Genomic DNA, 121,768 nt, shown 5'->3' with positions numbered 1-121,768 from the left:
ATTGAAAAATAGGTTTTTATACTTCAACTGCCTTCATTATACGGTAATACGGTAAATAACAACCAGACTCTATATTGAGTATACAGTATGCTATACAAACTGCTGTAATATCTTACTCTGCAAATAGTCATCATTGCTGCTTTAAGGGAAGTAGGAAGAGAGCCATTCACTCTCTTTTCTATCTTTTATCGGATCTCATAACTGCATGAGTTTCATCATTTCATGAAATTTGCCCAACATGTGGTGGACAACCTTTTCAGTATGATTATGTGTAACCTTGCCTTGAAAGGTTGATTTGTGACTCGTGACATTTGGCTAATTGCAACATTCAAATGGTCTGGTGGTTTACATGTAGCCCACCCGAGGCCGTAGGTCCTGCTCTGTGGCTCGGCTACCCTGAGGGTAAGCTGAAGGCCAGTGGTCTCCTGGCCTTCAGCTCCCTGAGTGACCAATTTATTTTCATCTTTTTCACCCTAATTGTTCATCCATTTCTTTTATGTCGCCACTTGATATTGTGCCACTGACATGAAGCCTCTCCTGTAGGTCTCTTATAGAGGGCCTTTAGGTGAATACAAAGAGGACATTCACATGCTGATATTAATGTATACCTTTGTCTATACTTGCTGTAGCTGACTCCTAGATCCAGACATAGTTTCCAGGCTTCAGCTATGACAAGCACTACTGTTTAATCTTGGAACCAAAACCAGCTGTAGTTTCTGGAAACTCCCCTAGAGGGTATGTTTGTAGTGTGGCCTTTCTGGTTATAACAGCCTATATCTGCTCTATTGCCCAAATAGTTTACAACAGGATGGACTTTGTCTGCTGACATTATCATAGGAATCTCACTGAGCCGATACAAGATCCTTCAAGCCAATCAGAGAACAAGCCCAAGTCAAACGACAGCCACTGCATGTACTTTCCAGTTGTTAGGTAACAAACGTCTGAAATAAAATCAAATTAATCTGAGACAACAAAAGCATCCAGCCAGCCACATTTACTCCTTCACTTAAGGTTGTGTTTTGTTTATTGTTAAGAAGGGGTAAAGTTTCTCTGTGCTCACCTTAAATCTGAGTTTAAGATGTGTATGTACGAGCAGGATTCACAACTAATGGGGATGCCAATCATAGTCCAAAATATGCCACTTACACAAGTGTGATGTGAAAACCTGAGACCTCCAGTGCACAAAGGAGTAGGAGGCATTTGTATATATATATATATATATATATATATATATATATATATATATTCTGGATTTTTGTAAAAAAAAATCAGAAAAAAATCATTTAAGTCAAATTATTATTCAACGCAGATTCTTTTTATGAGTCTTAAAATATGGATGGTATCTTTAGAGGTGGTGAAAAGTCCTTGTACTTATGAAAAAGACAAACCGCTCACTGAAGATGATGGTGGTGGATTTTACTGGCTGTATTTAATTGACACAGTATCACAACAAGTACATTAGATTCATTCTTTAACCTCAAAATGCACGTTTATATTTTTGGTCAGCCTTGTTCCTTTGCTTCTCTCCTTGTGTTTGAAAATTTCACTTGATAATCCGAATAACTCACTGTCAGCATATGTGTGCTGCGAAAGTTGCCCCCTCTCCTGATGCCAAGAAAAGCCATGCCAGCATCCCCTTTGCCTTGAGTGCACCTTCTGACATCTTCGCATTCCCTTCTCATCTGCCACAGTAAGTCCTCTCTTGGCATCATAAGACACATTCTCCCCTGGTTCACAGTTAACTTTTATAGTGACAGACAGTGATATATCTCCACAAACAAATTTGAATTTACCATTGCTGCAACGAGCTCCACCTAGGCACCAGATTCATTATCTCTGACACATCCTAATTCCTCACCAACTGCCTGCTTTAAGAGAAAGTAATCTTCCTCAAACACAACTGCAATAAATTTGAATTAATATATTTGCACCCCACCTACTTGCCCCCCTCTCCATTCATAACTTCTCACTCAACACTAGTAACACCTCTTCTCCTAGTCCTCAATCTTGGTGCCCTTCTTGCCTTCAAGGATGTCAATGACAGAGGAAAACATTGCCTCTCAGAGCTGAGAATCGCTGCCTATCTCTGACACCACCTGTTTAATTCTATGCGAAGCTAATCAATGTATTCATCACCTCCAGACTTCTTTCCTGCAACACTGCCTTCTGCACATCCTCAATAAACCTCATTATGTTGAAAATCTGGTTGCCTGAATGACTGCATGTACGTGTTCAAAAGGCCCAAGCGTGCCAGTTCTTCTTCCACAGCAAATCTAGAATAATAATAAATGTTAAGATTCAACACTTGGTGTGTTATAAAGGTAGAAAATTGAACACCTGGATTGCATATGCTGCAGCCCAGCTAGTAGGTCGGAGGAGACATTTTCATTCGCAGCCATACTGTCTCTATAGATCTGTCCCCTTATAAAGAGTTATTCAGGGTTGACAGCCATCAGTTTCGCCTTTTATGTCAGCCTCTCTGCAATTCTGCCACATTTGCCCTAGCTGTCATGGCCAGCTCTTTGTCAACAGATTGCGGGGAATCTGCCGGATAAACACAGCAAAATGTAAAATGAAACTTGGCAGATCACACACATGCATGCATAAGCACACACACATGCAATGTCAGTATCTTAGAAACCAAGGCAAACACTTGTGAATAACCTACTGCGGACAGTTGTCCTTGAAAAAGGGAAAAAAAAACATATGGATGGGGATGAAGGCAGCCATTCATGATGTTGAGAAGTGGTTTTCCGGAGAAGAAAATAACACATAACATAATCTTATTCAGAATTCTAATTTGTTGCAATCAAGTTGTTGGAATAATTCATGAGGAGGCTGATTGCATGAATGATCTGTAAACATGGTGTAAAAGTCATTAAATATAGCATATTCTAGTTTTGCAGGCAATAATGAAGAGGTTGGTATTTTTTGTTAAAAATACACTATTCATTTTTTTTTTGTAATTCAGCAATCACGGGTCAGTGATGTTGATTGGAGTGGACATCACCTTCCACAGCTTCAGTTAAAATTATTTACCTACGTTTTAGTAGTACCAGTCACATCAGTCAAGCTTTAAGTGATAACTGGACAAAAAAGGTAGATCACAGTGCCGTAGCTGTTGACAGCTGTGTAACTGTAAAGGAGGTCAGCCTTTTTGCACAAGTTGGACACACACAAGATAGTCTCACAGGATTTATTGAGAGTAGCTTGTGTGCCTCTTACCTACTGTACTGTAAATCGGTAAACATCATAAATGCATCAGTTATGTACGAAAGGTAACAAGATACCAGCAATCACACGTGAGAATTACATTTTTTTCTCCTCACAGATAATATCATACATGTTGTAAAATATTATGTTGCTTGTCCGAGTGTTAATGACTTCCTTTGCCTATCATGTGTTGTGTGTAATCAATGTCAAAACATCCTGATACATTTTCTTTTTGCTACTTATACTGTAAAGATCTTCATGACTGCAATGCTCAGGACAATGTCTTGTAGAGTTTTGTTTTAGTTATACAGCAGCTTTCTGCATTTGTTCTGAAATCACCTGAATAACTAAAGTATGTCTTGGACAAGCACAACTGGAGTCACGATTAATCACTTCACCTGGTGTCCCAAAGCATGTTAGTCAGTACTGTTGAGTAACTGAAGAAAAACAAACTGTTGCTGCAAGTTACATACTGTCCTGACAGAGCAGAACTGTTGTCATGTGGGGCGTTGTGGATCAGTGAGTCTACAGAAAGGCTCTGATGTTGTTGGTGATTCCTGGTTGGAAAGTGCTGAGAGGCCCTCGTCAAAGTTTTTCATAACATTCTTTCCATGTTTTGTTCATTCGGTTCATGTAAAAGAACTGTAAGCATAAGGACAAAACTGGCACTTCACTGAGAAGTACTATCCGCCTTGCAAAGTGAAGAGGCCATCCTTCTACGTTTGTTCGTCTTACTCTTGGCAGTATGTGTTCTGAAAGCCAAATGTAATAGAGTTGGAAAACAGCCAAGCAGGGAGTTTATTGTTTTCTAGGTTGAGTGGAGCTTTAAGAGACTTTAATTATTATAATAATATCCATGGATCCTGGTCCTTTGCTGGTCAGTAGACCTTCAGAAATGGGCCATAAATCTTGATATTTTGTATAACAGGATCAATTTTGATACATTGATAGATTTAGAATGTAAACCTGCAATAAATGATTTTTTTAACCACTTAGAGGCAGAAATGAGCTGCAAACGCAACATTTGTTGATGTGACAGACTTGTAGTTACATAAACAGCAGATATGAAGCAAAATTAACATTCATTTGCAGTTATGTTTTTTGGGGTTGTTTCTGGCCACTTGGTGATTGGAAGTACAATAGTCACTCTCCTTTTAGCTGTGTTTTTAGTCTTCACCAACTTCTGGGGGAAATATCTGGCTCTCAAGCTCCTAAATGCTCCACTGTGTTCACCAGCCGATTGTTTAGAGCTCTCTGTCGCATGGTGCAAAGAACGGACCATAAGCAGGAAGGGTTTTTGGAGCTTTTTGCGCTGGAAAAAAACTGCCTGTTATGGCGAACAACAACGATGATGAGAGAGGTGAAAGTGAAACCATAACAGTAAAGTTGCAGGCCCAACAACCAAAACATTGAGCTGACAGATGCTAAAAGGCTTCGTAGAGCTGTGGGGAACTGCAGAATCACGTGATGATTCTGTGGATTTCTTTGACACAAGCAACCCTTTCACATACAAGTAGTCATATGACCCACTGTTTAATCAAAATATTAATTATAGCTGCTTTAAGTGTTTGGATAATTTTTTACAAGCATTCAGATCAAACACCAAATAAGTAAATATCAATACTTACTTTAAGATGCATTCAAGTATGTACCTGTACAAAAGGGCCCATCTCAATTCTGATCATTTATAATTCAAATCTGAAAGCAATATGACAAGAAAGAATTTTCAATTGACTAATGCCCATAGACTAATTTAACAGTCTCAGACAAAGTAAACATTCTCCATACCAGTTTATCAGGGAAACTGAGCCATTCCTGCAACCTGAATGAGACCTCCATCTTGCAGAGGTGCAATTATCGAGCCTGTCACAGTCACATTTGGTTAACGCCAGAGGGAACCACACTAAGGTGAAGCAATCTGAAATGAAGGACCACAAAGGTCACAGGAACCACTCACCTCACTTATCACTGCTGACTCAGGGTCTACTTTGTTAATAACAGCACAATGAGTTATAATATATATTTATATAGTCGTTTGTGGATGACGCACCACTTTATTTGTGAGTCTTGGGATATTCACTTTTGCACTCACACACATACACACGCATTGAAAGACGTCTGTGAAAGGCTTCCTTCCTTTCAACAGCACACAGGTGCTCGGTTGATGAAGGCTCATAAGTCAGGTTAATTAAACAGCATGTCTCATCACACCCTCGCAGCTTCTCTGTCTCCAGTCTTCCTCATTCACCTCACCTCACAGTCACAGAATTGGATGGATTTACCTATGGGACAATATGAAAAACATTCAGCACAAGCTTGGTGACAGTTGGAAATCAGGAACTGGCCTAAAACACATGATTGAACAAATATCTTTGTAGATGATTTAATTATAAATAAGAGCAAAAATTACAACTTAAAGTTACTACTTTTTCCAATTAAATCTGTACGATTCTCAAGAATAGCTTCCATTTTGAAATACTGCAATTTGAATTTTATTTACCATTAAATATAACAACTTTCACGGTCTAAACCACTGTAGGTCGTTTAAAAGAATCCTCTTGATGTCACTACACAAAGAAGTTTCACATTTCTTCATTGAACAGGATACTTTTCACAATTTATAAACCAAATCCATTCCATTAAGTTTCCTGTAGCATAAACTTAGTAAACTGAAAGTGTTTAAGAAAGACAGTTTGTGAAATTATTTCCGTACTGTACGTGCATCAATTGCTTTAGAGTTTTCAAGGTCTCAAACTTAAAAAGGGGTTTCTATGACTATCAGAGTTTTATGTCTCATGACATGACCAAAAAAACATCATACTCATCATGCTCTCCCTTTGTTTTCCCTTTCGAGGCTCCAATTTCGAAAGTTCAAACTCTGTAGGCATGATTGAACTGAGGGAAAGGCTCAAGAGTCGTTTGCAGTTTCCATGGTAAGTAGTGGCTGGTAGTGACTTTCGCTTTGTCGGATTCTTCGTGCTGCAAAACCAATGTTTTATTTGAAACTGGAAAGAGGATAGGTTATATAGCTTGGGTTACAGAAGTCAGATAAAAGATTATTTGTTGTTGTTGTTAAGGAACAGCAATATTTATTCAAACAGAGAAGTTAAAGTGACATATTTGTTCCATATATAACTTACAGAATAGGGCTGGACAATATGACCAAAATCTATATCACAATGTTCATTTAACTTTCCAAAGATAAATACACAATAATAATTTTCTTAATACATTAGTGCCTGATAATATTCACTTGCTTGTACTGGCTTATGTGTGATATGTGTCCAGTTTAAGGCTTTAGACCTCTGGACTGGACTGTAGGCAGACTGGCTGCCTGAACCTCTGGTTAGATTGTTGTTGTATTTGTTCTCAGTTTAATTACATGGGATCCAGTAGATTTTATTTATTGAAAATTGTTATATGAGCGAATTTAGGCTGGTAACTAATTCATACTGAGTAATTCAATAAATACAGTGTATTGTCCAGCCCTACTACAGAAGTTATGGCCAGAGTCAGGGGAACACAGGTTTAGACGAAATGGAATCAGTGGAGAGAAACAATTAATGGAACCAGTCCATGACCAGAATTTTCATCATCCCAGAAGGTGAACAAAGCAGTCAAGGTGTTAAGTAAAATCTCCTACAGGTGAATCTGCATGCAATTCTCTCAGTACGTACAACAGATAGTTCAAATCTGAATGAAAGCAGCTCAAATGAACACAACTGAATGCACAACCATAATCAACAATTCATTTTCTCAGCCCCAACTGAACTGATGAAATGACTAACAAGACTCCAAAGACTGATTTCCTTCAGACTGAAATTCAGATAATAATGACTTACAATAAAATTAAGTGATTGTGCTTTTATAACCAAAGTAGAATACAAAGACAAGATGTACATCACTTATAAAACATTAACACTGTTCTATAAAATTTGAATTTGAAGCACTTCTGTGGCAGTAAACAATTTCAAGAGTTTACAAGATGGCTGGTAATGATGGAATATCAATTACAGTAAAATAACAAGACAACTGACAAGCAAAGATCATACGGACCACATCAAGCAGTCATCATGAACAATATTTTTGTAGACACTCACAACCGCCATCAAATGTGCATTCATCTTACTTTCTGAGCAACCAGTGGAACAGGCTCCTGGAAGCTGGTCGCCCAAAAAGCAAACAATAAACAGTGCATCAAATTGAAGTCCACAGACTTAAACATGAGAGCACTTTTTTCTTTTTTCCAACACCTAATGAGAAATTTGAAGTAGAAAACGATAGCATGTATTGTGCAGTATTTTTTAGTCTTTTTCCATATAGTATAGGCCAGAGTCCTTCGTCTGAAGCAACTGTGGGATATTCCGTTTGCGCTCGCATTGCTTCTTAGCTTTTCAGGAACTGTGAAAACAGAACAGTGTCATGATTCTCTCCTGGCACTTAATATTACTTATTGTAAGTTAACATGGGTCCTAGATAATAATAGACACACGTATTAAGGGAAGATACATTTAAACTAGAGAAAACATATAGACACAATAACAAATATCTTTGTTCATTTACCTCTTCCACCTGTCCCGTAGATGCCACCTGTCCTCCCTGTTTGGTCCTTGAGTCTCCACATGACATAAAGCTGGATGAATTGGGATCATCAGGCTCCCTCTGAGCTTGACCTGATGGGAAAGAGGGACGACTATACAGAAGGATGTCCCCAAATTCTGAAGGAGAGACAAGAGAGAAAACATTTTAATTGGCTAGACACTTCATTACTTATTCAAAATGTCCATAGTTTGCATAAAGGGCATTACAACCCACCCAGTACCTGAGTGCTGTCGGCTTTTGCTACTTCCTTTTCCTCCTAGTGGAGTCTTGTGCTTGTCCTGGCTCTCTCTCTGCTCAACTGTACCCTCCCTCACCCTGTGAGTCCCAGTGCTGCCTCGTCGACCCCGGCCCTCCCCAGAGCCCATCCGAGGCAGCGTGGCCCCCCTCACTTTATAGTCACCATGGGACATCTGGCTTGGGAAACTCAGAGGCGTGCAAGAGTCTGGGAACACAGTAGAGCACAGAGATCCAAATGTAAGTGTTATTAAAAGAAACAGAGCAATAAATCTCTAATCTCATTTTTGGTTTAGTCTTTACCATCGTTGAAGACATCTTTGGGCTGGTAGTCCTGTTGACCAGACTGGTTCTGTTTATGCCTCCTGGGCCTTTTATGTGTTATTGCAGGGCTCATGTTGCTGTCTGTGGACATGGGGCTGCTGGGACGCTGGTGCCGCCGGCCTAAAATCGTCACACAGATTCAGCACAAATATTACATGTTTAGATTGCATAAATGTTATAACAGTGACTTTACAGTGGATATGCTGTAAAAGACGTCTACAATCATTTCAAGTGTCCAGAGTCATTTCTCATACAGAAAATCAATAATTACTTTGGTCAAATATTCACTTGGTAAATTTAAAGGCCCTGAAAACCTATTTTCTCCATCATCTCCTTTCTTGAGAGATTTCTTTCTATCGTTGTATCTGAGCTTTTCTCACTGGTTCGTTCACTGGGCTCAGGTAAGGGATGGTGAGAAAGGTGATGGCAACACCAGACAGGATTTGGCAACATTTGAATCAAAATGTGATGACAGAATCCAGGTTGTTTGCTTTTGTTGCCAGGCCACTGTCAATCAAATCTGATCAAACCACACCCACACAGTCATGATGAAGCGACTTATACCTTATTCGTTTTTTTTCCCCAGACTAACTAACTAAACTACCCTGATCTGATTGTTGCTTATTTTGTCATGAATATTTTTAAGTTGTCAAGGGCTTTAATTTAGTGTCTGATTGGAAAAAAAAACAAACGAAAAAACAAACAAACACTGTAACTGATTGAAAACCCTCGATATTCAAACCTGTGGTTGACAGTAAATAGAAATTCTTTCAAGTCATTAAATAAAGTTTTTATACTGAACCGTAGATGTGTATTTGCATTTTTTTAAATATTATTTGTACTGGATCACGTTTTTCCTTTTTTCTAAATAGAACGGTGGTGAGCTACAGGAAATATGAGCTGCGATAGAGGGAAAGGCATGTAGTATGAAAAAAGTTCATGGCCAGAATGACATGAATGAAAAACATGTACTGAAGAAGAACCTTGAAACACAACACAGACAGTATTCATAGCGAAAAGGGAATTCTTCCAACCAGTAAAATCTGTGCATGAACAAATGAGCAGCATATGCATAAAGAAATCAAACACAATAGACAAATATGACTAAATAAGTTTCTCACTTGACTCCTCTGGGTATCTGCACATACGCAGGCCTACAATATCCCGTGAGGAGGCTACTGCCTGGTTGAAGTCGCCATCTGTAAAAAAGGATCCCTCTGAGGTGCTGACAACACTAGATCTGCCTGATGAGATGTTGTCCTCAGATGCTGAGCCCCAGCTGTTAACCATGGACCCTGTGACTGATCTGTCTAGATCCCCGGTGCTGGAGGCTGGGGTCTGGTCCAGCCCATGGAAGAGCAGCTTGTTTGGAGAGGGGTGGTGCAGATGGTGTTTGTGCTTCTGCTGGTTGTGGTGTTGGCTGTACTGACTGTCAGCGAGCTCTGCATCTGTCTCCTCCTCTGCCTCCTCCTCATCCTCTTCCTGTTCATCAGTGTCCAGGCAGAGGGGTATGGAGCTGTAGGTGTGTGTTGGGGAGAGAGGACGAGGGTGGCTGGTGATGTGTTGGATGAAAAGTGAATTAAAAAATCTGTGCAGTCTTGTCACAAAAAATGTTATTTGTAGCAACAGTTAAAAACGTTTGAATGCAGCATTAGGAATGTTGAAACTAATTACCTCAGATGTTCGGCTCCATTGTGCAGGCCACTACTAAGGTCTCCCTGTGGTGATGTAGTAGGTGGGTGACTATAGGACACTTCAGCGGGGGATGAGGCTGCCCCTCTAACTGGTGGAGTAGGACAGCTTTCTATTCTCTTCTCTGGGTCAAAACTTATAAGAAAAGGGCAACTGACATGAGGTAATGGCTACAGGAATGAGGGGTTCTAGCAGTCCTGACACATTAGTCACAGCCCATTAGACATCAAGGCAAATGTCTTGGTCTGCCATCAAACACAAACTTTCATTATCGAAAAATACACAAAGGTGAACAATAGGTTTTCGGCACCATCTGCTTTTTATTGCTGAAAAGCTGAATGCATGTTTCTGTTCTGTTCCCTGTACATTTCATTATGTACTTTCAGTTATTTAAAACTGCTGTCATTGTAAATTGACTGTCTGACAATTACATACATCTAAATTGTATAATTAGTTTGGTTAAAAGTGTTGGCTGTGACAATAAGGCCATGTTTTTGACAGAACGTTTTGCACGAGCTCACAGCATACCTCCATTTAAACATGTGTGAGTCTAATAACTTTACCACATTAATGTTTTTTTTCCAGTCATTTAAAAGCATTGTTGGTTACAGCCTGCTAATGAGCAACATAATGTGCAGTGTCTGTAGTTGAACATGACACATTCAGCAACATTTCTAATTTTATCTTATGGACTGGTTTGTCAATCAAGAAAAAAATACACTAATACATTTGGAACAGACTGGTGCATATTTTAGGGCATTTTGAAGCATGCTACTGTATGTATTTTCTTAGATTTGGAGACCCCACCTTAGCACTAACGGCTGCAGGAGCTATAAGTGTCTGTGTGTATTTGTGTGTGCTGTAAGCAGGAATCTATGTGCGTCTTTTTTGCCCATACCTCCTTTCCATGGGCAGGCTATACTCATCACAGTCCCAGGCATTAGCATGAGGAGGAGACAGGGCTTCTCCCCAGCTTACTGCATTATGTTTTGGCATCTTTGGGGCCCGCATTCCTTTCTTTTGATTTTGACTCCCTGTGATTTGAGAAAAAAACACCAAGGTAAACACAGGCTTTATGGCTTGCCTCATCAAAATTCACAGAGTAGATGCTGGCCTTACCTGAGGTGCTGTTGCTGCCTCTGTCTGAGCTGTGGTGTGAGCCTCCTGTGCTGTGATCACGGGTCTGGTTGTAGGCGATGGTTTTTGGATGGATCATTCCTTCATTTCCTTGCAGATGATCTGAAGTCAGAGTACAGAACAAATTTGCAACATCTTTCTTTTTCTCATAAAAATGGTATAAAGCAAATCAAATGTAACCCTACTTTACCTTTATTTAACATGTTTTTCTCAATTATGTTGTACTGCATCTGTGCTGCCATCTCCTTTGGTATTGGAGGAGGGTTGGGGGGCTGTTTCCAGCAGGGCATTTCCAGAGGCTCTGCTATAGCGCCACCAGAGGTTGCCTTATTCTTGATGCTGACCTGAATGAGCTGTGTGGTGGCATATGGGATGGGCTCATATGTGGCTGCTGAATCTCCTCCCGGACTTGCGTAGCACAAGTTGGAGTTGTTGAATGTTTTAATCTCGTTGAGCTTGTTGGAGAGGTTCACATCACTGTAAATGGCCGTCTCAGAAGCAAGCTGTCCCCCCTGCTTGTTTTCTGGATGGTTTCCATAGTTGGCTATGCAGTCAGCTGAGGAAGACGTGAAACAAAGCAGCACTTGGACACATGAAGTCACAGACCTTTGGCATTGCTGGAAGCTGTTTGATTTTTATCAAACACACTTACAATATGTGTGTCAGATAAAACTATGACCTAAGACATGAACTCAGTCTTGCACTAACCTGGTCGGCTGTATGTTGTCATGTTACTGTCACTGGTGCCATTGCCATTATTGCAGCAGTTGATGCTACAGTCCTTGTGACTGGCACATGCATTTGGCCAATTGTCTGGCAGCCAGAGCTGGTTTAGAGGTTCACCCATGCTGAGGAGGCCAGGTCTGCAACAAGGAGGACCACAGTGCTTGTAATCAAAACCTGCTGTCTTCATAAATCACGGGGTAGATGCATACAGTTCATCATTTAGAGCAGGAAGACACCTCCCCCTAGTGCTCCCACAATGTCATTGCATTTCTTCTGTTTGTCTTTATATAATTCAGAGGGACAAAAATACCACTCACCTGCCAGCACTGCACACAGATTCTCCTCTTTGATATGCAACTGCAAAGAGAAAGAGAAAAACATTAAACCATGATGAGCTGTCAAAAATAGGAAGTGCTGAAGGTAGAGAAAACCATGAAAGGCAAGTGGAGAGTCTATGCAAAAATATAAAGTCAACTTACTTCAACACATACTTCTAGCCATGGGACACAAAGTCTGACTGTCTGGTTTAATTTATATGAAGACAACACAAATAAGTGCCTGTACCTTTACCCATCTCAGCATGACTCCACCCCTGATTTAGGTTTGAGACAGGTTCTCATCTACCACCAGTGAAAGAAATAAAAGTTCTCCCGTAGATTGGATTCCACATTTTCCTTATTTAATCAAATAAACCTAGCCTAGTGAGAAGGTGGGCTTGGCAGACTATCATCATGTAGATGCTTATGCAAAAGCACATCGTTGCTTAATCAAATTCCAGAATTCGATTGAACAAATATATATTTATCACATGTACTGTATAGGTAAAGTCGCAAGAAGAAGTAAGTGAACCCTTTTAAATGACCTGCATTTATGTGTAAAATTGTCTTAAAATATGGTCAGATCTTCACCTAAGTTACAATTATGAAAAAATAATCTATTTTAACCAAACAAATCACTGTATCGTTTTTGTCCATACTGAATACATCATTCAAACATTCACAGTGTAAGTGGGAGAAGCTATTTGAACTCCTCGGCTAATGACATCTAAAAGCTAAATGGAGTCAGGGGCTAGTGGGCACCAAGGTAAGATGACTCCAAAAGAACAATAAAAAATGATCAATGAGTTAAAAATGAAGCCCAGAGCAACCGCTACAAGCTTGAAGGAATCATTAGAGCTGGTTAACATCTCTGTTCATGAGTCTACCATACACAAATCTCGGTGCATGGTTGCATGACGGATGGTGTCCATGGCAGGACATCACGGAGCAAGGCGCTGCTCTCTAAGAAAAACATGACAGCGTGCCTGAAGTTTGCCAAAGAGCACCTTGGCACTTCACATCTCTATTGGAAAAATGTTGCGTGGACTGTTGAACCTAATGTTGAATTGTTTGGGTAGAACACGCAGCACTACAAATGGCATAAAAAGGGCACTGCATACCAACATGAAAACATCATCCCAACAGTTAAGTATGGTGGAGGGAGCGTCATGATGTGAGGCTCCTTTGCTGCTTCTGGGTCTGGACATCATCAATCGGAAAGTGAATTCCCAGCTTTATCCATGTATCTTCCAGGATAATGTCAGGCTTGCTGTCTGCCAGCTGAAGCTCAGTAGAAGCTGAGTGACACAGCATGACAATGACGCTAAACATGGAAGTAAATCTACGACAGAATGACTTCAAATTTAAGAAAATCCAACCATTGGAATGGCCCAGACAGAGCCCAGACCTTAACCCACTAGAGATGCTGTGGAATGAGCTCAGAGAGCCATTGACACCAGACGTCCTAAGAATATGGCTGAACTGAAGCATTTCTGTAGGAGGAATGGTCTGAAGTTCCTCCTGAACGTCGTGCAGGTCTGATCCACAGCTACCTGGAGCGCTTGTTTGAGGTTATTGCTGCCAAAGGAGGTTTGACCAGTTTTCAAATCAAAGGTCTTAAGTGCTTTTTCCACCAGCACTGTGAATGTTTAAAGTGTGTGTTCAATAAAGAAAAATTATAATTCTTTGTGTGAAATTAGCTTAAGAACAGTGTTTTCTGAATGTGTGACTTAGATGAGGATCAGATTACATTTCATGAACAATTAACACAGGAACTAGGTAATTTGAAACGGTTCACATACTTTTTCTTCCCACTGTAGGGTAGCAACATTTGCTACTTTAGTTTTTACTTTAGAGAAAGAACTATTTAATCATTCTCTGTTGTAGGTCATATTCTTGAAGATGTTTTACTTCATTTAATCTCATTTTATTTTTGTTTTTGTTGGCTGTATTCTATGTTGAGATGTTTGTAAAAACCCATCTATATGTTCTTTTAGAATTGTACAGTCCTGGTATGCCCAATCGGTTGTACTTCAATACCTTCCCATTTTCATATATGAAAATGACTAAGAAAAACTGAATTCTACAAATCAACTCTTAACAATCCCTTAAAGAAAGGATATATAAAAATAAAAATATAGTAACTAAAAATGGAAATGAGAATATATAAAATATCACAAACAGTAGCAGATCAACCATATTGTACATACCTGTAGGTGTAAATGTGAATGACGGGACTGTAGAGACAGATAAAGGCGAGGAAAAAGGGTGGAATTAGTTCAATATACTTTAGTATTAATGTAGCTATGTGGTTCAGACGATGAGGTTTTTCGCATCTATGCATGTAACCTCTGCTGTGTGATGGACATCTCTTCATATAAAAATCTGATGTGTGCAAGCATTTAAATAACCACATTTAAATAACCGCCAACATTAAGGCCATCTGCCTTAATATTGCCTCAGTCGTTGACATGTGTGTCCAGGTGAAGGTTAGTGGGGGTGACAGGCAACCAGAGGAAAAGGAGAAAAAAAACAACGATATTGTAGCAGACATGGTAATGGCAAGTTGACAGGCCTGTGCCTTCAAGAGCTGTGCCGTTTTGAGGAAATGACACTGTACAAATGAGCGACTAAAGGTTAGCCTTTGAATGTCTGCATAATTGCAAATGCAAATTTGTGTCTGAAGTCTTTGTGTCAAAGGAAGATTAGACCAGGGTATTTTTCAAAATTGTATGTGATATGCTTATCAGCCTCTGAAAATATGCCTTCATATCACTGAGATGATGACTGCTGTTTCGTGTGATGGCAACATGTCATGGCTTGATCCCTTCAACAAACACATTCAAACACACTTACAAAAGTAACATGATAACCTGTTTCGCAGTTGCACACTTGGCCTGCAGCATAGGTTGTAAAGTAGCATTTTGAACATACATACAGTACATTTATCCAGCAACCACACATCTATCCATCCACTTTTCTAATGCATAAACATAACGGAGAAACACACACCCTTACGGATGCCAGTGTATGTGCTGCTGAGGCCACTTCTCTTCTTGCGGTGACGGTAAAGCCACACACTGAAAATCATGAGGACCAACCAGCAGGTGGCGCCAATGCCGGCAATAAATGCTGGTTGTCTCACCACATCTGAGATCTGAGACAGTGTGTCTCTTTCATTGCGGATATCCGTCATCTGGCCCGCAGAGTCTGATCAGTAAAAGAGAAAAGAGATAAATCTGATATCATATGTTCATTTAAACAACAGCAGTGGAGAAGAAACATAACTGAAGATTTCAGTGAGCTCAAAAATGTTGATGGGGCAACAAAGATACAAGTTACAACGGGTAAGCACAACATGGTGCTTTAATCAAATTTTACTTACTAACTGAACGATCCTTTTTGGGAGAACTCTTACCTAACTGAAAGAAAGTGACACCGCTCTTGACCCCAGGTCCAGCACCATTGCTAGCCGCAACCTCTACACTGTAGCGAATTCCTGGTGCCAGACTCGAAATAAGCACAGAGAAGGTGGAGCCGTCGACTGACTGGTTTACATGATAGCGACTCTCATTACCCAGGCACCAGATCTGTCAAGAGAAGGTGAGAAGGAGACAGGATGACAGTCATTGCCTGAGGGACACATCCGACAACGCAAGAGGCATTAACTGTCTCAGAAGATTTGCTTTTTAACTGGAGTACACATGATTCAGAACATTAGTACAGGACAGGGCGGGAGCCATCTTTTCTTACCTTGTACTCCTGAATGACTTCAGCCTTTTCAAGATCTGGCGGTTTCCAAGCAATGAGGATGGCAGTTCCATTGGCATCACTCTTTGTCACTGTAACACCCTGGGGTGCTCTACTAGGGGCTGAGAGAATGAAACATATAGTTCACCATACAGTCATAAACACAATCTAATCTGATGCTGTATGCATCCCAGATATTGTCAGCAGCTCTGACAGCTTTGCACAAAACCAAACAAACCAAAATAAAACAATACCTGGCTGTATTGTTATCCAGATATACATTTACAGATATTAAAGAATTGCACCAATTCATTCGTGCTCACTCACCTTCTTCCAATGTCCTAACCACCTTCACCTCACTGTCAGCTCCCTGGAACTCATCAAAGAAGGGGCGCACTTTGAACTCGTAGATGGATCCTCTCTTCAGCTGACCGATCACCACCCCGTCCTCCCGTGAAGTGCGTACCTCCAGGATGCTCCACTGCTCCTCAGGCTGGCCATGCTCAGCGGATGCCCTGTAGAGCACCTTGTAACCCTGGACGTATGGGGACTGATGCTCGACCTAATGGAGATACAGAGATAAAACCTGCTGCATAAATGTCGTAACATGTGACAGAGAGACCCCTTTTTATCATGACCAACTCAATATCCGGGTCTGAATCAAACATATGTGTGGATGCACTGTAGCTTTTATTGCTGTAATGCAAGTAAAGTCTGAGGGTCACAATAATATCTGCAAGTCGGTTAAAATAATATACATCTAGGAGGTAAGAGCCTCACCTTGTGATCATTCTGGAGGAAGGATCTGTTTAAATTCAATTCAATTAACATTTCCCCATATCTGTGAATTCTCACTGTAAACCGCAATATGAGGTCATTATTAGTTTCCTCTCAGGAAACTCTGGTTCAAGTCAAGCCAGGAGAGGACTAAGCACTTTCCATTTAAACCACACAATTATGACAAAGGATGCCTTAAAAGGTTTCTGCGAAGACATCCACACATACACACACACACAAATTCACATGCTGCAAATACATTTTTATGCATTTGGAACTAAGTGTCACATTAAAGATAAAATCACCTCTTCATGTTGCTTGGGAGACTAAATGAAAACATGTCAGAGAGTATAAGTCTTCTTTAAAATAATAATAATAATCTGAGAAAAACTCTTTCAGCCTAGACAGAGACAGTGTTGATTTTTTAAGGCCTGATCTCTTGACTTTTAAATAATTTATTAATGTACAGTATGTGTTTACATTTACTGGTAAAATTGCACATTTGACCTTTTCCCATATTTACCTTTACCCTGCCAACTTTGAGTATATGTAGCACAGAAATGGTTACTATGTGCAGGACAGTCCACATGGTATGGTGCCCTTACCATCCACTGCAGCCTGACAGCAGAAGATGACAGGACAGTTGGTGTGTGCAGGTGGATCATTACATCTCCCAGCTCCCTCTGGATGTGACGGTGATCCACTCCCTGCATGGTGGAAGTGCTTTCTATTGGTACCAGAGGAAGCAAAGAAGTTAAATAGAAACAATGGACTGAGATGAACTAATAAAGTAATTTGAACCAAAAATAAACATGAAGGTTCTCTGCAGTTTAACTGGCATCTGTTCAAGTAAATTTAAAAAAAAAAAAAAAAAAAGGAATGAAAAGCCCACACTGACCCTGTGTTCTGACAGAGTCAGAGATTGGACTGGGGTCACTGAGGCCATAAGCATTCACTGCTCTGACCATAAAAAGGTAGACAGCTCCAGGCTTCAGGTTCCTCAGGACAAAGCTCTGTGTCTTCACATGCTCAGCTAGGGTCACCCATCTGCTGCCTAATGTATAACTGCCGGGAGAGGTGAGGGCATGAAACCACAGTGAAAAAAATGTTTCATTAAGCTTGCTAGATAAATAGTATTATATGCAGTGAAAACATGCTGGATATTTCATAAGTCTAACCTGAATGCCTCGATTAGGTAAGATGTAGCTGTTGCACCGGCACTGGGGTTGTTTTTCCACGACAGAGTGAGAGAGGTGCGGCTGATGTCAGTCACTTCAGGTTTAAATGGAGCACTGGGAATCAGATTAGGGTCTGTGGGATGACTGGACTGGACAACAACTCCAAACTCTGCCACAGAGATACAAACAAATCCATTAAAAAGTTAACTACGACTCTTCGGCAAGTTCTGTATTAGCAACTTTTCTGACTATGTCTCAGTATGAACAACCTACCTTCCACTTGCAAGTATGCGGTCCAGGAAGCCTCTCCGTTTGGATTAGAAGCTACACAAGTGTAGAAGCCTGTATCTCCCAGCTGAGGAGAGAAGGTACAGGAGCAGAAATTTGTGGGTTGACTTAGCTCAGCGCAGTCGCTGTAACTGCTAACCACTAACTGCTGTATAATTCATGCCCTACCTTAGCATAGCGAATCTCCAGTGATCCTATGTCTGTTAAGGACATGCGGGAGTCCACTGGAGACACCAAAACACCATCCTTCTTCCAGTGGACTGTAGGAGGTGTAGGGCCAGCAGTTTTGCAGCCCAGGACTACTGTGCTGTCCACAGGAACAGTCTGGTTGATTGGGCCCTGCTTAATCACAGGAGGAGGGTGATCTGACCCAGCTGTTAAAAAACAAAAGCAGGAAAGTTTAAGACTTAATAATGTTTACACTTGCCCTGCATATAATACTTAAAACACTGAAATATTTTGAGCAGACTATGTAGTGTATGCGCACTGGAAACATTACAAACTAAGAACATCTTAAAATGCCAGCATGCATTCAAAAATGGCTAACTTCTTCAGTCAGGTGATGGACACTTTTTGGGAATTTTCCTTCAGTTTAAACAGATCAAGCATGGGCCTTGAGGTCTCAGGCGAAACAGCAGCAAATCTTTCTGAAAGGCACACTGTCTTCTCTCCTTGAGATGTTGGGCAGCTGCCTGAGGTTATTTGGGGAAAACAGAGCCATTCTGATAAAAGTGAAGCAGAACTGCTGTAGTAGCCAAGGTCAAAGGAGATGGCTGTTTTTGCCTGCCTAGATGCCATAGATTGGGGTCTGCTAGAATCCATGGGCATAGCCAGATGACAGTGGCTCCAGACCAGGATGCGCTGATGTTATACTGAAGGCTACATGCAACGTGATCTGAACTAACTAAGGCAAAAACATTTCCCTGTTTACAGAATAGGGAACCCACGGACTAACTCCAGATACTGTGGAGGGATTGAGCTTGACCATTTCTGGGTGTAAAGTTTTTGCTGCATAAACTGTAAAGGTTAAAAGACTGAGCACGGGGGACTGAGCTTCAGAATGGAGATGGCATCATGCACATAAACTTGTATTGATAATTTCTCCAATCTCCTTGACCAAGCTTCAATAAATGTTTCCAGCATAAGACATCTTGGGCTCCTGAACACTTTCTTCGCTGATGAGTTGACCGATAATCAGCAAAATCTCCACAACAGACACCATTGTCCCACACATTCACTCAGTTTCTAATGCAATTTGAACAATGGTGGTGACATCCTATAGTCCATTGCTGTCTGCTACAAACTGTGCTCATATAAAACTACTCTTGGCAAACTTATATTGCATTGGAAAATACATTTGAGAGGAAACTCCAAAGCCATATTTGGTCTTTTTTTTAATCAACTGTCAAAATGTCTTCCAGGCAACACAAATTATGCATATTGAACATAAGATTTTAATTTCTCTCCCTACATGATAGTCAAAGAGGGAAACATTGTGGTCATTGTAAGTATAGTATGGGTAAAGTAAGGCTAAGCCTATTCAACAAAAACACTTGATTCAGGATGCAAAAAGATCTCAGTCTTCAGTATTGTGCCCATGTGCCTTGCATGCCTAATATATAGGAAACAGGGTTTCTTGATTTATGTCCGTCATGCATCCCATGACAGACACAAATCACAAAACCCTGTTGGTACAAAAGGTATGTTACTTTCTTGTACTGGGGTTACTACTGTATTAATGGTCAAAACAACAGCAGCGTTTGGTAGCCGAGTGATTAAGACACATACCATCTAACCATAACGTCCCTACTTTGGTTCTGGTCAGAGACTTTTGTTGCATGCCATCCCATTCTCTCTCTCTGCATTGTCCTGTCTGTATCTGTACTAATCTCACTAATGAATAAAGGCAAGTTCCAAAAAGCAGTAAGCATACTGTCAACAGTACATTGTAGAACTGGAAGTTGGGAATTGATGTTCACAAAAGATCAAAGCTGAAGAGAGAGACAGAAATAAGAGTAAAAAAGATGAAAGTAGAGAAAATGAAAATGAAAATGAAATGCTGCCAAAAAATGAAAGACAGATAAGATGTGAAAGATATTGAGAGGAAAATTGGTGAAGAGAGAGAGAACAATAGGTCTAGTTGGCTGTGCAGGCAGTGAAGGAAAAAGAAATCAACTTTTCCCCTCCAGCGGAGAGCAACTAATCGTTCATTCGGCAGTAGGTGCCTCTGGAGCCAACTCCAATCACAACGGCAAAGCCCAACTAATAACAATCCCACCTAGATAACAGAACTCTCTATCTCTCTCTCTCTCTCTCCCTCTTAAAAACAACCCTTTGGATGGGGAAAGGGGTTCTACGTAAATAAATAAATAAAAAAATACCCAAAAAAAGGTGATGGAAACACACCTTGAAATCTGCCAGCAGTAATGTGGACCAGTTATTTCCATACAAATGCACCACTCCAAATGAGGATGAGAGGAGTGCGGTGCGATGGAGAGAATTTGGGGGAGGGTAGAGTAGAGAGAAACAGGTACAGACGAGAGTGCAGTGCTATAGACCAATGAAAAAATTACATAAAACACAACCCCATCTTTTTCTACTTCCATTACCTGTAACAAATTTTTCACTGAGTGGATGCCTCTCTTTTCCCTACTGGGTGGCTACATAGCGCATTGCCAATAAAAGCAGCAGCTTATCCATTATAACTAAAAGGGCTGCACTGAACAACTCAATGTGTAGATGTAGTAAATGTCTGTTAAACCCTGAAGCAATTATCTTCATTAATTTAATATATGTACATAGTACAAAGTTACCAAGACAAATGTATTCATGATCACACAAGTCATTTAATTGGAAGCCTGTAGATGTTCCTAGTGGTTTGTAATTACTGGCTTGGGCCTCCAAGCACATTTAAATTGCTTTTTTCAAACAATTAACACAGTTATTCCTTCACCTAGGATTTGGATGACAGTCCCTCAGACCACTTTCCATGTAAAAGCACCTAGAAACAATATCATATGTCAATCCACAGTAGAATAGAACACAGACTGTGTTGTATCAATGGACACTAGAGTTACGATGGATAAATATTATTCTATTTCCCCCAGTCCCCTTTATTCAGATTATATATTCTACATGTTAAGAAATTATATCTTTAGAGGTAAGAGAGATATGGCTAGACACTCTCTACACACAGTCACCATGGGAACAGGGTTTTGAGCCCAACAGTTGAACAACATCCTCTGAAATCCCTCTCCTGACAGTCAGTAACCAGGGCTAACAACCACACCCAAGTGAGGTAGCTCTCACCACTTGGCAACCTGGGCTAATTTGTAACCCAATACACCTGCTCATCAAAGGAAAAGTGCAGCAGAAAAGTAATCTGTTTAGTCAAAAGACAAAACAATGGAGCTAGAAACCTGCTGACTAATAGTCCCCCTATTTGCCCTCCATCACTCATTCCCTTTACTCACAGTCTGTGACTTCCAGCAGTGCTTTGGTAATAACACTGCCAGCGATGTTGAGAGCCTGGCAACTATAGAAACCGCCATCAGAGTGCTGAACATCAGTAATGGTCAAACTGCCCATCTGGGAGACAGACAGACGGCTATAGGGCTGTGGTGGCTGGTAAGAGAACAGGAGACTCTGGAGGGGAGACAGAGATCACAGAGTCAGAAACCTGGTCATAAGTAGTGATTTAGTGTGATGACAGACTCAGGCTCAGTCTCACCTCACTGCCCTCCCTCTGCCAGAAGATAGCAGGCTGTGGGTTGCCGGTGGCCTCACACTGGAAGGTGACCGTCCTGCCCACTGTCACTACCTGGTTCCTGGGACGTATGGCAAATGCTGGGGGCACTGCAGAGGAAAAGAGGACCTAATTACCTGGAAGCCTGATACATTTCCATCATTCTCAGTTTTAGAACACATCTGTATGAATAGAAGGTTCAAGGAATAAAGCAGTCTAAATGTGCATGTAGCAAAAGCAGTCACTATTTACCTTTTTAAATGAAAAAATAGCACATTTTTATTCATTTACCCATACAAAACATGAGTTACATACTGTATTGGGGGATGGAATTACAGTGAAGATAGGACAATGACAGGGGCTCATGATTTCCTGTTGCTGTCTGTTGATGGATGAGGTATGGATGACAACTTACCAGTATTGACTACAGGGGAAAAACACAAAAAAGAGCAGTTCAATGAGTAATCAGAGTGTATACAGAGACATGCAACTGCATTGCCGTCAAAAGTATTGGCACATGCTTGAATGAGTGAGCACAATGGAAAAGGTACGTAAGAACAGTAAACAGTCAGTAATAATAAGGTGCAAGCAAAATATATCAATGATAGTGTTTTTTTTTCAGTTTTGGTTAATGATATTTGATTTGATTTGATTTGATTTGATTTATAATCCCTATATTTGTGTAATATTTTCCCTAACATGGTGTTTATGAGAATATTCATTTATCTCACTATTCTTCTTCTACACACAAATATGGAAAGGCAGAGGGGAAAAAAGGAGAGGAGAGAAAATGATAATTTCACACTGAGATAACACACATTTGTGTATCTTATACATAAATGTATTTCAAAGACGTCAAAAGACAAAGCACACTGTTTAACCCCAGTTAGACCCAGCAGATTTGCTGATTGTGAACTGTGAAAAGAATATGTAATTGCTGGTTTGAGTTACATAGCCAGCTAGCCTTGAGGCATATTTAGACTAAGATACAATCCCCTATACATAAACCCGTGAGGGTTGAGGAAGGGGTATTGTGTCTGGATAGATGGGAGAAGGGGAAGGTTGCTGGTACGATGTAGGGTTCTGCTCTCCTAAATGTGCTACACAAAAGCATATTTTTAAATGGGAACGACTGTACATCTTGACATCTGTAAACTAGATTTATAGTGAAAAGAATGACTAGCTAACCAGCTGGTTTTGGAACTACTGTGAGAAAAAGACTGCGGTTATTGCTCAACATTTTTGTGTTCAAAGAATGTTTTTAGGAAAGTACAGCACTTGATTTTGCATAGCGCCGAAAAGCTGGGTTTAAGGACCCCGTCTGTAAAGACATACGTCATGTTTAGGCAATTTTATCTAATTTATCTAAAAGTTTCTCCCAAGTTAATATCTGAAAGAGTACAGATCATTTTAATTAGTGCAACACTGAAGAGTCACTTCATTTCACACTTGGAACCTATGCAAAACCTAAAATGAGTAAGCTCCTTGGCCTGCTATGTGTTTCAAATGGCAACTGTTTAATATCAACCAAATGTTTAAGTCAGTAAAAATGATTTTGTGGTTAAGACTAAAGCTATGAATAAGCTAGCCAAAGGTTAAGAAAGAGATTTTTTTTTTAAATGTAATAATAAAACACAAATTCACTTACATAGTTCTCAGTTTCTTCCTGTAATACAACTTCTACTCATCTGCCAGTTATTCCTGCCCTTCTCCATTCACTGCCCAAATTAGCTTTGGTCCCCCATGACACTTGTTTTCTCAGGTTTTTTGAGGGAGAGGAAGACGATGTAATTGGAACCATGCCATTTCCCAGCATGTAACCAGCCCTACCTTATCTTTAATTAAGTCCTACTGTCGTAACAGTCTGTATCACCCACTGTGTCACTGCCGTGTGTGTGTGTGTGTGTGTGTGTGTGTGTGTGTGTGTGTGTGTGTGTGTGTGTGTGTGTGTTCATACGTATAGATATGGGTCTGTGTGTAAAACTATGAAAGGTGTCTTACTGCTCATTTCCACTGACTGATTTAAAAACAATGGGTGTGATTGTGGCAGGACAACTTAGACCAAATGAATCCAGTTTGTGTGGTCATGTAAACATTTTCTTTGTATAGTCTATACAGGACATTACTATGAAACATACTGTAAACAAACTGCTACAATATCCTATACTACTTATTTTTAAGAACTGGTCACTGCTGCAGATAGTATATGACCTCCAGCCAGGAAGTAAAAAGAAAAAAAAATACACAAATACACAAGAGATAATTCTGTCTGCCAGTACTGTCTTGAGAGAAATGGCAGCCTATGGCACAATAATGAAAACTAGGCCTGGATAAACGGCATGTTAAAAGTCACTGCCCGCTAATTTGTGACACTACAAGACAGGATTAGTTAGCGTGTTAGACTAAAAGTGGGTGTTTTTCAACTACTTCATCCATGAAAAGAAAATCCGAGGTCCTGAAAAAAGTGTGTGAACTGTATACTGTACAGAAAAGAGGGTGGTACTAGGGTTGGAGGGCATTACATGTGAGGATCAGGTCTTACTGACCGTGTACAGTGAGCGTGGCAGATGCTTCAGACTTCCCAACCATGTTCTCCACCACACACGTATAGGAGCCCTCATCTGAGGAGGTCACTTGGCGAACGATCAAGGTATGGTCCTCTAGGATTTCAAATCTGTAGGCAGGACGGACACACACAATCAAGAGATGAAAGAAAAAGTTGAAACACCGTGTTGGTGTGGTAAATGACTGTATGTAGAGGCCCTTTGTGCATTACCTTCCCTTAGGCAGGTCAGAATCGTCTTTCCTCCAGCGGATAGTGGGAACAGGGTCTCCTTGAACCACACAGTGGAACTCCACGCTCTCGTCTGCCAACACCACCACACTGCTGGGCCGCTTTACAAAGGTCGGGCGCTCTGGAAGGCAGCACAATAGCAAACAGTATAAATATCAGTATAATCACCTGGTGAGTGCCATCTATGCCCCTACACTTTTTTATTTTGTCCTTGTATAGCTTACATCATTTATTTTTCTATTCTTAAGAAGCAAATATTAAAATTGTTTTAAATTTTCATTTCATTTGTATAGTATTACAATAACATGCTCTTGAAGCAGGGAACTTGCTTGTATAGAGTTTTTTAGCTCTTACGTAATATTTCACCTTGACAGAAATCACTTTTTACTTTAACATTTGATCAGCAAAAACTACCAATACTGTCTGCTCCAATGATTTCAACCACACTTGAAGAATGTTTTCTACAAAAAAAGAAAAAAATCACCGCTAATAAATACAGAAAACCTGGCAATATATGAAAAGTCAACTACATATTGCAATCATCATAGTGTCTGGGAAAATGTATTACTCTAGTGATAATCCTCTGTCAGTCTCCAAAGTCATTTATTAAGCAAAACCTGCAGAACAACAGATCTTGACCTATTTCTGCATTCAGCAGGATTATTCTCATAGCCTTGAACGGCTCTATGAGGCACTATACTGTATACTCTCAACCTTAAGCAAGGTCATCGAACTGTGTGATACTGATAAGAGCTCTATTCGGATGGGAAATGCTAGGAGCATGAAAGGGGGATGGAGACTAGAGGGTGGAAGCAGGCATTTGGGGTGGGAGGTGTCGAGGATAGCATTGGGAGCTCTTGTACTGAAAGGTTTGAGAGGCTGTACCAGCGGACGCATCGGCAGTAGATGTTCAGCACATGTTTGGGTGGAAATCTCTTCGCAGCTGGCAGATTGGATGGTAGTCCTGCATAATCAATGTAATTAATGGGTTATTATACCCCAGTGACAAAGACCTCACACAGTGGACTGGCAAACTATACCACTGAGAAGTGAGGGGGTACTTAGACTAACTGAAGCACTGGAGCATTGTACAATGTAATCACAAAGCTGCAAAATTTACCCAGCACAGTGAGTTCAGCAATCTCGCTCTCCCTCTCGCCCACCATGTTAGTTCCTACGCAGATATATTTCCCTGCATCACTCTTCCTGGTGTTGGTGATCATCAGCTTGCCACTGCGGATCTGAAAGGAAGCACAAAACATGTTTGCACAGCTGTATTTGCATAAGACCCTTCCACCCTTTTGTGTGCTGCATGTGTTTGCGAGTTACCGAGTGAGTTTGGCACATTCATAATGACTGTAAATAATCCGCCCAAAATTTGTAAATTTTGTGATAAGATGTGCCACAGCTAAAGTTTCCTCTGTGGCCTTTAATGCATGATGCCACCCACATATAATCACATCGACCACTTGAAAATATACAGTACATTCTTATACACTTGATGGCGTAACGGCAAGAATAGTAGTGTATGTCTGTGTGCATCTGTATCCATCTCTTTATCTAAGGAATAGAATTTGCTCTGCCTTTCAGGCTGCACAAAAGGTCACCCATTATAGAATTACATAATTCATATCTAGTGCTACATTAGCACAGAGCATCTTTGTAGAAGACATTCCTCAGATGTTCACTCAGCGCACCTTGCCTTTCCCAAACTTTTTATCTTCTGCTGACATTTGCACACACACACAGGCAAACTCAAACACAAAGAGGTGGGAGATATATGCTCTCCATGCTGTTTCCACTCTTTTCATATCCTATCCACTATACGCCCCCACAGACCATGGTAGCTGTCTTTATGGTGTTTTGAATGTGAGCTACTGTATTGATAGTCTGCAGACACCCAATGTTAGAGATAATACCACGGCAGCAGTGAGCAGATGTGAAACTATAGTGGGGAAACATACCGATCTGAACCGATCTTCAAAACAAACACAAGGCCATTGCCTGCTCTCAAACATCTAAAGCCTTCGCCCAGGCATCAACTTCAATTAAACTTTCAGCCTCCTTATTGTGATTTAAGTTAGCTGCCAGAGACACACGCACCCTGTAATCGCACAGCTCTATTATTTCTTAAAAGAGGTCAGAGGTCAAGGCCGCCTACAGTGCTGTATCCATAAAGCAGGCAGGGGATTCAGCGTCATGCTAGAGAGCACCTTGCTTGGTGGACGATCTGCACTCGCTGGCTCACAGATGGAATACATCGTTAAATTGCTGCTGCAAGGATGAAACCGACAGCCTTTCATTTATTAGTCATCCTCCTCCAGGCTAACCTTCCACCACAAGCAGCTCACACTGTCCACCAGATAAATAACAACTAAGAGTGGCCTGACTATGGCTGACATTCCAGATCTGTTGAAAATGATGTGGTTTTAAGAGGAAGATTTTAAAAAAAACTCTGATGTGACTTGTGGTTGTATGTACTTTTCATACACAATGCCAACCCCTAGTAGTCACAAGGAGAAAGTGGGGGAATTCGGGAACTGGTATTGCAGATTCAGCCATTCTTGTCAGTATTCATTGGATAAGGTCCGGATGTTAATACTCACATTATAGCCAATGCAAAATGTTTTATACATGACTAAAACATAACTGCACGTTTGCATACAGTAACAAGGGTGTTTATACTGTCATGAATGAGCCATGAATTGCATTAGTGTGGGAATCCCAGCACATAAGACCGCATGTTTTGGTAGATAGTATTTTACAGTATTTTGTTGGATGGAAACAAATATATATTAAAATATAATATAAGAATTTAGCTTTTTTTTTAAAGAAAGTTTATAGTTTTTGTGTGGCTTATTTGCACATGAAGATAAGGGAACTGCATTATATTAATACAGTTACATGATATAGCAGCAGATATGAAGTAGGGGAACCTATGACATGTAGACATACAATAAAATAATTTTTTTATTTAATAATTACTTGAATGTCAATGGATAGATCTATTATTGGCTCATAATCTTTGCCAATCTGTAGTTTTTCATTTCATAGAGTAAGCACTAATATATTCATAAAATAAATATTAATCCAGGTGAATGAGGTTGAGGTAACAGGCTAATTGTCTCTTGATGAACCGATATCAAATTTGATTGCAGTGCAATGAGTAAAGTATGCCAGTAAAGCATTCGTCAAGAACTGTAATGATGAAATTGCTCTAACCAGTGCCTTTGACTAATGCTATACTCCTGTTCTGCAACTTTTTTTTTCTGTTTACTGCAAATACTGCTGCAGTAGTAACTTTAGCAGCTGATTAAAGAGCAGACCGAGAGCTTCTTTATTTCCTTCACGGACCTCGTTTTTAGCGGCAATTCCATTGCTAGGAAATCCAAATGTGGTTTATCCTCCATCTCTACTGAAACCTCAGCTTTCATCTCTGCTCTTTTTCAGTATATTCTTTTTCTTCTTCACATAGCCTTAGATGCCCTAAAGGCACACACAGTCTCAAGCTGCTTACAGTGTGATTTACATGAATTTTGCTGTGTAAAGGCACTGAACTTTTTAATTAAAATCTGTAAATCACACTTATCCATATGAGAACCGTCTAAAAGTGTCCTTAAGAATTAAGTCATAACTTTATCTACATATCAGTATCAATACATTATGGTCCAGACCACAAGGGAATCACTCAGAAGGATTGAAAGTAGCCATTAATCACTTGTTGTGGACTCCTTTGGTCTTTGTACGGAAATTGATGTCTTTGAGTGAACTCTCATGGCAAAGACATATTTCCATATAGGAAAGATGATTAGGGAGGACAAAGACAGGCACGCAGAAAGTACAAAGCAAAAAGGAGCCTTTGTATTTCCCTCAGAGGAGGCTCCCCCCGCTCTGATCCATACCTCTCCTTGAATCAGAGATAGCTGCTCTGTCCATCATAGCCCCCCAGAGAGACTCTACCTGTCATTCCACACTAACATGAGCTTTGAATCTTCTCCAGTGTGTCCCCACGAGCAAGCACAGACATTCTAATAAACAAATTGGCACACATATATTGTACACACACGTACAAAATCATGTGAGTCGCTCAAACCTGGTTATATGCTTGAGTTAAAGGAATGAGACGCCTGTTGTGCTTCTCTAACAGACACAACATTATATGTACCATTCCCCATTTTTTTCCTGATCTTATGTTCAGCATTTTCAGTTCTGTTAGGCCACGGATAAAGATGATGTTATTATTTAGTGTTCTTGTGACCACAAATCGATCTTAACTTAACACGCTTGCCCTCCCACACTTCAAAATGACTGAGGTGAGAGGTAATTGGTTCTTTACAGTTACAAAAAGGGCAACTAAATACCAAAGATATAAACCAAACAACTTCTATTAATGTGAGTTCCTTGCATGTTTTGTATGTGTATGTATCAACTGGTAGTCAGTATTTTGTCTTACATGAGGGTAAGGAATGAAAAAAATGTGGGTGAATTAGTCATTAAAGGTCAGAATTAGAGCTGAAACATTTAACTGATTAATCAGTTAGTCAACTGACAGACAATTAATCACCAAAAATTTTGATAATCTATTTATAGTTTAAGTCATGTATCAAGCAAAAATGAATTAAAATCACTGGTTCCAGTTTCTCAAATTTGAGGACTTGCTGCTTTCCTCCTTCTTATATCATTTTAATCTGAATACCTTTCAGTTTTAGCCCATTGGTTGGACATGAAAAGCATTTAGAACATGTCATTTTGAGCTCTGGGAACCTGAGATGTGACCTGACATTTGTCTCTATGTTCTGACGTTTTATTAACTATACAGTTAACTGAAAAAATCATTCAAATAGATGAACCAATAATGAAACTAAAATTAATAATTAGTTTTAGCCCTAGTCAGAATAATGTGTAATGTTTACACTCAAAATGGCATCTCTTACTGTGATGCGTTCTTCTCTGTCGTCTAAATTGGCTCCATCTTTCCTCCAGGAGATTGTGGGTTCAGGATGCCCACGGGGTGGTTGGCACTCCAGCACTGCGGGCTCACCCACCGCAACCATAACGTCTACGGGGTTCTGTCTGAAGTCATCACGTAAAACTGGAAAACACATAGGGAAGCAGAGCAGAGTGGAATTTAATGATGTTCGACCATGATTTGACAATGGCAAAGCATAATATTTGCTCATATCGGTGCCTTCAAGTGGAGTTGTACTTGACTCGAGAAGAGTCCATTTCCATGGCTGACTGATACTCGCAGCTTTAGCAAGTGGGAATATATAGTTGTGAGTTCAGAAGTTGTGACTTACTTTATGTTGGTTATTTTTGTTTATTTTTCCAGAGTCTAGGGAAACTGTTTTTCATTCATTATTTTATTATTTTTTTAATAGTCTATCATTTTCTTGTTCCTAGCATGGCAATGGAATGCACAACAATTCTCACCACGTTTGAGTGGGGAACAGGGCCACAATCCGTTTTATTGTAAGTCACCTAGCAACAATGTTCTCAAGATTTAAACCACTTGAACAGCAGCACACTGTGTACTTGATATGGAACATATGATGTGAAGGTAGCATAATAATGTTTTTTTCTAGTTCTGTCAATTACACTTGCACACAAACACTTTCATTCATATGCTTTCATTGTGATATTGTGATGAGTTGTCAATATATCATCTATTTACACATCTATCCGTCAGTCCATCTAACATTAATTTATTCATACAGCACTTTAATATTACTGCCAAAATCCCCAGGATCTCTCCCTCACTCCCTTACTCAAACACAACTATTGAGACTAGCTGCTGAGAAGGCTGGTTGGCCTAATGGCTGACAGTAAGGTAAGAAGATACGCTGCTACAGAGCACTTCAGAGAGGGGAGATCCTGACGGCTGCCCTAGCAGGCAGCTGAAAGCCACCACAGCAATTTATCAGCTTTCCACACAGGTAGCCTGCGCACAGAAAAAGAGCTTGCAGCCAGAGGCTCGCATACACGCCATGAAGCACAACAGAAGAATGCGATTTCTAGTGGTTCCTGTCTCCACCATAGACTGTATACAGTATAAAGGTCTTCACTGTACAGGCTCAAGTTCCAAAGGGCATGGGGAGGAGCATATTAAGAATGACAAGGGATTCTAAAACATTAACCGTGTCAGAAAGATAAATTTAAAGAAAAATAATTTGCAAGATTACACCAGAGGATGGACATGAATAACAAGGAATTGGGACATGTGAAGGGAAAGGCATACATACATCATGAATGAAAAATACCTTTTGTTACATATAAATGAGCAGATTCCTGCTCCTGATGAGGTGACCAACATGTGCTAATGTAGATGCCTCTGCATCAGTGACTGCTGTTAAGTATTCCCAGTCTTAAATTACAGGGGGGGGGGGCTAGAACCTCAACAAGCCAAGGGAGCTGAGCCAACACGGAGCTAGCAGAATAGTAGAACTCAATAGAGCTGGGTTGGGGTGAAAAGACAGGAAACAATGAGGAAAAGGCATAATCACTGCCAGATGGCAGCAACCCGCTGACCTCTGACTATGAATTTGTACACAACACTGGGCAAGCAGGCCTGAGATGCCTGATGAGCACCGTGGATATGGGGGAACAAATTGGGATGACCTTCTAATTGGAGGTATTTTGGCCCCCGCATCTCTTTGAGCTCCACTCCACTGCCCTGCTCCTCTGATCCTCTGAGTAGGGTTGCGACTGGCTGACTGCAGTTGACTGAGTGCTGATGGGAAACAGCTGTCTGACGCCCCCCCTCCCTGCCGCCGCCAACTCCACCATGTCACATGATAAAAGGCATTCCTCATGGGACACAAAAACATGGTTGAGGTTACTTCAGACAGGAAGAAAGGGAGACCATCACAATTGCCTGTACAGTGTGTGTGTGTGTGTGTGTGTGTGTGTGTGTGTGTGTGTGTGTGTGTGTGTGTGTGTGTGTGTGTGTGTGTGTGTGTGTGTGTGTGTGGGTGTGTGTGTGCATGTTGATTGATTGACTGATACTATCTTATAATTCCAATAGCAATCAGATTACACATCTGTTTTTACTATCTTGAGAGATCCAAATGTCTCCATAGGATTTGAAAGCCTGGACTATTTCCTCAAGCCCCTTTGTTAAAGATTTATTTTTTGTGATTGCCTTAGTTAATTGTAAGAAATAATGCAAGAGACATAAGGGTTAAAAGCAGAGGAAGCTTATGAAGGTTAGTGAAGAATTTCCTCAAGTATGCATGTTTATGTATTTGAACAAGGCAAAGTTGACTGGTTTTTGCATGTTATACTATTGTGCTGGGTAAGCACACAAATAATCCACAACATGTGTTTGTAAAACTGACTGTTTATATTCTCAGAAGGGAAAATTTATCTGCTTATTACGTTATAATAGGAAATTATGCATGCCCAAGTAAAAACCATACAAGCAAACACAAACGTAAGTACTCTTTTTTTCAAAACCTAAACTATGCTAAAATTGTTTTCTTCTTTCCAGTTTCTCAACAGTCTTCAGTTCCTCCTGCTTTCTTGCATTAGTGTCTTTTCTTGTCATTTACATAATTCATATAATTTCGGCCTATCTGAAATCATATCCTGGCAATCTACTCCCTAGAAGTGATGTTGCTGACATCGGTGTCTAGCCTTAAATCCCTTAAGTAAGTGTCGTTTGCAAGACCAGGCTCAATAGACAGGGAGAGCCAGGAAAAAAAGTTGCTGGATACATACATTTTTAAACATTTCAGGCTGATTAATAAAATGTGGACATCCTGAAATGACTGCCCTGATTTTAAGGACGTTAGAAGAATTATGCAGAGGACAATCGACGAAAATTAAAGTCACTTTCTTACCTGTGTCTCAGCATGCTTTGATTGCAGGATCATTAATATTTTTCCTGTATCTCCTTTTCGACTTCAAAAACTTCAGCTAAATCTTTTACTTTATTTTAATCTTGTTTTCGCCTCTTTTCTTTCACCCTCGCACTTGTATTTTAAGGTGTTGGGACACTATCATGTCTCCCTTGTTATTCACAAGTCATACTTGTTTATTTCACAAGTTGTACACATGTGAATTTCACAGGATTTCATTGAATCAAAGCCATTGATAGCATGTCCTATAGGCTCTGGCTTCTAACAGTGAAACCCACCACCACAGCTACTAAAGCCAACCCATCTTGCCTGTTTAGCTGGAGCTTTGCACCTCACGCTGTCTTCTTTTCTCCCTCCATCTGATCCCTCCAGATGAGAATCTCATAGCCCACTTCAAAGCGTCAGCCCTTGGCCTCCCTACCCTGGATCTGACAGTGTCTGACTTGTTGTTAGTCCTCTGGAGCCAGCTTGAAAGGCCTACTGCAGCCGAGCTCCAATAATCCTCTCTGCAGAGTCCAACTGGACCAAAAAGGAAGACAATCTAACCCCACAGATAGGGGTGGAACGGGGCACACGGCACAGCCAGAGGCATCTTTTGTCACCACAGTCAAAAGTAACCCTCCCTTATTACTCCATTTTGTATCCAAAGTGCTTTACATACTGCAGACCCAGCTGTGCAGTTATTATGGTACAGCAATCATTTGTATGTCCCAAAGTCAAGCTTGACACTACTGTAAGTCACTGATGGTTTCAATATCAGTTATGGCTAAGATTTGCCAGAAGCAGACAACAGCTGTGCATGCTTCCGCTTCCAACTCACATTATAATGGAGGAATCCAATTAGCAATCAGCTTATCCCAATGACAGATTTTAGGTTTTTAGGAAGAATCAAGCAGAACACCATGGAATTTCCACATCATTACCTTGATGTGTTTTATATTTTTTAAATATATTTTATAATTGATCAGAAAATTCATATGATATAAAATTACAACACAAATGAAAGCAAGGAAACATGCCATGACATGTAAGTCACTGTTGGCTCTAGGCATTAAATATTAAGAATGGGATCATTTTTTTATTTCAGCAGGGTCTGAGCTTGACGAGAACAATTAGCTGCTGACTGTATAATAAATACCGTTTTCTTTGTGAGAATATTAAATGGAGGGATACTTCACCCTTTCTTATCAATAGTAGATGCAAATTTGGTAGAACAGTCCTCAATTGCCAAAATGTATTCTCTTTTGTTAGAAAAGGTTTTATATGGGTTTATCTTTGATATTGGGTGCAACGGAATAGATTGGCATTTTGGGAAATAAGCCAGTTTGCTTTCTTGCCGAGAGTTAGATGAGAAAATCGATACCATTCTCTGTGTCTCTGTGTCATGTCTGCATGAAACATGTGAGGCTACAGCCAGCAGCCACTTAGCTGAGCTTGCATTAGTATGAAGACTGGTAGCAGGAGGAAACAGCTAAACTGTCTCTGTCCAAAGGGAAAGAAAATCCACCTACTAGCACGATTCACTTGGAAGTTCACTTAGTAACACATTCAATTTTGTTTGTTTCATCTGTACAAAAACCAAAGTGTAAAAATGACAAGTTGTGGGGTTTTAAGGACGGTTTTGTGCTGCACTATTTCTTGCAATAAGCAACTGTTCAGTATTCGCTTTACATTTAAACAGTAAAAAGGAAATGTCACTGACTGAATGTTATTTAACACTCTATTTGAGCATTATTCCAAAGTATTCTCTGAACACCATAATAGTCTTAATACAGTATATTGGATTCCCATACATTATAAATAATATATGCATGATTTAATCAGTTACTTATTCAAGAATCTCATACACACTGACCTCCTCTAGATGGTTCAATAGTGAGTGAAGAAAAAGGAAAAGTTCACTGAAATGCTCTCTAGAAACTCAAGTTACATTTTAAAAAAGAGAAAGAGGCGGAGCATCAACTGCCCAGAGTCTTATTCCTAACATATTGTAGATATTTCATCAGACTGTGTCAGTAATATGTAAATACTAAAAAAAGAAAAAGAGAAGCAGAAGTTGAAATTATAGTTCTTTCTCTGTTCCATGGCACTTTGGACTGAAACCACACTAAAACAAATTATTCCAAGAGTAAGTAGTAAAAATAAGTACTGGCATCTATTACACTATCCAGAAGTCTTAATGTTTTCCAGTGCTTAAAAACATTCATTTCAACTCAAATACAAACCAGCCTCTTTGACTAAAATATCCCAGAGAACTAACTTGGAAATATATAAATGTAATAAATACCCAACGCTAACCTTTAAAATACAGTTATCATCCAACCCCAGCAGATATGAAATCCTTGACTTTTCTCACAATCTCTTTCCTGACCTCTCCTTACCCCCTAGCTCTCTGCTTCTACCCATCTCCCCCTTATTCTCCTCCACCTCCTCCTTGCGCTTACCGAGTCATTGTCTGGAGAGACAGAAAGCTGCAGGAGAAACAGCTGCTCCACAGAAAAAACCAATATACGCAGCACACGTATAGTAGTTGGTCAGATAGATCGAAAAAAAGAGACACACACGCAAACATACACTTACACAGAAGGTCCAGTGGGCCCTGTGCCTCTTTGCAAACACATACAAAAACCAATACCATGATATGAACTGCAACCAAGCAAATCCAATAAAAAATGAGGTTCGCAAATGCAAATTAGGATACATGCATTAGCTCAGTATCATAACTATGCCACGCGAGATTCGCAGAATACACTAGCATTCACAAGATACCACACAGTGTTTATAAAGGAATCAAAAATTCCTTGTGTGCCCTCCCCAAGCTCCCCTATTTGAATTCCATTTTCTGTAAAGAAATCATTACTCAAAAACGTCCCAGGTCGGACAGATTTTTTCCATAACCCCATCTTGTGTTTTGTGAGCCAATTAACCCAACATAGGGGCTCACTTACCAGAATAAAGCTTCTGGTTATGTGTAGGGCCAGATTTTACTCTTAAACTTGTTCCTCTCTCTTGCTCTCTTTCTCTCTCAGACTCAACCGACCTTCCCCTGTTTATATCTCTGCCAGGCCATGGCTACGACTTCATACACATCTGTAAGACATTTTAGGAATGTTAGCCCCATGTTGACCTGTGCTATCTGGATTCGTATCAGACATTTATTTACTTTCATTTTGTAAATATCATCATTTTTTCTCAGCTTATCTTGTGACATTTAACATTTTGTCACTACCCTGTAGGGCACATAGACAGAAATAACCCCACTACACATGTTCACAGTAGAAACAGAACATATCAATTTACAGCTGTCACTATTGTTACTATACTCATATTGCAGTATAAGGTCGGTGTCTTATATTTTGGCTTTTAATAGTTTTGTTTTGTGCCTTATCTTGTTTTCCTGTTTTAATTCCAACCAACAGTCATGTTTCCATGTTACTATTTTGGCCTCTTTACTAAGTCTGTTATAAGTTTTGCTGTTTTGTCCTATTTAAAATATACAAGGACATCAGAAATTATGGTGCATGTGTACTAAAAATGCATACACCCTGTTAAGAGGTACTGCATTCTGACAGGGGCTTTATGTGTAGCATGATTGTGTGTGAGTGTGTGTAAGGATGGATGCACTGGTTCATCAGTTCTTGGATGTCCTGACACTCTAATCCTGTTGATGTACGTGCAGAAGATATCACCTTTGAGGGGCAGACATTAAAACCAGCTGAAAGGATTGTGTAACCTCCATTTTAATCTCCTCCACTCATCTTATCCCTCTGTAAGAAGGAAGACAGGAGAGCGAGAAAATGGAAAAGCATTGCTGAGAATAAGGAGAGGGCAGATACGAAAAGACAGAAAGACATGAAGCAGATTAGGAGAATTAGTGAAGTGGCAGAAGAGCTGGGTGAAACAGAGGCTGAGCAGCTCTGATAGGGTTAGAAAAATTGTCAGTCACACAAAAGTGCAAAAGGTTGACTCTTAGTTCCTGTTGTTGCCTCAAATGTGTTGATTTCTCTCGATTTCCCTAATGACAATAAATCAAAACAAACCATAAAAAAAAATTTAGAATAATATTTTAAGGGCCACTTTTGTTTGGTCCGCAGTCTGAGCAGCAACAAAATGTAGTAAAAAAAGAGAAAGAAAGATCAAAGAGCGATCAAAAAGGAGAGAACCCTACATTTTCATCTTAAGATAACTTATCTGTGATTCCTTACTATCTATGATTTCATCCCGCCAATAGAATGCACTGGAGCACATGCGAGTTTAAACAAAACCACCGTCAAATATTGAATCATTTGAGAATCAAATGAGAAACACTATACAGGCATTGCATTGTGTTCTGTTTCAAGATTTAAAAACTAGTGCTGTAGATATTTTTAAGAGCAGCAGAGAATTTTATCAACTTACGACTTTGTCTTTGAGGAAATACAGGCTATAAGAGTTGGTAACTCATGCTCATTTACTCTGGAGCAGGCAGCATAAGGCAGGACCGCTCTGCCCTTTAAAGCTCTGTCATTCAGACCAAATAATGCATTACCCTGGACACACCTGCTGTATATCAAATTGTCATTTTTTTAAGGTAGAAAAACAGCAAAGTCTATTCTGGTACAAAAGTGTAACGCTATAGTGAAGGTGTGGTATATAATGTTGAAGTAAGTGTTGTTGCCTGGCAGCTTCCGTGCAGCAGCCCAGTGTCACACCAGTGTGAATGATGATTAGCTTATCTATGGAGGTCTGAGCAGATTGCGCTTAGAGTTGAAAAGACTTGTCCATAGCTTAACGTTACTGTATTTGTATAACCCAGTTGTTGCTACACTTATTTTATAACTGGGTAATAAATTGGATTACAGTATCTCAACTTGATCTGTTACTTCACATTTATGTAGCAATGACAGGCTATGCGGGTAATCACCATCTTTACTTTTAACCAACTTGTATGTCATTGGTGTGCGGGAATAAATACACAGAGGTCCTACTTGTTAAATTTGGTCCCTTTTAAATGGGAGTACTATGAAAAAACAGAAATAAAAATCAATTAAATTATAGCTGCTTTAAATATTATTTGTGTTATATTATTTCTTCTAGCATCAACTGAGTACACAGAATTATTAAAATCACCCAACATGCTAATCACTTTTGCAGTACATTCTCTAATACGTTTTACTAATGCTTCACCATTTCATTAAATCAAGCTTCTATTAAGCAAACTAAATAAATAGCAAATAAATCAGACTCGGGATGGAAGCTTGGTCCATGTAATAATTGCAAATGTATTCAAGTGTCTCCTTCCTTGGGGCATAAAATTTATGTGGAAAGACCCAGTTCTCTGAAACGTGTTAGCAAAAGAGTTTACCGAAGGTATCAAGTTGCCATTCTTTGAGTTTTCTACAGTCTTATATTTGCAAGGAATGGGCACTCTTTCAGTGTTATGATGATACAAGCCTTGTATAACTGAATCTTTTGGAAGTCTAAATAAAATGTTTAAATGTGTGGGTGATGTCTGCTCTTGCCACCAGTTATTTTGTAAGTAGCTTACACTTTGTATAACATCTACTCTTTGACCCATTGCCATAAATTCATGTAACCCCTTCAGGTAAACAATGTTAACGGTGCTGTATGTTGTAACTCATTAGGCCCTCAACTGAGGATGCTGGGTGGATGACACTAGCAAACAACTGAGGATGCTGGGGGGATGACACTAATGAGCGACAGGCAGGGGCACGCAGAGAGGTGTATGACAGGGTGTTGACAGTAGCAGGTTGAAATAGTGGTAGAGCACAGGGTATACTTGGGGATTGTTGAACTCAAAGCACAATGACCTACATACTGAGATCTGTACTAACAACACCTCCCCATTGGGACATGACCTCCTGCAAGGAGATGGCTTACAATCTGGTCCCGTGGCACACAAGCCCTGCTTTATTACATTTAAGGCCTGTTCCAGATGTGAAGCAATTCACTGACTAAGTTGAGACAATGATGATATAAACTGGTTTGTGATTCAAATCAAATAAAACCTCACAAAAAAAAAAAACACACCAAAAAACAAGCTTTATCCATTGTTAAATGTGAGAGCTATAGCTGACACCTGAATCCTTTAGATAGCGGGAAGCGTACGCCGGCGAGATTGAGAAATGGTACAAAACCAAAGCAAGCCCTCTCCGTCTGAATAATGGAGAGAGCTGGAGGCAGTAGAAATGTGGCTCTTTCTCTCCAGGGCAAGAGTCCCTTGCATGAAAGCAGAGAAAAGCCACACACACACACACACACACACACACACCACCCTTTAACCCTCTCATTAGTGTAATCCTGCACGAGAAGAGTAAATTGTCATGAATAAATCCACTTATAAGCCAGTGAATGAAAGAGTTTCACTTTATGATGGTTGCATTACCATTTCAATAAGCGTGCCACGCTGCAAAACGTTGGCAGTGTTTGACAGAGTAATTGGGAACATTAACGAGTAGATAAAATATGGTTAGCGGAGGGAAGCCTGTATGTAAGTGCATGTGTGTGAGAGTGTCAATTAATTTTTTCACACTGACAAAAAACATGTCTAGATTTTTCCACTAATAAGGCCAATGAATCCTGCTGAAGGAGAGAGATTGGTGAGAAAGATTTGCTGGCTTTGTTTGACAAAACAAAAGAACTGGAAAGCAGGCAGCAGTCAGACCTTGAGACAAATTTATTCCAGTATTCTAGCCCATAGAAACCTTTGTTTGAGCAGTATGACCATAGCGCTGGTTTTCGTAGAAATCTCCCGGGGGTTAGGCTGAGTTCTAAATAAGCACCTTCTGTAAACAGGTCACAAAAAGCAAAGAGGGTCAAACTTCAGGGTATGTGTGATTACACATTACATACAGGGCATAAATGCGATGCTTAGTGTGCTACTCTTTGTTTAAATGTGTATCTACCTTAATTCATACCTGGCCTTCGTTTGAGTAAGAACACAAACTTGGTAGAGAGAGAAATAATAAAGAGTAAAACCCATGAAAAGATGCTCCATGGGAGGAGTGCACCCAGGTCACAAAGAGAGGCGATGGAGTGGAGGAGGAGGATGAAGAAGAGCTGGTGGTGGGGAGGGCGATGCATTGTAACAAAGAGAAAAGTGAGCAAGACAAAGAAATACAAGCAAGGGTAGGAGTAGAGATACAGACACAAAGAAACAAAGAGTCACAGTGAATGCAACAATGAACGAAACGACTCAACAGTCACTGCAATGTAGTGTTTTTGCTTTATTGCGTGGCGGGTGCCGAAATAAGCAAAGTTACATTTGAACAAACACACACATATGCACGGAAATCACACTTAGTACTCACACTAACACTTACAGCTATGTTGCGCATCCTAATGTATCCTGAGGTGCCCTAGTCCTTCCCAAGTCATCAATCTGAGAGACAACTCAGGGCCCAGGAGAGAAAAAGGCAATGGGTAGGTATGTTAACACTCTGCAGTATGGCAGACAAAAAAAATATATATATATAGAGACAATATAAATCAGACAAAGATACCAGACAGAATCATGGTCTGTTTTCACACAAATATTTGAGAGAATGGCATCATCGTTGACAGCCACACACTCTGCAGTGAGATACATAGCATAACACAACAACGCTTTTATTCAACCGGGCAAAATTGCATTATCGTGATGGGGAAAGATGCTGACAGTGCAGGTACAGATGGCAGAATCATATGACTCCAAGGCATGTGTAGAGGCTGTATTTGACACAATACTATACATTAGTTCCTCACAAATGATGGGTAGGCGAAGAGATGCAGCATAAAGCTAAAAAATATTGAATTACCGGCTGATTTTGAGCCATTTAGTGAATCATGTCAGGTGTTTGATACTGATAATATTTTGTACAGGCCGGCACAGCACCACAATATGGTCCAGTGCAGATAGTATGAAACAGCCACGTTTCATTCTGCTGTATTTCTCTTTTATAATTCTCATTTATGTAATATTCTGCGAGAGGGCCTCTAGAAAAAAAAATTCATAGCTTTGTGCAAGTATTCAGTGTTTACACACCTTATCTCCATTAACTTCAGAGGGGTTTCAAACAAAACAAATCCACAAATGCAACAAATGCACTGTTTTTTGCTACAAAACAGCCTAAAAACAGTATGCTTTGGCACTTACAAGTCGTGGAGAGGATAAAGACTTGTGATTCCGAGTAGGAATGGGAAGAGAAATCGAGTATAGCGACAAGCTTGTTTGGTTTGGACTGAGTTGCACCAGGGAGGAATGAATGGGGAGAGAAATGAATGAGGGGTGAAAGATGAAACTTTAATGATCCCTCTTGGGAAATTGGGTCATTGCAGCAGCAGAGGGAAGGGTATAGATAAGAACAGAACAAATGCAGGCTGTTGTATATAATACGATTAATTAACACAAGATAAACATATCAAGGACAAGTAAATGCAGTGAAAGTGTCCTTTAACAAATGTATATGTCAAAATGTCAAATGAATGAAGATGTCAGATGGAAGAACTTAGAAGGAAAAAAAAACATTTTCAAATATCTTTTTTGAGATGTTTAAATGATCAAAAATTGAACATGAAGTAAACATTGTAGAAGAGGGGAAGAAAATTGAGCAGAGGAGGGAGGGAGACCAGGAGGATTGTGCTGAAGTAGTCCCCCAGCCCCTTTAATTGGTAGGAAACAAGAGGTCTCTGAATAAACACCCGCCACAAGAGAGGGCCTGGCTCATTTTTCCTCTAGTTGCACTATTCTTCTTTTCTCCTGAGTAGTTTAACTATAGCTAACTTCGAGTCATACTCCCCTCAAAGCTTGTCCTCCTCCTCCTCCTCCTCCTCCTCGCTGCACTTCTCCTTCACTCGTCACCAGCCCCAGCTGTCTATCCTCCATCCTCTCCTGTGTATCTGTCTGTTGCTGGGACGACAAACTAAACACCATCTCAAGATTTCCAAATATAACAACAAACTGCTCTCAGAGTAGCTACGATCCCCTGACTCTGCACCTACCGCTCACTCTCCATTTCTGTCTCTTTTTTTTCCTCTCACTGCTGCCCCCCAGTCTTCCCCTGAAGTCTGCTTTTTGGTCTTCTACCTAATTATCTCAAAGAGGACGAGGTAGCCCCAACCATCCCCCACACCTCTACAGCCCCGCTACCGAGAGACCCTGATGAATAATTTCACGTTTCTCTAGCCTTCTCTTTCTCTCGTCCTCAAATTGATTACTGTACAGAAAGCACAGCTAAAAGAGCAGCCCAGTGGGTAATTTGTCTTTCTGACGAGGAGAGTCCATGGATAGGTATGGGGGAGGGACAGCATAAGGATAAAAATGATATGCAAAGGAAGAGAGAAAAATGTGATTACACACAAAAATTGATATTGGATGCTTCGCCTGTCTTGTCTCTGATACCTCATTCCGTTTGATGTTGTGGTCAGGGGCACAATTGGGCAGAGTGGGCATTCGCATGTGAAAATATTCCAAGAAAAGTGAGCACAGTGAGAGAAGCACATCCCTGAGATGCATCTGTAATTACACGAAGCCCTGTCATCCTCTTTCTCTATCCCCTCTATGTTATTCTGTAAATCCCTACAACAAACACTGCTGCAGCCCTTTGGCTACAAACATTCATCCGTCAATGTTTGATTCCACGCAAACACGACTGACTGATGTGTCGTTGGATGTTGCCGGCCTCCAGGTGTTTTCAATCTCCTTAACAATAACACTCCCATTGGTTGGCGTGCAAGACTCGAGTGATGACAGGGACGGAGGGTATCATTTGGGCACCCCAGGAAAGATCACTAAGTGTGTGTACAGACACCCTGCCTTATCATTTTATATGAGGTATTCTATGAATAAGCTCTGGTAAAATGAATACACCTATCCTGACTCAGTCCTCTGCAACATTAGGTGACTCACCTAACTGGATGGGAGCAAATTAGCAGACCAAGATGAGGTCATTACTGTGCGTCACTGACAATTTTGGTTAAAGCAAGTGCACACCAGAATCAGTTCTAGTGACACTAAACACACAGCTCTACATTTGCCATTCTCACATAGGTTCCACCATGCAGCTTTGATTCTCCACCAGCACAAAGTAAGCTGAATCAGCCCTCCACCAACTCTCTTCTCTTCTCTCTGTCTTTTCCTGCATGTACAGTACTGTACACCCTCATCACTTTTCATTCTCCCTTGTGTTTTCCTGTCTTCTAACTTCAGTCTCTGCTTACTCTTATGTCCTTTGTTTCCTCCAAGCTATCGCACCATCTCTCAAGGCTTTGCTCCTCCCCATCTTCTTTTCTTTTCGCCTGCCTCAAACCTGCTGTAAAATCTTTCAGCCATGCTAGGTTTGCCTCACTTATTTTTAGGCCCACGCTTCCCTCTTTTTCTCCCAGTCCTGTTGTGCATTCTCCACCTCCACCCCCACCCCAGCCCCTCAAACTCTGCTAATGGATCCCATGTCAGCAGAATACCAGAGTAAACCACACAACTGCACTGTGGTTTCATGTCTGTCTCAGCCTCAATGTCTCTCTCTTCTATTTATGAAAAAAAATGAGAGAAAAAAATGAATAGAAAAACTGCTGGCTGAGCATTACGGTAAAATGACTCAAATGAGATTCTACTTACTTTGTACCTAACATTGAAAAATCCATGCGACTACAGGTGCACATTCTGTCAAATGATGAAGGGGTCATTGCAGTGTTTTAAAATGTATTGGGTTTTACGTTGCTGAAGTTTGAGTTTCCTTTGTACTTGTAACCATGGAAGCTATCACTAAACTGATAATTATCCACTTCTTCTATGTTCCAAAGAAACTGCTGTTCCTTCTGGTAAACTCAGCACTCCCTATGCATGAGAAGATTTTTCCCTATTTTGTGCCACAACTTGTATCCCTGAGCAAATTACAGGGTGAATGTGCGTAATAAACAACCCTGTCTCCTAGAAATGACATTTATATTCTACTAATTTGCAACGACAAATATGTTTTGTCAGAAATGTAATGCTGCCTGGAATACATATGTCATGAACATAACATGATTAAACGCTGTTGATCGACATCACTTGGCAACTCGTGAAGTGTTGTTACTGAGTGTATCTTCAGAATGTTCACTGATATCCTCAAATCATTTATCTCCCAACAATATTTGCTCTTGTAATACAAAATCTGCTTGTGCCAACTAAAGCATGATTGAACTTTATGGTTATGTTTATTCAACTCAAAGCACTTGGTTAATGTTAGGAAGAAAGATTGTGGTCTGAGTTAAATACTGAAAAAAATATTTAAAACAATGACTTGAAGCACAGAACATGTTTATTAACATTAAATAATACATGTATGATTGAATTGAACAAAAACCATTACACTAAATTTTTATTTCATCAACAACGTGCTGCAATCTAAATTAACAGATTATTAAAAAGAAAAAAAAACATACTGCTTAGTTGTGTGCACTGACAAAAGACTGCAAATTAGAATTGCGAAATCAATGCAAAATATGGGCCATGATTCTCTATTTAAAACAGGAATGCGATTCCACTGTCTGATTTCTCTCTGTCAAGATGCAGTTTCCATCACAAGTTGCATGTAGCTCATTACAGCAACACTCTCAACCAGTGATAAGTTTTTTTCAAAAGGTGTGAGCAAAAACAGCAGGAAACCAGACAGGGGTACAGCTCGTCGCCTTGTTCGCCTCCTTTGGTGGCGGATTGAGGCAGTAGGAGTGTGTGCAGGCGGCTGGAACAGGCTCACATGGGCAAGTGTGACAGAAGACACGATAAGGGACTGACAGGGACCAACTGTGACATCTCTGCTGGGCTTGGCACTCCAGAGGTACGCAGCATCCCAGGCAAGCCTGGGCAGTGACAAATGGACCCAATTTCCATTTATTTATCTATCTGTTGTGCGGACCACAGAACACATGCTGGTCTGACACCTATAAATCTTTATCCTGTTAACACAACACCAATAAACCAACACATTAGCCCTCCCAAGCAGCACAGACTAATCAAGCATACTGTCACACAATGCGTAAAGAACCTCAACACATTTGCTGTGAAATTACGGGAAACACACATCAAGGGGACAATTAGAAAACCACTGCAGACAAGTGATCTCAGTCATGCTCACACGAATAATGAAAAACAACATTTCCTACTAAACAATTGTGGAAAGCAGAATGGAAACGTTCCACTCAGGGAATAAATATGGGGATAAAGCCACCTTATTTAAAACACAATAACACAGTTTCTACTGTGGCGATGGAAGGGGCTGGAAGAAAGCAATGGGGAGTGATGGGGTTAGGAGCGAAGTTAGGCACACATTTAAATCCTTTAGATTTGCTAAGGCCTGGAAATTACTGAGAGAGGCACTCACTTCCGGAGAGACAAACAGCCTGTCAGTATGTCTAAGGGACTCCAGCATTGTTGGCTCAGTGAGGAGGCCTCCAATGACATGTTCTGGCTGTCCCTTATACTAATACTAGACTAGAATTAATATTTTGCTGTCTGCAGGACATCTCCCTCCCTCTCACTCCTGCACTCAAACAAACTCACTTTACAGCCTTAATCACACCCCTTATCTCTCACTGACATTAACACACACTCACATAAACCCTCCCTGCTGGTTTTGTCATATTACCTGACAGAACACCAACAGATTTTTTGCTAAGTGCCAAGCAGGCAGTGGTGTGAATGGTTGAGCCGCTGGATTTAATTAGTGCTGCGCCCATATGGATTCACAAAAAGACAGGCACACACACAAGCCGAAAGTATGTCACATTCCCACCTGATCAGCTCTAAACATTGCCCTTGGTGGCATGCATACACAGATGTACACACAAATATACACGCCAGGGGGAAAGGAGTGGTTGGGGGGTGTTGAGCAGCTTTGTAATCAGGTGATTTCTTTGCTGTAAATTTAATTGGATTTAGCAGCAGTGCAAAGAAAACGTTAAGGTTGGCTTGCTGCACCATGTGCACAGAGACAGCTGCTCTGATGGGCAGGAGGCAGGAGGGAGCAAAGTGAACATATTGTTAAATAGATTATTTTAAAAACCAGCGGGGCAGATAAACAACATTCTGTCAACCTGACAACAGAGAGATGTAGATGAATTGAAGGACATGCAAACACTTGCACCATGCTTTAAGAATAATCACTTTGCCTCTCGTTCGCTTCTACAGAATATAATGTGAGTAAACGCATTTCATTTTTACAAAAATGTGGCCCACAAATGTAGAAGCTTTTTGGTGTGACACCAAATGTCATTCTGTCCACCAATGCATGGGACAAATACAGTGCAAGATAAATGGCAATAGACTAGACTAGAACTGACTAGACAGTAAAAGAGTTGTCACATGGCAGATATTTTTATCTTGTTTGTTCAACTATGATTACCTCACAGCCATACCAGGACTAGAGATAGGATAGTAAGATAATTCCTTTATATACATCTAGTATAACTCACTGACCAGCATGCTGTTAGCTTACATGCTCTCATGTGGCAGCTACAGTACAGTACAGGGCTTATGGGTTCAAGGGATCAAGAGCGTAAGATCACATCTGGTTTCGGAGCGAAGTCGAAATAAAATCAGTTGGATCCGTTGGTCTACTGAAACAGACGCTTTTTCAGTGCCTGACTAGTGCAAATGATGAAGAGGAGAAAGCAGGTTTCCATGGTGACATATCGCAATAATTTCCTTATTGTCATATATTCACTTCTTATTAATACATATATAAGGAGAGTGAGCAGAGGGAGGAGAAGCTCAGAGGTATTTGCTCAAATGATTTCCCCCACTAAGGTGTCCGTCTGTCCTTAGGCCAGCCCAGAAGTCAAATCATGCACTCCTCTTGGAATTAGTTTCACTAGTTGATCTAATACCTGAATGGACCATGCCATTTCCTCATTTATGTCCAACAATACTTTTATTGCACAAACCTAATGGAGTCATCAATGATGCATTACAGACTGAAAAAGGAGCTGTAATAGTGTAATAGGGTTTGGTTATTCTTTACCCTTAGCAAGACTACTTAAACGGAACTGTGGTATTTAGTTTCAGCTGTATAAATACTGAATAATACGTAGCGATATATGCTATGTAATGTGATGGTTAAAGCATTTTGTCCAGCTAAACTCTGTATGATTAATAGTGTAATCCGCTGCAATTATGGACAGATATATTATAATTAGCTCACTGTAATCCCTCCAGCTGTCTCCCTCTTAGTAGAGTCAGCACTGTCTGGATCCAAATAGGAAGAAATGAGAAAGAGGGCAATTAGGGATAGGGATAACTTTTTCTGGGAAGACACTTCTGGTATTGTGGACTAAAATGAAAAGTTGTTCTTCACAGTCTGTGGAGAAAGAGCGTCTTTCATGTCCCTACAGGCTCCTTAGGAAAGAATTACATTTAGAGGATGGAATCGGGGTCAAGTCGAGGTCAATGTTAACAATCATTTCCGCTTCTGTCTGTGGTGTTACCATCTCCACATTCCACACATCAAACTGCTGAGTTCTTCTTATCTAAGCTTTCTGTCTAGCCATGGTTAACTTCCATTTTCTTAATTTCAGTTCACTGTTTGATATGGCTAAATGTGTCCTAATAAACTGGTTTGTTGTTGTATGCACCGTTTTTTTTTTTTTTTTTTGCTCTGCTTGATATAAATATGCAGCTGCTTCGGGGTTTGAATGAAAAGCAGGAGGACAACATACCTTTGCAGTAGTAGTCTTACGGTAATTTACAAGGCAAGGAACCGCAAGATTTACTGGGACTGAAACCCTTGATTAGACCCAGTGGGTGTCCCTGCTGAAGGTAGCCCATGTTTAATAGCATCCATTGAAGCATACAGACTAACATGGGCTGCTGAAGTCCTAGTGTTTGTGAGCTTGTCGTTCTGTTCAGAAACCAAATGGGAGTGAGAGGGTGGGCTATTAAACATGGCAGACTGTGTACAGTGTAAACAATGTACAGCACATTCCCTGCTGTGTGTTCATGGTAGTGTGAAGCTTCCTGCACTTCTCCCTCCCAGAAGCAATTTGGTACCAGAGTCATCTCGCTGTGCTGTTCCTCCACACTACACACACATACTACACAACTGTAAACAAAGTGCCCTGAGATAACTTCTGTCATGATTTGGTGCTGTATAAATAAAACTGGCTTGACTTGACTTGAAAGTAGGGCAACAAGAAAATTTCTCTGACTTCAGTGACCATCCTCGCGATATTAGTGCTTTGGGTTTTGTTATTAAAGGGCAATTTCACTGAAATTACAAAAAAATGTTCTCACTTAATTGTAGTGTTATTTAGTCTTCTGACATATTCGACTCTAAGATTTTTTTTTCTGCTACCCCAAAACAAAAAACGTGATTGATTTTTTTTTTTTGGTGCACACCAACATCACATCACCTTTTTTTCACTAAAATAATAGTCCCTATATGGGAAACATTTAAAACATGTGGATTATCCAGAGTAAGAGAACACAGACTCTGTAAATAGATATTGCAATTGAACCTGGGTTTGTGCTGTTACCTACTAAAACTGTGTTGTTAAATGGTCGGTTCACCAAAATTACAAAATATTTTTCAGTGCTGGCACCCCAAAAACAGAATTCTATTGTCCTCCATTGTAATGGGGCAGAGGCAGACATTTCAGAGACAGATATCTCAAAACATGAGCATATAAAACCAAAACTGTCTGCATGGCTACATACCACAGCAAGTGAGGAAATATCTATTTCAATAAGTCAAGTGACTCTATGGTAAAAATGAATGAACTAATACCATGGACATGGTCCAACACAAGTACAGTACACTCTGCATGTTATCACCTGAAGAAACACAATTCAATTTGCTCAAACTAGAAGTGTTTGTGACCAGTGAAGTCAAAGGGCTAATCAAACAGATAGGATTTCATTCATATCTGCAAGTAAGCAGTGGATACCGTCATCCTTTGCCCTCTCCCCTATTTCTTCCTCTCTATCCCTTCCCACTACCGAACACTCCCTCCACCCCCCATGGCAATGTGAGGCAGGCAACAGTATCTGCTCTATTAGGGAACCTCTAGAGATATAGGCCTTCTCAGTATGCAGCAGAGCTAGAGACGGTAAAACACATACACACGCATGCATGCACACACCTCAGGTCTGAGATAATCAATGCCAACAGAGGAGCAGCAGATAGAGAGGTTGGAAAGAGGCACACCCAGGGCCAAGGTCTACTCAAACACACAAAACCCAGAGAGAAAATATACTTAGACGAGAAAAGGCAATATGACTGCCTTGACCCAAAATATTTACAATTCTTTTGTCTGTCTACAGTATATTTCATATCAATCCTTCAGACTTTATAGTTTATGTATTGTAGATCAGCTTATTAAAATGTTAACACATGCAGGAAAAGGGACACTGTGCATTTGAGATAAAAAAAAAGACCAAAGAGCAAAGAAAGAACTAGAAAGGTGCTCAGAGAGCACAGACCTCAGCCAAGGCCACTGTCAAACGACAAAAATGAGATGGGTTCCTCCCTGGCCGACGTCTCATCTCTCCACCAAATTTGGTGCAAATCGGTTCAGTTCTTTTTCCATAAATCTGCTAACAAACAAACCATAAAAAAGACACGGGTGAAAACATAACCTCCTTGGTGAAAAAAATAAAAATGACAAAGCTACAGGTGAATAAATGCATGAAAACAATGCATGAAAACTTCTAATTAAATTGGATACAGTATAATGTCTCAGTCTGTCCTTGATATGCTTTTTGGCTTATTTTTTTGCAGTAAACATGCTGAAAGAAATGCATGCCAACAAAAACACCACATGGTTTTGGCATAGTCTATTTATAAATGGCACTTTGCATGAGACAGAGAGAATAGGTGACAGCGAGAAAGACATCAGACTGACAATGCTCCTACATCACACTCACTGTCTCTACACATGCTGTCAATAAACCTCAAGGAAAAACCGACAGGATGTGCAGGTGAACGATGGCTATTTGAGTAAAAACGTCCTCGTCTGTCAGTGAGGACAACCCGTTACTGAGCCAACTTGTCAATTAAACAACTATTCCTTGTGAGAAGCATTTCACACTCGAAGTAGAGAGTGGACTGTTTGTGGTGGATGGGTATGTATGTTTTATTGCCTGTCAACATTTTGGTGCAAGACCTTCAGCAAGACATTTCTCATGGGAGATATGACATGCACATATTTGATAGCAGGCCATGGGAAAGGGCTTGTACCAGAACTTTAGCTAGCAGTAAAATAGACAGCAAGTGAATGTTGGCTGCAAGAACTTTCACTTGTTTTTCACGAGTGTCTCAGTGGTGATTTGGAGTGCTCTATGCAACATGATTTAGCCAGTGAGAACAATTTATTTAATGCTTAGAAAAAATGGACACAAACACATACAGCACACTGAAAATCATTCAGATTTTAAATTCGTTGAGGCCATTGCACAACTTTAAATGCCCACAGTACCAAATTAGATGAGGGAGATTTGTAGCAATCAAAGTACCTGATCAGTCCAATTATTAGTCCAGCTATGAAACCTGGCTCACTTCCCTCACTCCAAATGAATTCAGTGAGCCTATAATTAGGCAGCTCTGCTTGGATACCACTGGGATAATGTTTAGGAACGGCGCCTGGAATCTCCTCATTATCAGTCTTAATCTTTCATGAGAAGATGCAGTATCACGCCCGTATCACATTCCGAGAAACTCAAGACCCAAAAGCGCAACAAAGTCAGTGATGAAGGTAAAGATTCTTTACTACAATGTTCAAAACAAGGCAAACAGTCAGGAACAGGAATCATGCAGGTATAGAAACTAAGGTCTGGAGAACTTGGCAACGATTATGGAGACAATCCGACAACTGGTGAGTGGAAACAGGGAGGCATATATACACAGTGGATGATTAGGTAAATGGGAACAGATGTGTGCAGGAACAGAACAGCCAGCAGGTGGGAAACCAGGCAGAGGGGAGTGACTGGGTCCGAAATGACATGAGAGTTAGCGCTCTCTCCTGGAGGGGCTTGATCCAAGAAACATGGAAGGTGTTCTGGATCCTCATAGAAGGTGGTAGGTGGAGACGGACAGCCACTGGGTTGGTGACCTTGGAGAAGGGGAACGGACCCACAAAATGAGGAGCCAGCTTATGGGACTCCACCCTCAACGGCAAATCCCTTGTAGTCGGCCACACCTTTTGCCCCGGAAGGTAGGATAGTGTTCGAACGTTCTGGTTGCCCACCAGAAATTGTGCCTCAGCAACCCCAATAAGTGGGGTAAGCCTGGATGACAAGGCAACAGGAGTGCCCACGCTGCAGAACCTGGGAGCAAAGAGAGACTGGGACATACAGGCAGTAATCCGGACATTCACTTGGACCAGGGTTGTTAATTAGAGCCTGCCTCGCCTTGCTCTCAATCTCCCAGGCGATGGCTCCAATGATACAGGTGGGATTTAAGGTAGGATCCCCCCTGGTTCTGTGGTATTCTCCCCTCTTTGGAACTGCCGGGAGAGGGCAGCAGGTTTTACTTTGTTCAAAACTGAGGAATAGGACAGAGTTAAGATAAAGTGGTTAAAGAACAACGCCCAGCGAGCCTGATGACAGTTCAGCCGTTCGGCCATGGAGACGAACTCAAGGTTCTTATGTTCTGTCCAGACCACAAATGGTTGCTCTGCCCCCTCCATCCAGTGTCTTAACTCTTCCAATGCCAGATTGAATGCCAGCTACTCCCAGTTCCCAATGGCGAAGTTGTGTTCCACTGGGGTAAGCCTGGGGGAGAAAAGGGCACAATGATGCACCTTATGATTGGACCCATGTCTGATGTGTCAACCTCCAAAAGGAACTGCTTAAATGGAGCCTGAAGAGAGAGAATAGGAGCAGAAGAGAAAAGACACTCGAGCCAGTCGAAGATCGTATGAGAAGACGGGGACAAGAAGAATGTCATGTGAACTGAGGTGTGGGCAGTGAGTGGGGTGGCCAGGGTTCTGGAGTTCCTGATGAAATGCCTGTAGAAGCTGGCGAACCCCAGGAACAGTTGGTGATGTTTGCAAGGGCTTGGTACCAGACAATCAGAGAAAGCCCCATCTGGATCCATCTGGTTGTGACCTGCCTTTAGAACAAACCCGAGAAAAGACACTTGGGAGACATGGAACTCACATTTGTCAGTTTTGACAAAGAGCCAATTCTCCAACAGCCTCAGCAAAACCTGCCAGACATGTTCAACATATTCCTGGAGGATTTGTAGAAGATTGGGATATTATCTAGATACAAGAAATTTGACTTATTCCACATGTCACGTAACACATCATACACCAGGGCCTGAAACACAACAGGAGCGTTAGTCAGTCCAAATTGCATCACTAAATACTCATAATGTCCACTGGGGGTGTTTAAGGTAGTCTTCCACTCATCCCCCTCCCTTATATGCATCAAATGGTAAGCGTTTCTGAGGTCCAGCCTGGTGAACACATTTGCCCCTTGTAAGAGTTCAAAAGCAGAAGAGATGAATGGGCTGGGGTACCTGCTTTTGATGGTGATGTTGTTGAGGCCCAATTAATCACTACATGGCCGGAGTGATTTGTCCTTCTTGTCGGCAAAAACAAAAACAAAAACAAAACAAAAAAAACATGCCAAGGCAGGGGAAAGGGATGGTTGACTGATGCCCACCGCCAGGGACTCACTGATGTATTTTTCCATGGCCTGGGTCTCAGGAACCAAGAGAGAGTAAAGGCGCCTTTTGGGAGGTTATATCCCTGGCAGTAAGTCAATGGCACAGTCATAAGGCTGGTGCAATGGTAGAGAAGTGGCTCATGCCTGGTTTAATACCTCCCTCAGATCCAAGTACTCCGAGGGGACTTTGGATATGTCTGGGAAGTTGAAAGTACCACTGGAGACAGGGGACATACAAGACTTAAGGCAAATAGCTTGACAGTAATCACTCCAATCAGATATAACCCCATTAGTCCAGTCTCTGTGTGGTTTATGGCGGACCAGCCATGAATATCACAGAATTTTGGGATAGAGTTGGGGAGAGTTAATGATATGAAACAAGACTGTCTCAGGATGATTACCTAACATGCCTAGATGGAATTGAGCTGAGTGGTGAGTGACTGAAGCCAGCAGGTGCCCATCCAAAATGCTGGCCCACACAGGAGCATTCAGGGCAACTGTCGGAATGTTCAACTGCATGGCAAGAAGGGCATCCAAAAAGTTCTCATCGGTCCCATAGTTAATGAAAACTGCCAAAGAGTGAACCTGATTTGCTAGGTAAAACTGAGTACACAGCAGGAGTCTGGAGGGCTGTCCAGGGGAAGCACCTCAACCCAACAGTGCCCTCTGAATTACTGGCAGGTCTGCCCTTTAATCAGACAGGAAGAGACGAATTGTCCAGTCTGTTGACAATACATACATGTGTTCTCCCTGCAGCGGCACTGTCTCTCCTCCACAGATAGTCACATCAATCCCAACTGCATTGGCTCCTCCATGTCGCTAGGGGGGCTCGATGCACTTGACAGGGCTAGGGATGCAGCTACTGGGACCATGGATGCCGGAGGAGAATTAGCAGGGGTATAGTTTTTCCAGGTCTATGTTCTTATCTCCTTTTTCTTAACCGTATATCAATGCAGCAAAGAGATCCGCCAATGTACAGATGGGTTATTTTTGCTTCTACTCCGCTGTTCCCCATAACTTGGTTCACCAAGACAGCAGGGGAATGATGAACAGCACCTTGGCACATTTGGTGGAGACGGATGATGGCTGGAGCTCGAACACCAGGGAGCAGTGGATCAGGAGTGGGAGACACCCCCCCCAATTCCGCAGAATACCACTCAGGTGTTGCCTTACGAGGCTCGCTGGTTGGCGCCGTCTGAAGTGAGGCCAGAGGTGCTGTAGTAGATGTGAGGAAGCGACACTGGACCCACTCATTCATCCAGTCATGTTGACACAAGATGTCCTGGATTTGGCTCGCCATGAAATTGAGTTGAAGCTCATGGTGGTGCAGGGCATCCGCTTGAGCCCACAAGTCTCTGGTCGTCAGTGACCATACTGTTCAGATTGTACTATCAATGAGACTCAAGACCCAAAAGCATAATGGAGTCAATGATGGCAGGTTAAGATTCTTTACTGGAATTTACAAAACAAGGCAAACAGTCAGGAACAGGAATCAGGCAGGTATGCAAACTAAGGTCTGGAGAGCTTGGCAATGAGAACGAAGACAATCTGACAACTAGTGAATGGAAAGAGGGAGGTATATATAAGGAGGGTATAATTAGGTAAATGTGAACAGGTGTGTGCAAGGAGTAGGGTCCAGATTGCTTACAGTCAATAAAAAAAGTCAGATGAAAATCAGACCCAGTTGCATCATGAGACACACTCAGACCCGAAATGTGAGATCTGACACAATATTCATATTCATATTCATATATGTATGTCAACAAAATACTAAAAATATCATATATATCCAACACCAGCTAACCATTTCTCCATCAACACTCAAAGATAATGAAATCACTTGATCTACATGGTTCTATCCCTCTTCCCTCACATCTGCAACTGGATATTTATAATAATAATAATAATAATAATAATAATAATAGGAGTTGATTAATAATAATTTATCTATCAACAATAAGGCTAGAACGACCAGCTGCAATTACTTCTACTAAAATTGATTAATAAAATAAAAAGGCATTGTTAAAAAGTGCTGTTTTCTCTCTTTTTCCGGGTATGAATTGTCTTACTGGATTTTTTAAAAATACCTGTGTGGTTATGCTTAAAAGGAAACCATATGAGCACTCTGCAACCGAGGCAATTTTTACACTTTGGTAGGAGAGCACACCTGTCATTTATCTGCTGCTATACATAATGTGGCTCTAGAAAATGGAGCTTCCATCAAACATAGCACTTATAACACTGCCTTTACACATGTAAGTTAGCATAGATACTGATGTTTTATGTCGTTATTTAATTTTATTACAAAATCATGACTTGTATAGCAGTCTGGATTAATTTCCTTTCAGTCTCGTTGTGCATTTATCAATACTAATGACATATTATCATGGATGTAATTGCTACTCTTCAATTACTGGCAATATTACACAAGTTTATTTTAAATGGATAACATGTTAGATTACAATAGAAATCGATAGGGGACACGCTGTAACATATGTTTTTATTGTGTGTGTATATAGTGTCAATGATAGGGAAGCAATTATTGGTTATATGAGCAATTTGATTCCCTATTTCCACAGACTGTAATGGTATGATTACAACAATCTTAAAATACTATTTTGATTCAGAGAAATTATGATTCTGTCTATTTGGAAATAGCAAACAAAAATCAGATTAAAAAAAAAAATCCCATTTATTTTACATTCAAGCAAGCAGTAGAATATCAGTGGCCAACAAGAAATTTCCATTCTCATTGTAACAGGTGGGATTTGTCTCATCTTCCACACACGCACACACGTATTCTGGTGGTAGCCCAGTTGCTGACAGGTTGTCAAACAGTCAAATCAGCTGTTCATCCCTTTGACCTCAGAGACCTGTTACAGAACTGCTATGATCCCAAGCCGCAGAAACAAGTGGAATGCCATTAGTACCATTTCATCATTGCAGGGTGGCAGTGCCAAAAGTCATGCATGACATTCATTGTTCTAGCAGAAATAAATTAGGTCACTAGAAAGAAGCTGATCAATTACTATGCACAGTATAGAAAACATTAGCTAAGCCCCCTGCCATTCTTACCTATAAATAAAAATTACGATGACATTAGTCTAACAGATGAGCTGTAAAGTTTCATTGGTTGTGTGTTTGTGTGTGTGTGTGTGTGTGTGTGTGTGTGTGTGTGTGTGTGTGTGTGTGTGTGTGTGTGTGTGTGTGTGTGTGTGTGTGTGTGTGTGTGTGTGCACGCATGCAAGGGGGACCCCACAGATACAGATAGTGAAAGTGAAACAGGGCAAACCCACTAAATTCCAAGAGTAATCTGTTTCCTTATGCACATAAGTCAATGTGACATTAAAACATAAAAATGCGCTATTGAATTATTCTCCTAGAAACACAGGATATTATGTTAAACAAAAAAAAAATTCAGCTGAATAATAGCGTATTTTTCATGCTTGATTGTGATAAATTGCCAGTAGATTGCTGTTCTGAAAATGAGTGGAATCCTGATGTGCTTTGCATAACTCACATTAAAGATATGGGCGGGGCAGAGACACGGATTTATTTCCTGAAAACGTCTTTGGTATAGGTTGGTTAGAGGGACATTTACATGTGTTTAAGTAAATATGAAGTCCAAGTGCTAAGGGTAGACCATCTCTGAAGATCCTTTTAATAATCTCCAGTCCCTCTTTAGTGTCTCTTCATTTGCCTTTAACTCTCAGCTTTATCTTCTCCGTCGGCTCCCAGTGCGTCATTTTATGCTGTCTGTATTTTTATGCTCCTTTGTTATACCTCTGCAATAGACTTGGGAAGTCTGGGAGAAACAGTAAAAGGAGTTTTCCACAGAGAAAAACACAAGTTGAGAGAGGTTAGGCAAATATAGAGGGGGGTTTTATTGGCAGAGGGAAAGTTTTGCATAATTAAATATTCCATCTTTTTATATGTAGAATTTGAGGATAATACTGTATACTTCAGTATATTTGAGAGAATGAATGGAATGGAAAGTCTACTTGTAAACATCTACAGTAATGGAGCTTGTACATACTTGTACTAGAATGTTAGGCAGTAGTAGACTGAAGAAGGCTCTCATTCATTTTACTTTCTCTGTCTCTCATAATAAAACTGAGACCTTGATAAATTGGCCTTGATGACAGAGAAAAAAGGAATTTAGTTTATGGGTGTGGAAGGAAGCTGCCAGCTAAGCAAACAAAGAGATTGTGAATATGAATTTTTACTACATCCACACATCGCAACACAGGTAATTGGAAAAATATTGAAATTGCCTGTTTGAATTCTGCAATGTCAACATCACAAAAGCCTGTTGATGTTCAAAAGATAAAAGGTAGGAGAAGCACAGACCCTAACCCTAAAGTGGCAGTGTGGTGCTACCTGTCAAGTTCAGACACAATGTTTGGCACCATTCAATTATTTTTCAGGTACTGAAAAAAATAATCTAACTTAAATCATTTCAGCTTTTTCGACATGTGTTGCAATATTAAAATTATATTAAAAAATTTTAAGGATAGGGCAGTATCAACATGAAAACACACAGACACACCCTGGATTTACTGTCTGGCTCTGCACATTATGCTCCTTACACAGACACACAGACACATACATACATACACTTTGTATATAGTGTGCATGACAGTGTTATAATGGGGAACACATCACTGGTCACCAAAGCTTTCAGTAAGCAGCTCCATCACAAACCTGTCTGCTCATTCCAAGGTATTCCCATAGGAGAGAGATGAAGTGATGCTCCAGGAGGAGGAGGAAAATGGCAGAAAATAGGGGATGCAGAACTGACAGGCAGCCACAGGAATGGTAGCAGTGCCTTGGAACTGTTCATCTCATTATTCAGCTTTCCATTGAGGAACCACCCCTCTCTCTTACTCTTTGTCCCCTATTTAGCTGCATGTTATAAATCACCACATTCTACAGTCTATTAGAAAAGATACCAGAATCTCTGGCTGTGGTGGGTGAGCAGCAGGAATAATACTGCATTAATAACCTTCTTGCTGCTGCACCTGAAACTGCTCACATCTCAGATGCCAAGTGTCTGTCACTGCTTCTCTGTGGTGTAAATTAAAGTACTGTATTGTGATACAGTTTTCATTGAAGTGCACTACTGTATATCTCCTGCAATATTTCTTTTATCAGCCACATTATTTATGTATGTTCATGTTTAGAATGTAATATCTAATCAAGATTAGGCTCTCACCATATCATTTTTTTATAATAGCATCTCAGGTCATTGCTACACAGACGATTTTTAGCCTTGCCTCTCAGGTAAACCAAGTAATTTCACCTGGTTGGCTACATACCTGTTTAGCTAATATTGATTTAATGAACTTAGCAAACCTCTAAAGATAGACAAAGTTAGAATACATCATTTGAAGCACCAGGTTGGCTATTTGAAGTCCCACTGAAATGAATATTCAGTCATCAATTTTTGCACTCAAAAATTATGCAAGTATTCTTTTTAAGTTATTGTCATTTTTTTTATTCATAAAAGCAGGAAAAAAAAAAGGTCTTTGGGGAAATATCAGAAATACCATGTCTTCTCAGCTGCTAGAGGGGCGTGTCCATGTATACATGACAACAGGTGGCAAGGTGAGCCACGGCAGGGAAATGAGCGACAGAGTAAACAGACTTTAGTTGTAGTCTTCACGCCATTGGCAGACAGTTTGTTCTTAGCAGGTATTCACGCGTAAGGACCACACCAGCATCTAAACGGACCAAAGTGACATTTACAGGTATATTTACATGCTGTTTAATGTGCCACAGCTAACCAGCTCATTAGTTATGTGGCCTGTAAACTTGTTTGTTTGTTTGTTTGAGACTGTCCAGTGAAAAAAGAGCCCTCTGGTCGTCTGTGCAAGCGACCAAGGTCTATCAAGGTTATGTGTCATTGTAAAGGCAACCTCTAGCAGCCGTAGGTGACGCAGTATAAGTAGCGGCAATGTTAAGAGGAGGTTTGAGCGGATGAATGTCAGTAGGATGTATGGATGTAGTCAGTGTTGTCGATTTTGACCATGAGCATTTCTCAACCTTAACTGCATTTTTATAATTGTAACCATGGCAACAAAGGTAGTCTAACCTAAAGGAAGCACCTCCAGTATTTTAACCCAAACTACAATCTTTTCCTAAACATAACCAAGTTGTTTTTGTGCCTAAACCTTAATCTGTGACCACTCCACAATCTTAACTTCATGTTTATAATTGCTAAATAACAAGGAGACTTAAGCAGGAAAGCTAATGTGGTTTGTTGTTCAGAGCCTGGGGTTTTTGTGTTGTGGAGCAGGCTGCTCTCTGGCTCATTGTGACCATCTGCTGTGCCTATGATAGAATGGTGACGCTCTATGTAGATGGAGAAAGTTCTCCATCTACATAGATGGAGAAAAATGAAGAAAGTGTAGGTGGAGAACTAACGGTATTCGTATGGATTAAAGCTAAGAGAGGGGGCATATCATGAAAGCAAAAAATATAACATTGTATAAACGTCTCCCTTTTGGTTTCTGATTTATCCTCAAAGGAGAACACAGGACAGCTGACTCACAGAGCATAGTACGTATGGTGAAGCAGAAAAAAAGACAAAAAAACATGCAATTTAATTTTAGTTGGAGTTTAACTATAAATCGGCCTGACTGCATAGAGCCAACAATGATTTAATACATAATACAGTAGTCTATTTTAAATTGGGTAAAGAAATTCAGCCTTGCAACAATGGCTGAACTGGTGAAAGATAACTTTCACTTTTATATCTTAAAGCACCAAATGGGTTCAATTGTGTAATGAGCTGATTGGTGTCCTTGCTTTTGACGCTGGCCATTTTAAATTGAGTTCAAATCGTTTAGTGAAAGAGGCTCTGTGTCTATGTAGTGGATACAACAGCAAGAGAGCCTGCATTAATTAAGAGCAAGCAAGGCATTTAATTCTAATGGCATAATTTTATTTTGTTAAACAAAAAGTGAATGGGGATGAAAAGATTTGTCCACAGTATATTGCTGCTGTATCTTTCATATTGCAAAACTGTTTAGAAGCAAACAATAAACACTGAGTTGTATTTCGCTGTACAGCAATTTGGCTGTCTGGTATTTATTCATAATATTTGATTATGGGTGGCAGTGACAAAGTGTTTGTCTGTACTAGATCACAGGAATTTTGATTATCTTAATGATATGCCACAAAGTTGGCATTTTAATCGTAAACACCAACAAACAATCATCAAACCACAATTACACAGTGCACATCTGGGTGACTGATCATTTTTAATTTTCATGCCCCAGAGGCACTTTTTTCTTCTTTTACTTATACCAGTTGATGTGATACCACACAACGCAGATACTCAGAGAAGGCAGGCAGAAAGCTTGGGCAAATGAAAACTGGGTTAAAATGAAAAAATAAACACAACCTTTAACTCCCAGGGAAGATAGCATTAACCCTGAGATATGGCTTGTGGACGCTGTCGACTGTAGCGTTATGGAATGACAGATAGAGGATGGATAAGGCTAGTATCTCAGCAAATGCAAAAGCATCCCTCTTCTCTCAGTGACAGCAGGATTATTCAACCATGCTGTAAACCCTTAATACTTCCACACTAACAAATTCACAAGTAAAATATTGGGCACACTAAGCATATCATAGTTTATTTCAGCACAGGTTTTTGGCAAGTTGTGACTTGATGATGAGTTTTCACTGTTAATTACTTTCAGTTGATAGAAAAACATCTGCAGCTAAGCATATGAGTACTGGTTATTTGGCCCTGAGGGAAGTGTCTCTTGCCATGTTACAAATCAGGAAATGAGTGATGAAAATGCATATGACATCAGAGTAACCTGACACAACAGGCATGGCGTTTTATCGGAAATGGATCAAATCTAGCTGCATTACTGCTCCGAGCCTGCAGGGAAATGCAGCCAGCATCAAGGTTCAGTTCTGAGCGGGAAAAGATTTAGTGTCGGGGGAAATGGGCCAAGCCGAACAGTATCTCCCCGGCAACAATCAAGAGCTGAATACATTAACCACAACAAAATGATCCCCACCATGATTTGGAGGGGTTGGGGGGATGAAGAAGAAATGGACAGATGCCCAAGCATATGCATGATGTCACCCACATATGGGAACACAGGAGCATACTATACAAAAAAGTCCATCTTTAAAAGACAAGTTTGTTGATTTGACTCCCCCAGTCTCTCCCTTTTTTCCTCCCCTCTGTCTCTCCTCGTCAGATATTTTATTTAGGCACAAAAAGAAGTGGTCAAAAAAAAAAAGTGCCCACACAGCTGATAAAGAGGGCTTCATATGTCTATAATGTAGAGGAACCTACAACAGTGGTGATAATTCAGAATACCTGTCAGCTTATGAACAAACATAAAGCTAGATTCAGTGGATTCTTTTTTCTCCTTGACATATTCACCTATGACATATGTCTATTCTACTCTTTTTGTCAGACAAAATTACATAAAACATCATGGTGGTTATAATTAATGGTGGAATTCAATAATCTTCCAAAGAACATAGAGATGTGAATGTCAGCAGCAACTTTTGCTTCAGTCAACACATATGTATACAGCCCAATCCTGACACAATGCTCGCACAGACACAAACAAAAGGAACAACCTTAAATTCTGGTAATATTGCCACACACCCAGAAGCCATATGGTCTTTGTCAGAAACTCTTGAGTACTTCCCCTCTCTTCTCCATTCACCGTGCCACTGCAAGCCAAACAAACTCTTTCCCTATGTCTTGACACTTGGCACAAATCTGGACCTTGGAAATGCTGAGCCTAGGGGAATCCAGTGACTAAAATTGTTTAGATAATGCTTGCAGAGCTCTCGCCCCAGTCTCCAGACTGTAAACACAATCCAGCTGTCCCCGGAGTGTGATACTTATTCACTGACTGATCTAACTTTAGGCCAACTGGGACAGAACAAGGGAGCGGAAAACAGGATGAGGAACAAGAGGCTAGCGGCTAGCATGGCGTTCACAGACTGTCACAGGCAATTGGAAATAAACACTGATATCTGACTTTGTGGCTGTGGATAAAGAATATTTACAAGAGTCAGTGTTTGTCTATCAAACAGTATCAATCCCCATCCATATGGAGAGAAAATAACATCCCGGAGATATGCCACTCTACTGCCGCTTAGGGTCTTTTATTGCATTTATCCAGAGTGACTACAGACAGGATGTTGTCAGCAACACTGACAGACACTGAAGTGAGGAGCCATTACTTGAGGGATAGGGGCAGGCAAAGTGGGAACCTCACCTCTGAGAATCCGCATCTCTCATAACTGCTTCCTACGTCTCCTGCACCCGTTCGTTTCCAGCATAAGATTACAATCAAAGAGGAGCAGACAGGGAGACAGACCAGGGGTCCCACCTCAAGATGTCAATCTCACATTCTGACTGAGCTGCGCATTTCCCATGATCCACTTCAGAGAGTATGGTGATACAGTGAACGCGTCCTTCATGTAAATGCGTTCATGTAATTATCATGAGCCATCACGTCTTCCACTCGCTTTCCTTTTTCGATGTATAAAAAGAAAACAAAACTGCATACATTACGATGATATAATACAAATACTGAACGGAGAATAATGTCTTCTATATCTGTACATCTAGAATTACTAAACATGAATGATTCACAAGACAAGAGCATTTACATTTGAGTTATCCAGTTACTAGGAGAAAGTGTGAGAGATAAGAATAAAGGCCTTTTATCAAGATACAAATTAGCAGATTCTTTCTTTCTTCTTCATCTGCTATTGCACAATTTACATGAAATTTTATACATAAACATGCATGTACGTAACCTGAGACAATGTAGATGTATATATACTTTAGTGATTTATATTTTTCTTTTCACTCTGTATTAAGGCCGGAACTAACAACTCTTTTCATTATTAATTAAAAAGAAAATCAATAATTTTCACGATTAAACGATTACTCATTTGGTGAATATAATGTCAGAGAATCTCCTCAGCCTGAGTAAACTCCATCCACTGAGGAAGATTGTGAGATGTGATTGAGAGTTCCAGAAAAAGCTTTAACCACACCCTAAGTCAAAAGAGTATCCCACCAATTTAGCATTGCACCCCTATAAAGTTGTCAGACTCACAATGGACAGTTTTTAAAAAAGGATCAAAATCAATGCAGCAGAAACAGAGACATCATTTACTTTTTATTCCACAGATTCTTCTCCCTTGTCAAAAACCTGGCACTTACATTACCCATAATGCAACTCGCCCACTGACAGTATGGTCAAAGATTCTGGTGTGTTATCCTTGTGGTAACTAATGTAGCCTCGAGCTGCTAGTCTCAAGCAGAGATGAGGGCAGGCTACAGAGGCCTGGTAAACTCTTTTCTTTCTAACTCCACACCCCTAGATCATTTTCAAACTGGTAGTCCTCAGCCCCAACTAATACACCCTAAATTGACATCGCTAGAGGAAATTTATCAGACTTTGGGCAGCTCACTCTGGAGCCATAAAAAAGCTTTTTCATTTTTAAACTCCAAGGTAAAGAAAGAACTTTCATGCTCAACTTTGCATGTCTTGTTTTTTTCCAACCATCCAGTTCAATTTTTAATAAAAATCAGAGAAAAGCAGCAAATCCTCACACTGGGGAAGCTGGTTGGAGTTTTTGACTAATAAAAGATTCAGATTATCAAAATTTTTAATGACTGATTTTTATGTCAATTGATTAACTGACTAATCGACAAATCATTGCGGGTCAGCATACTGGAAAATGTATTGCTGTGTTTTCTGAAATCTGAGATGCAGCTGTGCTTTGTGCGGGACATGGAAATAAACATTTACCAATTAAATGAATATACACACAGAGGAATCAGAGGGGTGCTTCTGCCTTTCTCTTCATACTTTCATATACATGAGGAATAGTGTGGCTGCATCGTTGTCTTTCCCTGTGGCTCAGTGCTTCATCACTGCAGTGTTGTGGCCTAAACTTCAGCCCTGCCATGAGCCTCGCTTTTCTCTGGCAAATGGCAATGTCCAATTAGTTTAAGACTACCATTTATTCCTCTCCCTTACTGAACCTAAAAACAGGTCTACTATCCAATAACCTTTAGAATACACAGGCTGTGACTTTGCCTTCACCTCAATAAAACGCTCCATGATTGAATCAAGTGACTGAGGTCAATAGGACATATGTTCATTTCCCAGGGTCCTCTAGGGTCTCTGCAGGTCAAAAAAAATATGCTGAGTGTCTTTGGTGACATTTATTGGATAGGAACTAAGTTATTTGTCTTTTTTTATTCTTTTTCTCATTCCATCTGTTTCACTTTCAACTAGGGTTCTACTAGTCTGTGTGTGTGTGTGTGTGTGTGTGTGTGTGTGTGTGTGTGTGTGTGTGTGTGTGTGTGTGTGTGTGTGTGTGTGTGTGTGTGTGTGTGTGTGTGTGTGCGCACGTCTGTGAGCATGTTGTGTGTGCTTACACAGTATTTCAACCCTGTGGTCACGCTTCAGGCACCAGCACATACTACATCTGTCACCGTCCCTACCACGTCACCTCAATTTTCAGCAGACAAGTTTCACTTCTGTGCCTTGAAGGACAGACACTTTTTCCTTCCTCTTCTGTTCCCATCTGTCTCTGTCACTCCTTTCCTGCTCCCATCACTTTACATCTGTCAAACTCTAACACTGTCTTTTGTCAGCCATCTCCCTATTTTTCATCATCTCTCCCTCAATTCACTTAAATCATAGCGGCAGTAGAAAAAGTTACAATATAGTAAATTCAAAATTGAATTTCAGTTGAGGCTTTTATAAGTAATTAATTTTCCACTGTAATTTTCACTTTTAGTTTGTCGATAAAGGATCAAATCCCTAAAGCTCCAAGGTATTCTTGTCGGTGTACTGCAGTGTCTTTTACGTCTTTAGAGTCCATGAACTCATTATATTATATAAAGTGACAAGATATTCATGACAACCAATTATGTAAATTAAATATGACTATTTGACGTTTATTTTTAGGGACAGGTGCAGAGCATAGTGTAATCATATAATAGACTAATGCCTTCAGTGCACTGCAAATAGGCCTATTGTCTGCCTTGCAAACATCTAATTAACGCATTATACAGAATTTCCCATACATACGCTCAACTCCGGCAGCCCATCCAGGTAGATTAAGACTTGTCCAGGTAGATAAAATCACTCAGTCTCAACTTAGGTGACTCTTATACTAGAACGCCTTCTTTCACTCTTTTCAAACTAATTAAATTTTGGCTACACACAGTTGTGTGCGCTGCAGTAACTGACTGGGGACCAGAGGCTTCGTTGTGCGCAGCTGCCTAGCTAGCGTCTACCGATAGTCTGCATGTGAGTCATTTAGGGGGCATCTGTAAATGCTAGCTACAAAAAAATAACCTGGGTTACACTCTCCTCCTCTAAACTGCATTACTATTATTAATTATTAATTGAAAAAAGTGCATCATATATTAAATAGTAATTAATATGGTTTTGGATTGTAATTGGTTTTGCATTTGTTCAACAGTGTGCTGTAAAATCCTGGAAAACCTGTATATCTAATGGGTCAACTGTTCTGAAACTACAGTAAAAGCCTTTTTTGCTTGATAACAATGCATTTTTACTTCATTCTATGGTAATTATGAAAATATTCAAAACTGGACATACAGTATAAAATTTGACCGTAATAATATGAGTAAAATTCTACAGTGATGTTAACTACTCTGTGAGGCTGTATTTAGGCACAGCAGTGCTTTAAGCTAATTACTCACATCATCATGCCAACATCTTTACAGTGACAATGCTAACATGGTGATGTTAACCATTGTCACCATGTTAAGTTAGCATGCTAAAATTTGCTAATTAGCATTATACACAATGTACAGCTTAGGCTAATGGGAATGTCAGTTTGGCAGGTATTAACCAAACTACACAAAAATTTCAAATTTTAACCTGCTGATGCCGCTATATTGAACCAAAGTTGTTTCAGTTCATCCTGAGGGGGACACAAATGTGTGTCCCCAATTTCATGGCAATCCATCTAATAGTTGTCAGGACATTTCAGAAGGACTCAGAACTACAGATGTCAACCTCATGGTGCCTGAGTGATTGTTGAGTGTCAGACATAATAAGTAAAACGTGATACCGTGTGTGTGCACGGGCTGTATGTCAAAGCAAATTATTCAAAAACAGTACCTTACTGTGTATCAGGCAAAGACTGACCACAACATGTCAGCTCAAAACCCAGACACGTTTTTGAATACAGTTCCATTTAGTCAAAGAAAACTATTGCAATTAAAACACTACACAAAATTAACAACTAACACATTAACAAAACTAGACAAACTATTTGACACATCTATTGAAATATTAAGGTCAATCCTCCCCAGCTTCTCAGTCTTCTCCTGAAGTCCCTAACTCAGCAGCATTTGCCAAAGGGGATTCTGTTTTACCTTTCAGCCCCCGGGTGACCCATGAATCTGTGTGACCTTTGAAGGATGAAGCAGGGAGACATAACTCATCCAAGCAGCTTCAACAAGTCCTCTCTGTGTTCCCCCTCGACCTTAAAACCTGGCAGTAAATTTAGTGAACTCCTGGTAATAAACTCTCCCCCTAGAGGGCTTAGCTTCTCAGGGTAGGAGTGCTGATCTAGCATAATCATCGTACCGTTTGACCATCTCTTTCATTATAATTCAGAAGGTGAAATGGATAGTAGAGGGGTATTATTATTCTAAAACCTTTGCAAAAATATCTGCCCAGGAGACCAAGCCTGGGTAGAGCTCTTCAAGCTGACGCAGCTCAGCAGACCAGGGGATCGACAGTAAAGGCTGGGGAGCTATGTGTGAGGCCATGGCTGCCGTTGTTAACCCTTATCACCAACACTTCCTTCTTTCAGTGCACTCTTTACCCCTTTTTTCTTTTTTTGGACTTGCAAAACCTGTGCTCCATAGGGATTCACAGACCATCTGCATTTACCCTATTCTGATGGTCATAAGCCCCGACCTTCTGCTTCTCCACAGGCTTCATTACATGACTCACAGCTAACCTATACACACATGCACACATACGTTTGGTTGCTCAATGCACCCTGACAGATTCCTGCCTGAGACATACTGTACTGAAAGAGTGTTTAACTGGCAACAGGAAACACTTGACACTTGCAATTCTACGATTCAGCGAGTAGACACTGTCACATGTTAGGAACACACTCAGCCCTTGTTTAAACCTGTGGACTAAAGCAGACACACAGCTGTTGCCATGTCCAACAGGTGGGTCGCATAGTGAACTTCCACCTGTCCCTCAACCATAAAAATGACCCATATTGGAACAAAAGTAACAAACTAAAACAGGCTTTTAGACTTACATATTATTTTTCATGTATAACGAGATCAATGTAATTGGTTCAGTTGAAAGTGTGAAGAAACTCAGTGCAATGTAAAATTGTGATTGTAGTAAGCATAAATGTATTTCCAGCCATGAAAATGCAAATTATTCTTGCTTCAAGACACTATATAGGGATTATCTAAAGGTTATATTGAGCAAATATTTTTGCACTTTTCCATTTTCACAAAAGCTGCTTACTTTACTTTGCTATCATCCTGAACATTGGGTGACTGGAAAATCAATTACAGTGTTTAAAAGAGCTCAGACAATTATTATCTGGATATCTGCGTATTATGCCTGGGTATTAAAGATAGCTTCTTGGTTATTCTTAGTCAGCGGTTTAGCGTTCTGGTAGACTTCTGTATGAATGTTTGAGTGTCGCCATTTATATATTAGATGCATCTGCTGACGAATACTCCCTGCTAGAGTTATGTGTGTGCATGTGTATTGCATTATTTTTAACAGTATTATCAAAATAAACAGCTCTCAGCACTGTGAATTGTACACACCAACACACACTGACAGAACTTACTGGCTACTTCCAGGGATGCATTGTGACTGATCGCCTGGCCCAGATAGTTTCGGGCCACACACACATAGCTGCCATCATCGGGCTTGCTCCGTCGTCCATGGATAATGCGTAGGAAGAAGAGGGACCCGCTGGGCAGCAGCATCCGGTGGGAGCGGGGGTTGTCGCGGTCGGTCTCAACACGCTCCCCATCTTTGTACCATTCCACTGTGGGGGTTGGACGGCCCTCTGCCTTACAGTTGAGAGTGGCTGGTTCCCCTTTGGACACAATGAGGTCAGAGGGGTGCTCCACAATGCGGGGAGGGAAGTCCTCCTGGCGAAGACGAGACCCTAGAGGGTTAGAAGGGTACAAAGGTTATAAAACAAAGGCGAGGATCAGTTCCAAGTATTGGATTTGCTGCCAAATTAGCAATACTTACTCTACAGGTCAATGGAACACAAAAAAACACCACAAAGAGCCATAGTGAAAATTATAATATAATCCCTCCATGCAATAAAGAGTAGTACTAATAGAAACAGCAGCAGCTCTAAAGGAATTAGATATGGTGCATTATTATTGCTGTGTAAGTGCCATTTTATAAAATAATCCAGTCTGACAGTATAATTGCCAACCAATCACAGCTCTAATAAAATGCTTTGCTTTTGTTTCAGCAGTTGGAACCTCGTGGGGAATTGAAAATTAAAAAAACAATGCTGACACATGAAATCCTCAGTAAGTAATATCTTTCAAAACATGTCTTCCCTCAAATAATGTGTTTGCAAAGAAATATGTATATACTGTGCAGTTTTTGAGAAAAGCTTCAAGGCTGAGTTATAATGGGAATTATAGTGCTATCTGTGGTTCCACCAATATGATCTTTTTACTGATTTATATACTCAATAGTTTTAAACCTACTTAATCTTCTGCTACTGCAGCTAATATTTCAGGAACAGCATACATTCCCAAATGTATAATGTGCATGTATAGTTCATTAATGACCAGGGAAATGAATATGGTGGAAAATCTAATTATAGATTTACTTGTGGCGTCACTGTTTTCCATAGATGCCTCTTATGATATTCTGAACCTAAGAGAAAGGATGCCCATCCTCAACATGAGCCATCGCTTTCTCCTCCATTCTACTTGAGTAACTTGTGTGCATGTGTGTATGCCCAGTTGTGTGTGTGTTTCTGCTTTTAAATTTATTTATGTTACATGTTCAGCATTTTGAACCAGTTTTGCCTCTGAAATTCTTAAACCAGGCATAGAAATACAAATATGTACCTCCAATTATATGCACACTAACAACCACAAAATCACCTCTAATCCCTGATACACTGTTGAGATGTCAATCATGCTCTTCTCGCGGTCTTCACAAAGAAACTGCGTAGCGATGAGTTCCTGTGAGGCGGAGGAAAAAGAAAACCTCCCTAATGAGATCCAGGTACACAACTCCAACGCCTCTGTACATCTTACATTCCCTCCATCTCTTTCCAACCCCCCAGCACCGCCATGCATACATACTAGCCCACCACCAACCACGTCCGCACACAGACCCACCCTCACTCTCTCTCCTTATTCCCTCAAGTACTGCGTGAATGCAGGGGGATCTGGTGTGGATTTCTACAAAACAGTCACATGTGTTATTGTTTTGCAGAATCTAGACCAGATTTAAAATCACTTAAAATCCTAAACTACAATGCACAAGCAATTGTGCTAAAAACTGCCAATACAATATACAGAGAGAGTGAAGAAAGACAGAGAAGATGAAGGAAATGTGCCATTAATGTCAGTCATGCAACCACTGTTTACCTGTTTTATAGCTGTGGGAACACTTTTCTGTTCTTTCTTGCTGCTACAAACACTATCTTAAACAGCCTTTGGCAGGTCACGCTTTAATGTGCCAATGGCCCTGTAAAGCAGCTAATCACTACTGTGCTCAACAGTGATGAGCTCCTACACTCCTGCTGCAACCAATAAATCCCACACAGGCAAGTGTTTACCCAGATAGAACACCTCACACATTGTGAAGTGGGTGAGAATTTGATTCACTAGAGTAGTATGGTTCATTTTTGTGTGTTTGCAGAAATCTGTATTAACTATATTTTCCAAAACCTTATTAAGAAAAATTTGATTATTATTACACAAAAAGCTGGGAACAATAGGCGTATGATAGGTGCACAAGCTTATCGGTACAAAACCAACACGTATGATGACGCTTACATGTTTTGCATGCAAAAGCTCCATGTCACCTAGACAGTAACACTCTGAGATAAGCCCTCCCACTGCCTTACTATTACATTCTTTTTTTTCCCTTTTCTTCCATTTGCTTAATTTGTCTCCTTTTCCTTTAATGTTGTTAAGCAGTCAATCTAGCTAAAAGGCTACATGCTAATGAACTGAAAAACTGACAAAAAGTTGAATCGAGGTAATTACCCACCCAGATATGCTCCCTGGAAACACCCCTAGCACTTTTTATATATATATAAAAACAAATGCTACTGGCCATGCAGACAGGATTTATTTGGCCATGATTTGAGATATCCCTCTAAGATTTCTGCTTCCACCCCAGTAAAACAGAAGTTGAATGGAATTGAATTAAATCAAGACTAAGAATCGGCAACCACGCTGGGGGATCTGTGATGCTGTACCGTTGTTTGGAACAAAATGCTAATGGTAATTACCATAGCACCATGGATATCTAAACTAAAGTGGTGGACTGACAGACATTTTCCAGTGCTGTGTGCTGGTAAAACCAAGACTACAGATGAGAAACTACCAAACGAAATGACAATACATGTTTGATTTTTTTTTTTCCTTTTCTTGTTTTTATTTTACCCCCCAGAATTGCAACAGAAAAGAATGATGCCTGAATGAACAAGTAATCCTCCTGTCAAATTTGATGCTGAAAGACTTCGTAGTCATTTAGAAAACTTTCTGAAAACAAAAAATTTAGCTATCATAGCTAAAAAAAAAAAGAAAGGCAAAATAACTCTTGTAGCTATGGGCAGAAATCCTAAATATTTCATTTAAGTACAATTTTACACACAGTCTAGACATTTAAACCTATAACAGAACAATATAAACAAGGCGTCCACTGTGGCCTTCGGTCCCTGTTTACAGCACACATGCTGCTTTCCTTGTTCTTAATTGTGTTGGGAGGATGCCTAAGGGTCCATGCAGCTCCCTAAGCTTCCTGGCATCACAGAAAGGCAATATCAGCCCACCACAAGTGGGCCCCCAGAAGATCAGGCTTTATCTGCAAAGGGCCAGCAGCCAGCATACAATCAGTATGCAAAAACATGTACAAAGAAGCACAATGGAGAACATACATACACACTAAAGGTCATTTGTACCACCTGTACCCCTACAAATATGTTTTCTATTTTTTTCAGTCATCCCTGAGGCCGTTATGTTGTCTTGTTAAGATCTAGGGAGAGAAGGGGAATGAATAACAACAAAAACAAAAGAGACACAAGCATGTCCAAGAAGGAAGGTGGATAGCAAGTCTGTTTCCTCCAAAACTGTGCGTCTCTAGAAAATTAAATAAAATGTGCAGAAAAAAACTGAGTAGAAAACCATAGTATATTGGAGCAACAAGCCAGGCATTTTGTATTTTATTCAAGTAGGCTTTGTGAATATGTAAGGCAGAAAAGAAACCATGAAGGGATAAATTACAGGAGAAAGGGAGGAGGAAAAGAAGAGGTGATGAAAGGGGGAAGGTAGGGGTTTTAAAGCAACAAATAATGTAATAATGTGACAAATTCGAGTGTAATTTACTGCAATGTTGGTGGTCTTAGATTGACCTACCCCAGTGTCATTTACAGTACAATACTGTATGTATTTAGAAGGCATGAGGCTACTATGGCTGTTTGGAGCCAAACCAAAGAAATATACAGAGAAAATATCAAATATCACAATCAAGTTAGCTTGCTACACTGAAGTCACACTAGCCGTCAGTTCGGTATCAAAAATTACCCTATACAAAGGTATAACGCTTCCAACCAGCTAACAGATACATGGACACACACACACACACACACACACACACACACACACACACACACACACACACACACACACACACACACACACATTAACACACGTTTTTGAAGCATCACTCTCCAAATTCACGCCCTTTAAGAATGGGCACAATTGTCTCTGTGGTTTTCCCAAACAAGTAAGTAATAGAAAAGCAGTGCGTGACATTTATTCAGGTAGAACGCTGCAGACTTAGTACCACCCTTTGGTGATGCTGACAGCTGTGTGCCACAGTCAGCTTATTCAGTGACTGACACGAAGCCTACCTGAGCCACAGTGGTGGAAATGGTAAATCTCCACCAGTAGTATTGTGGGATTACCTGTGCTCGAGTGCCAACGCCACTCTGGCAGCCTGACTGAGTAGCAGTCAGGCAAAGCTAATAAAGGCAGGCCGATTTTGTCGAAGGCTTAAGAGTGTGCAATGAATGGAACGGCTATTTCTTGTTAAGGCAATTCTTTTGTTTCAGCCTGTAAAAGTCATTTAGTTTTCTTTTTTGTGACCTGTGGCCTAGACCGTGGATCAAAGTCCACAACTTTTAATGGTAAAACAGAGATTTACAGAAGCTCCATAGTTCATGGCATTGCTCTTGTAAATCAAATGACAGCACATATTTGAGCAGACAACTATCCAAGTCCAGATCAACAAAACAAAATGAGACCATAGAGAGATTTAGAGATTATAAGAGCACTTGAGAGACACAAATGACAAGATACACAGAGAAACAAACGATCACAAAAGCACCAAAGAGTACTGCAGGGAAAACCTCAACTGAACTAAGTAAACTACCACAGTTGTTTTATATTAAGTCAGCATTTAGAAGTGGATTTTGAATTGCACTGGCCAGCAAGTGTCAGATACGATGTTGGAACTTCTCCACCTTTGGCCTGACACACAGTGAAAGTCTCAGTTTCACAAAAACAGTGGATTAAATTAAAATTTATATTGCAGAATGGTCTCTGGCCGAATAATAAATGAGTGCTGTCAGTTTTTCCATCCTAAAATATACTTCACATACTCGGACTAGACAGCCGTCTGACTCTATGACACTTTACTCAGAGCGTCATAGTATTAGGGTGACAATTGGGGGATATTATGCAAGTGCTTGCTGTGCATCACTTCGCCACCTCTGGTATTCCAAGCACATGTGATTACACAGAAATGTCAGCAAAACGTCCAACAAATCCTCTCTTCTAAGGCCAAGTTCTGACTAATGTGGATTCAGTGCTACATCAAAGGGGCTACAAGAGAGACCGGAGACCTGTTTTATAAAACTGCGCAGGCTCTACAATAAAAGGTTACACAAATGCAAAAGATGAAATCATGCTCATAGTAACAGTTATTTTGAGCCATCCACATGTTAACCAATATCAAACTTTCTCCATACTGAATTATGATGAATTTGAAATAATGACCCTAAAAAAAACTCATACTTCCCTGTTAGCTTTAACAATTATCTATAAATGATCGGTATAAATGTCAATAGTAAATATTCATATTAATCACATTGTCATTTTATAACTTGAAAGGAAAAGATATTACACCAGACGCCAGATCAAAAAAGAGAAATTGCACAAAGTCTTTCATGAAGGTTGAAGGTAGATGCTATTGTTTCGTGGTATAGTCCTGATAAGAACAGTGCTTTTAGTGATGGCACTGAAATAAATCATGTCACTCAAAATTTATACATTTGAGTGAAAAGCCTCATAAACAGACCTTTTATGTTATACATTAAAGGAATAATTTGACTATTTGGGAAATATGCTTATTTGCTTTCTTACTGAGAGTTATGTGAGAATATAAAGATCACTTCCCTCTGTGTGATAATATGAAGCTACTGGCAAGGAGATTAGTTAATTAATTAACTTAGTTTAGGTTGCCTGGCCAAAAAATATTACAGCACACAAACCTCCATAAAATCACAACTTGTCATTTTTAAGATTTAGTTTTTGTAAGGAATTTAAAAAAATATATATTATGTTTTAATAAGTGAGTTTTAAAGGTGCTGATAGGCTTCTGGTTTGTTTTTGTTTTTTTTACATCTGGAGAGAGCCAGGCTAGCTCTGTCCCCCTACTCCAGTCTTTATGCTAAGCTAAGCTAACCGGCTGCTGGTTGTAAATTTATATTTACTATAAACATATGAGAGTGATATCGCTCTTCTCATCTAACCCTCAGCAAGAAAGCAAATAAGCCTATTTCCCAAAAGGTTAAACTATTCCTTTAACAAAGAAAAAAAATATCATTGGAAAATAAACCATTTGTGTTGCTCATCCCTTGGAGACACATATTCCAAACATGCACACACACTCATTCATTTGTAAAGTAAAACACAGGGAACCAATAAATGCCAGACATTCTTTCTCAGGCAGTATAAACTACAATTAAGTGGAACAGTTGAACACTGTCATTCACTAAAGTATGTGGGGGAAGGAATGTGAGTGTGTTTCTATGCCTGTGTGTGGCCAGGACAAGGTGTCTGCACACCTTGACTCACATGGAAGTTATGGAATCTGTGTTTCTTTCTTCTGCCGCCTTTCTAACAACACAATGCACAATGTACTGTAGCAGTCTCCAAAGAGGGGAGTCAAGCTCATGGACAATGATAACACCTCCTTACTGCAGCACCCAGATGTTCAGGGCAAGATATGAGCTGAGTGAAAATGTGAGCATGAGGAATATGCTTGACAAAGGCTTAAGAATTCAGATTATAGTATGTGAAAACAATTGTTTTCACTACCGATTAATCTTCAAACTATTTTTATGATTAGTCTTTAAATGTCAGAAAATAGTGAAAAATGCTCATTAAAATTTCCAAGTCCAATCTCATGTCTTCACATAACTTGTTTTATCTGACCAACTTATCACCATTGTTGAAAATCATTTATCTGTCAATCGAATAACTTATTAAATGTTTACATTAAACTCCTTTATGAAGCTCCTTCAGTGAGAATTGTGTGCAAATACCGATTTATTTATTCATTGAAGTTGGGGCCTGAATTGTTTTAATGATTTTTCAACAGTGTCACAGCACAATATTATGAAAAAAAGAAAAAAAAAACTACTTTGGGACGTCATCTGTTAAATGCTCTCTGGTAAAGTAACAAGCAATAGAGTCCCCAGGGCAGACTCAAACCAGAACATTGCTGGTGCATGATAAACATGTGAGCCAACTAGGTCACCAGGACACTTTAACTGGAGAATAAATCCATCAGGCTGACTATGACACACACAACCAGTGATTTTGGTTTGGTTCGTTTTTAAAACCAAAAACACGCATTGCATATTTGAGGGCCAAATATATTACCTATCTCATCTAATAATACTGCAATTTGTAAGACTGTAATAATAGCTTGGAAGTATACATGGCATATTCCCAGCTATGCTAATACTGTTTACTGGCAATGCCTGATTATATTATATATTGTCAGCAGACTCTACATGTTCTAATTTTTTTATACTGACTTAATCCTGTGCATTGCTTTGACCTAGTGAACGAGTAAACTGAGGTGGCTGATAGTCAGGAGCCTACCTCCTGCATGAGTGATGAAAAACACCTTTGGAGCACAACTGCATGGAAAGGCCAGCAGCCCGTCTGAGAGGCTTATCCTCACTCCATTAAATGTTCAGTGGAAAGTAAAGTGGTTGTATAGGCCATTGATTATCACTCAGGCAGTGCTTCATTCAAACTTCCAATGAATAGAGCAGACGCTGAAGTGGTAAAGAGGTTGTTTGTTATTAAAGAAGAAAAATCCACCCACGGTTAATCTTGTATACCAGTTTGATATGTGATTTACTGTTTCAGTGTACAGCATGCCTTATCTCCTCATCAGTTACAACTCACAGTGTAGTCTACAGTCATTAGTATGATCAGTTAAAAAGGCTGCATAATGTGGGGTTGACCATCTGTAGTTCGTCATGTTTCCTTCATCTCCTCTGAGGGTTGTAAGTTATAAAGCTGTCATTTATAAACATTTTTACTTAAGTAACTCAATTACTACATTAATATTACACTAGCTTCATGCTGCGTCATTGCATGTCACAAGTGCATGTCTGCATGACCTACATTTAGTTTCTGTCTTAATTGTGCCCGTGGTAGTGGCAGCCCAGATGTGAACTGACTCTCATACTGTGAAGGGAGAGAGAGACTTTGCCCTGAGCACCGATCCCATCCACAAAACTGAAGCCCTCTCACAGGACTGAACTCTTATTTCATACATGCGTGCATGCAGATACAGAAACATGCACTGGACGTACCCATCAGACAGTATCACGATGTAAACAAAAACACATAAAGTCAAACATAGAAACAAGCCAGATTTGCCTCTGAACCTATCTTGTAACTCTCCAATACTGTCCATGTAATGAGGGGGCAATATAAGGGGCCACAGCCCTGGCTGTTTTTGGACAGCATCGACACTAAAAGCAATCATGGCATTAGCTTAATAGTCTAAAAGGACATTAATAAGCGGGTACATTAAGGCACAGGGGATTATAGGTCAATACTGCTTAGATTCACTCAGATTTTGGGAAATATGCTCATACGCGTCCTTGCAGAGGGTTAGATAGGAAGATCGACACCATTCTCATGTGTGTCTGTATAGTATAAAGCTAGACCCTAGAGATGAAACAGCTAACCTAACTTTGTCCAGAGATAACAAAATCCACCTAAAGATCACTAATTAAAATGATGTGAGTGGTACCAACCTTCTCATTTAACTCTTGGCAAGAAAGTCATTGCAATTAAGCTTAGCAGACTCTCCGATTAATAAAAATTAATAAAACATATTAACCAGAAATACATTTATTAAAGTGTTGCATGTTACTTGTATCTTCACAAATAAACAGTCTAACCTGACAATGCTTATGAAGAAAGAACACTCAAATTCGTGTTTGTTGTTGTTTGTTGTTGTTCTATTGTTGTTTCTCAAAATGGTCTCTGATCTGGAGGCAGCAGTCTGATATTTCAAAAACAGCAACGGTTGTCTGACACCTTGGCAGTAGTCGCAAATCTTATCAAAACACAGCTGTTGCTGCTGCTGATGCTGCTGCTGCTGGTGCCACATTGTTACGTGTTGCGCTTGCAGTGAAAAATGTACATTTGATAGTCCTGTGTCAGTGCATACAAAACATAGGCATCAACCCTTTTTTTCTTTTTAAAGAAATTCGGAGGCAGTCTCCTAGCTGAGTTACAGCACACATGTGGCCAAAAGACCACAGAGATAACAAATGGGAGTGTTCCTCTTGACATTACCCATTCAAAAGATTTATGTTGAAATGTTGATTGTAATTTTTCCGTCACATTAATCACAAAATAAATAGATGGAGTTTATTTTATAAATGTAGTGTATAAGAGGAAACCCCATTCTTATACTGTATGTGTTTGTTTTGCAGACACTAACACTACCCTCAGCGAACAGCAATACTACAAGTTGTGATAAAGTACAGCAGTGGGAGTAGCATCGAAGCCAAAGTTCAACACGGATGAGAACCAGCTTCTGGAACTTCATAATATCCTGACCTCTTTTTTCACAGCAAACCTGCTTGTGTCAATCACTTCTTCCACTGGGCAAATAATATTCTAGCTATGTTCTCGACAAATTGCTTTTCACTTCCTTTTTGCTATGAAAGATTTAAGCTTTTATGAATAGACTTCAATCCTTTTTTCTATGAAAAGTTAATAGCTTACCCTTCAATAATCCTTTTAGAAGGTGAATACAACTGCTCATCTGGCAGTAATTTGAGAATTTATCTGTATGAACAGCTTTTTATTTGGCTCCATTTGTGGTGCGGCTGTTGATCATACATTGGCACAGGGCTCTGCTGGTTGTTGACATAAAGTATACTGTTAAAGCCCAGCTTTCCAGCTCGGTTAGCTATGTTGTGTGGATTGAGTTTGAGGGTATGGGTCCAAATATCTCTCTATGCTTTCATGATTACTGAGTCAAAAATGCTTTAAGTCATGTTTCCGAGGTAATCTTATTTTGTGTGCTCTAATAAATGCGTTAAGAGTACAACATTAACATTTTGCCCTCAAATTGACCATTTTGGCAGAAGTTGTGATTATCTGCTGGTTGAAGAGAGGTTACATTCAACAGTCTAAGTTGATTGCAATGATTTGTAAAAAAAAAAAATAAATAAATTAAAAAAATAATAATAATAATGCAACACTGATTGGAATAAACCAGCTTTAAAAATCTGGCTGCAGTCAACACTTGATATCAATCTTGCATGGCACTGTTTGAAGTGAGGAAACAGTGCAGGCACTTTGGTTGATTAGAAGTAATGCTTAAATCTGCTCCCTTAGTTCTTATTGCAATGGAAAATCACATGCATTGAGAACAAAATGTCTCTGAGAGTAATGACTGTCGGAAGTTTCCTTTTATCCTTGTGTTCGTACATAAGGATCCCGAACACGACTTGCTGTATTTCAAAACATAGCCACCAAAGACTGCAGAAGTCACAGTGCTTCCTTCTCTCTCACTCCTTGACTCTATCCCTGGCCACACTTCTTACTCCCCCATTAACCCGAGGCCTTTTTTTCAGACAAGACCGCTATCATGCCGCTGTGCAACCCCCAGTTATATGCACTTCCAAAAGAAGGCCTTCGCTACGCTGTAACCCAGCACGACAAGAGAGAAAATGGAATGTAAGAAAGTACCAGATCCAAGAGGCTTCCTTTTTTCATTCTTTTTGACCTTATATGTTTCGTAAGTCTCTTATGTCTTATTTACACAAGCTCTAGAGTTGAATAAGTTGATGGAAAATTTGAAGATTCTTGATCACTGTGGGGCAAAAATAAAAAGATTCACTGATAAGTTCTTTCTTATGAACTCGTCAGTGGGAGATCAAAAGTGGCATGAAGGCAAAGTAATAAAAAGTAATAAAAACTGTGACACTTTAGATCAATATATATTCAAAGAAGCTACGGATATTGCAATGATGGCCATTATCACAATGGAATAGATAAGGGCATATCATAATCCTGTTACATACTGTATGTTTAGCCCTTACAACATATTATATTAGTCGTCAGATGCTGCTAGTCCTCGTATCAAACAAACTAAACATAAAGTTTTCTTTTAGAAAATCAAAATTTTTCTTCAGTTCATTGTGGTGAATGAGAGAATATTAGCCTTAGATACAAAGAATAACCCAAACTGATACAACCAGACCACAGGTATCTGTCTTGATCAACATCCCCCTTTAAATCTTCATCCACAGTAAGGTGCGGCATCATGCGATTCCTACATAGTTCAAATATCTCCTACTGGCTAATGAGTCTGTATATCAAGATGCTTGAGATGCCTTGAGAGTTTGCATTCCAATGTCAGCCTCCGGTTAATGAAGGTAACGTTAGATAGATATAAAAGGTCAGTCCTGCGGGCGTCACACTCAGATCGGCCTCCTGATCCACCTGCTCTCTTCATCCTTCGCTTAAGGCTTACAGGGATGGGATAAGCCAAGTAAAGGACTGGGTTTGGTTTAGATGTGCTCTGATCAAGGCTGTCAGAATCAGTTTTAATATCAGAATGAAAGGCTCCCCGTAAGTCTTTGTCCAATCAAATTCATCTCCGTGAAAGGGCACTAACTAAATCTTTCTCAGACCATAGTGGAAAACCTCACACTGAATATGTCTGCCACATGTGCGACTTTGATTTTTTAACGTTTGAAGTATAACAAACAACTACGAGCCACATACATCGGAAAACAATAATCCAATAATGCAAGTGTTTATTTTCCATTGCGCTAATTATGTACTACTTGAGTTAATTTTTATATTATCAGATAATTATCTAAGACTGTAATACTCCACTCACACTCCTGCCTTATTACAGGTTCGGATAAAGGGATCACAGCTTTACAGTTGTACATTCAAAACCGTCAAAACCATCAGCTTCAGTCTTTACTCCTGCTTATCTGTGAGTCCCATCCTACAGCAATTCAAATGCTATCTAATAATAGATCTGCTAATTAAAGCAATTTATGCATGTTTTGGGCTCTTCAGCGAGAGATGCTCTGGTGGGAAAACAGTTCTTTATGCTGCAGTCTTCACACAGGGGGCTTTGAACCCTGTCAGTAATGACGGGGAGAGATGGGAGACGAATAAAGGAGAAAGATGAGAAGGATTGAGGAAATGGCAGAGGGATAATCTGTACCACTGATGTGTTCTCTCACAATACTGAGCCATTATCTCATTAGATAATCTGGGGTTTAATAGTTGCAGCCACCCTAATTGATGATATGTGTGAGAATACATCTATTTTCTGGGTGTCTAAGAGTGAAAGTGAAAAAACTGCATAAGACCTAACAAAAAGCATATTGATACTATTGATTATTAGCTGCCTGACTGGAGAGGAGATGACTCACATAGACGTATCCTTGAGAAGCATCTCTGAGGTCATATCATCACAGTGACCTTTAAAGCTACCCTTTCAAAATAGTGATGCTCCCACTTACTCTCAAATAATAATCCTTGAGGAATACAGCTTCACTCTAAAAGCACTGCAACCACTGCAGCACTTCAATCATTGCTAGCACAGATGGACAAGTTGCAGGGTCACATAGGTACAATAGTATTGTTTCAGACACACATATTATCTAAGAAAAACAATTAGCCTGTCTCAGCCCATCTTCATTATCAGAGGATGAAACAACTTCGATTCGCATATTAACCATAACATTCACATGTGGGGTATCTTTGTAATTACTTATGAAATCTCTTGAGTATGGAGAGCAGATTTATTTACAGAAGTAATTATCCAAAATGCCTCAGCACAAAGCCATGGACACAGCTGGACACTGACCTCAGAACAGGAAACTCAGGCCAAAGAAGTACAAACAGCCCGGGGAAAAACCACAAACCCACGGGAATGTCTGAGCTTAGAAGCTCATCTATCCAAATGAGCACGGTTAGTAGTTCACTACTTAGGATCTCTTGACAGTTTTTTTGGAAGAAACTGAGAGCACCACCTCGGGCGTGACAAGCACAAGATGTTAAAAAGAAGAAATAAATCAACTTCACATCACAAATAATTTAACTCTGTGTGGTGTAGTCTGCAGCCTTAATCTAGTTTTTCACAATGGTATGATGTGATCTGTAAGTTAGTAGACAAAACCACATTTTTATAGGTCTAATTAACACAGACTTAAATGACAGAATAATTTGGTTAGTACAAATTTTGTCTGGTTAATTTAACACATTACTGAGGTCGCAGTGGTCATGAAACTACATGACTAATAGTTTAAGTTTATGCTTAGCGTCATGCCATTATACTTGTTTAATAAAATCAAGCTGTATATTGTATTTATTATATTATGTGTTTGGGGTCATGCTTGAGTTCTGTAACAGTCAATCAAGACATTACTGTGCTTTATAAGAGCGTGTCAACCTAAACAATTTGAAATACTGACTGAGTAAATTATATATGCTGTGGTTCTTTTTAGAGATGAGCAGAAAAGGTTGAGGGAAGTAGTAGGGGTGTAGGAGGATCCTTAAGGCGAGGAACCCACTAACTTTACAGGAGAGGCAGATAGTTATCGATCCTTCTCAAAATGAGTTGTGTGTGTACGTGTGTGCGGGTGTGTGAACGTACGTGTTTGCCTTTGTGAAGGTGTGATAACCTGTGAACTCCAAGCCCACAGGCACTTGTTAAAGCTCTCAGTAGCTTCCCTTCCCCAGGGTTTGCAACCATGCTCGGGCTCACAGCACCACAGGAAAACAGTGAGTAAACAAGGGATGCAATCATGAACCATAGCTTTCAGCACAAAATTCGAAAACACACATTAACACGAGCTTTCGCTAACACCATTACTTATGCATTTATGCACATTCAGTCACAAACAAACAATACCAGCGACATCTGCAGGGGTTTGAGAGACAAGAGAGATACAGTCTCAGTTATTCTGCCTCAACAGTTGTTGAGTTCTTATGAGCATTTTTCAGGTAATAATGATCTCAAAAACAATAATGTCAAACAATGTTCATTTTTCATGACTCATTTCAACATGGACCTAAGATATAAGGTGTTCATCCATTTCAAAATATGGATAGATAGATCCAACCATAAACCTCAAATCAGGTTTGATGGAACCCAAGGACGGATGAAAAATATAAACTGCTTAAAAACCTTGATGTCATTTAAAGCTGACCAGAGTTGCTGCCACCCAGAGTTGCTGCAAGCAGTAAAAAAGGAAAGAACATATTCTAAATTAGCAAGCAACCATCGCACCATTCTTTAAAAAAGAGTAGTCTCAGCAGATTCTCAGTCAGCATGAATGAAGCAGAGAGGGGCTACACTGTGAATACATTTCAATTAGTCTATTTCTTATTCCTACCCTACGTTTGAGTGTTTTCCAGCAAATTAACAACATTTACTGGAGAGGCTCTCCTACCAAACTGGTCTACAGTAAAGCTTATTAGTTGGATTATATCTAAGAAAGAACAGAAGGAACCTGACAATTTCATCCAACAAAGGAAGCCTCATCAGCGTACACAGATGTCTTATCAGCCCCATCATCCATAGCGAAGAAGTCCTCATTAGTAGCGAGACTCAGCTCATCACTGTCACCATCACAAAGACTATAGGTAGTCTTGTTAGCTTAGGGGACAACACAGCAGGCCAGCTTCCCCCAATCAAGCCGTCATTACTTAAGGTCCAGCATTCTGTAACAAGTGACGTTCAGTATTTTGGTTAACAACAGTCAACCTCTTGCAGCCATGAGTGTCAGTCCCCATAGCAGCATGATCCAGTACATGTGAACTCTGACCTGTGTACTACTAACTCCAGCAGGCCAGCCAGATGTCTCAGTTAAAAGGCTCCCTATGGGGTTACTGCAAACACCAGTGATGGAATTAGGCTGTGTTCTGCTAGTCACTGAGTCCCTCTTGTATTTATTTTTCTACTGATAACACATGGATGCGAGGGTTTATAAAGGTTAAATAAGCCTCAGAGGACCTTGGCCACTTATTGCTAAAGTACTTAGACTAGTTATTAGCTTAGCTAGTACAGTTATGAAGATATTAACAAAATCCTGTACTGTTTTAAAGCGCAGTTGTGAGACAACCATCATAAGAAAGAATAACATGACAGGCCGATCTTTTAGTTTCCCACCGTTCCTTTTTTGGACAGTGTTTGCAGACAATCAAACAAAACAGGTAGAATGGCGAGCCAGGTCGCAGCATCACTCTGGGGAAGCATAATTAAGATCTGTGGGATGAAAAGGACGATGCCATTTCGACACGAGCATATGCTTTTAATGGCCATCATTTAAATTATTATGTATCATCCAATTACCGTTGACAGATTTATAATGCTGAACTCTACCTTCCCCTTAGTTCCGAGTATAATGAAGTCACTTTACAGCACAGCTTTAAGAGCTCGACGTTTTAATGATCGACCATTTTAGCTTTTATACAACAGTCAAGATACCATACAAGAGAATGAGAGAATGAGTTGGTATACATCAAACACACAAAAGGGTGGAAAAAACATGTAGCCATTCTGAGTCATTCTGCATCATTTTCAAGAATGGGCATGTAAACCTGGCAGCTATCCCAGCCATAATGTCTAAAAATGTTTGTGATCTATAGTGGGATAAGGATGGCTCACACACATATACTCACAGATTCACAGAGGGCCATTGCTATGTACATTTACTGTAAACCATATCACCTCTCCCAACTCACATATTATGGCTATAAACTGCAGTGCTAGGCCAGTCAGTGAGCATTTGTCAAAAGTCTGGTCCACTGCACTGGTCCCTCGGCCAATAAAGAAAGGAGTGCCTGGTGTTCAGTGGTCAAGACAAGCACTGAATACTCTTAGTATCTGGGCTTCCAGTAAGGGGTTAGTTTCATCTCAGAGCTCTTTGTGTGAATGACATAATTGTTAGGAGTAATTAAAAGGCTTTATTGAACTTTGAGGTCTATGGTGCCAGTCTGCCGCTTGCAGTTTGAGACAAAATGTGATGAACAGGTGCCTATGGTGCAACTTTAACTGCTAATTAACATATTTCACAATGGTAAAGGATCACAGACTGTACTTAAAAGGCAGTAAAGCAGGACAATATTTCTAACAAAAGCACAAACCTACTTGAGTACCCTTGAAACTCCCTGAATTGCATGGTTACCAAGTTTGTCAGTTTGGAAATTTAAAGACAACAGGAAAATTGGTGTCATACGTATTTTTGTGCTCTTGATGTGGTGTATAGGCAAGACTTGGTGTGTTTCCTTTTTTAAGTTACCACTGAAGTTTAAGAAAAGACTGTTGGTTACAAGGCTGTATTATATCCACATGTTAACACTGTGCCGATTCTGCTTTGGTCAAAGAAGCTAGGAAGAACATTAGTGTTATATGAAATAAACCTTATCATAACATGTTAATTTGAAAGAATTGTGTCGCATCCAAGAATAAGGGTGCGTTAAATCCACATGTATCCTGAAGTGGGCAAAATTATTTCAGCCCTCATGCTATAGGAGAAAAAAACTTGGAAAAAAATTTTCTCGTTACTGTCAAACAAAGGAAGTCCAGTACAGAATAAAGCCATCACTCAGTGTCAGACACTTATGGAAGCTCTAGTGTTGAAAACATATTGTTCTTTTTTCACTCTGTGGCCACTGCTAATGTTACTGACGGCTGTCTTTGTCTTTCAGAGTGACGAGACTGCTGTCAGTAGGGAATTTGAGGCACTCTTGAAATAAAAAAAAACACTTGGGTTTTTCTTGTGTACCTTAGCCAAAAATGAGTGCATCGAAATTTACTTAGATTACTAGTAAGTATTATGACAAAAATATAATTTTGTATGTTTTACTTTAATACTTCAGCCTGAAGCATTTCCTTAAAATCCATACAGTAGCTTAAAATACTGCATGTTAAAAAGAATGGTGGAGGGATTTAGTCATTATTCTCTATCTGGTGCATTGTTGTACCTTGTGTTCAGCTTAATGTATTTTTTGTGGGCAATGAATGAACTCCTCCCTTATAGGTGGAGCCCTTCAAAACTCTAAAAATCATCCAGGCTCAACCAGCTTGTTCCGTAGACCAAGTGCATAGATACAAATGTTGTTATCTAATATTATCTGGCCCGAAAATACCCAGTCTTTCCAAACAATGAATCTATGTGACCATACTTGGTATCACTGTATTTTACAGTTTGCCTTTTAAGTCCTGGTGGGTGGAGGATGTCTTCTGGGGTTGCTTCAATGGCTGCACCTGCAAAGTCTGGTGCTTGGCTAGGACAAAGTGGCTAATATCTGCTGTGACAAAAGGCTAAAGAAAAAAAAAGTGTAAGCCAATTTAGTCTAGTGGAAAGTATGTTGTCAGCACTCCAACAAAAACTTTGGTGACGTGCGCCCCAACCTCCATCTGCAATATTGGTTTTATAGGAACGCTTGAGGTAGTTTTCCTGGAGCGAACCTTTGACCCCACCAACATAAAACATAGCAACTACTAGAAAATGTGTATAAGACAAATCCATTTCTCTGTCTCTGCCTAAGATTTCATCCAATAAGCATGGTGTTTGACAAAGGCCAATTTTCCAACATAAATGTCCCAGCCCTTTTGTCATACATAAATGCACATGGCCTACCTCGAGAATGGTTTTGTTGCTATTCCTCTCCATACGGCATCTTGTTTTTTATTGGTAATTTTTCACCATCATTCATAGGTTTCAGAACATTTTGCCAAAGGACCACAGTTGAAAATTAGACTGCTGATTATACAATTGTTACAATTATAAAAGTGTCGATTATTGTGCATTGGCCTTATAAATAAATGAAACGAAATGAAAATGTTGGGTTGTATTTTACAGTCACTTGACAGGAGTAACTTTCATTTTTCAAGCTTGACAATGTGAATTTAATTATCTAGTAATGAATCCACTTTAAAGAATAATAACATTGTCAGTGTATGAAGTCTTATGTCTATCCAGTGAAAATCACACATCCTCACTGGTCCGACTGGTGCAAAGGGACTGTCCAAGTGAAGTCCCTCTGTTCCTCATTTACCTGCAGCTCAAGTGATGCAGGCCCACGATACAACTAATTTGATCACATGTATAAAACCACATGCTCTCCGACATAGACCTGACTCTCCTTTTCCTTTCGGACACTTGTGGCGATTCATTTCCACTGGTGCGATGAGCGTTGCTTGTGAAAAGGCTGAGCAATTACAGATAGAGGGGTCACTTTCAGCGACCGGGCAGCCCGCAGCACGGGCCAGGGGCCGCATCCTGCTGGCTGCACCGGGAAAAAGATGACCGAAATACCTGTAGGGGTGCTATGACAGATCAAACTCAGCAAATTTGTCACGACCCTCTCTCTGTTTTCCACCACCGCCGGTTAAATTGCTCTTTTTAAGAATACACGTGCAGCACCCGAAAACATAAGAGAAAATGTTTTGGCAATAAACAACTCATACCTGAACAAATCTGTAGAAATGCCAGCAGACAGTAAACTGCCGTCAAACAGGCAGGCATCCTTCAAGAGCAGCTGGAAACGGTGTAAATCCAGTTAGAGTGCGCTTTGCGTGATGCCCCTTTCATCTAAATCGCAACTTCTACTGCAGAGCCGATGATGGGGATCGGGTCGGAGGAGAGTTCCTGAACTCCGCGGCAGTACAGATGATAACGCTCAGAACTGCTCCTCAGAGAGAGAATTCGCAGCTGGCCCGAAGTTCACATCAGTCGGAGGCATCGTGGCGGGTTAGTCGGGAAGTAATCCACTCAACGCCGCTTGGATTTTCTCCGCTCCTGTCGAGCTCCCTCACGTCCGAATGCTGATAACTTCGCGGAATTCATCGGTCATCAGGAACGCTACTAGTTCCACCTCAGAAGAAGGATAGAGAGCAGGAATCCAAAGAGTTGCACTCACTTTAATGGTTTAAACGTGTAGTCCCCCCCCTTTTTTTTTTTATCCCGGTTTGGTGGGACTGGCGCGGGCTGAATGAGGCGCCGTGCGTCTCTGCGCTCAGCGCTGCTTTGGTTTCCCTCCCCAGTCAGAGGCTTTTCTGCTGTGCAGAGGAGATTCCAGCGAGTCAGGCACCATTTAACCGCACAAGGGGCACGCTCACAGCGCGAGGCTCTGCCAGGGTTTGCTTTTAAGCTCGTCCCTGATGAAAAAGACTCAGGTCTAATAAATGCTAGAAACACGCCAAAAGGTTGGCAAAGTACTGCATGTGGGTCTTAGAGGTTTAATGACTAATGGATTAAATATTGCAGACAATGTGTCACAACACCCAGTCCCACTAATGTAAGTCGAGCCGTTTCTAGTTTACAGAATGGCAGGGGCTTGCAGTGGACTATGAATCCAACTGGGTGCGCCAATTTAACACTTTGTTTTAGGCGTCCGTCTTTATCCAATATGTCATTAAGAGCGTTACACAGAATGAAATGCAGACCCACCCCCCAACCAAAAATGTACTTAATAATTTAAAGTGTGTCTACTGTTGAAAGTGAATATATGACCTTGACAAGTGGTTCATACAATTTTTTGATCCTCCTACCAAGACAGAGGAACTTGCACTTCTGTTGTTTCCTTATTACAACCTAAAGGGACCAGTGCAGGCAGCACATATAGGAAAGTGTACTGTGTTCTTAATGAGCCAGTACCATGGGCCTTTATCCACACAGGACCCTCTCAACATACCACTGGGGAATTGGATGACATTTTAAGTATAGTAGAAATGATTTACCTAACATATGATATCTTGATATCAAATATGTTAGAGTATTAATCACATACCCTCAGTGAAATTCAACTTTAATTTAATACAGTTTGAATTGAGAAAGATGAATCCATTTTAAAGTTAATAGTAAATAGTTGTATCACTGACCGAACCTCAGAAATGTCTTTTGTCGTCTGAGGAGGTCAGCACTCCCTCTGCTGGCTGCAGGCCTGCAGCACAGTCTGGTGGAAAGGCAACTGTACTAGGAAAAGTTAATCGTGTAATTAAAGGCTGTGTTTTTCATTTTGTATTGCCTCCACTACTGGATTTCTCCTTGGCAATTTGATCTGTTCATGATATCCCCCGTGTCTTCAGTAGCATAGCCACAGCTGTGTCAAATTCTTGAGGGTTTTTGATTTCAAATACATTACTGATATATACTTTTAAAAGTCTGTTTGCACCCTATTTCTGCCAAATACACAAAACTCCAAAGATCTCCGAAGCAGGCAAGTTGCATGACACAACAAAGGTGAAAAGTTTAGTATATGCATAATTTCTACCATAAAAAGCATACTCTTGAAAATTCCTCGGCATGTCCAACCAAAATTAGCAACAGAAGAAAAGAGACAATAGTTGTGTATTTAAAACAAAGTCAAATTATCTGCCTCACTCACACGCACAGAAAAAAATAGTGATGCTTCTGGTCTTTTAAGTTACATTTAGACTGAACAGTTTACTTACTCCTGCCTCCCTGCCCTCTCGCCTCAAATCCTTTAATTGGCCATTGTGGACCACTGGTGGCTCTGCTGAATGCAGTCAGCTCTCTAAGCAGAGCCCTCACAGTTTGTAAACAACCAGTAAAGTATGGGAAATTACAGTCTTATCCCAAGGACATTACGGCTTTTATAAAATACGCATTCCATTTTTTCCATTCAAGAACACCTTCCCCTCAGCGCTCTTCTCCTTCTTGCATTTTCTCCTTTTTCTCCAGTTCCTATAACCTATTCATCATGTTTGCATTAACACAATGGCACTGAAATATATGTACAGTTGTGCCATGGTTCTTGCCATTTCAGCTATTATTCAGCCTTTGCTGCACATTGCTATTGTGTTTATTTTTCCCTACGGAGTCTCTGTTTGTTCACATTTTTCCGTGCCTTCAAAATAAATATCATCCCCATTATATGACTCTCCGGCAGCCCAGTTGGCTGAGATCGAGTGACTGCAATAGCACAATAGTACTTTAGTGGACAATACGGTCCTGGTCATGTAATAACTGCATAATTAGCCTTAAGTCATATAATTAATGGGAATAAGCTGGCTACCATCACAGTCGCCAAATCACAAATAACAAGTGGAGACAGGGTTCACCAGTGGAGCTCTCGCTTTATGCACATGTGGCTTCAACATAACAACATGTGCAGTGCACACAACTAAATGCAGGGTTTGTGAATTCTATCATATTTCACATTTGATCACAATCCAAAGCATCTCCAACATCAATATTTCCAGGAACAGATGGCGAAAAATGGACACAAAGACACGCACGTCTTCATGGCAACACAACGCATAAAATGGCAAGGATTTCAAGGAGACGGTGCCAAGCACTGAGAACTATTTTTATTTATTTATTTCACTCCGAAGTAGTTTTCCAACTGGTCCTGAGCCAGGGGAGAAAAAATATCTCCAAAAAGCACAAAGCCAAATCCAAAAAAAATATTTATGAAGGAATAAATAATTTGGAATCTCCAGAGAGCAACAAACTTGGCTTCGGCTACTCCTCTATTAGTCACAGGTTTCAAATCATCCTCGCTGAAATGATCTGTTTATACCTGGTATCAGAATATCAGGCAAGTGGTCTGTATGAACTGTGTCAATGTTTTAATGGATAGGTGTGTATGTAACACATCAGGGCCATTAGTGGCTTCTCTCCCTACATTATTTCTTCCATTCTAGCTTTTATTTTCCCTGCTGATTCTCCACTCTCCCCATTTTCCTATTACTTATGACAGCTCATTGGGTCTATCATTTCCCCCCACTTGTTAATATCTTTGCCTATTTGTCAGCACCTCTCACTCCACATCACTACAGTTGCTCAGGGTCATATGAAGTGTTGAAGCAAAATGAGAGTCAGCCTTCACATTCACATCCACCCACAACACAGTGGAAAAAGCTGATGCAATATCCATGCCTCTGCTCTTCTCAATATCCCTCTAAATTGGCAAACTGGCAGCCACCCAGACAGTCTTATTAGCTGTTAAGACTTGGACATCCTTTCAACTTCTCACAATCTCCCTGTCAGTTTTTTTGTGTTTGTTTGTTTGTTTGTTTGTTTTTTTCCCTGCGGGGCCACAAAGACTTTACAAACAAAAAAAAAATTAAGGCTCCTTATCTCGAGAGAGGAAACAGCCAGATCAAGAATTAAACTTTCAAACATTAGGGTCACATAAACTACGTCAGATGGAAGCCAATTTAGATTCCATAAAGGCAAAGGAAAAAAACATCTTTATGGTGCCCATTAAAGATAAAAGGTCAAGAATACAATTATTTTAGCATCTAATTTTTTTCTTTGTGTTTACTTGAATGTGCTCCAGGTGTCAGAAAGACTGTTCAACATATAAGTTGGGTTTTGCAATCTTCCAACCATAAAGGCTATGGGAAGAGAAGAGCTATTAAACGTTTAGCTTTGTTGTACCTCAGTGCATCTCAAGTCAGAGCCCTTAACATAAAATATCAAAGCAAAGGGAGAGAGCATTTAAGTGTGTTGGCTTTGGACACAGCATTTGAGGTCTGCAGCTGCTGAACTGGCATTAAGTGGTATTAGAGTCTTTGTAAGGAAAAGGAAATACAGTCCTCTTCCAGGGAATTTGATTCAACATTTTATCTTTAAAAGGACAAATACAGAATCAGCACAACCTAGAGCACCATTTTACTGACTGCTGACTTTGTCGAGGCTTGCTTTAGAGATTTCTTGAAAACCTTTTTACGAGATTAAACCCAGACAAAACTAGACAGCTTAGAAACAGAGCAAATAAATTTGATAAAATAGATCTTTCATTTTGACTAATGACCAAATTTGAAAATAACAAGAGACCAAACAGCATAATCTATTCTCAGTAACATGCAAGTATACTCTTTGACTTGAAGGTGCGAGAGTAAAGTACACTGTTGTTACATACTGCAGTACTATACTAAACACGAATGCTTCCGATCGACCAGATTTGCACGGACCACATTTAGCGAATGACTTTACCTTTGTACCCAAGGCTGTTGTCTTGTTCAGATGCAGGCTCAGATGCAGGTGTTTGGGTGATGACCTCGCGGTTCTCTCTGTGCTTATCTGTATCTGGTCGTATGGGAACAACAACAGCAATTTTACAGAACTGCTTAGCTTACCCAAGAATACCTGCAACATGGAGGTATTCTTTTACTGGCCTAAGGTTTACTATCAACAGGAAACTCTATCAAACAGTAAATCTCACTAATGAACGACTGTTACACAAAAGGAACACAAGGGTATTTGATAAGCAGGAAATGCAGACAAATAATAGGGAATTGGCTTGTGGGGTCCTATACTATCACATGCAGCTAATTGGATTGGCAGATTTATAACTTCATCAATAATTTACAGTATCTATTCAAAACCAGTAAGACAAAAGAAGAAAAGTTTTTTTTTTTCATTTACACATTCATTTCGGCAACTGTATTCAGTATCATCAGTGGAACAGTAATCAGACTAATAAATGCACCCATGTCCCGCAAACCCATACTTTTATTTCACGTTACATGTGTGAAATAGAGATGCTGAAAAGCGCTGCAGAATGACTGCGGTCATAATGACATACTGTGACTAGTTACATAAGTTGCCTGGAGACATTCTTTTATGCTGCAGTGTATTATTACCCTTTGTGTCAACAAAGCAGTTTTGTGAACTTTTTTTGGCATTAAAAAAAAATGACTTAACTCAGTTCGATTCGGATAATGACTCATCAAGTTGAAGTTTGTTTGTGATTGTTTTATAAATAGATTAACCTAAAGAGATATTTCCCTTGCCTGCAGATTAATAAATATTGCTCCGGAAGCCCATTTCAAGAGCATTTCAGCGCTATGAGGTCTACTTAAATTTCATCCTGAAATCACAGAAAGGTAAAGTGTATGAATGCCTTAATGTCCTGCTCACAAGAGGAATATGATCTCTTCTGTGTAGGCAGAAACTAAATCTAATGCAACGCATTGCTGAAACTACAGATTGCTGAAGGAAATTCAGCTGAGCAACCGATAAACTTTATTACACAATTTAGGGTTAGGTAAATTGTTATTTATTTTTTACATTATTGACAAAGTCTGAAATATTATCTCCGCTATTCATAAATTAAACAACAACATTACACAACAGCCACACTAAAGTGCACACAAAGAATCACCACTTTCCAGTAATTTACTCTTGTTTTAGACAATGGCTGGCCGTTTGGCTGTGATGAGGTTTATTGCTATGGAGATTGTTACACTGTACCACTAGAGGGTGCCACCACTTCATCATGTCACTGGAATTTAAGCCAAAGAAGCAGCAACAAAACATTAAATGTTTTTGCTATTGTCATGTTAGAGCACAGTTTTTAAAAGTGTGTTTAAATTTAAAGGCCATATACACCAATGAAATAATAGTTGTACTGATTATCAATACATCTAGTGGAATGGGTGATTATTAAACATAATATGATATTATTGACATGTTACATAGTTGATGATCCTGTATGTTGTTAATCCGCATATTAGATGAGACATTGAACCTCTCTTGAACAACTGAAACTTATAACTCTTTGAAACATTGAAACACAAGCAGTGTTGCCCAGGAATATTTAACCCGTGTCCCTATCCTGGTTGCATTGTGTGTGCAAATTGTACCTAGGGATTAATCTGGATTCCATGTTGTATGAACATTTTAAATTACAGAGAGAAAATAAATGAACACATATTCAGAGTTCTGTGTCTTAAACTTCTCAACCACAAGAGGACAGCATTTCTGCACCTACAAGGTGCTGAAGTTCTGCTATTAAGATGGTATTGTTTAATATATTTCTCTTTCTTCACCCTTCTCCCATCCACACAAAAGATACTCACCTGATGAAATGTCCATGGCGTGGCCCTGCTGCAGCTGGTTGACAAAAAGCAGGCTGACGAGAAGGAATGTGATGGGTGATTGTATAGCCCTCATTGTCCCTACTGCCTCACAGTGCCTTAAAAAGGCCTTAATAAACCTGGAAGAGACAGACAGGTGAAATGACATATCAGGACATCCCATATACTGTAGTTGAAACATGTGAGCTGAACTTGAGACATGCTGCAAGAATAAAGAGATGATTATACACTGCGCTCCAAAGTTAGTCAGATAGCGAAACACTTAGCTTTTATTTTGGCCTCATGCTTCTATTATTTTGAAAAAAGAAATGAAAAAAAGAGGAAAATGGTGTTTCGCACTTTTCTGCGAATCAGCATTATGACGGAATCTAAACCGTCTTTTTTGTAAATGGTTTTACAGTACATGTAACTTCTAATTATTGTGTCATTTCACAGACATTCCATGGCATTATGACCATAAAAGAAACTCTGTCTACCCCGCTGGCGAGTATGTGCAACCATTTCCCTGTGTGAAATTCCACTATAAAGAAGAGAGGCAGACAGATGGACTTTCTTCTGAAACCCATCTAGCATACTGCCAAACTCTGAGTCTGTTTGTTTCAGAGGGATCCAGTCCACACAAAGCAAGGTAATGCAGATTACTATTGCTTCAGTGTTGCTTCTCCCACCATATTCCAACACACAAGTGAGCTTCTACAGTACATCTGAAACATGCTCTTTATGTGATTTGTGCAAAACTGTGCCCCTTCAAAATTCCATGTTCTCACACATAATCCAAGTCAAACAACATACAAAAATGCTCACATTTACCTGCTGCACATCCCAACCTAAGCCCCCAAGTAAATACACACCTACACATACCTATGCACACACACACACACACACACACACACACACACACACACACACACACACACACACACAACAGAACACACACCCTTGCCCTCCAGTGTGAATGGTGATGAGCGGTTGACAATGCCAGGCGAGAGAAATAAGAAGTCAGTTCTACTGATCTGCCATCTGTGGTACAAACAGCTTTGCAACTCATCCTAGCTGTCTGATGGAAAGCCAGAATCCTAGGATGTCTTGGCACCCTGAGGCCACTGACTCCACCGATGCGGCACTTTAATTGTTCTGAGTAAGGCACACCAACAGCCAACACTGTAGATATGCCAAACTTTGAGCTAAAAGTGAATACACTGTACACACCGGGATGAGAAGGGGAGGGACCCTTTTTGTTTTGGGTATTTAGGTTAAGCTACAAGATAGTGATATGTTGTTACTTTAGTAAAAACAAAAAACAAAAAAAAAAAGTTTTTTATCTGTATATGAAAGGAGGGGAATTAGTGTACATGTTAAAGTTTTGTGTTTGTTTTTTTGACATTTTCACGGAGGTTGGTTGGTTCAATCCTCGTGAAAGAGCTAAAAAAGACTTTAACTAGAGGGACACTCAGAGAGCGCAGACCTGCGCCAAGGCCAGTGTCAAACAAGACAAACCAGACTACAGAGAAAAAAATTTCGAACTCTTTGTAAATGATGCGGATCAGCCCCAAAATTGAATGGGTTCTTCTCTGGACCATTCCCCATCCCTCCACCAAGTTCGGTTCAAATCGGTTCAGTACTTTTTGTGTAATCCTGCTGACAAACAAACCAACAAACAGACATAACCTCCTTGGCAGAGGTAAATATTCTGGTCCACAGATAATCAAAAATTGAAATGGATTAGTTAGTTATCTTCAAGTTTGCTCACATTTTTTTTAAAACCTTGGAAAACAAGGCAAGATGGACTAAATATTTCGATTTTTCTTGAAGATTATAATTATATTTACAGATTATGTTTCATCAGCAATCCACTGGTATGAATTTTGCTGTAGATATGAAGGTCAGGCATCTAATTTTGTAAGGTATGTGATTTAGTATTCTTTATTTTTTGCGATACTAGTGGCAGGGTTCTAGGGATGGCAATGACGGTCTCTCAGTCAGTCCGCCACTTTGGTCAAGACCAAATATCTCAGTGGGTTCTAGATGGATTGCCATGGCATTACGTACAGATGTTTATGGTCCCTAGAGCCTGAGTCCTAGTGACTTTGGTGATCCCCCGACTTTTCCTCTAGCACCACATTGAGGTTGGCATTTTTGATTTTCAGTGAAACGTCTCAACAACTGGATTGATTGCCATAAAATGTGGTTCAGGCATCCATGGTGCGCAGAGAATTAACTCTGATGATGTTAGTATTCTTTAACTTTTCATCTAGCACCACCAGCAGGTCAAACTTTTCACTTATCCAGTGAAATACAGTATCTCAATATCTACTGGATAGAATTTTTTACAGATAATTACTTTTCCCAGATGATGTATTCTACTGAACTATGGTGATCCCCTGACTTTTCCTCTAGCACAATCATGAGGTTGACATTGAGTGACTGAGTGTCTCAACAACTGAATTGATTTCCATGAAATTTGGTACAGACATTCATGTCACCTTCAGGACTAACTCTAATAATTTTGGTGATCCCTTAACTTTTCAGTCAGCACCACCATCTTGTCAAAATTTGTCAAGTACTTAAGTTTTTGACCAAACACCTGCAAAATTAATTAGATTCCCATCAGCCTCAGCTGTACTTTATTTAATGCTAATTAGCAAATGTTAGCATGCTATGCCAACATGCTAAACTAAGATTGTAAACATGGTAAACATTATTCCAGCGAAACAGCAAGTTTGTATTGGCATTGTGAGCATGCTGACATTAGCATTTAGCTCAGAGCACGACTGTACCTCAGAAAAGCCTCACAGAGACACTAGCATAGCTGTAGACTCTTAGTCTTGTTAGACTTTATGTCACATCCCTTGGTCGTATCGTATTTGCTTCATTCTGGATCTGGTTTATATTAATTTTGTGAAATCTTGTAAGCCAATGCAGGCTTGGCATGTTTGTCTTTAAAAACAATCCTGTTGTGGTTGGTGAGTAAATGACTTGTACTAAGGACTTTACAGTGTTTGATCAATCTAGTATATATGCTGATGTTTCAAAAGCACAGAAACAATAATACTCCATAGTAATATAATCTTCAATATGAATAACCTCCATATTGAAATCTGCTGTTATAAAACTCTTCACATGGATATATTACTAACATAATGAGTGAGGAAGATTGCATTTTGTCGAGGGCTGAATAATAAATGTGGGTGGTAATTAATAACATTGTATTGTTTAGTTTCACTAACATATCTTATGGGGAATAAAGATAGGAGATTGGCAGAAAATGGGTATAGAGGGGGAAGATATAATAAATCCAAGATGTAATTTAAAAATATGCCAGTGGGAGAAAAAAATTAAGTGAGTGAAATAGAAAAAGCCCCAGAGTATATGCATAATTTGCTGATAACTCCAGTGGAGAAGTGTTACTTTCACACTAGGAAATCTCAAACCTGAAATGAAAAGAGCAATTGGAATGGTTCTAGTGAAAACAAAGAAAACCAGGGCAGGGATGCCATATGTAAAGATCAGCAGTATGTGGGGTCAACACTTATTATAGTAATCCTCTATGCTTTATTGTACTGTACGTTCAGTGAATGGAGCGTCTCCATTTAAATTTGTGTTGATCCTTCTGTCTAATTAGTATAATGAAAATAACCTGCACCGACCCAGTGAATTTCATCATACTATGTCACGTTGATACTGTCTAAATAACTGTACACACATGTACACATGCATGCACTCATACCCAACACCTGCAAAGCTGCCGTTACTGAAAGACGTGACAGTAATGTATCTGTTAGACTCATATGCACAGGCTCTAAGCTAATGGGGAGAGTCTGCAGATCAAAGGAGACAGGACTGCTGATTTCCCCTTGCTTCTTCTGTCTACTGGTGAATAATCACAGCTTACGATCTAACATACTGTCAATAAGCCAGAACAGGAACTCTCCCTATAGCACAGCAGACAGATCACATACTGCTGAAAGCACTGGAGCATGAACAGAATCAGCTTTCAGCATCTCTCCACCTCAATTTTTCTCCCTCCCAAATGCAATCTCCTGTACTCATAGACACTAAACATGTCCAATGCAATACTTCATACTAAATGTACCATGTCAAAAGGTGCAGGAAGAATAATTAAAGTTAATATATATATAAATATATATATATATACTATTTATATTATATTTACATATTTACTTTGAATGCAAATTCAAACAAAAAGCAGGCATATTTCAATGCACCTGCAGCATTTACAGGAATATAATACTAACATACTGCATATCCCCACATACTTTTATGGATTTTTATACACTTGAGGTACATAACTCATGTCACAGTACTGCAAATAAAATACTGTATTGGCTATAAACATGGTCATGCTAAAGGCCAAACAAATTTAAGTCTGTAAACACCCTTATGCACAACATAGACTCCATGTGATGGCTAATCGGAAGCTCTGTAGAACAACACCACCGGATGCTGAAGGAAAGCAGGGGGCACGACCGGGAAGTATGATTCACTGACTATTTTCTGCGCACGAACTGGAGTCTAAATCAAGGCCACAGTGGGAGGTATGTGGAGGAAGAGGCTTACACTATTGAGACAGACAGACTCAGATATTTGATGTACACACAAACCACCTGCATAAATTAGTGCCAATTGAGTAAAGACACATACATTAACATTATACAAGGCTCACTGTCTCCTCACCTAAGACTGAAGAGTTCTTATCAACACCTGGCCGTTATGGCTGACATATGGCTGTGTGTTTTGAGGAAATGGATAGGGAGATAAATACTGGCTTTCATCACTGCCAGTATAATGCATTAAGGGAGCTATCAGAGCAAGACCAAGGATATTAAAAGTATGAGAGGCAATGTCTGGAGCTCTGTCAGGGCTCATAGTGACAAGTCATCTTCGGCTGCGTTGGCATTGTGGAAGAGAAAAAGTAGCCTGAGGAGTAATAGATGATCACATGGACCAGCCGCGAAGGGTAGTGACCTTTGGCCTCAGAGGATGAATGACCCTGATATGTCAGCATCAAAACTGTGACAACAAGATATGCCTTTAGTTGCATTTGAACTTTTTATTTGCAAAAAAATTAAGATAATATATGTTTGGTGTGGTGTTTTAATAGCACTATAAACATTTCGTAAAGAATTTGAGAGTCAAGAGGAAAGGAGAAATTATTGATGACCTACTGCAGCAAACCATAGTTTCATCCCTCACACCTCAGGCTAAGTTCAAGGCATTCACAGAGTAAGGGATTTAACAGCAAATGAATCTATTTTTTAATAAGTGCATTTATTCATAAGATAGTACTACGGGATGCTTATCATACTTTCTCACTGCTTACTGAAAGGAAAACTTCATACCTTCCCTTTATTTGGCCAGACAAGTCCTTTAAAGGCGACTTCATATTTACAATGAAGGTTTTTGAATTTATAGTATAGCCAAACACACTAAATCCACCAGATTAAGTGATCCTTTAAGATACGACTTTGGATTTGTTTGATTGTAACTCTAGCAACTGTTACTTGTGCACATCCATACCTTAATCCCTTTAGGGTTTTCAAAACCACTGAAGGATTTTCAGAACCAGAAGCCAGAGAAACAAAATGAAAAACAGATATCATAGAAAGAGGAAACGCTGAAATCCAGATTTGTAGAAATGCACACTGTGAGGTTTTTTTTTTTTTTTTTACCTTTTTTCAAAAAAATGTATAGTTTGTAATATACATTCACAGTATATGATTATCATATCAATTCAGTATATGCATGTCATTGTATTTCATTCCTCTAATTTCAAATTAATTAGAAATATGATTGACTGAGCTTTTATTGTTTAAGATGTAATAGTGAAATTAAGTTATAATTAATTTTTTAGTACAGTAAAATATTCTATTATCATTTTATGGAACAGACTTGACTTTTAAAGTTACTTCAGTCATAGTTAATATATGGATAATCGGAGGTATACCCTGCAATTATTGATTGTTTGACAACATGCAATCATCAGAATACAAATAACATTCATGGCAATTTGTGTTAGCCACAAATAACTTTCAGCACCACAGCACGTGGACAGCATCTGCTCCAGCATGAATCAATGGGCAGGGAAGGGATTCAATTCTTTCTGAAGCCACCTACGGCAAAAACATGTGCATTCACAACAGTGAAATTACCCTCCAAACCTCACTAATATGAATGAGTACAACTTCACAACTTACCCCTCCAGGTTATTCATCCAGTATTATTGTTCCGTTTTCTCTGGTAAAGCCAAATCTCTGCCACTGTGTGTTTTTAGGCATCCAAGCTCCCAACAATGAGAGCAGAGAGAAAAAGAAAAAAAGAACATATGTTGTAGACCTGTAAAAAAAAAAAAAAAAAAAAAAAAATCAAGGCAAAGTAAAGAAAAAATCAAAAGAAGGAGCCTATGCCGAAGGTAAAGCCTAAATAATCCATCTGTGATCCAGGAGACGCTATCAGATGGGGTGCATACAAATCACAAACCTACCTCTGCAGCAACCTAGGTCCAATATCCTCAGGGTCCTAAGGCTGTACTCAGACAATTTACTCTTACAGTTTAAGCCTGACAACTCACACGCTGAAGGACATCAGAAAATGCTGAGTTTCAACAATAAAATTATCATTTTGGTTTTATCTCCTCAGACTAATAAAAGACAGGAAAATATTTAATTCTCATTTTGCAGTTTGTCCTTTTTTAGTCACTGGGGACATCACGGACTATATGTTAAGATTCTCCTAAATGCTGTCATTACGTGTACTGGTATACCAGTGTGTTAATTTACAGTTCGGTGTATTTGATTAGTTACAGTGTGTCTGTGTAACAGCATCAACATTGTATTGTATCGCTTGACACAATCTAGATATACATACATAAATACAGATGTCTATATATATATTTTATATACAGTATGTTTTTGATGGCTTTCCAAATGATGCATCACAGCTCCAGCTAGCTGCAACCATGGGTAGAGAATATAGTGTGTTGTTGCGATATGGGATATATCCCTGTGCTGTTCTTCACGATCTGCAGAAAGGTATCCCACAGGGTCTACATTTACCTGCAGCAAAACCAGCCTGCCTCTCTGTCTCTTTCGCTGACTGAAATTGAAATGGTTTTTGCCCATTTATTTTTGCTTCCCCCTTATTCCTATTCAGGTGCATACAGTGGGGGTGCAAGACAACACCCAATTCATCACAGAGATAGTAAAGACAAACACATTTTCACCAACAGAAATTTGAGAGTTTTCAGTCCAACTGACTTGCGTCTCTGTGGAACTCTTCCAATTTCAACTGTCTCCCACTATCTACACCCCTGTGGAATTTTCATGACAAGTTCACCTGTGCTCAGATCGAATGAACAGATTGTCCAATAATAGATTTTTTATTTTATTTTATTGAAAACACTGTCCACAATGACTGATGAATGCATCTTCTTCTGTGTAATGATGTGTGTAACGAAAGAAGAATTGATCCGCAGCATTATTCAGCAGCTATTTATTCAATTCAACCCATCATGTACAGCAGTGTGAGCGGCTCAGTGAATTACCCAAATCAGGCAAATACGTAGCTGCTTTGTCAAGGTATCATTTGTGTTACATTTAGTACATCCAAACAGCACATGTTTAGTTTCATTACTGTTGTCACAAGAAGCTTAAAAGAGACCACGAATCCTATCTTCTAATTCCTCTTGTATTTAGTTTGTGGAAAGATCAGTCTATGTTCAGGCATAATCCACTCCATATTCATACATTTGTTCCTAACTGACAATAACACAGGGCTTGATGTAAGACTTGCTGAATATACCCTGGACCCCAACACACATAAGAAAGATTAACAGCATTCATAAATTCATAATGGTGTTTGGCTTTTAGGTATGCTAACCTATAATTCTTATGTGAAAAAATGATGGGTAAATGTATAGAGTCTGTTGCTGCAATGGAGGGGCATCAGGGCATGTGACCCAAAACGATTTTCTTTTCAACTGCATTCTTATCAGCAGCGCTCTTATCGTGATCCTTCATCAAACTCAGCGGCGAGGTTTTGAATTAACCTCAAGTCAATATCATGGTCGTCTATCATGCTGACGGGAGCAGACTTGTGAGTGTGACATTGGACAGATAATCATCTTAAGAGGAAACATGGTCTTCTAAGGCCAGAATGTTGCTTAACTGGTCAGAGTGACCAAGTCACTTGTGGTTTGAATCTTAGGTGAGATACACAAAGACAAACAGTATGTGACAGCCAATCATAAAAAAATATGTTTTGTATTTGGAGGATGCAAGATATTGCTTAATGTTTTATCCCTCCCTTTCAATAGACGTCTCTTTCACCATTTCCAATGTATGTTAATTTATTTAATCAACGTTTTAATACTGAAACGTTGATAAAGCAGTTTAGCAGCAACATTATGTTTATATTTTATTAAATATATTTCTGCTCTTTGTCACCTTTGACATGGCTGTTCTCACCCTCACCTTCATTATTTAATGTAACCCATTGTCATGGTTACTGCAAAAACATGTTACATAATATAACACTAAGCCCCCATGAATGATAGCTCTACATTTACATCAAACTCTGGATGAGGATAAACATTGTGTTATCATTGGTATTCAGTGACAATATGTTTCCATTTGCCGAATCAAAATTATTTATTTTGTATTTATTAAATGAAGAAAACAGTCATTACAGAAGCAAATCAATTCTTAATCATTTTTCCTCCAAAGCCCATGACCATCTTAGAACACAAATAGCATGATTTATAAAAGGTGATGAAGTAGATATATACAGAGATAACCTCTTCATATTACTTAAATATTTATACAGATATAATTATACATCTCATTGATATGTAATAATGATAGATCTGAAATATTTTAGTGCTGAGTAACCACATCTATGATCTCAAATTTATATCAGTGCTCACAAGTATGTTATTTAAGAATAGTAGCAGTGAGATGATAAGCCCTCACACTGTACTAACCTCTGTGAAAGTGTTGGCAATTGGCATTTTCCTGATGTGTTTTCAATCTGTTAGAAAACGAAAAAAGAAAGAGGTCAACCTGTTGACCCTTGCTCCTAGCCTCTCTTTGTTCTGTTCCATTATTGGTTGTGGTCTTAATATTTGGTTCTTTAGCTGTATGGTAAATCTGTCACATAGACTAATGGCCAGCCCTGAGGTATACTGAGTTCCAAATATGATTTATTCATCCTGGACAACTTGTACCCTCACCAATTAATCATTACACCTGACTATACACTGACGAGGAAACAAATTCCTTCAAAATGGTTGCTCTCTCACACATTCACACATTAAGTTTAACTGTGATTTGCTCATATCGAAGAATGACCAGTGTTTGTATTACCATACATTTATATGGTAATATTTGAGTCCCTTTTCCTTTCCCCTCTTTTGTTGGGCTGACTGACACTTCAGCATCTACACAGTGTGGAGGCCAAACAAAGCTATTTTCATGGATGGACCATTATACGAGAGCTGCATAGGGAAACTGTGAGAATGCAATCTAGGTGTCATTGCCCCTTGGTAATCTCTTTGGTCTTCAGGAATTCATTTTCTCAGCAACTTCAGTTGAAAATGACATTCTGACACCATTTACATGAAAATCCCTTTGCCTCTTCATCTGTAATGGTGGCCTGTGTACAGACAGGACCTCTCAGACGACTGGACATAAACAGTAAAGAGAAGAAAGACGGAAAGAAAGAAAGAAAGAAAGAAAGAAAGAAAGAAAGAAAGAAAGAAAGAAAGAAAGAAAGAAAGTGTGGATATTAAAATATGGGTTTTTCAGGGTTACAGTCGAGGTCAGAGCCTCGGGTATTAAGAAATGAAGGAATGGAGACACAGAGGGAAAGCATAATGCGGGAAATTCCTATTTCTCCACTTGTAGATGTGTATCTTCTCTCTCCCTCTGTTACTCACTCTCTAGCTATCTCATTCTTTCTCTCTCTCATACACACAAGGGAAACAGATGTAAAGATTTTCCCTGAAAGAAGAAGAGAAATCCAGAAGCGAGAAACCAGGAAAGCATGTACGATAAGTCCATAAGTATTTGGACAGTGACACTATTTTTTTAATTTTGACTCTGTATACCATGAAAGAAGACCATGAAAGACAACTGAAGTGGATGATCGCAGAATTCTTTGCTTGGTGAAGAAAAAACCCTTCACAACATCTAGTCAGGTCAAGAACACTCTCGAGGAGGTAGGTGTATCATTGTCCAAGTCTACAATCAAGAGATGCCTTCATGAATTTAAATACAGAGGATTTATCACAAGGTGCAAACCACTGGCAACACTCAAGAACAGAAAAACCAGATTAGACTTTGCCGGAAAACTTCTAAAAAAAGATTGCCCAGCTCTAGAAAAAGATTCTTTGTACAGATTAAACCAAGATTAACTTGTACCAGAATGATGGGAAGAGAAGAGTATGGAGAATGAAAGGAACGGCTCATGATCCAAACCATACCACAACATCTGTCAAACATGGTGGAGGCAGTGTTATGGCCTGGGCATGTATGGCTGCCAATGGAACTGGGTCAGTGGTGTTTATTGATGATGTGACTGCTGATAGAAGTAGCAGGATGAATGCTGAAGTGTATAAGGCTATACTGTCTGCTCAGATTCCGCCCAATGCTGCAAAACTGAGAGGATGGTGCTTCACGGTACAGATGGATAATAACCCAAAACATACTGCGAAAGCAACCCAAGAGCTTCTCAAGGCAAAGAAATTGAATATTCAATGGCCACGTCAGTCACCTGACCTCAACCCACTGAGCATGCTTTTCACTTCCTGAAGACAAAACTGAGAGCAGAAGGACCCACAAACAAGCAGCGACTGAAGGCAGCTAAAAGGCCTGGAAAAGCATCTCAAGGGAGGCAACTCGGTATGTGGTGATGTCCATGGGTTCCAAACTTCAGGCAGTCATTGGCTGCAAAGGATTTTCATCCGAATAATCCTAATATTTATAATTATGTTAGTGAAAATGAGGGACTATGTATAAAAATGTCTGTAATTCTGAAATGTTTAATGCAACATTTTTGAAAAACCCCTTGAATTACAACTGAAAGTCTACACTTCAATCACATCTTGATGGCTTCATTTCAAATCCATTGTGGTGGTGTAAAGAGGCAAAATTGTGAAAACTCTGTTACTGTCCAAATACTTATGGACCTAACTGTAGCCGAGAAGGTGCTGAGAGCAATCCATTTGGTTTCAGGATTCCATTAGGTCTAAATGAGAAATATTTTAATGCATGAATGTTGTTTCTTTTGGAAAGAGATTCAATGATCTTGCATACATTTTATTTTGTAAGACAGTGACTTGTTAACATCAATAATTTCTCTGTAGTGGTCACTACAAGACAAAACAATGATTTGGAAATGTTTCTGAACTTCCACAAAGACCTGTGTTTATGGAATAAAAACAGCATTATTTCAGGCATTAATGCATTCTGACACACACACATCAACAGTACGTTAGTAAACATACACAACAACATGTAACATAAGTGATAGGTATCACATATGAGATCCCTGTTAGATTTTTTCATGATAAAATAGATGCATGTGTGCTGCTGTTATGCCATTTATGAAAAGTTTAATATACAGTATATACCTACAGTATACAGTATAACATACAGTATGTTTTAGTTCTGTGAGAACTGGGGGAAAAGATTAAAAATAAAAGTTTATTTGACTGGATTAACACTGCCACCACCTGGCATTACTGTAGCACTACTTGAGAAAGAGCTCATGCAAACACATCAAAATATGCAGTAATAACCCCCAAACTATGCACACAGTTTCTTGTGGTGTGATTTTATGAAAACAGTTTTTTCTTTTTTTACATGGTCCATCTCCTTTTCTTTTGAAAGTGTAATTTTATACTTAGCACACATTCATCCATGCCTGCAAATCCCCAGTAAATGCCACTTAATGCATGAAAAATTAACATTATCAATAGGACGACAAGTATGGTGTTAAATGAATACACCTGTGCTGTACTACAAAATCAAAATGAATTACTGTGATTTTAAATGAATCTATACATTCATCAGCCTGAAACACTTGCTTTGCATATAATTTTGGGATTTAATGAGTATCTCAAGTTATTACAATAGTGCGCACCAGGTCCGACTGTAACAGAGGCTAATGTACCAAACTGTGGAGTCATATGTGTGCTAAACTGCTATATTCAGTTGCTGTGGAGTTTCCTGCACCCCACTTGGGAGATTAGATGTTTTACTGCACAATTACCAGAACAGACACATGCACACACAAAATCCCTACCACAAAGGCCAACAAGAAACACAAGCACAGATCAAAGACAAATGCTGGACTAGAAGCTTACAATTAAAATCATCTTGACAGCTACAAGAAAATGGAAATATCTTTATAAACCACATTCAATAAATTAACATAGAGTAATAGCAAGGCCAACACACCTCAACAACAGCTGGGGTGTGGTGTAGATTGCTCTCCAGTAGTTGTTGCTTAATCTGACACTGGTGGAGGAGCAGGTTTGGCCTTTTTCAAAACAGACTTGGCATCGCGGGAAAAGCCAAAGTGGTACTAATAATGTTAAGGGTGGCTTAATTCTATTCAAGTACCCTAGTAAGCCATGGCTGTGTGACAGTCAGACAGCACACACAATACCAGGACCCTGAAAACAAAGCATCTAAATGGAATTCAGTCACCATTTATTTCATTATTTACACCTGTGCTTTTCCTGACATTTTTACATGCTTTTCCTGCATGTAAAAATGTCCTCCATGAAGACCTATAGCCTCAAATTCACTCTCAGTTAGTACAAACAAAACACTTTTATGAGCAAGTTCAAGTGTGAGGTCATTCAAGACAATTCAGGACGTCTGAGCAAGGCTGAGGTTAAGTTTGAAGTCCTTTGGGGCGAGTCCATGTCAAGCAGACTGCAAACCAAAATGCAAGTCTTTCAAGTGTCTATATGTTGATTATTAAAATTACAAAGCTTTGAACATTTTCATTTCAAACCTGTTTATACGTAACACTTTGCAATAAACTTTAAAATATGAAGAAAACTTCATTTCCTTGTTATAAAAAAATAACAAGGCAATAAGGTTTTGCTAAAGAAAGAAAAAAGTGTGTACTTATTCTCTGTCAAGCATTGGTTTACCATCACAGTGGGTCTCGGTAGAGAGGTTTAGCTTAGTTTTGAGTTAGCTTAATTCACTGTAATGACAAATGGTAATTTTCCCAGCATATAAAAGCTACATACAAGCTTAAATACTGCTTCTGAAACCAGGGATACATTTGCGAATGATAGACACATAGCTGTCGCAACCATACAGTCCATAGTCACAGCCAAAAAAAAAAAAAGTCTTTAAATATTGTTTACTTACGGGACTGTATTCTGTGCAAAAATTTGCTACATAAAGATCTCCCCATCTTTTCAAGAGTCGATTTTAGAATATTCTCTTAATTTATCGTAATAATGAAAAAGGACATATGAAGGCAGCTGAGATTCGTCTACGACTGATTGAGCATGGTAACATCACGCGAGTCACGGAAGGGGGCACATTCAAGACCATTTTGCAGTTTCTTGTGGCCTGTAATGAGGTCGCTACACGTTATCACAATGTTTTAGAGTGCCGGTAAAGGCAGCACAACATTCAGGCCTGCCATGCGTAGTTGTTGAATTGATAGGTGGGAAAACATGACGTCAAGACGTACAGTGGGACGTCTCGGAGAAGATAAACAAAAAGGAAGGAAGCCTTCGGCCACACAATCGCGGCAAAATCGGTTCAAACATTTAGGTTGCAAGCTATAGTTAGCGACTAAATGTGCCCTTTAATTGCTTAGATAATTACGCGTAGGCGCTCACAATCATGGACGAGGCAATAATATTTCGTATGAGTGCATTTTCCGAGCAAGGAGGGAGGAAATACATGGAGGATGTTGTCGAGATAAGAATCGAGTACGAGCCGACGGCGTCGCCAGTCGACGATTATCCAAAGTCGCAGAGACATGGAGGACACGGAAAAACGGAGAGTGAGCCCACCAAACAGACTGAAAATGAGACACATGAGCATGACGTTGCTGCCAAATCTGGTCCAGCTTCTGCAATGTGGGTGGAGAGTCTATCGAATGACGACAGTGGCAACAACCTTGCACCGGTAACAGACGAAAAAGTCGCAGAGCATGTAGTCGACACTCGTAAGTCCGTGGCGTTTTTCGCTGTTTTCGATGGTCACGGGGGCCGGGAAGCTGCACATTTCGCACAGGAAAATCTGTGGGATTTGTTGAAAAGGCAGCGGGGGTTCTGGTCGAAGGATCACAGTGAAGTGTGTGCTGCTCTTCGGAAAGGGTTCATCGCCTGTCATCATGCTATGTGGAAAGAGCTACGTAAGTCATCAAAGTTAAGCTTGCTTGTAGTTCTTACCCTCATATTTATTGCTGTCTATTGCTCATAATTGTTGCTGTAGGTGTTCTATGGCAAACTGTCCTCTGCCGACTGCCCCCGTTTAAAAAAGAACGATGTGAGCCTCCATCTGACCAGGAAAGAGTGGTCAGAGTTGACATGAGCCCTACAATACAAGTGATGAATGTTTTCATCATAGCAGTAGATATGAGCGGATTTAAGGTTAAACACTTTACAAACCTACACTGATCCACTGGTCACATAGTAGGTTATATGTATATTACATAATAGGTTTTATGTATATGTGTGTGTGTGTGTGTATATATATAATATATATATGTGTATGTGTATATGTGTGTATATATATATGTGTATGTGTATATGTGTGTATATATATATGTGTATGTGTATATGTGTGTATATATATATGTGTATGTGTATATGTGTGTATATATATATATATGTATGTGTATGTGTGTGTATATATATATATATATATGTGTATGTGTATATGTGTGTATATATATATATATGTGTATGTGTATATGTGTGTATATATATGTATGTGTATGTGTGTATATATATGTATTATATATACACACATATATAATATATATATATTATATTATATTATATTATATCATATATATCATATTATATATATTATATTATATATATCATATTATATATATTATATATAATATATATATTATATATATATATACACATATATATATAATGGATATGTATGTGTATATGTGTGTGTGTGTGTGTGTGTGTGTGTGTGTGTGTGTGTGTGTGTGTGTGTGTGTGTGTGTGTGTGTGTGTGTGTGTGTGTGTATGTATATATGTGTGTGTGTGTGCGTGTGCGTGTGTGTGTGTTATAAATATAAACATAAACATTTTGGTGCTGGGTTCACCCTTTGGCTTGCCCCTTTTCATGCCTTTGACTGCAGTAGTATGCTGGTGGCCAGGTTTTAACGTCACTGTTACTGAAAGAGTATGTATTTACTTCACTCTTAATATAACAGAAACACAATGCATTGTCCTTTTATTATGAAATACTCTGCAGTGCACACATATAAAAGTTTTAGGCACTAAAGGTACAGTGAGGATCTTAAAAAAAAAATCTCCACAAAAGATTTTATTTATCACTTAATGTCATACAAAGTGCAGTAAACATAAAAAAACTAAATCAAATCAATATTTGCTGTGACCACCCTTTGCCTTTAAAACAACACCAGGACTTGTTGGTGCACTTGTTCAGTTTTTCAGTTGCTTGGCAGGTATGTTGTTCCAAGCAACTGATAAAATTAACCAGGAATCATAGGTAATCAGTAAAGAATCGGCCGAAAAGCAGAATCGATATTGGCATGGGTATCAATAAAATCCTATCAATTCCCGATTGGCAGCTATTTTGATAATTGAATAATTCTTTTAGTCATCTTTTAAGGAAAAATCCCAAACATTTGCTGTTTCCAGCTTCTCAAACGAGAGGATTTCATCGTTTTCATAATAGTTAACTCAGACTGTTGGTCTGACATAACAAGACATCTGATGATAACATATTTGGCTGTGGGAAATTTCACCAGGTATTTTTCATTCTTTTCTGATGATTAATAGACTACATGAATAATCAATTAATCAAGAAAATAATTGGCAGATTAATCGATAATCAATATAATCATTAGTTGCAACCCCATGTAATCATGTAATCCCAGACTGAGATTAAGGCTCTGTGAGTGTCACACCATCTGCTGCAGGACCCCTTGCTCTTGCTGTAGCTGTGGATAGTTTTTTATGACTCTGGCTGTATGTTTCCGGTCATTGTCATGCTTCAAAATGCATTTGGGGCCAATCAGATGCCTCCTTGAGGGTGTTGCATGATGGATAAGTGTGTCAACATCTGAGGTGTATGAAAGGTGTTTTGCACAGCAGTGTATATAGCCAATTTGGTGCTACTTTACTTTTATTAAACTCCTGCTGATGATGTAAGAAGCTTCAGTATAACTGAGTAAAGTGTTAAGTACAGATACAGAGGGATACAGACCCAAACAGTTTCTCTTGGTTGCTCTTAAGGCAACAGGCTGTGAAGCTGCTGCAAATTTGTAGTTAAGCAGGTTCAAAAGAGCACATTTGCCTCTGACTCACTGACAGGCTGAACTTAATTTAACATGTTTTTTTTGCGTGTGTGCTAAAACACCTTGTGGTAGGACCGTTTTAAAGATGACATTAATCATTTTGAATCCTTTTAATTATCTTTTCACCTTACAGCGGAGTGGCCAAAGACTATTACTGGCCTGCCCAGTACATCAGGCACCACAGCCAGCGTGATTGTGATCCGTGGAGCTCACATGTATGTTGCCCATGTAGGGGATTCAGCGGTAGTGGTTGGAGTCAAAGAAAATGACTCAGATATCACGCTCCAGGCTCTTGAAGTAACACAAGACCACAAACCTGAACTTCCTAAAGAAAAAGAAAGGATTGAACGACTGGGTGGCAGGTGAGTTGGTGGAAAGGATTGCATAGACGTCTTCTTCTGTGGAAATATTTCTCAAGTTTGAATTATATTATAAGGTCAGGGGCTATGTCTGATAGCCAAATAACATTACATGGAGGACAGATGTTTAATTGAACTTGTTCCTTTAACATTTTAGTCAGGCTTAAAAGCTTTGGCCTGTATTGGTATTTGGTGTTTTGGTTTTGTAACTGTAGTGTAATGAAGAAATCTGGGGTGAATCGTGTTGTGTGGAAGAGGCCCAGACTGACCCATAATGGCCCAGTGAGGAGGAGTACAGTCATTGACCAGATCCCCTTCCTGGCTGTGGCCCGATCCCTTGGTAAAGATTGCACCTTTTTTCTTGGAATTACCATCAAAAAAATTACGTTATATTTTGGAAATGCGTATCTTTTGTGTAATAATCCTCCAAAAGTGATATATTTTACTTATTTGCTAACAGGTGATCTCTGGAGCTATGATTTCTACAGCGGGGAATTTGTGGTTTCTCCAGAGCCTGATACCACTGTGATGACCCTTGACCCAAAACGACATCGCTACATCATCCTCGGCAGTGATGGGCTATGGAATATGATGCCACCCAAGAATGCTGTTAATATGTGTTATAGCCATGATAAAATGGTGGTACGTAATGGCACAACTAATGCACAGTATCTTTTTTTTTTTTTTTCCCCCACATTTTGCACAGTGTCAAATGTAATTTTAGATTTTAAATAGTTACAATTTTTTAGAAGATAAAATGTCTAAGATTTCATATTTGTTGGAGCCTAGAAGCAATGGGATTTAGATTATTGTGATATCAACAAGAATTTAAACGTGAATTTTATGTCTCCTTCCGTTGATTTCTTAAGGGACCGAAAGGAATGTCTTGCGCCCGCCGGCTGGGATGCACAGCTCTACTGTTTTGGAAAGAACGCATGCTCCGTGCAGACAACACAACTGTTATCGTTCTGGCCCTGCAGGAGCGCGGAGGACCCCCTATCCCTATGCATCGAGATGAGATTGTTGTTGACATGGCTACCGGAATTGACCATGTTCCATACCCAGGAACTCCTTATAACACATGTGAGGTCCCAAAGGTCAGTGCCATAGCTTTGTTGCATCCTACTTTTGTATTGTTTCATTAGGAAATCATACGGAAAAATGACAGATATTTTCCAAACGCAGAGTCGGTCACTGCTTGGGAAAGTACCTCAGGGCCATTCTGACAATGGAAAAATATACGGAATATTTTTGTGTGTTTGTATGTTGTTTGCTATTCACTGTATTGTCCTTTATATATTCCAGTTCATTTTTTTATTGTCATTTTAATACTTTCACAGTTAAAATATGATGGTTCATAGACACCAAAGGTCACACCAACAATTTCCATCAGTGGACCACTGGTTCACCAAATCACTCTTTTGTTTTCGGGGCCAACAGGCGGAGCATGAGGATGGCATGTTTTATGAAGAAGATGAAATATATGGAGAAGAACATGAGGGATGGACATGCCTGGAGTGGTAGAGAGGTGACTGCTCGTTACAAAAAAGTATCAGAAGTGTCGGCAACATGCCAAGCCAATGACTTAAATTACTTATGAGCTCGATAGCCATGCTCATCTTGTTGCGCCTGGTGGCGACAATTTAGCTGTTTGGACATAAAAATGACAAAGTCGTCTGACAGACTGTTAGCTCAATCCGCTTGGAAATGTTGGTATTATTAGATTCAGTAGTAGAAATGTTGTAATCCCACAATAAAGGTGTAGATAATTTACTTTTTTAAACAAACTATCCCCCAAAGTCATTCATGTAAGTGAGGTAAGTGAGATAAGAAGCTTAAGGCAAGAAAGTAACATGGGTGCCAGTAGAGGGAGACAGTGAAAAGGCTGCTTTGCATATTTAAAAAACAAACTGCCAGACCCTTTTAATTGATGCACAAGAGAAAGCCATGTTATTCCTAGGTAGAGTAACCAATGGCTGACACATTACAGGTCATTTTACTAAAGCATGAGTTTCCAATGCACAGTCAACTTCTTGTAGGTCGGGCCGTTTAGTATTGCTAAAAACACCAATACAGCAAATATATAAAAATATATAATACAATTGTTAAATTTTGCAAAGCTAAGTCAAAGTGCCAGTAAGAAAATGCTCATTGATGCTAATATTTCTTTAAAAATAATGATGGAAGCAAATAGCCCGAGAACTTTATGACTGTGTCTACCCTCCCAACCTCCCACCTATAGCCTTCCTCAGTCGAAAATGGGCTATATTTACTGTCAGTATTTACTGCCCACATTCTCTATAATCCACATTTCCCTTGTGCATGCAGCACACCTAAAACTCAATGTAGAATCATTTGATCTTAATCCAATATTGTTTTAAACTATTGTTTATTTCCATTACTTTAGTCCATGAGTCATTTGTAACAGCTTTCATCTGTGTGTCTCATTTTTAATGTTAGATTGATGAATGGCAAGTTGTGTTTCAAAGTTTTTCTTTATTCTTGACAAAAAAATGACAGGATTTCTATTAATTTACATTTATACATAAATGTGACTTTTATTAGTAATTAACTGTAATAATTAGATAATGATAATGAGTAGTTATATTTTAATAAAATTCAATTTTTTGATTTTCCTTATTTCAGCGGAGTGATGCAGTGAATGCTCCCTCCCCATTCAGAGAAAGTTCCACGACTCTGGAGCAGGCATTTGGGCTGTATGAGGCAGCCTTCTGTGCCACTGCACAGCTCTTACCTGATGTTGACACTGTGAGGGTGACACTGCCCCCCTCAGATGGTTCAGAGAATGTTTTCGAAAAGCAAGACTCCACAAACCAAACGGACTGTGGTCCCTCTGCTCTTCCAGTAAAAAGGTCCCGCCGTTCTCTTCACATCCCCCCTGAACTTGAACGTCCTCACCGTCGGCTTGGCCGTTCCCCCAACAAGAGTTTGCCCCAGAAGACACCTCATAGCAAAGTACCAAGTGAACAATCCCGTCAAATTCATGCTCAGAAAACAGAACGAAGCTCCTCTGAGGAACGGAGTATCCTATCACAGCACCACAACGCTGCCTTGTGTGTGTGCTGAATCTTGTCTTAATAGAAAGTGTTTTTGCCCTGAGACTAAAAGGATAATCTGCATCATGTCAATTTTGCTTATGTACTAGGTGTGCAACAGGCCTATTCCTAGATGTATACTTTTATACAAAATCTTAGTTTTTGTAAATATGTGAAAAATTTTAGATTGTAGAAGTGTTAATGTTTTAACCTTCCTCTTGCCCTTCTTCCTGCCCCCTCTTTAAATTTTAGTGTTCGGAAATTCAATATTTAAATTTTAGATTTGTTCAATCTGCACAATCTATTTTCATACTTATAAGTATGTACAGTATATCCAAATTAGGTATTTTGAACAAGATTGATCACTACGATCTGACTTAACACCGGTTCACCATAATAGTCATGTGCGCGATCTTCCAGTCAAGATTTTTATTAAATGAATTAACTATTTTATATTGTTTTGACTTGTTGGATGCTATAGCACGTCAGTCGTTCCTTAATTGGGGTTAATACCTCACACTAGGTGTTTGGGATCTTTCCTCTAAGATGAAATATGCTCCTATTGTTGATAGTTAGTTTTCATCTCATATGGTTTGCGTCATTTGTTTCTTTATCAGTGGCTAATTATGTGAGGTCATGAACACAACTGTTACTCAGCTAATTGGTGAATCTTACGCATAGCTTGTGAGGAGGTGTTAGGCTTAGTTCACCCAAATTAGAAAAAAAACATAATACACTCTCTCACTTACCATAGCGGTATCTCTCCATAGACATAGATGTGTGTGATTTGAGTGAACTGCCCCTTTAATGGTACTCCTTTTTCTTTACTGGAAAGTCATATCATTCCATACCAAGCACCTCCATTTATCATCTCAATCCATGGGCCTTTCTAGAAGTACATTTGTTTAAGTAGTGGAGGCAGACATATGAATTTTAAGTCAGAATTCAGAATGGCCTCAGAAATAAATGCAAGTGAACCGATTTGGTATAACGAGAATATTTTAATAAAAAGTCCAAAGTTACTGAATAAAAGAAAAAACGTTCATAATAGTGAAATATTAGAACACAAAAAGAACCCCGGACACAATTATTGGAACCCTTCTGATGAATTTAAAATAGTTCCTCAAACAAAATAGAAACCAAATAAGACTCACTTGTGCTTAATTTTCAGTGTTCACATGACCTGAATTAACTAATGAATGGTGGTTTTACTGCATAAAATGGGTCTGATTGTTTCCAGTTTCTTTTTCACAATGGTGAAGACATGAGAGGTGTCTAAGAGCATCAGAAATAGTATTTCACAATTAAAAGGCTACAATCTCCAAAGATCTTGAAATCCCTCTCTCAACAGTTCCTAATGTTAAGAAGAAGTTTCATAATCATAAAACTTTTAAGACACTTCCAGGACATGGAGCTAAGAAGAAAGTCAATGAGAGAATTCTGAAAAGGTTGATATGGATTGTGGAATAGCACCACACGAGACATCTGAAGAGCTTCAGGCTGACCTGGAGCCATCTGGAGTGGTGGTTTCAGCCCGTACCATAAACCGTACACTAAACCAAGTAGCGCTCCATGGGCAAAGGCCAAGGAGGACACCACTATTGAAAGAAAAGCACAAAAAGGCAAGACTAATGTTTTCAAAAACTTTCATAGATAAGCCACGGTCTTTCTGGGATGATGTTCTATGGACAGATGAAACCAAGGCAGAGCTCTTTGGGAACGCAGTGCATCAGTTTGTTTATGGGCAACGAAATGAGGCCCATAAGGAAAAGAACACCTACAGTAAAACATGGTGGAGGTTCTATCATGCTGTGGAGCTGCTTTGCTGCCTCTGGTACTGGAGACACTGAATGTATCGAAGGAATGACAAAATCAGAAGATTACCAAGGCATTTTAGAGCGAAATGTGTCACCCAGTGTCAGAGTTGAAATCTGCCATTGCAAAAAGGACTCCTGCAAACTTAAAAGAGCTTGAACGCTTAGCAATGGAAGAATGGCAGAGACTACCAGCAGACAGGTGCGAGAAGCTTCTAGATGGCTACAAGAAATGTTTAGAGGCTGCCATTGTTGCCACAGGTTCTGCAACCAAGTAGTAGTGAAGGGTGCCCATAATTGTGTCTGGGGTACATTTTGTGTTTGTATTATTTCAATATTATTTAAACTGTATTGGGTGTCTTCGTACTGTAAAAGCCAGGATTAATACCTGTACCTCAGTGGGAGGCAGGTTAGAGTCTGCTTTGCCCTTGATGTTATTTGTATAGCATCCGGTTCATTTTAAGTGTCTATTAGGCACTATTACAATTTGAACATGTCTTCCACTTTGTTCTCGTATGGTTTGCATCTGCAGTTTGTGTTTTAATCCACAAATAAAACACGTGATGGTATGTATATTGAATACAGTAAATGCCCAAGTCATGGTACGTATAAATACAAAATTATCAAAGTTCTAACTTATGTTAATATGGCAGCTCACTTAATGTTGTAGCTGATTTGTTTGCCTTAATTTTACATAAAAGTGTCATGGTTGCCTTAGCACAAATGAGTCAGAGGTGCTTTTCACATGTTTATACATGTTTGGGACCCAAACAGGTGAGAATCTCTAGAATATGTCAGTGTAAGTGTGGCCAAGGCCCAGCTTCAACCATTTATTATGCACCTTCAGTTCTACCCCAGTGTTATTTTACCTTTCACACTGCAGCATGCTAAACCTGCCCCATATGGTTAATGTTTTCCAATTATACTACAGAGCAGTTTGTTAATTTTTGTACAGTGGGTCAATATGCAATAGAAGTTTGTACAGTACATTATTATGCAAAGTAATTGTTTTTCAGGAGTCTGGCATGCTCAGATCTACTCTGTATGTTGTGAAGTGTCCAGAGGTAATGGATGTTAATGAGCATGTGGTGTGTTTTGACAATTACAATGCTTGGTTCTGGCTTCATACCCCCTGCAGCCAGTTTTCAGGTCAACTATATACATTACATGCTTTGAAATTGACTGGATATACAGTGTTGATGTGTTGTAATAAAGTTATCATTTTCCATTTGGTGCTGTCATGTCCATTTTGGTGTCTGTGTTCCATGTCCAGAGTTTGAAACTGGTATCATGACTATGATTAATGACTTCAGCATGTTTCTGTTTACTGAGGACAGTTGCTGCCTGCCTTCTTTGTAGCATGTTTCTGCTTGATTCAATACCTTGTTGACTCTTATTAATGTTGTTATTAGAGCTACTGTGCAGTTTAAATGTAGAGGTAAGCTCTCACAGTTGTGCGCGGTGCACTGTAAGTTACATCATGCTCCAGGAGATGGCAGTAATGTGAAGGGATTGAACTGTTGTGTCTTTACAGCAACTAGCCTCCTCAATGTCTTGTCACACAGCATTTGGTTAATCGGACAATCTAACATCTGCTGTTTTATTGTAATAGGTCTAGGCCAGTAGTTTGTCTCGGCTTTATACAAAAAATGTGGTTGAAAATGACTCACAAATTAGGTGGGCTTAACTGTAAAATGTTTGTGATTCAGTCAATCTATCTTACTTCCTTTGTTTGTTTGTTTGTTTGTGTGGCATTTTGTTCAAGGATGTCTTCCAGAAAAATACTTTTTTTTTCAACAAGCCAGTAAGTAACCTTGAGTTGGTTCGGATTTGTTAACCGCTGTTTCTATGGCCAAGAATGATGTGTCAAGATCAACTGTTAAGCTAAGTTGGGGGAGAAGTCCTAATAATGCTTAACATCTATTGTTCCATGACAACTGAGCAAACTCCATCTTCTGATGAAGATCACGTAATATGGTCGAAAGCCCCGGAACAAGCGAGTTAGCTAAGTTTAGATTGCTTTCTAAAATCCTCAGCATCTCCTGTGTATCCATGAACAATTTTAAAATTTAAGGAGACTAAGATTAAGGAAGTGCTGGCAAATGTAAATAATTAATGATTTTAAAGGTAGTCTGCCCACTCATATTCCTCCTGTTAATGGGTCATTAGACTATTCAAATATAGGCATCTTAATAGGAAGAATGGTATCACATATTACATATGCTGATTTTTCCCAATATTGTATATGGACAGCAGATTGGCAACATTAATTGATTTTTGTTTATTTTCCACCTCTCTGCAAGTGAGCATAAGAAGCTCTTGGGACATTCCAATGTCTGCTGTAATCCTTTTAAGATTTACCCTTTCAAAAGAGAAAGGTGTTGTCATCAGATATTAAGAAATGAGGCCAGTGCTAATGAGTTTATACATCAACCATCCCCACTTTTTCTTGAAAACCTGATACACATAGAGGTGAATGTGATGAATCTTGTGACGGCAAGTACCTGTGACATTTACTGTACTTGAAGAACACATTTCTTGTCCTTACTCATGGTATGTTTCTGAGTCATACAGACATCAGATCTATGATAGCAATGTCTTGACTTGAATTTTTCAAGCTGACCTGCCTAAAGTGCAACATTCTCCTCTATCTGCAGACAGTCTGTCACTGTACATCAGCCAGGGGAGCATCACAGTGTCCAACACCTCTCCTCCTACTCCCCCCCCTCATCTTTCCTATTAATAAGTCTCATCAAAGCAAACTAGTAGGGACTTGGAAAGCAAACTGAATGTGAGAAATTATACAGAAACTTCCGACACCCCATTTCTTATACGGAAATGTTGTTAAACCTCCTGTTTCCCTTATATTCATGACATAATGATGTATTTAGTGAAAAGAGATACATGTAGCTGAATGCAACAGACCCCTGATCATAAGAGGTTGGATCTAAGAGGAAACTAAACCCCAGCAAAATGTTAAGTGGGTCCAGGCTTCTACTTTTCCCACTTAAGAATACCCAGTGATTTCAGTTGGGGATTTCGCACACGCACTAAATGATTCGCACACAGTGATTCCTCTTGATTTTTTTAAACAAACAAACAAATTACCGAAACTGGTCAGTGGATTTTGTGTGTTTGTGTGTGTGTTTGGAAGGTTTCATGATTGATTACATCCTTTGTCTTTTCCTTTAATTTGTCACCCAGCTCTTCTGACTGCTACTCTCACTCTTTCTTCTGTCTCTACAACCTATACGACAAACAAGTCCAGCTTCTGACCCTCCTTCTCCCCTAAGACTGTCCCATGCAATTTCAATGATTAAATTAGACTGATGTTCATCTGGCACCTTCACACTCTTAGTGAGGACAGGGGCAATGAGGGCTGTGAGTGTGACAATGTCACAGCCTTTGGAGACGTCTTCGGTCCCCTTCTGACAGTATCAGTAGTGTTTCAACAGCCTTTTAATGGCCTGCCCTCTGCCACTCTTGGGAGGCTCTAGAGTAAGTGCTATGAACAGAAAGACTTCTCCAGATGATGGGAAGTGACGTGCCCTCCTTTTCTCCCTTGCTCTGACTCACATGAGGCCAGCAGGATTGTGACCAAATACAATTTTCATCATAAAAAAATGTTTTTTATATTACACTCTTGTAAAAGATTAGACACAGCAATTGCTGGACTTACAATTATCCTTTCGTTATATTTTATTAATGTGACAAATGTCCTGTTGTAATTGATCTCTGCCTTTCTGTTCCTGCTTTGTGGCCCCGGTTTGGTTTATGGGCATCCCGTGGTGAATCAGAATGTTTTTAGTTAAGTTCATTAGCTGATCTTGAAGATAGTTGATGAATAGAGGGATTTTTTGCAACACAATGGCTTCCCTTGGTGGTAGGTCATGAGGTCTGGCTCCACATTGATGCCTCAAGACAGTATGTTCTATGTTGATGGCCAGGATCACGTGGACCTTCCTGTTAGACAGGGCACTTCCACTATGTACATTTTTGATCAGACAAGAAGAGTCACTCATTTAGACAGATGGCACCTTCACCCTTTCCACACCCTCGTTTTACGCTTCATGGCTTGTGAACAAAGTCCAGCATCTTCCTTCACAATCTCCTTCTCTCTCTTGTGTCTCAGTCCACTCACTTAGTCACCCTCTTGCTCATAGACAACAACAGGAACACTCAACTCAATTGCCTACAGCTCAGAGTCAGCCTTTTCTGCACTTTGCAGAACATGTGCATAGAGTGATCATAACCTGAGAAAGTATTATGGAGTGAACTTCTTCTTTCTTTTCTTTCTTCTAATGTTATATTGTATATTATATATTGTTTTTTTCTATTAATTTTTTTAATTGTTATGGATTTGATGTTAGTATTGTACTTTTTTAATCAGGCAACATGAAATGAATGCATACACTATCTTGATAATGACATCTGAGCTGGTACTAATAAGCATTCTTTTATCTCAATTTTGCCCACATCGTGATGAGATCTCACTGTACAGATTAGCCAGACAAATATGATACATCCTAGGTTAAGGATGGGCATCAGTCCTTTTGAAATCACTTTTTGCAAAGAAAGACTTCTTCAGTAACCCTTCTTGTAGCTTGTTCTTAAGAAAGTGGTCTCCCTGTGTGAAATGCATTGACACCTGGCTGAGATGCCATCAGAGTGTGAGCCAGACCTCCAGATGTGGTCTGTCCAACCCAATTCTATTCCAGTCATAACCTTTTGTTTTTCGTATCCAGATAGGATATCCAGATACAGATTGCATGTTAATGGCAGGTGTAAATGTCTGTATAGGCTAGCAAGCAAGACAATGAGCTGAAAGTGGCTTAAAGTTGAAGAGAGCTACAGAGTTGGCTGTTGATTCTCAGTGGGTCCAGTAGTCCTAGCAGCCCTTTAATATAATGCGAAAACATTAGATTCAATAGAATTGTAACGGCACCTTAAAACAAAAAAAGAACACTAGCTGCACTGCAACAGTCTATGAAATTAGCTTATGACTGACCAGTCAACTCATCAACTGATCCTAAAATGCTTTAATGTCTTTTTCAAAAGAGCAGAGCACATGATGGGACGGTGAAATATAGCTATAATACATTTTAGTGATCGTACCTTTTAAATGTAGGTTACTTTGTCAGGGGAAAATTGTATTATACAGGATTGGATTTATCTCCTCCTGTATATACTCCCTGAATGCCCTAGAGCTTCTATAAATGAAGAATGGACTTGTCATGAGCTACTTACTGTGACAATTGGTTTGATGCAACACACAGACATAAATGCATACAAATATCCCCAAATTCTGATAATTGTTATCTTGGTCATTCCTGTATTTTAGCACATTTTCATGTACAAAATATGTAATAATTTATTTGACTCAACTATCAAGAAATAAGACATTTTATTTAGGTTATTTTTGCATCTGAAAATAACCACTTACAACGTAAAAAAAAAATACCTTGCAGCTGGACTGTACTCTACTGCACTTTTTACACAAGCAAAATAAAATCATGGTACTTTGTGCTGGTATGAACGAGGATTGAAAACTTTTTTAAGTTCCTAAGTCACATTCACTTATCATCTCTTGCTTTCTCCAACCTAATATTGTGCTTGCTGTAGATTGTTTCTACCTTGGCAACAGGTATGCATGTTGCCATTGTTTTATCTTAATGTTGGAGAAATCATTAATGATGATAAATCATCATCAATTCTTTGGTGTGATTTTTGCTGTAATTGTTGCATTGATTCCATGATTTTTAATTGGAGGAGTGAAGATGGACCATCTACTCACACTCATGAAACCCTAATATACTGGGATTTTTTGACCAACTAAAGTAAGTAACTTTTTTATTAGTAGGTACCCATGGGCAAATTTACCGACACCTGTGGTTGCTCTAGATTTAGGATTAATGTAGTTAGTTTACAGCTCTAGCGATTAAGTGGATTATTCCCACTTTTTGTGCCTCAATCTTGTTAAAAATGCCAGTGTACACTGTGGTGTTAAAATGTAAATGCTTTTTCAAATTCTAGGACATTTACCTTAAATAATAACGGACATTGTCAGAAATTCCTACTGGTAAAATTGTAAATATTGATTCCTCCCAAGCAGCTGATGTCAAAAACTGATAGTTTGCTGCATTAAGGGGGGCACACAAAAAGCAAGATACAGATGGCTTCTGGTGGCTTACTCACAATCCTCAGGTTCTCCAGGCATGTTCTCTTTTCCTGGAATGAGTGAACAGAAAAGGTTTGTCTGTTGATCACTAAATCCATTTAATTTTGAGCCAGGTCTTCAACGGGTTCAGGTGACACAGTACCACGATCAACGCCCCTATCATATTATGGCCATACGGGCTTCAGTTGAACTGAGAGAAATGAATTACTGAGATTACTTTATAACAAACCCATCATCTGTCAAATAATCCATTTTAAATAGAAAATGTTAGATCACATAAGTTCAATATACATACTAGTTCTCAAACACAGGGGTAAGTAATAACGTTCAATAATGGCTGCATTCAATTTTCCTTGCTGTGAAAAATTAATCAAACCATGAGAAAAGTCTGCCACGTTCTTTGAGCCTGTTGTATTGGGCAGTTTTAGAAAAATGTTGTGACAATGAGTGTTAGTTTATAGAGTGAGAGATGTGACCCACGATTGTATGTTCTCATTTTGGAACTGGATTTAGAGGTTTGATGAGGTTAAGATTCTTAACTCTCTTTAAATCCTGTGGTCATTTCCCTGTAAAATCTATTTCACCTTACACACAGAAGGGGCAGGTATAAGGAAGATTGACATGTCCAGGTACCAGCACAACTACAAGTGTCTAGGAGAACATTTGATTGCACAAATTTTGCATGTTTTGTCATTGGTGAATTGAGGTAATAACCAGAATGATCCATTAAAGTTTGGTATATCTGTAAACACTGTTAGTTTAACAAAGGATTAGAAAAAATTATACAAAAAAAGCTATAAAGGGAAGTTTCTTTCTGATTGGCTTTCATTTTTTTATTTACTGGTTACGACAAACACCAATATATTTTTGCAGGTTTTGGGGAAAATATATTAGAATGTTTGAAAAAACCCTTTCCTAAGCTAAGAGTAGGGCATAGTTTTCAGTTTTCAGATCTAATTAGATTGCGTAAAGAAATGTGACAATGATTAGCCGCTTAGAGGTGACCTGCTGAGAAGTTTATGGTGTTCAAAGGGAGTACTCCTCTTTTTCTTAAGGCAGTTTTGCCACCATATGTAACCATGGCAGAAAACTGTTTAATCCTCTGCTAATGTGTCCTCCCAACCTCATCCTTGTTGTCAGACACCAATTTGACCTCCCATAGCTTATAAGGCTCTTACTCTGATCAAACCTTTAAAGCCTGGATTTTAACGCCACGAAGGGTCGTCATTGTAAATGAGTGGTGAAAAGTCTTTCCCTGCCCGACACACAGAGAGAGCACTGTGTTTTCTGAAAAGGTCTATTTAATGTCACTGACCAGATTCAACAGTCCAGAAACCCCTAAACATCATAAATCAGGGGCAGCAAATGCTGTGTGTCAAGAACAGACAACAAGCTTCTGGAAATTACAAAAAATTTCAGTTTATTTTATAGAACTTCTTGCTTAATTAAAATTGACTCCCCTGCCCTACACTTTACTTTGTTACTTCCCAGAGTAAAATGTGGACACACTGACTCTCTCTGTCAGCACTCATTATTCCTCACACTCACAGGTGATCTAATGCACAGGCTTTCCATGGCTGAAACCCAGGGAATCAGAATTACAAAGGGCCTCTGAATGTCAACAACAACAACAACAATAATAATGATGATTTAAGGGAGGTACAATGTCATAAATAATGTGTACTGATTAATTGTGCAGTTTGTTGCCAATGGTGATATTTGTTGACACTAATTGGGCAGTTTGGTGTCATGGTGTTGTCACATTATTAGCTGCACTCATGACCTCTTGACTGCAAAAATATCATGAACAACCAGGGTG

General features: G+C 39.6%; 2 protein-coding genes across 7 annotated transcripts; one reads left to right on the top strand and one right to left on the bottom strand.

Moving 5' to 3' along the window:
* Window positions 1-5,345: 5,345 nt before the first annotated feature.
* On the bottom strand, window positions 5,346-86,065 carry LOC120802459 (roundabout homolog 1-like). Of its 5 annotated transcripts, XR_005709231.1 has the most exons (31): window positions 85,590-86,065; window positions 67,156-67,482; window positions 29,712-29,869; window positions 25,898-26,018; window positions 24,760-24,898; window positions 24,530-24,657; window positions 22,399-22,407; window positions 21,969-22,093; window positions 21,712-21,883; window positions 18,407-18,612; window positions 18,224-18,305; window positions 17,951-18,119; window positions 17,671-17,837; window positions 17,378-17,499; window positions 16,323-16,557; window positions 15,999-16,117; window positions 15,664-15,835; window positions 15,258-15,455; window positions 14,456-14,482; window positions 12,246-12,285; window positions 11,911-12,065; window positions 11,393-11,758; window positions 11,185-11,304; window positions 10,964-11,099; window positions 10,048-10,200; window positions 9,495-9,925; window positions 8,353-8,493; window positions 8,036-8,257; window positions 7,777-7,931; window positions 6,035-7,614; window positions 5,348-5,495 (listed from the first exon to the last, which is right to left on the bottom strand). XR_005709231.1 is itself a non-coding variant. In XM_040150305.1 (30 exons), exons 1-30 carry the CDS (start codon window positions 85,645-85,647, stop codon window positions 7,600-7,602), a joined length of 4,668 nt encoding a protein of 1,555 aa, XP_040006239.1. In that variant the 5' UTR covers window positions 85,648-86,065; the 3' UTR covers window positions 5,346-7,599. The 5 variants fall into 5 exon arrangements, 4 of the variants coding, with proteins under 4 accessions (XP_040006239.1, XP_040006240.1, XP_040006241.1 ...); XM_040150305.1 differs by having other exon boundaries at window positions 5,346-7,614; XM_040150306.1 differs by having other exon boundaries at window positions 5,346-7,614; window positions 9,495-9,889.
* Window positions 86,066-105,668: 19,603 nt separating this feature from the next.
* LOC120802071 (protein phosphatase 1D-like) lies at window positions 105,669-113,424 on the top strand. Of its 2 annotated transcripts, XM_040149513.1 has the most exons (7): window positions 105,669-106,385; window positions 108,676-108,904; window positions 109,117-109,241; window positions 109,362-109,543; window positions 109,771-109,998; window positions 110,342-110,429; window positions 111,548-111,655. In XM_040149513.1, exons 1-6 carry the CDS (start codon window positions 105,869-105,871, stop codon window positions 110,423-110,425), a joined length of 1,365 nt encoding a protein of 454 aa, XP_040005447.1. In that variant the 5' UTR covers window positions 105,669-105,868; the 3' UTR covers window positions 110,426-110,429; window positions 111,548-111,655. The 2 variants fall into 2 exon arrangements, with proteins under 2 accessions (XP_040005447.1, XP_040005448.1); XM_040149514.1 differs by lacking the exon at window positions 110,342-110,429 and having other exon boundaries at window positions 111,548-113,424.
* The last annotated feature ends 8,344 nt before the right edge of the window (window positions 113,425-121,768 follow it).

Source organism: Xiphias gladius, chromosome 17, assembly GCF_016859285.1.
Source record: "Xiphias gladius isolate SHS-SW01 ecotype Sanya breed wild chromosome 17, ASM1685928v1, whole genome shotgun sequence".
In the NCBI taxonomy this organism is placed as follows: Eukaryota; Metazoa; Chordata; class Actinopteri; order Istiophoriformes; family Xiphiidae; genus Xiphias; species Xiphias gladius.
This window is presented reverse-complemented; position numbering and strand designations above follow the sequence as displayed.

What these genes read in the sequence shown, in the direction of transcription:
- LOC120802459 (XM_040150305.1), bottom strand. Translation starts at nt 85,647, where the DNA reads ATGCCTGCCTGTTTGACGGCAGTTTACTGTCTGCTGGCATTTCTACAG. An exon ending in TGTCACTTTCTTTCAGTTAG is followed by an intron (nt 15,456 to 15,663) that starts GTAAGAGTTCTC and finishes TTTACTGATCAG; the next exon opens with ACTCTGCGGGCCAGATGACG. An exon ending in TCTGTGTGCAGTGCTGGCAG is followed by an intron (nt 12,066 to 12,245) that starts GTGAGTGGTATT and finishes TCCTTGTTGCAG; the next exon opens with ACCTGGCCTCCTCAGCATGG.
- LOC120802071 (XM_040149514.1), top strand. Translation starts at nt 105,869, where the DNA reads ATGGACGAGGCAATAATATTTCGTATGAGTGCATTTTCCGAGCAAGGA. An exon ending in ATTGAACGACTGGGTGGCAG is followed by an intron (nt 108,905 to 109,116) that starts GTGAGTTGGTGG and finishes TTGTAACTGTAG; the next exon opens with TGTAATGAAGAAATCTGGGG. An exon ending in ATAGCCATGATAAAATGGTG is followed by an intron (nt 109,544 to 109,770) that starts GTACGTAATGGC and finishes TGATTTCTTAAG; the next exon opens with GGACCGAAAGGAATGTCTTG.